Raw genomic sequence first — 144,179 nt, forward strand, 5'->3', positions numbered from 1 at the left:
AAACAAATACTCACAGCTTCAAAAATATATAGTGTACTGATTCTACCAGCCTCTTAAGTTGATGCTGGTTTGAAACTGGTGCTGTCTAGATAGAACCTAGGCCAGTACTCACACTTGTCCTTCCAGCTGCCAGAACCACAAAAATATGAGAAAGAAAGGAAACAACAAATAGATAGTTATTGTACTGACTCTATATCCTGGCAGATGGTGGTGTGAGGCCTGTAGATGCTGCCATCAACTGGGTTATCACTAAGGCTAGCATTGGTGCAGGACCCTGAGGGAACTGAAAGAGTAAGAAACGCCTCGCACAGAAGAAATGAGACATCCAAAGCAGTTGAACTGGATGTTTACTTTCCCATTGGATTTTTATTAGAGGCCAGAATCTGCTGCTGCCCAGAGTGCTGAAAGAAGGGTCAGCCTCTGCACTGGGCCCTCAGTGGTACCCCACACTGAACTGGACTTTCCACCCCAACTTTTAGAAGCCAAGGCTTCTTCTGCCTCCTTGGCCCTAGCTGGCAGAGCCAAGAATCTGGGCCAAGTTTCTACAACCACTGCCAAGGTAAGGAATGGGGTTTATAGATAACAAAGGAAGGGTTAAAACTATATAGAAGTAGATTTTAAAAAAAAACTAAGCAGAATAGAGCATTTCTATTTCTGATCGTGTTTGGAGTAAGAGTATGCATTTCTGTCAATATAAACCATAACACATGATTTACAAGGTTTTAGAGTTGGAAGAACACTTCAATACCTTGGTGATTCCTAATGAGATTGCCAAGGGAGTAATACTAAGCTTATATTGCACATAAAGCGATGCTCACAGTAAGCTGACCTCTGCCTGAGACTGCTCGGTTGACCAGCAGATGTGTCCTGATGAGATGAGTCCATCACATTCCCAGTTCAGTATTCCTCAATATCATGGCATAACTTATCAATCATCTTACGGAAACATTTTCACAAAATTTTCAAGTAAAATCAGCATAGCTTTAAATTACTTCTAACTTATAATTTCCCAATACTTAAGACCTGTGAGTGGCTCCTCAAAGAAAGGCAGTACATGCATTTGCTTTTGGATAAAAGCTAACACTGTACATTGAGAGTAAAGATGATGCCTCATTTAAGAAGTAAATTGAGCACCTCCAAGGAGATTTTATTTGATTCTTAAAGTGTCAGTTATCTTTGTAAAAAGAAATACTCAAAAGCAATGAAAATGAAAATTTTCAAACTCACATGGAAAAATAACTACTATTCTTGATATTTATAATTCAATTTAATATGACTCATTTGTATTCCAAAATACTAATTTGCTTGAATGAAGTTTATTTAAAATGCCAAAGCATTTCCTGAATAATACTTTGATAAACTTTTGCTGTTAAAATATAACTTTAGGGCAGGCCATGGTGGCTCAGCAGGCAGAGTTCTTGTCTGCCATGCCGGAGACCTGGGTTCGATTCCTGGTGCCTGACCATGCAAAACAAACAACAACAAAAAACAAAACAAACAAAAGAAAACCTAACTTTAAAAGAATGACCTAATTTTTTCTAAGGTTCTGACTTCCAATTTTTTTTCCAGAGAAGTTGCACATTTACAGAACAATCATGGGACAATACAGGATTTCCTAATTGATAGCAATATGTTAAAATCTCGTGCTATTAATGTAGAACCATCAGTTTCTGCCTTCAATCCTGTCAGTGTCTGCTTCATATATTTTGGGCTCTGCTCTTAGTGCATATATATTAATGATTGTTTCATATTCTTATTGAATTGTCCCCTTTATCAGAATATAACGTCTGTCAGTGATTGTGAGTACCCCTTGTTCCAGAGAGAGGATTTTCACTATCCTTTTTCATCACAAGTGAGCGAGCTGAGGTGCGTACACTCTAGCAGCATGGCATGAGAAAGGAGGGGTGGGAGAATAGTTCCTAGGTGGAGACAGAAATTTACTGTTCTTATCATAATTTATCAGGTTCTTCCTCCTGATCTTCCCTGGGTGCTATACCGATTTCTTCTGGCCTCTGGAATTTCAAAATAATGTTTCAGACAGTTCCTGCCTTTTAAACAATCATTTCGTTGGAAGAATTGAGTCCTAGAGCTCCCTATTAACCATCTCTCCACAATTCCAAAGTTCTAACTTTTAATATACACACATACAAGCTCAAATGGAAATGTGAAAATAAATGCTTATTTACAATTGGCTAACTGTGCTTATTTTGTAAAGAAATCTTAGGGAAATATTTTTTATATTATTTTCATTCATTTAGTAATAGTATAAAGTCAGTGTACTCATAGTTGATAATTAGATAGGAGGTTCAAAAACATACTACCTGAATATCAAGTTTTCCTTTATTAAATTCAATTATACTTACAGACACTGTAGATAAAACTACCAAAATTAAATAAAATCATTTTTCCATGCTACATTTTGTTATTAGAAGCACCTACTAATCCTTTATCATGAAAGCTTACTTTGTCTACAATGATATGTTCATATGTATATGAACATTTTGCTTTTCCCGTTTCCCTCCTCCTTTTTCTATCTCATGCAAAACATTGCCAAACACGTGAGAGTAGAAGACCCTGCAGTGGTGTGTGATTTAAACTCCACTCTCTCCTCTAGACAGTGTTCTCAGGGCATGTTACTGGATTGATTTGCATTTAAATTTCATACTCCCAAATTTGAATAATTTTCTCCAGTTATGGAACCCAAGCACCTACCAATAAAGAACTTGGTAAAACTTGATATTGAATTCCACAATAAATTTATTATCAAATGATTTGAATAATTTCTTTCTCTCAGTGTAGCTTAGAGAAAGTAAGCTAGATAAGTAGCCAGGGGGCTAGAGAGGTAAATAGAGATAAATTGATAGATTTTGACTGAACAAAATAAGAATTCAAAGCCTAAGAACTTATGTTGAAAATGCCTAAAATAAGTAATGAAAAAAAAGACTTCAAATAAGAGAATTCAGATAACCATAAAGGAACATAAGACTTTGGTTTAGTGGTTTACTTAACAGCTCTGATCCTGCTTCTTCATCATTAAAAATAAGGACAGAAGCATTCACTTTTCAGAGATGCTGTGAAACAAAGTGAGATGAGAAAACTGAGTGCCTACCATAAAAAAATTCAGGCAGCCTTTCTCTCTTTCACTTTTTTTCAGTCTTTCTCTTTCAATATGTACGTGTAGTCTATAATCCACATATAGTTTGCAAATACTATCTTGCTAATAAGTTACAGCAAGAAGTGACAAAATTTCTGTGAAGAAAAACAGAAAAAACGGAAAACTGCATGTCAGTTTATTATAGAAAGCAATCTATTTTTAATGAGATTCAATATTTAAGTTATAGATATTCTTTTAACACTGCTTTCATTAAGTATGTAGAATTGTTTGCCTTAAATTTCAGAAACTACAGTAGTAGCATGCACAATAATATCTGGTTAACTATTGGACTTTTGAAACATTAAAATCTTCTGATAGTTTATTTTGGCTTTTATCCCAAGGTATTTTAAGATTATTAATAGTAAAATATAATTTGTCACATGTCCTGTAATATGGTTTTCTTTCAAATAAGAAATTCCACACTAAAAATCAGATAAAATCATCTTTATAATACAAAAATATTTCTTATCCATTTAAATTTGAAAATCATATTTGCTGGCATGTCAAGGATAATTTTCAGAAGCATGTTTAAGAAGAACTGTAAGTGAACAATAGCCTACTCTAACTGCTTCATCACTGTTATTTTCTTTTTCTACAGAGACAGTTGACATACACAAATGCCTACAATAACAGTCATCTATTTACGTTTCCTCAGCTGTCATATATGGGCAATAAAAATATCAAAGTTCACAAGTAATTTCAGGTGGTGGGAAGAACAAAGAAACCTTTCAATTTGGAGTGTAAAGACGAGTAGTTTTATAGAAGTTAAATCTTGGATTACAAAGGGAAATTGGAAGGTAAAAAATTGTCATTAAATGGTGTTTTCAATTCTCAGTCTTGGGTTCTCTTGTCCTGACTCTTTTTGTTCTTTACACTTAAACTTGATGAATTTCAGACCTACCTGTCTCTTTTCAAGTACAGTTACAATAAAAAAGCTCATTTGAACTACTGCATTTTTTATTGTATAATTAATTAAAGGGGCTTGTTAAGGATTTGGAGAGGCATTGTTTGACTTCATTAAACTCACAAATTTCTTCATCAGGCATTGCTTCCTTTCTCCAAGGTTTCATCTCTTCCACATGACTTCAAGACTAATGATTATGTTCTTCCATCTCTCTTCTTTTGTCTCATAGTGCATCAAAAAAAGAGACCACTTAAGAAGAAAATCCACTGCAGAGCTTCTCTCCCGGTACAAGATCAGCATGAAACTAAGCTGGGGAAGAAATACCCTTTAGCCTAGGAAAAAAAAATAAGAAAGGATTGGGAAAAGATGGGTAAACTCTCCTCTTAATAGTTTTCCTACTTTTATATATTGCCCTAATGGAATAATATCATGAATATTTTTCTGCACTAAGCATTTTTCTTCATTTATACATTTACCTGCACCTATATCAATATCTACCTATGCCTGCACCTATTTCTCTACCTATTATCTATCTATCTATCTATATCTATCATCATTTTCTCATCTATAATTGATATATCTTTTCCATCCACCTATCTCCATCTCCATCTATCCAGCCCGCCAGGTCGGAGAGAGTTCTTTGGGCAACAGTGGGATCAGCTGTTTTCACCAGCATACTCAAAAATATATCAGAACATTTAAAATAAAATTTTGTAAAGTAAAGGAAATGTACCAAGCAGCAAGGATCTTTGGAACAGGACCAGAAGAGAAAGGAAACCCAAAATATTAAGCACATTTTATGGCCCAACTATACTTTTTTTTTTTTTTGAAGGCAGTAACTAATGTTGTGGTTGAGAGATTGAGAAGCTGAACATAGCTGTCTCCCCTAGATCTCGCTTCCTGCTAGTGTATCACCCTCCAGGGCCTGTAAAAAGTATTGTTCAGCCCTCCGCCATCTCCTCCAGAATCTCCAACTACTCTCTGGAAAAGCCCCCCTCAAACTGGGCTTTATATTCCACACCACTGTCCTCTTTGATATTGTAATGTAGCAATCTCTAACTCTCTTACTCGTTTTCTAATGCAGATTATTGTTATATTTGCCCAGATTTCTGCTTGTTTTCAGCAGAAGAGTTTGTCTGCATTATTTAGTCCATACTTAACAGAAGCCTCAAAAAAAACGACCTTGTCTTTCTCAACTTCTATGCTGACGTCATGTTTATAGGATCCATGATGCTTGACTCTTATTCTCGCTTATTGTGGGTCCTTTTACTAAGTGCATCTAAATTTTCAAATGAAAGAGGATGAAGCATCTTTGATTCCTTCTGTAGGCAAAAGTTCGCAAAAAGACCCCAACAAAATGTAGAGATTGTATTTTCCCTTTTGGAATTCTTAAAGTTGGAAAATTCTTTCTGAAATGGAAGAAAATGCCGCCATCTCCAAATTCACTTGCTTTTAACCTTTACACTAACGCTTTACTAAAAACAAAAGGCTAATAGCTGATTAACAGTTTAATTTAAATTAAAATTTTAAAAGAAAAAATGCATGAAATTATTGTAAAGAACACAACAACTTTTCCTAGTTGCAAATGTCCCATTTTTAGTTGAAAGGAAACAAACATTTTGAACGCAGTTACATGGATAGTGTTGCACTATCTACTGAAAAAATTTAAAGCACCACCATTTCTTCTAATGAGATTGAGATCTTATAAAATTATGACACAGTTTGACAGTATTTTCATATTCTCTCCAGAATGCAGAAAAGTTCTTCACCATCTCTCAGTATATAATGCATATGTATAATGCATATTCCAAGTAGGGAATTTTATACCTGAAATATTTTTCTTTAGTAAGAAGTGTTATTGTACACATTTGTTGAATGTAATTAAAAATAAATGTATATTCCTATTTCATACTATTCTTATATAGCATGTCAGTTTGAAATTGGTATTTGTGTTTAAATCATAATCATGGAGAGATGGAAATGATCTATGAAGCATTGTGCTTTCCTTTTTCTCATTATTAAGCCACAAGTCCATTGGTATTTGGAAAGTCCATAAACAGTTACCTCCTATGTCTTGTCAACATAAAGGATGGATGGAAAGACAGACATAGGAGTCAGGCAAATATATATTAAATGCATATTTTGTTGATGTCTAAAGCCTAGACCTTTCCAATTACTTCATCACAGTTATTTGAATTTAACTTTTCCACCTGTTGTGATCCCAGGTCGGCTATAGGTAATGAACCACTGTGGCCCACCCTCCTGGGCTCTTGCCTACACATTCTCACTCCAGGGAGGAGCTTACAGTCTTCAGGCCAAGGATCCTCAAAAAGAGAGAGGATGGGATTTAACCAAGCATGCTAAATGCCTTCTGCCAAACCCACGGATGCTCTATCCATCACTGCCTTCACTGGGGGGGACGATTAAGGGGAGGAGGCCAGAGGTCAGGACTGCCATGCTAGGGGAGCTTCCTTCACAAGGAGTAATGCAAGTAGGAGAAAGGATGTATCCTGCCGAGAATGTCCTCTCCCTTCACTAAATGCTACCTCTCTTAAGCCCATGTCCAATCTTTTGCTCAGGATGGCCAACGTCATTTTTTCTTCCGAACCATATCAATCGATTCATTTTTTTAAGCATGTTTGACTAAGCCAAAATACCCCTGTGATTGCTTCACAGCCACTGGCATATCTTCCTACTCATTCTCACTTAACTCACTTACCTGTACTTCGTCGTTGTTCATTGTCTTCTCGTCTCTTGCCTAGATTTCATCCACATACACTCCATACAGGAAGACTGAATTCTCTGTTTCCTTTTCTCTTCCTAGTTGCAGTGAGTACAGGAGAAGATATTCAATATAGTTTTTTAAGTTAATATTGAATGGACAAACATCTCCTAATTTATTTTCAAGGGCACATATGTAGTTTATAAGAGAGTGCGAGCCTACCTCTCCACTATTATTCTGCAGAGGTTTTGTAATTGTTGTCCTGTAAGAAAAAAAAAACATGTAATACCCTGTTATTAGTGGTGAGGCACCTGGCCTCTGGTGGGAGGTGCACAGCGATTTGGGGCTTAGTCATTTTAATCAATAGCAGGAACCTTGTGAACTGAGCTGATCACTGTTACCAAAAGCAAACAAAACCCTCAAGGTATTCAACAGCCTGTGAGGAACAAATAAAACTAAACGAAGTTGTCAACTGCATGGAAACATGTTCTTTGTGAAGAGGTGTGATTTTATATGTGCGTGTGAATGTCTGTGCCTATAGCCCCAAACAAATTTTGATAAACTTTGGCCTGTGCACTGAATTGTTATTAAACTCTAGCATGGCTCAGCAAAAATATTTATTAAAATCTCAGAAAAATTCACTTAAAGGCCTTTTCAAAGTTGTTATCCTGGGAGAAAATTATAAGCAGATCAAATCATAATAATTTAACGCATAAGGCTTGGGAGAATATGTTCGTTATAGGTGAATAGTGAATTTGTTCGTTTTCACTGTAGAATTATATATTTAAGAAATGTAATTACTCCTACATAAGAATTCAGAATACAGCAAAACAACAGAAAAAAAGGAAGAAAAATGTAATCATCCTACACCATAGCAGGCTTACTGAGGCTTTAAATGAATATATATTTATAAAATTGCCTTTGACAATTCACAAGATCTGATTGTGTGGCAGGATGCTCTGACAAAGGATTTGATTACATGGTGCATTGAGCTGTGGCTAGTAAATAATAACCTTCCCTGTACATGCTTCTACTTGTTATTGTTGGGAAAGAGGCAGAATATTGAAAATTAGTTTGTATCATAAACAACTCAATTACTGATGCAGGACCTAAGATGTCATGACATTTATGTTATACCACTGGATTTTATGAATGGATAATGAAATTTTCTAAGGTGGATGCTAATTTTGATTAGGTCAACTATGCCTATGGCAACTGGTCCATGTCTCAGATTTCCACCAGTTGTGCTGAATTATTTGGTAGGCTTGTAAAGACATTTGTTATATCAGGGCACATGAATCATTGTTCTTATGTATATCAGAGATATCCTAAAACTCTACATTCATGTCCTGAGTCAAATTAAGTGGAAATTTAAAGAGTTTGAATTTGAAGAAGGTAGAGAACTACAGGAACTGAGGCAATACCAAGCTAGGAGAACTCACAATTAAATTTACAACAAATATTCAAAAATCTAATTTCTTTAATATTAGAGTTCTTAAGTTAATATGAAGGTGCTTGGCACATAAATAAATATTGTGGCAAACCCCACTGATCTAAGTTACAAGCTTGATATAAATGAATAAATTAGAAGATAAATAAATTTTGTATAGCCAAATGCATATATATATGCATTATATATATGTATGTATATACACACACACGTATATATAGTATATTTGCGGGTATTTATAATGAAATAAGGATGAGATTCAAAAGAGATTCTTTGCAACAAAAAATCAAATTATTGTCATAGCAAGTATTTAATCTCAAAAAAGAAGACACATTTATGACAGGAAAGAGGGTATTAGTAAATGTGAGTCCTGCAAATGAAATTAAAAGTACATATATTTTTCAAAATTTGAGTAAAGTTTAAATTGCTTTGCTTTATGCAATTTATTTTTTGACAAGAATTTTTGAAGTGTAGATATTTCCTGTACACATTGCATAATTATTACATGTGTTTGGTAAATATTTAAAAGTACATATTTGGTAAATAAAAACAAAATATAGGTTTTGTAAATACAAAATATATATTTGGTAACTACGAAATGTATAAATAAGCTCACCTCTTCTGGCACAGACAGAGGTGTATATAACTTTTAATAACAGAGACTAAGATAATTTCTGACAGCATCATTATTTCCTCATTGTTATTGTTCTCCTTGCATAGACAAATTAAGGCAGATATTTTACAAAAACCATGTGTTCCAGTCTTATTTTAGTCTGTTATCAGGGACTGTATGGAAGATTTATGATACATTTCACATATTCCCTGGCACATACGGTTCTTGATGCGCTTGCTTGAGCTTATATCAGATTTATTCTCATTCCAGAGCCAAGTGCTATAGAGACCATATTCCGGTTCCAGATTGAAGCCAAATAGTGGAACAGCAGAGTCTAAGAGTTGTGAAAGTATTTTCTTATTCACAGAGTATGGATTAAATGGGGCAGTTGTATATCCAGCAGTTGGCACAATGGCTTCCTGAATATAGTAGATATAGCAATACTCTCGCTGGGCAGATTCTGCAGTGTTCTACTGGAAAGCATTCATTGAGTTCAAAACTAGATCCTGTCGCTATGACTTTCTCAACATCATAAGAACGCAATTCCTCATATTAAACCCATTTCTATTCGAAACACCTAGAATTACTTCTATTATCTGCATCTGAATCTTGACTGCAACACAGATTAAGTATGTTTATAAAATCTTCATGTGATTTCCTATAACTTTTATGTTTTATGTTGCTTAAAATTAGCAAACTTTGGTTTTAAAATAATTACTAAATGTTTAAATGCTGCAGTATTTATTTTAGAGTTTTGAATTATGATAAAATCGATTGCATTTTTCAATTAATACATATTTTTCAATGTGGATGACATAAGAGAACCTGGAGTAAATGCTGGGGGCTTCACAATAAATTAGAGTTCCTGCCCTCTAAAACAGCACTGCATATTAGAGAAAGAGACAAAGACATAAAGTTCAATAATGCACATAATAAATCATACATGAAGTAAAAGAGTTTACTTTGGCATATCAGGCAGACGTGTCTATAGAAAATATATGCCTAGGAGTTAGTCAATTCCTACGAAAACAGAAAGAAGGGTTTTAACAAGAATCCTTGATGTACAAAACCTTAAGCTGTTTTCATGCAACAGTAAACCATTTAGTGTGGCTAGACAATAAAGTCCAAAAATGCAAGAGATGGAATAGAGGCTTAATATTGGCAGGTTGCAGCAAGGATGACTTTGTGTACTTTGATAACCATTGTCTTGGGATGCCTGGTTTGCTATCATAAATAACACCCAATGCTTAAGCTCAAACAATGGGGACTTATTGGTTCATGGTTTTGAGGCTATGAGACCAAAATCTACATATCAGTAAGTGTCCTTTCCCCTTAAATACTATCATGTTTTGGTTCTGGCTATGGTGCTCTTTGTCCTTCCCATCACTTGGAGATTCTCCTTTTTGTGTCTACCCTTCTGGTTTTCCAGTTAATTTTGAATTCTCCCTGTGGCTTTACATGCAGTTCAAGGGGGTCCAAACCACTGAAATAGGGACTTTCCACAGATCCTTCCTAGATAACTGCATGTCCTTGAAGGAAGGAGATTAACTGCCTTCAAGATGGCTGACTAGACCCAAGATTCTTAAGCTTAATCTTTTATAGAAAAGGGTTATTCAGCCAAGTCTTTGCATGGAACTCTGTTCCCTGGGGAGTCACCTACTGGGAGTCCAGGGAAGCCCTAGCACAGCTGCTTCTGGTATGAGTCTCATAGCTGATACCAGGATAGGTTGAGAGTTTACCAAATTATCAGTTCCTGGTTTCTTTGTGTAAGAGTTCAGCTCTCAGTTTATCCCTTTCTCCTAACATTTTACTATAAGCTGCATAGACAAACGAGGCTCTATCATCCACACTTAGTTGGAAATCTGATCTAAATATCCAACTTCATTACTTACAGCTCTCATTTTCCATCTAACACTTGGATATAAGTTCTCTGCTACTTTATGATAAAGATCACCTTTCCTCTAATTTCCAAAAAACTTTCACCATTTCCTTCTAAGGCCTCATTGGTAAGTTTAAGTTATAATGTAAGTTTAAATTTAAACTGCAACTTTAACTTTTAATGTCTAAAACAGTATTAGAGGCTGTTCTAGTTTGCTAGCTGCTGGAATGCAATATACCAGAAACAGAATGGCTTTTAAAAAGGGGAATTTAATGAGTTGCTAGTTTACAGTTCTAAGGCCGAGAAAATGTCCCAATTAAAACAAGTCTATAGAGATGTCCAATCTAAGTCATCCATCCAGGGAAAGATACCTTGGTTCAAGAAGGCCGATGAAGTTCAGGGTTTCTCTCTCAAGTGAGAAAGCGCATGGCAAACACAGTTAGGGCTTCTCTCTTGGCTGGAAGGGCACGTGGTGAACACGGTGTCATCTGCTAGCTTTGTCTCCTGGCTTCCTGTTTCATGAAGCTCCCTGGGAGGTGTTTTCCTTCTTCATCTCCAAATGTCGCTGACTGGTAGACTCTGCTTCGTGGTGCTGCTCTCTCTGAATCTCTTATTCTCCAAAATATTTCCTCTTTTATAGAACTCCAATAAACCAATCAAGACCCACCCAAATGGGTGGAGACATAGCATCACCTAATCCAGTTTAACAACCACTCTTGACCACTCTTGACTAAATCACATCATCCAGGGAGATGATCTGATTGCAGTTTCAAACATACAGTATTGAATAGAGATTATTCTACCTTTATGAAATGGAATTTATATTAAAACATGGCTTTTCTTAGGGGGCATACTTCCTTTCAAACCAGCACAGAGGCAAAAGCCCTACTGACATTGGAAGGAAGCAAGCCTTCTAGCTTTGAAACCACGAGTCTATAAATCCTTGTTGTCAAGCCAATCCATTGTATGTATTTGTCCTAGCAGCATGTCAAATCAAGATAGCCAACTTGAACGTGACCCAGGAAGAAAGGGGTAAACATCTGCCTGATCTTAAACCAAGAAGATATCTGCCCACGTGTTCATTGGAATAATTTATCAGCATATGTGAGGAGGATAGTCCAGGGATATGGAACAGCAACTAAACAGCTGCAAAAATATCATAGGCTAGAGAAAGTGAGAATTTTCAAATGCAATTTCTAACTAAATGTTAACTGGTGCACAAGTTGAAATACAGGAATATATATAATAGATTTACATCTATTCGTTCTGGGCTGAGCAAACAGATATGCATCGATGGCATGATTAACATTTAAACTAAAATGCAGAACCAACAGATGTAAAGCAGTTGGAATCTAAGCATGGACAGCATCAGTCTGAATTAATATTCCTGTGGATATTCATGGTACATCACTACGTAAGTGGGCTTTGACTTCAGCAGAGTTTGAAGCTACAGACATAGATATGTGTCAAGGTGCATTCACCCAAACAGGACTTTAGACAAGCGCTGTCAATGATTGTCTCTATTAATTCCTCTCATAGAGTGTTATGGCTAACCAGCATGCCGCCTGTTGTTTCTTTTTTCCTATGTTAATATATTCAATCATATTATAAGCAAATTTTGCCTGATGATGATCCTTCCTCTCTTACATGTCATTTTACATATCTCTCATTTGGATGCCTTTCTTGTTGACCCTATACTTTACTCCTGAGAAGGAAATTTTATTTCTGATATGGGTCACTTGAACACAGCTGAAGAGTACTGATAAAGCAAATTGAATTTCTTTATTTTGGTAATCTTAAAGTTCTATTCTGTAAAGATATAGTGAATTATACGTTTTTACCCTGCTTTTTATTTTACTGGAATGATTGCTTAAATCAAATCAAATCAAATCAAATATGCTGCCATTGTCAATACTGTATTTCACAAACACATTTTTTTTTCTAAATAATCAGACTTGGGAGACAATTGCGGTTAAAAAGTAACATACTCAATATGTGCATGCATGTGTTTTTGTATCTTATGGCTATCTCAAACTTTTTAAATAATTCCATATTAATGATCACATACACACAGCTATGTTGACTCTGCGAAGTTGTATCTTCAATAAAAAATTGACCATGTTTCTAATGTTCATTAAATGAAACTTCCTTAGAGATTATTGATTTTAAGATATTAAGCAAAGAGTTTTCCGACATTTTCTTTGTAGTAAAAAATGCCTTCAGATATTTGGAAATATTGACACCAGAGTAACACTTCATAGGATTTAAAATAAGAAAATAGGGTGGGCCACGGTGGCTCAGTGGCAGATTTCTTGCCCGCCATGCCAGAGACCCGGGTTCGATTCCCCGTGCCTGCCCATGCCAAAAAAAAAAAAAAAAAAAAAAAAAAAAAAAAAAAAAAAAAAGAATAAAATAAAATAAGGAAATAATTATAAGCTGAAAAGGGGGATTTTAATATGAGGTAGCTTTTATAAAAAGACAATAACATGAAAATTAGATCCTACGTTAAGTTTCAACATAAGTAAATGTTTTAAAAATTGCAACCATTCATATAACAGGTTATTACACAGTCCTTAGAAATTAGATGTAGAACAGTTAGTGACAAAATATGTTTACAATGTGACTAATATTGCAAAATTAAGTATTATAGAAAATCAATTTGTGATATATTAACTTTTACTTTCTTCGTAATTAAATAGTAGATGATTTTTACTTCTTCTGTTTGCATGTTTCTTCAAAATTAAATAAAATAATGTAAAAACCAAGGTAGAATTCTGGAAATTGTCCTTGAATTCTATATATTCAGCAAGTCTCTTGCCTCTTTCATTTTGCTTTCTTATAATAAATGATAATGCCAGTAAAATAATACTGGCAAAAATCCCTTGCTTCACTTCTTATTTCATATACCAAATTTTAAAAATTGCTCAAATACCTTTTTAAAAAATAGCATACAATTATTTAGATGGCACCATTAGAAGCAGTAGTATTATTGACATATAACTGCTATCATGAACTCTGTAAATAATCCTAAATAGCCATCAGCTAATGACTCCATCTCGTTGGGCAGACCTCAGTTTCCAAATGCAAAAATATGGATTAAAATAAGTTGGTGCAGTTACTACATTAATACTGTAAGTTTAAGTAACAAAGCTAAGTGTGAGTATAGTTGAAAGAGAAAGGCTAGAGTTGCATATGTCACCAGAAGGAAACCTATAGGATAAACCTGGGACTGTATAATCTCATGAAATTTAGAGTGGATAATGACAGTGGTTAATTGTACAAATATAAGAAAGTTCTTAAATGAACTAGAAAAAATGTACTTCACTGTAACAAGGCATTAATTACTGGGTGGTATAAGCAAAACTACAATATAGTTTTAATGCTAACTAACGGCTACAGTTAACTGTAACATTATAATATTCTCTAATTAATTGTAATAAAGGCTTTATACCAAAGCTAAATGTAAATAATAGGGGGATGTGATGGGCATGGGACCATGTTCTAATTTGCTAGCTGCCGGAATGCAATATACCAGAAACAGAATGGCTTTGAAAAAGGGGAATTTAATAAGTTCTAAGGCTGAGAAAATGTCCAAATTAAAACAAGTCTAAAGAAATGTCCAATCAAAGGCATCCAGGGAAAGATACCTTGGTTCAAGAAGGCCAATGAAGTTCAGGGTTTCTTTCCCAAGTGGAAGGGTACATGGCAAAAACAGTCAGAGTTTCTCTTTCATCTGAAAAGGCACATGGTGAACACAGTCAGGGCTCCTCTCTCATCTGGAAGGGCACATGGCGAGCATGGCATCATCTGCTAGCTTCTTCTCCTGGCTCCCTGTTTCATGAAGCTCCCCAGGAGGCATTTTCCTTCTTTATCTCCAAAGGTCACTGGCTGGTGGACTCTGCTTCTCATGGCTATGTCGTTCTGCTCTGCTCTCCCTGAATCTCCTCATTCTCCAAAATGTTTCCTCCTTTATAGGACTCCAGAAACTTATCAAGACCCACCCAAATGGCTGGAGAAATGTCGTCACCTAATCCAGTTTAACAACCACTCTTTATTTAGTCACATCTCCAGGGAGATGATCTGATTACAGTTTCAAACATGCACTATTAAAGAGGCATTATTCTACCTTTATGAATGGGTTTTGATTAAAACATGGGTTTTCTAGGGGACATACATCCTTTCAAACCAGCACAGACCATCTGTTTGTTTTTCAAAAGAGATGAGAATGTTCCCAAATTGACTGTGGTGATGAATGTAGAACAGTGTGATATACGAAGAGCCACTGATAGTACACTTGAGATGGCTTGCATGGTGTGGGAATAAAACTGTTTTAATAAAAAATAATACTAAAATAAAAATAAGTGTGTACTTGAAAGACTAATTTGAAGTGCTCTTAGGGGATCTTTGAAAATTTGGCAATATTGGATTTTATCTCTTTTTCCTTAGAAAATATTCTTCTCAATAGTAACACAAGAATGAGTAACTTTACCAAACATTTTTTATCTCATTAAGAGGCCAAAACTGTTTTTCTAAGTAGTTTCCTAATCAAATTAGCAAGTAAAGAATACGTAATAATTTTTTCACTAATGCTTGAAGTGTACCTGTATTTATTAGCTATTATTTTATATCGTAGTGTGTTCATACATATCTAGAAACAGTTATATAAAACAAAATGAGTTACATCAAATTGCTACTTACATATAGGAAAATAATTCTCTTTTTTGAATGGGAGACCAGTGCTATCATATGTGAGGTGCATATTGGACACTGTACAAACAGGAATACTGCATGCAGCAGGTTTATGATGACATACAGCTAGAGGATGCATATGTAGAATGTCATAAGCAAAGAAAACTATTATACAGATATTTTTGGCAATAAAATAATGTATCTATAGTGTTGCCTAATCATCTAGGTATTTCAGATATAAAACTCTGGGGTTATACTACCTATTCATTGTCTTACTAATCCATCTCAATTTTGACTATTCTATGTAACTTGTAAATTTACTACTTGAACATAGATTTGAAACATACAATAAAACCTTTAAACGGTATGGTATTAGAGATCATCAGTTTTCCTCATTGATTATATACATGAAATCCTTTATAATTTTTTTGATAAATAGCCTTTTTGCTGCAACATACTTTCTCTTATTTCAGCATTAAATTTTGAAAATACGTGTGTGTGTGTGTGTGTGTAAAGACACATAAATATATGTGTGTGTGTGTATGTGGGTTGTTTAACAGGGTGATTATGAAACAAGACATACTAGATATTATGTAAACAAAATTATAGAACACATAAGTAGCATAAGTCCTGAGACAGGTTAACTGGGAAAAGTTTAAGAATCAGCTAGAACAGTGCTCTTTTCTCAGGAATGATCTTTTAATGAGATTGCTCTAATATGATCCTATATTTTCCTGGTAGGGTAGGTTACCACTTAATAACCAACTGAAAGTACTAGTACTAACATGTTTTAGGTGAATCCTGATGGGGTGCCTTTTTCTCCAGCTGTGTCATTGAATTAAGTTCTTAACAAGCTCTGTTGTTCATTCTGTAAATTGCCACTGCTTTTACTTTTTACTTTCTATATATAGTTGAGAACATGGAGGTACCGACAAACAAATATCTCAGAGAGGGTTTAAGTTAAGACATCAAAGAAAGCCACACATATTATAATATAATTTAGTATATCAAATAATCCTGTGTTCCTCTCCACTGAGTACACATAGAAGAGCTGCTTCTTCATCACATGCCTAAAGAAAAAGAAAGAAAGAATTGTTCAGCACTACTAATTGTAAATATCAGTTATGTTGAATACATAATTTGTTGTTGATTATCTTTAGAAAATACATTACTATCAAGGGTAGAAGCAGCAATCCTGCAAAGTCATAGCGAAGCAAGACAGAGAAGATGTCTTTATTTATCACATGGCCGCCACTCCCAAGGAGAAGAGCATCAAGCAGATTGCAAAGTTTTCAGAGTCCATCTCTATAGTGACCAATTTATTTTTGGAAAGAAATCAAATGATTTTACCGGAAATATTTTATGTAAACATTGCTAAAAGTTACAAATAGGCTAACATTTGTAATGAATTAGTTTATATGTTTGCAAATAAAATCCACAGAGGATACAATTATATATAACAAAATCAAAGAACTAAAGTAAGATCCAGCTTTTATATAAATGGATTATTATTGGAATGCAAAATGTTTATATCCTAAAAAATGTTTATATCATTTTTTTTCTTTTTTAGTAAAAGAGCCATGTAATTTTCTTCATAACAAAATAGGATTCATTTAGGATAGAGGTTTCATAAGAGTAGGGAAATGGCTATTTTCAAAAATGATTTTGGCTTTTAACCCAAAACAAGAAGCAGCATGAATCCAATTCCAGACTACAAAATAATTGCTGAAAGACTGGTTTTCCTATCATGAAATACGTTCCAGTTTTCTGACACTAAACTCTTCTATGCAAAACTCAATTCCTTCCAATAGTATTTATTAAGTAGTGAAAGACTATGGCCAAAACTAACATAGTGGAAAGTGGAGGAAATGCTAATTTAAAGCAAGTGATAAATATCATAACTTCCTGTATCCATACTAAAGCCATTGTTCTTTTGTTACAAGAAATTGCCTTCCTTTGAAAAGTTCTAAGCAGGGGAATGGAATGCTTAGAAATATGCTGTAGTTTAGAACAGAAGTTTACAAAGTTTTCCAGTAGATAGAACAGTAAATATTTTAGCTTTGCTTATCCTACCATCTCTGCTAAAATTGTCCAGCTCTAACAGTGAAGCTCAAATGCAGCCATAGACAATATGTAAGGCCATGGCTGTTTTCTAGTAAATCTTTATTTATAAAAACAGCCAGACGGCTGGATTAAATCCATGGACTGTAGTTTGCCAAGTGTTAGTTTAAAAAAATCATGCTGTCCTCAATGAAGAGAATGGCTGCAAATTGGGACAGAAACCAAATAACTACAGCTTGCAATAATTTCAAAGAAAGATCAGGAATTCAGGATTGGAAATGAAGAAGTATATTCTAAAGTTTTTTAGGATATAAAATACAAAGCACCCAGTGACCCAGTGACTAAGAGATTTAAGGGAAAGGAGAAATGTGTGATGATTCCTTGTTGTTGTTATGGACAAACAGTAGAATGGTGAAAGTGTTGTTCCATAAGAGGAAGGAGCAACTTCAGGAGTATAAAAAGAGATAGAAGTAAAATTTGCATGTGTTAAACCAGAGATACCTTCCAGGGAAAGCTTTCCAATAAGGCATTTTAAAAGGTGCCACTTTCCAAGAAGAAAGGTCTGTTCAGTGCTTTATAAAGGTGAGAGTCATTAGAACTTAATGGCTACTTGAAGACATAGAAGTAAATAAAATTACTGAGTGACAGTGCATACTTGTAGGATGATAATGGCACTTAGGAAAAACATCCTAGAAATGTCTACAGTAAAAGTACAGGCATTTCCTAAATTGAGCATATAAAGGAAATTTAAGGGGAATAGCCAGAAAAACAAGGCCAAGGATATAATGGAGCATTTAAAGCCAAAGAGAAAGCTTCCAGCTTCTACCCTAGGATGTAGGGAGATGGAATAAGCATTGTTCCACTCTTAAAACACAACAAAACAGCTCAATTGAGTTCAATTTCTTGTATTTTTTATACCCTGTGGAGAACAAATGCCACAGAGGGATCCAGAGACCTAAATTCTAAAGAAATGTGGGACATAGGAAGCCTGCAAGGAAAGAAATGGGGGCAGACACTTACCTGAGCTGGGCTTGTGCTAAAAGAATTTTGCTTGAAAAGCTAACAGCAAGTGAACAGTGAGTGCAGCTGGCAGGACACGTGAACCTCTCTGGAAAGCACAGTGTTGTGGTGCTTTGCAGCTCTTTCTCCAGGAATTCCACCCAACACGCAGAGAAAATATTGAAAGAGTCCTATGAAGTGCCCATTGCGAGTTGGACCTGGGGAGGAGAACAGCAGCATTGTGAGAGGGAAAAGAAACTCTGCCTTTCAATCCTGTTCCACTTTGGGAAAAAGTCTTAATCTGTGGGGGAAAGGACAACAAACATGGATGTCCTTGGAGCATTTGAGAAATGCTTTTTGCTGCTCAGGGGAGAGAACAGGGAGGGGAAAAAAAACAACAAAAAAATCTTACTCCTAAGTGAGGCAGAACTTATGCTGAGACTTGGGGAGTGGCAGGAAAATCAAGAAGGCCAGTCCACAATAGCTAAGAAAAGTGTGTATGTCTCAGACCAAGACTATTCAGAAAAAAAAGAGTCTGCACACCATACAATCTCCCATCAACAAGCTAATGGCTTTCAATCATAAGAAACAGCAGAGAATTCTTGGAAGAGAGACGGAAGAGAAAAAATTGCACAAAGACACCCATTCTGAGGCACAGTACAAAATCCTAAAACACAAAATTGAGCAAATTTTATTCTGATAAATCAAGTTTCATCCTAATTTCAAGATGTCTCTGCAAGAAATTAAAGCATTGTAAAACTTATAAATCCAGCAATTACATTTCCTAATCCAGCCCAACTCCTATGTAGATGAACTCAATCTCACATACTAAAGGCCTACCTGAAGAAAAGACATGATTATGTTGTGATATAAACACCATTTCCTTCGGTCTCTACTGGTCTATGTGTCACACCTTCTTTTCAGTTAAGAAAAAAAAATTGAAGCGTATGAAACTATTAGGCGAATCACAGCCTGAAGAATGAAAACATTCATTAGAACTAGACTCAGATATTACCTAGACACTGGATTTATTTGTCAAGTTTGTAAAATAACTATGATTAACATGTAAACGGCCTCAACAAAAGGAGATCAACCTGCAAAAACAGATGGGTAATTTCAGTTTAGAGATGGAAACTGGAAATAAACCAATATAGTTACACAGATGTAGACAGCTTAAGTAGACTCACCTGTATTTACAGGATAGGTAAGGAAAGAATCAGTGAACTAGAAGGCAATGAAAATTATATCAACTTGAAACACAAAGAAAATAATAATTTTTACAAGCTACAGGATAAATTTCCAAGTTTCGTAAACAATATTCAATATTCTAAAATGAATATAATTGGAATTCCAAAAGGAGAAGAAAGGATGAAAAAATAATGGCAGAAAATTTTCTAAAAATAATGACAGAAACTGATACTAAACAACAGAGATAAAAAGGTCAGAGGGAACCATAGAAAATTAAAAAAAAAAAAGCTAAAACTAGTCGTATCATATTCAGACTACTAATAACAAAATGTAAAGATAAGATCTTGAAGGCAGATTTAAGAAGAAAAAATGTTACATACAGAGGAGGTAAATAAGAGTTATAACAGATTTCTCATTAGAAATTACGCAAGCAAAAAGATAATGGAGTGATATTTACAAAGTGCTGAAAGAAAAAATGTCACCCCACTTTTTCTGAACTAGTGAAAATGTACGTCAAAAGTAAAGATGAAATAAAGTTTTTCTCAAACAAACAAAAGCTGAGTGAATTTGTGGCAGGTGGATACACTCTTTAAGAAATGTTAAACAAAGTTCCTCAAACAGAAAGACTAGAGTATCAGAACAAATCTTAAATCAGCAAAAGAATTAAAGAGTTATAGATATGAAATAAACATAGAATTAAATACATTTTAATTGCTCTAAATCATTGCATACTATTTAATGCAAAAATAGAAACAATGCATTTTGCGTTTACGCCAATTTTTAATATTTAAAAAATATTTTATAAATAATTCATCAGCAGAAGAGATAAAATGGAATCAGGTAATACACAATTAATAAGGGAGGTACAGGAGACCTGAGTTCAATTCCCGGTCCGTGTATGTCCCAAAAAACAAACAAAAATTCAACAAATGGTGCTGCTATAATGGGATACTCACATGGAAAAATAATGAAATGTAACCCCGCCATACAGTATACAAATAAAAAGAAGAAAGGAAAAAAATATATGGCAGGAGGCAGAAGTGGAGGAAAAAAGAAACAAAAAGCAGATGTAACAAATAGAAAATAGCTAAAAAATGGGTGCACATTAATTAAATCACCTTTATTGTGAGCATTTAATATACCAGTTTAAGGAGATTGTAAAATTAAATAAATTAGCAAGACCAAAATATACACTATCTGCAAGATATTTAAATATAAAGAAAATTTTGTCAAATCACTTTTCTGACGCAGCTTGTATTAAGGTTATATTAAAAAATTTAAACAAATCGATAAGGAAACAAAAAAAACTGTTAACAACAAAAAAAAAGAGCAAGAATGTGAAGCTACTGAGCTGCTTATACATTGGTGGGAATAAAAAATGCTAAACCTAGGGTGCACATTGATTAGAATTCCCCCCTTTCCTGGAAGGAGACCCGGGTTCAATTCCTGGACCGCGTACCCCCCCCCCCAAAAAAAAGAGTTTTGGAAATCAGTTTGACAATGTTTTAATCCATTTATTGATATACTTAACATACGACTAACAATCTATTTGCCATTTTACTGCTGGGAAATATCTGAATTTGACATGAAAATATCAAATAGTATGTATTGCAATGTTCATAGTAACTTTACTATAAATCACCTGATTTTGGAGGCAAGCTCAAATTACCTTCAACTGATAAACTAATAAAAATGATGACATATTGATAAAATGCTACAGTAAAGCATTGATTAATGCAAAAACATTTTTGAAATTCAAATGCAGTTTTTTAAGTGAAGAAGCCAGTCTCTCAAAGTTGCACCTGCTTCATGATTCCATTCATGTTACATTCCAGGACACAAATCAGATCATTGGTTGCTGGGGGTTGAGAGTAGAGGATGGAATTATCCATGAAGTTGTAGCATGGGGAAATTTTTGTGGTGATAGGATTGTTCTATAGGTAATTGTGATAGTAGACACGAGACTCTATGCACTTGTCAAAACAAAAAGTGAATTTTACTTTATGCAAAATAGGCAAACTGATCATTATGTGGAAGGGAAAGACGGAATGCAGATTGTGACCAATTAATTATAATACAAATGTTTCAAGTAATGCCAGTAAAGAGGATGGAAAGGAAAAAAAAAGACCTAAATAGCTTTGAACAGCAAGATTTTTATTGGATTCTGTAAAACTAAATTCAAAAGGAACTGTGTACAAATAGTGTAATCCAATTATTAAACTTGTTTCGTACATGGCGTGGGTTAGTAATTCTGAAACTACTTCATTTGCATGAGTATTGTAGATATAAGTAAATATGTTGTTAATGAGCCGTGTATGGAAGTAAAACATAACAACAGGACTCAGTTTTTTATGTCTTCCTCTATATAGTTAATACTTATGTATGTGGCTGGAGAGTTGTATAAATTGATGGTAGAAGATAATACACATATATACATGTGCATGCATACAGGATTTACCCATACATGTCTAATTTCCTATGCCTATCACTGAAAGGAACTGAAGCAGGGATGGCTCAGTAGCAATCAGCATATCCAGCACCTGGATGTTGGTTTCTAAATCCCATTCTCTAATAAGACAAAGTGGCTTTCCCTGAGATGAGGTTGAGGCCAGGGCTGGGAAAGGTAAAATTCCAAGAGCGCCCTGGAGCATCTTATGGTGTTAGAAAATAATGAAGTACTCATACTTTGGTTTATATTAATTGTTTAAAATAACAACAACAAAACAAGAGTATTTTGTTGAGTATGAGTCAATAGCCCGAAGTTCCCCAGGGGATGTTTTAACGAACTTTGATATTTTCTTGTCAGGATACTTTATTCATCAAAACACGTGGTTCAAATGGTAACTATTGCTTTTAATTTCAACTCAATCTCTAGATCCATGACGTAACAAAGGCATAGAATTATATTTTATTTTTTCCAATATATTTACAGTGATTCAGAGTATTACCGCAAAGGAAAAAAAAAAAAAAAAAAAAAGAACTCTAATGCAGGATAAGTTCATGGTTTTGCTGGAGAATTGTCAGGGCACAAAGAGTGAAATCATTGGCCAAAATAATGTCTACCCATAAACCAATCAGGTATGCAGAAAGAAAGAGGGCAATAGTTACTAAACTGAATCACTCCCATTATGTCATTTACCTTTTCGTGTCAGACGTAGTTTGGTTGATTATCCATCCATCTGATTTTCTTTCTGATCTACCTCTCACTTTTACTCTAATATACAATACGTATTTTTATCCTTAGGGCTGCTATCATTTTTTTTTTTTTACTTTCTCGGCTTTGCTCGTCCCTCCCTCCAATGGAGTTAATGGCAGATACTTGCGCCTCTGCCTATCCGTGGGTCTGCCTTTGGCCCTTCAGATTCTTTAGAGTTGAATATCTACAGAACAAACAAAACCTTTATGTTGTCAACAATTGTTTATTTTACTCCTCCTAAACCCCTATATCCATTCTACATGCACACATAGAAATAAACCAGCCAGAGACATCCTTAGCCTCACATAATTTACACTAAAAGGAGGAGAGAGACCTTAACGTTAAATAAATAAATACATAAAATATTTTTGGAGAGTTGCAAAAACTATGAAGGAAATGCATTAGGGTCATGTTGTGGAACTATTAGAGGCTAGGAGGTGGTCAGGAAAATCCCCTTTCAAGAGGGGACACTTGAACTGAGACCCGAAGTGAAGAGGAGAAATCTGTGAGAAGATCTACAGGAACAGAGTTAAAGAAAACTGAAAACATATGGTTGCATTGCAGGAACGATCGTGATGTGTTCAAAGAAAAGCAAAAAAGAGTAATGCAAAAATTAAGGGTATCAAATAGAAATTCTCTGAAATACTATGGGAAAGAAAGAAAATTTAAGTGACCAAGCCCTAAGATTTAAAGTGAGTAAAACAGACCCAAGACAGTAGAGCATAAGTCTCACGTGCATTAGGTTTCCTGATTTGTTAAAGCTTCATAACATGTTTCATAACTTATCCATGTTTTATATCTTTCTATATTTAAATATAAATATTGCAGGTTTTCTGTTATATCATAAATCAAAATAATGTGTTAGATTAACTTTTTGTACAAACTTAGTAATAAGACAGAAACTTTGAAGGCAAATTTTTCATACCGTGTATGGATAGGCATGGCTTAACAAATCTATGCACAAATTATTTAGGAGAATCTACTTTGTTCCACTCACTGTTCCTATTGATCAAACCCTGAGATTTGGCAAATTTACAAAATGACTCCCAGTAGAAAAGATAGCATTAAAATTTACAGTTCTTTTTTCCTGAAATATATTAAGCATTTTTATATGTAATGTATCATTCCTTTATTACTGCTCATGAATACCCAGCTCCTTGAATGCTCTGACAATAAGACTTACCATCATCCTGGTACCCTTATTAATGAGTAAGTTAAATGTAATTATTGTTGCACGTTCATTTTTATGTGTTTAACTTTTTGAAATTTTATTTTAACTGATGCATAAACACTTTTCCCAATCAATAGTTAGGAGAAATGGACAAGATCCTATAATAATCTTTTATTCATAATTTTTGTTTTCCATCCTACCAAGAATTGCTGCATGAAAGTATGTTGAGTCTTGCCTGTATAAAACTGTGATATATTGCTTATAATAATGTAAAACTTCTTGCAAGACAGAGGTTATGTGTGTGATATATTTACATATGAGTATATAATTTTAAAGAAGAAAAGTCACTTGATTTCTAAGGACTCCTGGTCTAGTTTATTTATTTTTTGTATCTTGCTCACAAATCTATTTTTATGAATATTTTCTTACAAATAAAAGCATTATTTTCCCTTGTGAGTAAAGAACTCAGGATATAACACTGCTTCTCCAAAAAAAAAAAGAGTATTATTTATGAGATAGTATAGTGTACACAAATTTCCTTATATGTACCTTCCAGCAGATTTGGAATTTGGAGTATATAAATTGTGAGACACTCCAATGGATGACTTTTGCTAATATGGCTTTTATACTTTCTTCAAGACGTGCATGTAAGAAGAAGTGGGCTACATCCACAATCAGCCCCATATCAGTACATATTAATTTAATAGAAATTTTAAATTCATGTATATAACGTAAGACCCCCTCCCCTAACACCCTAATAACACCATTTCAGAATTAGTTTTGGGTTATATAGGGCTGTAAAGAAAAGAGAAGGGCTGATTACAATAAAGGTTCACAATTATATTTGGAAAAGGATTCATGTACATATTTGAAGACACAGATATTCAATTTCCTATGAAACACATACATTTGAAAAGTAATTCAAATATACATTTTGAAACAGCAAAGATCAGAGTAAACAACGTGATGTAAGGTCACATATTTGGATGAATACCTTTACTCTGGGTATCTGGACTGTTTAAGGGAAAAAGACATTTTTTCCCCACTACTGCAATTACTTTGCATCTCTGAGACTAGAGCTGGAAGCAGGATTCAGAAAGAGAAATCAGTGGCTTCCAGCCAGGTAATTAGAATTAAAAAATAATAATAAACATTTCAGAGGAGATTTGAAGATAGAAAAAGAAAGTCTTTTGTATACATTTTATATGGAACAAATTTAAATTCACAATTATCTCCTTGTTTGTAAATAGGAGTCTCAAAAACAAGCCAGTAAGTCAAAGAAAGTGCTAGGTAAATGAGTGCCGTTAATGATTTATGCAAATTTAAACTGTATACATTTCAATGTCCTATATGAGGACTTCTCTGAGCTGTTCTGAACAATTTAGTCACTCCAGCTCTCCAGGCCATCTTCATGGTTCAAATAATTGCACTTTTTAACACCAGGAATGAAGAAAGGAAAGATAGTAACTGAGGTACACATGGACACATTTGAAAAGAAAAATCTGAAACCAACCAAGCCTCCCTCCCTCCATTTCCTTGTTTATTCTCTAAAACAGAAGCGTTGCCCCCTTCTAGTCCTGCTTCTGAAGAAGAAACGGGTGGCTTTGGGCCAATAATATGCTAGTAGCTCTACTGAGTATTGAGTAAAGTGCGTGAGTCCCTTCCCTGCTTTTCCAAGTCTAGAGAGAGCTAGAAGATAAGGTAGAACACGAGGTTAGCCTAACAGCATGACTAAAACTCCAACAAAAAGAGCTCCATTCTGTAACCAAGACTCAAATCCTTTTCAACATATATGCAACATAAGCCCATTCCTACACATAGGAGTAAATTCAGGTTCTTACTCATCTTTCTAGGACCAAGGAGGCATTTGAGAGGGGAGGGAGTTCTTACTTATAGATTGGTTTCTAAAATGTCAAAACAAAAGCAAAGACAAAGCAAAATAAAAATAAACTAAGGAGAACTAGATCTAACTATTATTGCATCAATAATTTACGGGCACAATTTGAGTAAATTACATCATATGGCTGCGTCACATAAACTAATGAAATTGCATAATTTTTCCAAATACGTTTTAAGCATAAAGTGTACTCATTATTAAACTCTAAATATTATTTTGGGCATGGATTTTATTTTTTCTCTAAAGGAAGAAAAATAATCTATAGGAATCCATTCTAATAAACAGTCTAAACAAGCTTACATTTTTTTTAATCCGAAAGCACAAGGTTGCTAAATATCAAAATAATTTGGAGACATTTTCCCTATACAAATACATTTGATACTTATTTAAAGTGTTGAAAAATCATTATAAAGGTTTTCAAGCATATTTACCAAAACTGATCTTTCTAATTCCCTTTTATTTCCCCACACCTAACTTTCTACACTTAGGGAAAGACTACAATGAAAGGAAGTTTTTATTTAACTTTATAGGAATAATTCATTATCTGAAAATTAAAACATCCTAAAATGCAATACAAATACAAGTTGACAAAAAGTTCTGCTTTATCCTGAATGCAATTTAACTTTACAGGCAATTCAGGTAGAAAAATAATCTCTAAAATCTCACATTTAAAATAGTTATATATTTAATTATGTGGGCCTTTCCACAGTTAATTTCCTCTAGAGATTTGCTGCTTGTGTGGAACTCAAACAACTGAAACAGTTCCCTCTCTGTTTTCACTGACTGGGTTTTTTACTTCAAATCACAGAACTGATGCCTGACAGCCTGAACTTCTGTGGACTCTTATTAATTGGATTAAATGATTCATACTAATAGAAGGAAGTTGCCCCCTGATATGAGAAGCTCATTTTTCATAATTTTACATAGAACTAACTATATTGTAGCTACCAAAAACTGTCAGCTTTGCCCACTGCCATATTTTTAAATACTAGTCATCTATCTTGGGCTTGAGAGAGAGAGAAAGCTCGTGACTGGAAGAATCTTATAATATTGTATGATTCTCAAATCATTCAGTATTCATGATGCCATGCTCGGATTATATCCTGGCTCCAAGAAGAACTTCATAAAAAATTTATAGACTACAATATTACAGCATTTCCTATTTTTCCTCCAAATAACAACAGGGGCACCAGGAGGGGTTTCTGCCACAGTTTTATCCATGGGATTTATTCTCATCCTTTCATAGCCCAAGATTTACAGCGGTATCAATATGTTCAGCATTAATTATACAAACACCCTCACTGATATTTTATGTATCAGTGAGGATTCAGAGCTCCCTTAAGAGAAATTAGAAAATAAGAGAGTTTTCAAATGCAGTGATTTGTGTTAAAACAAACACAACCAAATACAGGAACAATAGGAAAACCTTTGGGCAAAATAATTTCCATTCAAAAGTATTATTTTTTGAAAATGCAACAGATTTAGAGCAGGAAATGAGAAAAGGAGATGATTAGAATTTGTTTGAATAGCAGGTCTCCACATGATTAATATTAATGAAGATGTAAACATCCTTCAACAGCTACCCAGTGGCAAAGTTAGGCAAGAACTATAAAACCATTTTCCTGCTCTGCCTCCTCTTCTTTCCACCCTCTTCAATCTCACCCATCAATAAATGTCAATGTCTTTCCCCTAAATGCCTCTCCATTGTGAAGGTTTACACTGAAACTCCATTATACTGCCCGTTCTCTATATCCACCTTTGCTAACCCAATAGGTTTATGCCTGTCTCAGGATCCACCTAACACCAGGTCTTACTACAATATCCCATTTTAGGCCTCTCCTCCCCTGTACAAGCAATGTTGGACCCTTCAATTGTATAAGCTTTCTCTACTTCTACTTCTATTATCTATGTTCAGACCTAGAGAACAATTTTGGGATTTCACTCCTCAAATGTAGTCATTTCAAATGTCTTTTTCAGTAGCAAGGTGGAGCCCACCACAAGACATTCTTACTCAGTTTTCCATAAATCTGAGAAGGCATGTGAAAGCAGAGCTCCTAGAAAAGGAAAAAGCTGGTTTTGGTTATTAAGAAGGTAGATGAGACAACAAATACTGGGGCAAAGAAGGTTTATGGAAATATCTGTATGAAAATTCCTTTAGATAGAAAATAAGGGATCCATGTATGTGTCCTGTGGTTTCTGCATAAGCAAAACCTCTGCGTCATTAGAAGCGTGCTAAGTGTGCTGGTTTGAAAGGATGTATGTCCCTTAGAAGAGCCATGTTTTAATCCCATTTCATAAAGGCAAAATGATCCCTATTCAATACTTTATGTTTGAATCTTTAATTAGATCATCTCCCTGGAGATGTAACACAATCAAGAGTGGCTGTTAAACTGGATTGGGGGAAATGTGTCTCCACCCATTTGGGTGGGTCTTGATCAGTTTCTGAAGTCCTATAAAAGAGGAAACATTTTGGAGAAGGAAGTAGATTCAGAGAGAGCAGAGAAGAATGACATAGCCATGAGAAGCAGAGAGCCAACAAGTCAGTGACCTTTGGAGATGAAGACGGAAAACACCTGCCAGGAAGCTTCATGAAATAGGAAGCCAGGAGAGAAAGTTAGCAAATGATGCCTTGCTCGCTATGTGCCCCTCCAACCAAGAGAGAAACTGTGACTGTGTTCACCATGTGCTTCCACTTGAGAAAGAAGCCCTGAACTTCATCGGCCTTCCTGAACCAAGGTATTTTTTTTTCTGGATGCCTTAGGTTGGACATTTCTATAGACTTGCTTTAATTGGGACATTTTCTTAGCCTTAGTTATAACTATAAACTACCAAATTATTAAATTCTTCTTTTCAAAAGTCATTCCATTTCTGGTGTATTGTATTCTGGCAACAAGCAAACTAGAACACTAGGACGGCAACAAAAAAGGCACAAAAACTGTGTTTTATTTATGGATATTGATATTTTGGGCTAAGGTATGGAAATTGTCATTAATCTATCTTTAATGAAAGTGAGTAAAGAAGCATAGTTAGAGAGACTCACAAAATAAACAAATTGCAAATAACAAAGCAAGATTGTTTTATGCACCTAAATTGTAGTCAGTGTGAATAATGGTAGCTTGTATATATTAATCTAAATGTAACTTTTTCATGTCACAATGACTATTTCAAGTCACCTTATTTCTATAACTTCAAATAGTCTTTTTATATTAACTGGTGAGAAATAATGTTTTTCAACATTCATCAGATTTCTGTCATCAGTATTTTTAAGTAACGAAGTGATGACATATATGGATGTAAATTTGCCTTCATCCTGTGCATGCTAAGAGGGTAAAAGGAAAAAAAATGAAAGGGCACCAGAAATAGTGCAGAAATATCTTGACTAGTATGTTCATCAGATCTGGTATTTTATGTCACTGAAAAAAATTATGCCATGTACAGCTGGCTGAAGGAGAAAGTGAGTAAAATATATTGAGAGTTTAGAGATGATACAATATTTGTGTCTAGGGCTTATTTTACTCAATATAATGTCTTCAAAGTTCATCCATGTTGTCGCATGCATGAGGGTGTCGTTGCTTGTTGTGACTGAATATCATTCCATTCTATGTATTTACCAATTCTTCCCTCAGAAAAATTCTGGGAGCATGAATCTTAGACAAGGTCAGGCTCATTCACTCAGACTTCCACATAATAGATTGGCACTGACACATATACACCCCACTATGCAAATGGGAATAGGGCCAGGGACTTACAATGGGAGCAGAAGCAGGTTACAGCCTGTGTTGTGGAGGGGTGGGGAAGACCCAGCAAGGGTGCAAGGAGATTCTTATACCTTTCGTAGCTGAGCTTTCTTAATTTAGCAGCTGCCCAGTTAATGCAGTCCTTTAATTGTTTTTCATTATTTTATGGGATTTCACTGTCTTCAGTATTCCTCTGCTGCTTTTGTCCTGGGCAGGGCGGGATGGGGGATTGGAATATTGGCCACCCTCAGAGCTGGACCCAAATGATCTGAAGCAGCTGTTCAAAAGCAGAGAAATCTAGAATCAGACTACATATTTCCAGAGTTGGAAGAACTGTTCCTTGTGCCTCAACCTTGCACCAGCAAGCTCAGCCAGGTGTTGGAGCTCCAGTCCTCAGTGCTGCCTGCCAAGAGGTTGGAGGAAGCAGGTGGTAGCTGCTATAGGGTGGGGGAAACCCACAGGTCTTTATTGCAAATTACCCGCTTCTTCTTCTCTCTCCTCTCTGGAGGCTGCAAAGTGTTCCTTTAGACTCCAGAGTTTCAAAGTGATTGATTCATATAGTCCCTGCCTGTTCAAGAGTTGTTTCAGTGAAGGGAATGGTTCCCAGAGCTTCCTAATCCACCAGGTTCTCAGTCCTTTGTGTGTTGATCTATTATCCTGAAACTTTGCTGAATTTTTTTTTAGCTGTAATAGCATTTTTTATATATTCTCTGGAATTTCCTAAATATAGGATTATGTCGTCTAAAAGTAGAGAAAAGTAGGGCAGGCAACGGTGGCTCAGTGGCAGAGTTCTTCCCTGCCATACCAGGGACCCAAGTTTGATTCCCGGTGCTTGCCCATGTAAGAAATAAAAATTATAATAAATAAATAAAATTAAAAAAATAAAAGTAGAGAAATCTTTACAAAAAATAAAACTAATTAAAGGTGTCCAAATTGGAAAGAAAGTAAGTGAGTGGTGTGATTAACCAGCGAAAACATCTGGTACTTGATGTTTCTTTCTTGGGAGCTTAATAATAATTTTTACTTGCTATAGGTCTGTTCAGATTTCATACTTATTCTTAAGTGGTTTGGGGAATTTGAGTGTTTCTAGGAATTTGTTCACATCATTTCATTTATCTCATTTGTTGGTATACAGTTTTTTTCATAGCATTCTCTTTTAATCATTTTCATTGTTTAAGATTGGTAGTAATGTTCTCCCTTCCATTTCAGATTTTGGTAATTTGAGATGTCTCTCTTTCTTTTCTTAGTGAATCTAGCTAGAAATTTGTCAATTTTATAATAACAAAATTTTTGCTTTGTTGGTTTTCTCTCTATTTTCTTCATCTCTTATCTAACCTTTATTTTCCCTTCTTCCTACTGGCTTCAGGTACAGCTTGCATTATTTTCTAGTTCTTTAAGGTACAAAATTATGTTATTGTTTGGAGATCTTTATTTTTTAACGCAGGCATTTATAGCTATATTGTACCCTGAACCTACTGCTGCTGCATCCCATTAGTTTTGTGTTGTACTGTTTTTATTCTTTTCAAAGGATTTTCTGATTTCTTTTTTTGGTTTCTTCTATAATTAATTGGTTGTTTAAGAGTGTGTTGTTTTACATGGTTGTTCAAGTCTTCTATTTACTTATTGATCTGTCAAGTCATTCTATCCATTGTTAAAAATAGATTATTGAGGTTTCTGACTATTGCTGGTGAATTGTCTATTTCTTCCTTCATTTCTGAAGAAGGGGAAAGAAAGAAAAAGTTCCCTTATTCTGAAAATTTTCATGGCGTTGGGAGAAAACACCCTTAATACTGAACCAAGGGATCTGCAACTCTACCTTAGCTATCACATCCTGCTTCTGTCGAGCTTAAAGATCAACTCGATGGGGAAACATTAGGCTTTATTGGGTCTTTTAGGAGGAAATGTTCTGTCCTATTATGTGAGTTTCTTTCTAAATCCCCCCAGGATAGATGGGAGTTTTCACCTTATTTCCCCTAACAGTCTCTCCCCCAGCTTTGCAGCCAGGCTTTTGGTATGTTTATTGTTTGCCCCACCAGTAACCTTTTGCTCCATGTGGCAGTGGCAGTGTTTGTTCACACCTTTCAGCATTTTCAAGGAATGCCATCTAGATTGGCTCTTTTCTGCTCTGAAAGAGACTTAATTTAGGAAAAACAAAGGCAACCACCTCACGTCAGTCCTTTAAGCAGTCCCTAGATGGTCCAAATATACAGAACTATTCTTTGAGAACAGATCTCTTCTGCTGTCTCTGAAACCAGGAACCAGAGTTTTACTTTGGGAATATCTTCAAACCACCATCAAATTGGGGAGGCAGGTGAGGTATAGGCTAGTAAAAGCACAAAATCAAAGCTCTTCTTCTCTTGATTCAGAGTGTACTTGGTTGCTGTAAAACTGTGACTATTTTCCAGAGTTACAACAAAGTTGATTCTCATAATTTTTGCTCACTTTTTCATTGTTTCTGCAGAGAGGCAGGCTCTCGGAGCTATGAAATCTGCTATTTATTTTTGCTGATATCATAGTGATAGCACTTTCTTCTCAGGTATTGAACTGTTGCCTCTTTTCTGCTCTCTTTCTTAAAGACATATTAGGTCCTCAACCTACTTTATTTCCCTTTTCCCTCAAAAGTGCCACCACTCTAGTTAACATTTCTATTCTCCTACCACTAAGAGACAGAGTGAAGGAGAAGTAGATTTCCTTACTCCCTTCTTTTGCAGTCCCCAATTACAGGTAAAAGAAGCCCATTTTGTTTAGTGAGTTGTTGGCTGAGTGGAAAAGGAAAATCATTGGGTCTAGACCAAATAAGAGTGAGTTACAAAATTAAGATCTCTTAAAAATTTATGTAGACAATGGTGTTCATCTATAACCCTGATTTCCCTACTGAGACAATAAATAGAAAATACTGGAAATTTCTATAATTCACATTTTTTTATTATGAAGATTCACTGTTAGTGTAATCTATTCACTGGATTTCCTAAACCATAGTCACATTGACCTTCTTATGGATGCACATCACGTTCCTAACAGATAGTTTGTGATTCTAACTTTCTTTTTTAAAGACATAGACTAAAAACCTGCACAAAGTAGCGTTTCCAAGGCCTAAATGGAACAGGCTACATATCTAAAGTATTTCAGAGTAAGGATACACATCTTCGTTGGGATTGTATCTCAAAATTAGCTGATAACTTTCTATATGCTTTACAAATGGGAATCAACACAAAGCCTAAATCAAAATACATCTAGCAAAAATAATGAAACAGGAGCAGCGCTGGGAGAACAGGAAGGAATTCTGACTTTACCATGTACCTGGTTGCTATTTCTTCTTTTATCTAACTCATCAAACTGTTAGAGGACAAAATTCAGTTAGTCTTATATAAAAAGTCTAATAGAATACTCATTTTATGAAAAGGAAATTAATTTAAGTGTTACCACCTTGCTCTTATCTACAAATGGCTTTCAAACTCATTTATGTTCTTAAAGGTCCAAGGCATCTTCTTCAGCAACTGTTGACGAATTTTCAAATCGGAGGTAAATAAGAGGTAAAGGAGTTTACAGGTATCTATTAATTTGGTAGCCTCATAAATGTTGTACAAAAAGCTATATGTAGAAGAGAGAATTGGATAGGAACAGGCAAGTAAATGTCAGAATATTAATGCATAAATCAGAATGGAGGCAACATAGGGAAGAAACTGCTATTGATACTTTTAAGTTTAAAGGGCATTTTTATAGAGAAAATAATATCTATGTTTTTACATAATATTGCTTTCATAATTTTTATAGAGAAAACGGAGTATTTATATTTTATAGTTAAGCATTAATCATCCATTTTATTTCTAGATTATAACTGCACATATTTCATATGAAATATAATTTCACAGATAAATATATTTTAATTATTTTCTTAAAGCACGCATTTTATCATTTTCATAGTGAAGTTAGGAGCCAATAATGCATGTTTTCCTTTTCTTCTAAAGAAAGGGAGGTAAGCTTTTGGATTACCATTTCCATTTCTTTCAAGTTGTTAGGCATCTTTATACAAAAAATAGATTTAGTTACCAGTGAGCCTGGTTCCCACTTGAATTCCATTTAATAACTTTTCCAACTCTATAGGCCAGTAATTCAGAAGGAGAAAATCATATCTTCAGCCCAGTACTAAAGATTGCTTGGAAATATTTATGTAATAACTATTTATTCCGAAAGTGCTTTCAAAGGGAATGTTTTAAGTCTTAAAGCAGAAATGCTGAACAATGATTGGTAAAATCAAATGAAGCTATGGATGATCATCATCTTTGTACTCAGAGCACTTGAAAAGTAACACGTTGGTATTGAAATCAACTGCTCTTCTATTTAATGTTAAATGAGAACTACATTTTAATATCTTTCCTTCAACCTTTTGTAGTTTTTACTAATAATTTGAGTGCTCCTTTAAAACAAGGGAAACTGCATGAGTTAGTTATAATTGAAAAATAATGTCATCAATATTTGCAGCGTTTTTTAGGAAGTACAAATTTGAAGTTGGGATTAAAATACTACTTTAAGAAATTTATCGTGCTTCAGAATTCATTTGTGATGGGCCTAAAATATAGGATTAAAAGCATTTATTTGCAAAAAAACATTTTTTAGTGTGCGGATCTAAAAGAATATGCATCTGCATAATAGGACACATAGTCTCGGCCCCACTGTTATGCTCTTACCTTATTACTTCCTTGGCTTCAATTCATATTTCTTCTGAGAATTATTTGAGATGCTGGAATGTATATAGTTCAGAGTAAATTTAGATTTGAGGGCCAAAGAAAGCATTAATTATAGAGATAACATTTCTACTTATTTATTTAAATTCAAGTGAATAATTTATTTTGTGTATGCAAAAATTTAGTGTCAAAATGTCCTGAAATGTAGAAGTAAATATGGAAATCTATAGAACTCATTTTTCATGTTGCCTTGAGAAAAAGTACATAAATCAGATTGCTATGAGGAAAATTTTTTAAAAAATTAAAAAACAAGTAAAATTTGTGCATGCCCAGGAAAATCATCTACATTTTTCAAGTCTAGTAAGAATGATACTTAGCACAGATCATGTAATGCAACAATCTAACGCATCATTCTATACTGAAATATATGTATCAGGAATTATATCTGGTTAAACTGGTGTAAAAACAAAACCTCAAGTTTTTTATTAACTGGATAAAACAGGATGTTAAAAATAATAGTTGTGTTTTTGCAGGGCTGTTAAATGCAGTTAAAAAAGAAAAAGTAAAAATAGTTGGTTTTAATAAAATTTAAAATAGTAATAATAATAATAATAGTTGTAAGCAATCTATACATTTACAGATCAAACGTCTAATAAATAAATACCAGTAGTCTAAAATGTTTCATGCTTAAAATAATATGACCTAAACTGGATGACAATTATTTACTTTACTTACTGATTTCTAAAGTAGGCAGTCTGTACTTTTGACCATATCCTATCATGAAAGAAAATATGTTTCTGTATCAATGAAGTGCATTTTACAAGAAGACATTTTACCAAAAGCAAAAAAAGAGTGTCATGAATGTAAACATTTGGTAGTTGTGATAGTTTGATTCAGTTGTCAACTTGGCCAGGTGAAGGCACCTAGTTCTGTTGCTGTGGACATGAGCCAATGGTACGTGAACCTCATCTGTTGCTGATTACATCTGCAGTCAGCTAGGAGGCGGGCCAGCTGCAATGAATGAAGTTTGATTTAATTGGCTGGTACTTAAATGAGAGAGCTCAATGTAGCAGAGCTAAGCAGCTCCGCATACCTCATCTCAGCACTTGCAGCTCAGCCCAGGCCTTCGGAGATGCAGAAAGAAGTCACCCCAGGGAAAGTTGTTGGAACCCAGAGGCCTGGAGAGAAGGCCAGCAGAGACCATCCTGTGCCTTCCCACGTAAGAAAGAACCTCAGTGGAGGTAGTCATAAGCTAATATTATGAATACACACTATTTTTCCAATTGTGTCATAGTCTATTTTTTTAATTAGAGAAGTTGTGAGTTTATAAAACAATCATGCATAAAATACAGGAATTCCATACATCAAGCCATTACCAACAGCTTCCATTGGTATGGAATATTTGTTACAATTGATGATAGCACTTTTTAAATGATTTTACTATTAATCGAAGTCCATGGTTGAACTGAGAGCTCCATGTTTGTGTAATGTAATTCCATGGATTTAAAAAACAATTATACTGCTACCATAAACACAATCTAGCATTGCCCTTTTTAACTGTATTCAGATATACATTTCAGTGTTGTAAATTGTGCTCACGATGTTCTGATACTGTCACCACCATCCACTGCCAAAACATTTTCATCATTCCACATAGGAATCTTGTCCATTTTAAGCTTTTTCTTCCCATTACCTAGCCCTGCCCCAGTCCCTTAAAACAGGTGTTATAGAATCTGACTCGGTGAGTTTTTTTTTCATTCTAACTGTTTCTAAACAATAGAATGATACAATATTTGTCTTTTCATGCCTGGACAACATCCTTCTTTGCTTAAGAGCAAAGGTCCATTTATTTTGTCAAATATATCAGGACTTCATTCCTTTTTACAGCTGTGTAGCATTCCATTATATGTGTATGCATTCATCAGTTGACAGACACTCGGGTTGCTTCTGTCTCTTGCCAATTGTGAATAATGCTGCTATGAACATCAGTATGAAAATGTTTGTTCGAGTCCCTGCTTTCAGGGTATATGCTGAGTAGTACGATTGCTGATCATAAGGTAGTTCTATACTTAGCTTTCTACAGTTACTGTCTTCTACAGCAACTGCGTGCTTTTATATTGCCACCATCAATAAATGACTTGTCCTCTGTCTTTCCATCCTCTCCAACACTTGCCATTCTCCTTTTTTTTTTTTTAAATAGCAGCCATTCTAATTGGTGTGAATTTTTTTCTTTTGCATGGGCAGGCACTGGGAATCAAGCCTGCATCTCTGGCATGGCAGGCGAGAACTCTGCCTGCTGAGCCAGCTAGGCCTGCCCTCCCATTATGGTTTTGATTTGCATTTCCCTGATGGCAATGATGTTGAACATCTTTTCATATGCTTTCTGTCCATTAATATATTTTTCTTTGTAGAATTTCTATTCAATATTTTTGCTCATTTTTAAATTGGGTAGTGTCTTACTGTTACTTTGTAGAATTTCTTTTTGTGTTTTGGATGTTCAACTATTATTTAATATGTGGTTTCCAAATATTTTCTCCCATTGTGTAAGTTGTCATTTTACTTTCATGATAAAGTCCTTTCAGTCCCAAAGTTTTTAATTTTGATGAGGTCCCATTGTGTTAGCATTATCTATTTTTGTTCTTTTGTTCTTTGTATTATGGATATAAAGTCTACAAAACCATTGCCTAACACAAGATCCTGAAGTTGCTTCTCTACATTTTCTTCTAGGAGTTTGATAGTTCTACCTCTTTAAGTCCTTAATCCATTTTTTGTTGATTTTTGTATATGATATGAGATAGGGGTCCTCATCAATTTCTACCTCCTTCCCTCCCTTCCTCCCTTCCTTCCTTTCTTTTTGTAAATGGAGATCTAGTTTTCAGAACATTTGTAAATAGACTGTTATTTCCCAAATGAGTGGTCTTTGTCCCCTTGATAAAGTTGGGCATAGGGTGGTGTAACTGTGGCTCAGTGGCAAAGTTCTCACCTGCCATGCTGGAGACCTAGGCTTGCATGCCAATGCCTGCCCAAGCAAAAAAAAAAAAAAAAAAAGAAGAAGAAGAAGAAGATTTGGCCATAAATGTGATGGTTAACTTTTGAGGTTTTAATTCAATTGCAATTGGTCTACATTACTATCCTTGTGTCAGTACTTTGCTGCTTTGATCTCTGTGGCTTTGTAACAAATTTTAAGATTGGAAAATGTGAAACCTCTAAATTCATTCTTCTTTTTCAAGATGGCTTTAGCTATTTGGGGCCTGTGGTACTTGGGGCTATGATATACCCCAGGAAAAAAAAAGACAAAACATGTTTTTAATCCATTCCTGTGGATGTTGATCTTGTTCCCTGACACTTTTCTGAATTCCTCAATTAGCTATAGGAGTTTTGTTGTGGATTTTTCAAGATTTCCTGTATATAGGATTATATCACCTGCAAACAGGGAAAGTTTTACTTCTTCCATCCATCTAGGATGCTTTTCATATCTTTCTTTTTTGCCTAATTTATTTAAATATGTTTATTTATTTATGTTAAATAACATTGGTGACAGTCAGTATCCTTGTTTATTTCCTGATGTTATTGGGAAATTTTTCAGTCATTCACCATTAAGTAGGAAAGTAGCTATGGGCTTCTCATATATGTGTTTTATCATGTTGCAGAAGTTCCCTTCTATTTCTAGTGTTCTAAGAGTTTTTCTCATGAAGAGTACTGGATTTTGTCAAATGGCTTTTCTGCATCAACTGAGATGATCATGTGTTTATTCCTTCAATCTGTAGATTGGGTGTATTCCATTAATTGATTTTCATATACTGAACCAACTTTGCATAACGGAAAAATCCCTCTTGATCATGATGGATAATTATTTTAATATACTTTTGGGTTTGGTGAGCTGGTATTTTGTTGAGGATGTTTGCATATATATTCATAAGTATTCATAAGAGATATTGGCCTGTAGTTTTCTTTGGTTTGGTCTGAGGGTGATATTGACTGTATAGAATGAATTAGCGAGCATTTTCTCCTCTTCATTTTTTTGGAACAGTTTGAACAGAATTGGAGTTGTGTCTTTTTGGAATGTTTGGTAAAATTTCCCTGTGAAGTCACTTTTCTTTGTTGGGAAGTTTTTGATTACTGACACAATCTGATTACCAAGGTCTTTTCTTTGAGTTCACTGATTACTTATTCTCCCAGATTCATTCTGCTGAAGACACTGTCCTTGGGATTTTCATTTCAGTTACTGTGGTCTTCAACTCCAGTATTTCTGCTTGGTTTCTTTCTACAATTTCTGTCTGTGCTAAGACTTTCATTTTGGTTATTCCCTGTTTAACTGATATCCTGTAGTTCTTTCTTTGTATTCTCTGTCCTCTCCTGGAGCATTTTTAAGGGCTTTTCTTGGTTTGTCCATATTGTGTTCTTAATTGGTGATTTTTGGTTCTTTATCTCCTTCCTTTGTATGGGTCATCATTTCCTTTTGTACGTTTGCTTGCTTTGCACTCTTTTGCTACATACAGTACATTTTAATACTTTAAAATGTTAACTCTGAGATTTATTCCCAGAGATGTATGTTTCTTGAATTTGTAACCAGTTGGCAGTATGACACAGATTTTTTTAGTCTTCATCCTTCTTTTCAGGAAGGTTTGTATGCAACTGATGCAGTATTCAAGGATTTCCCTTCCTTTCTGTGTCTTTTCCTTGTTTCGGGCTTTTGCTTGTTATTTGTCTTGGAGTTCCCCTGTTTACAGGAGTTTGGTTGTCCCCTCTGTTTCCCAGGAGAATATCCTTCTCCTCTGTGTTTGAAGCCAGCAAGGATTTGCCCAGATTTTCTGCCTGAATAGTTTCTTACATTTATTTCATTGTGGCAAACCACCTTTGCATGTAGAGCAAATTCTGGGAGTAGGGCGCACCTGAGAGGACATTCCCAAGTCCATTTTTTTCCAGCCAAAATAAGGTTAGGGGTTGTATTAGTTAGGGTTCTCTAGAGAAACAGAATCAACAGGGAACACTTGCAAATATAAAATTTATGAAAGTGTCTCACGTGACCATAGGAATGCAGAGTCCAAAATCCACAGGGCAGGCTGCGAAGCCGATGACTCCAATGGATGGCCTGGATGAACTCCACAGGAGAGGCTCACCAGCCAAAGCAGGAATGGAACCTGTCTCCTCTGAGTCCTCCTTAAAAGGCTTCCCATGATTGGATTTAGCATCACTAATTGCAGAAGACACTCCCCTTTGGCTGATTACAAATGGAATCAGCTGTGGATGTAGCTGACATGATTATGACCTAATCCTATGAAATGTCCTCATTGCAACAGACAGGCCAGCGCTTGCCCAATCAGATGAACAGGTACCACAACTTGGCCAAGTTGACACCTGTCCCCAACCATGACAGGGGTGAAGACTGGTTCCAAATTATCCTGGGGAAAGGAATAGAAAGGACACCAAGAGCTTCACTGATGGTTCTCCACAGCGGAGCTTTCTGGCCTATCCAGAGAATGTCATTTTCTATTTAATTGTGCAAGAGCAAATTATGGGTCTTGAAAATTAAACAAAAAATTATTCTTGTCAGGCAGAGTAAAAGATAACTAAGTGTACTTTGAAGCATCTGTTTTTATAATCTCACTTCTTATCATGTATTTATATATACTGTATACATATTACATATTTTTATATATTATTGTCCTGGGTTATATGTACAAAACCATGTTAGGTGAATTTACGGGATGAGTCAAGTGATTTTTCAAGGTATTTTTCTTAAATTGTAAGTGAATTTCACTTAATATACTGGGTTTCCTGTAGAATTTAACAGCTACATAAGATGCAATACTTTTTTTGTGTATTTGTGACAATCACAAGACCAAAGATTAGACAAAGCTGAAAGATTGTTATGCATTTGCTCAAACAAGTCCAAATGTCCTGAAAATAAATTTTGCTTGTCTTAGATGAAATATAAATATATTAGAAATTTGGAAAAAATACTGCTGTACAAATGCAAGGTGGTATTAAGTGGTAACACTTTGACTAAAACATGCGTTAATTTTTACCTCTATAAAATTTATTTATCAGGGTTATGCATATAGAGAATGTGTATTCCTAGTTACATTCTATTATATTGTACAAAATCAATGACTATAATTGAATAGATGAGGCTGTCCATGGAAACGTCGTCCATAGTTCCTGGCCTTTCAACATACTGCTTTGCTCCCCCTCTTTATCTCCTTACTGTCAGATCTTTGTCTTCTATCTCATTCTGCACCGCTTTCCTTAATTTCTGAAGTCAGAAAACAACTCAAATTCCTCTACATTTTTATTAAGAGCAAGGTATTGGTCTTTCCATTTTTGTCTCCAATTCCAACACATATGCTATGGCCTATCGCATTCCATAATCAGGCGATTAACCTAATCAAGAAAAAAAAGTTTAATTTCTAAATAAATTCTCCCAACATCATATACTTATTCAGTAACCCACTTCCATTACTCCAAAACAGATTGCTACGTTAAACAATAGAAGAAGAAAACATAATAGCAGTAGTGGTAATTATAACAAAGTTCATTTAACAGTCTTGCATCACTTGATCAAGTGTAAGTATGTTATTTTAATGAACTCATTTAATCCTCACAAATGCTATTGTTTAAAATATAATTGCAATTTTATAGAAGAAACTTCAGTTTTGCTCCATACCTCAATGCTTAATGCTTCAGTGGTATTTCCCCTTTCACGGAGGTTTAGTGGTCTATTGGTGGTGGAAGTTGGAATAGGACGTCCCCAATGGGGAAGAGAAAGCAGAGAAGAGTAAACTTTCTAGAGAAATGAGACATTCTGCAAGTGGGGAATTCAGTAGACAGTATGTACACAAGATATTATCCAAATATGATGTTTTTCTTTTAATATTTGACTTAAGCATTTGTTATTTGTAAAATATTTGAAGACGCGACAATATCTTTGATAAATCAAATGGAATCAGCATTTTAAAATGCGTAATATATTCGTTTTAAATTAAACATAAATTCAATAGAATAACATTAACCAAAAAATAATGTCCATGAACATTTTCTAAGAATGAGAATATGAAAAAATGCCCTATCAGAAACTATTTCATTTCCTCTTTAGATGTCTTTTCTTCATCCAGGAACCAAAAATGTTTTCGATTCCTTATTGGTAGGTTTCTTTCCTACAATACTTGCTCCTTCCCTATAGTCAGTGTCCCCCTTTCCTTACTACAGCAAACACACAGGTACACACACAGATAGAGCACAAAGTACAGTTTATTCAAGGCTCTTTGCCTCTCTCCAATCTGAAACAATTTCAGCTGCACTAAAACATTCCTTTACCTCAATTCACTGAATCATTTCAAACTTTTCTTGTACTCTATGGAAAGCTTTTATAGAAACAGCACCACTTTGTGTTTGAAAGCAGCTAACCATAATGGCTGCCTCCTCATAAGTATATTAAACTTTATAGCATTGTATTATAATAGATATCTTGGGATGAAAATATAAATTTGCACATAATCGAATTAATGCTATCCATAGAATGAGAGCAGATAGTGCATTTTACTTGGTTCTGCTACTTATTAGATCATCTAATTTTAACTTTACATGGCTTTCTTAATTTAGAACCAACTCTCCTAGGATAGTTATAGCCAATATGCAGCATTCCGGTCTTTCTAGAATAGTTCATTCTAATTTAGCCTCAGTTGAGATCCATACATAAAATACACAGATTCCAAAGAAGCCTGCTCTATGACTCCTCCAGGAGATAAGATTTCCATATTAAAATTTTCATAGATGTTCATAGATACCCTCTCAGAGTCATCTTGCATTTATTGTTTTTGCTGTTCATTATCTTAGGACCACACAATGTCCAGACATTGCTCAACTGAAGAAACATCTCATGTGAGCCTAACAAACACAGGTTTTCCCCAAATTTTCTCCTCTCATTCATTCTAACTTGATAAATAAGTGCTGCACTCCCAAACGATGTCAGTTGTTTTGATGATGGCTTATATTTTGCTGGATCAGTTCAAATCAAGTGGTTCATTATTCATTCTGGTGGGTTTTACACCTCCTACCCCAACACATGAAAAATAATATATTTAAATTTGCTGGCTGTTTCATAGCTTATGAAGTAAAATTCCCTCCCTGAACTTCAATTTTCTTGTTCGATACCTACTAGTTTTATGTCTGCTTGCTAGGAGATTAAGCACAAGTGGAGAAAAGATAAAGAGCCTTCAGACTGAGGTATTATAATTTTATATAAAGTGATTTTTAATTTGTAAATGTTCATAAAATATTATTTTACACATTATGCACTTTCAGATTCACAAGGGATCAGAGAACAAACTTTGTTTTCATTTTTCACTCCCGAAAGAACTAAATCATACCTGTAGTTAATACCAAAACTCATCCTAGCCAAACAGACTATTAGATGATACCAGAACATGTGTGAAATGCTACCTCCCAATTTTTCTGGTACATATTTAAAATGCCGTGTAGGATGGGCAGGCCATGGTGGCTCAGCAGGCAAGAATGTTTGCCTGCCATGCCAGAGGACCCGGGTTTGATTCCTGGTGAGGAATGCCATGTTAAAAAAAAAAAAAAAAATGCCATGAAGGTAAACGTTTACTGTGAAATGTTTTAGTCAATATTACAGAATGGCATTTTAAGGTAATAGTTGTTAGAGTAAAAAAAAATAATAATAATTTATATTAATAAGAGAAACAACTTAAATTCAATTAATTCTAAAAGTACCGAATATGATAAGTAAAAAATTCTAGCTATATTAATATGCTTAAAAATTACAAAATGAAAATGCAAATAGGAAGAAATGGTATAAACACTAATTTCTTTCTTAATAAATTAAAATTAAAAGATGAATATAGTGAAATATTCATCTTCAGTGAGGTATATTTTTCATTTTCACAAAACAAGGTTGTTCTCTGTAGAAATGTTATTGATTACACATTTTATAATTCAGCAATTTTAATTGTTTAGTATGCATGGTTCTACAGCTCTAGTGTACATTTTTAAATTATTTTTCCTTGCTTTCTCTTTCAGAACCATAAAAAATATATGTGAAAAACAATTCAATGTTAATGTAACAATAAAGTTACAAATCCAGACATATATGTCAGAACAGAAAAGTTACAGTTCTCATGATAACATTTTATCATCAGCATTATACTGCCTGTACAATAAAATACATATTTAGAAACTTAACCGGTAATTTAAAATGCTACATGTTATGTATATTAAATGAGGGTAAATTAACATCCCTAGGAGAATCTTAACTTATCTAACATTGTGTTAGTATGTTTTAAATTGATAGCGTTTTACTATTAGAAGGTTCCAATACACTTCTGTAGGCACCCTATGTTTGAATTATTTTGCCTTTTTATTCTCTGTGCATGTATTCACTATAAAACTGAGCACAAAGGGTTGGAAATGTGTTGAGATTATTGGTTTTATACATTATAATATTAGCATCAGCATTTTTCCTAGGATAATGCTCTACTATTACCATATCTTATGATAATATGCTAACTCTATATCTGATAGAAAAACAAATTAAAGGGAAGCCATACCATTACAGTGTCCAAATACAAAGCTTCCATTCTTGAATTATAAGTAAAATATTTATGAGTGTATTTAAATAATAATGAGATAGAATCCACACAGTGCCATCACTTAAGAATTATGCCACATATGTAATACTAGAGGGACTCCTCATCATAAGTGACATAGATTTCCAGCTGAGAACCAGATTCCGTGACTCATAGCTCCATTTTGGCTATTCAATTGCAAGAACATATTGAAATAGACCTTTCTAACTTCTGCTTTATAGAGACATATATTACACAAATCTTTGTGATATGCTAACTTACGTGCAAATGTTCATAGATATTCGTATATACCATTAATATTTTAAATAGTCAGATGATTTTTACTGGCATCCTCATTATAATTAATTTGTGATGCCATTTCTAACATACAGGTAGTAGACTCCCAAATGCTCTACATAAATCTGAAAATGTAAACTAAAATATATTCATAGAAAAACAGGACCTGCTTTGAATTTGAAGTGTTTTCACTTTTAGTTTCTAAAGATGAATATTCTTATTCTTATTTTGAGATGGATGAAATTGGAGATCATAAATTTCACATTTTATTTTCCAATGAAATTAGGATAGAAGTGCACAGCTCTCTTATTTATGAATTGAACATAAATATGCCTACAATTTTTAGTTCCTTTATTTTCTTCTACACTCTAAATGATAAGGGGCATAAAAGATTATAGTATTGACTTTTTTGGTAGAGTGCATAACCATATCAGTGAAGAAAGCCATACCGTAAGATAGCTCTTAAATATATCTCAGCTCCATTTCCTGGAAATACTCAGATATGCAAGAGCATTTATAAAACACCATTGCTGCCTTTGTATCAAATTCATGATCCTGAGTGAGGACAGAAACACATAAGAATCAATCCAATTCTTAGCTCACATTTTATTTCAAAATTAAAGTGAATAATCTAGTGACACAAATTTAAACATAGGCACAAAACAACCTGGGTCTTTACTCGTGAAAACAAAAATTGAAGTCAGAAATGTAAATATCAAAATACTAAGAGACATCAGTTTATAATGAAAAGATTATCTACATCTTATTGAAAATACCTAGCATTTAAGAAAGTATTAATGCACGCTCAGTAAATGCGGTTGTATGAAATTAACGTGCCATAAAGGTAATCAAGTATTTTTATGACACTTGATACACTGCTATGTGAACTGATATGTTATATAAGTTGACCTCAAAAATTATTTTTAAAAACCTAGTGAAGACATTTAAGCATAATTCCTTTGTATCACCGATTTCTACTGATAAAAATTAAATGTTAATATTAAAAGTTAAGCATTGATATCACCATTATGAATATCGGTGTGAGAGGCTTCCATGCAGCTACACCCAAACTCATTCTATATGGCATATGAAGTTGTTAATGCTGATGTAACAGAATGCCATGGTTGGTCGTTCAGAACAAGACACATTTGCTATCTGTCAGTTCAGGGTATCGGAAATCTAAATGGAAGTGTAGAACTGTGTTCTTTATGGAGCCTCCAGCAGACAATGCATGTCTTTGCCTTTTTCAGCTTCCAGAGACTGCTTGCATTCCTTGGCTTGCTCTATCTCCAGAGACAGCAGTGTCACATCCTCACATCTCTCTTTCTTTCTGATGTTTTAATCTTCCCACGCCTATTCTGCCTCTGCGTCCATCCTGCTCACATTGCCTTTTCCGAATCTGACCCCATACCTCCATCTTTGAAGGATTCTTATGGTAACATTGGGCCCCACTGGATGATTTAGAATCATCTTATCATCCCAAGATCCTCAGTTTCAGTACATCTGCAAAGTCTCCTGTGCACATTTACCTAGAGGAACAGAAATATCAATATTATCAAATAACGAGATATTTATTTTAAGTAATTAACTAATGTGATTGTGTGCAAGTCTAAAATCCATATAGCAGGCCAACAGGCTGCAGCCCAGGTAGGATTTTATGTAGTAGTCTTGAGGCAGAATTTCTTATTTTGGGAAAACTGCATGTTTTTGTTCTTAAGGTCTTCAACTGACTGTATGAGGGTTACCTACCTTTGTTGTGGGTGGTCACCTTTACTAAAAGTCAACTGAATGAAGAAGATGTTGATCACATCTACAGAATCTCTTCATAGAAACACCTAGATTAGTCTTTGATTAAATAGCTGAATACTGAAGCCTACTCAAGTGGACACATATGACAAACCATCACACCTTGTCAGGTAAGCGATTCAAATGTTCTTTGATTAAAATTGAAAAAAATTAGGAGGTTGATATTATTCAGTCCACCACGGATGGAAAGTATCACACACACACACACACACACATATGCACACAAATTAAAACTGAAAAGTCAGGGGAAATGTGTTAATGCTGGGTATCTATTTTGGGAGATTCTTTATCTTGATGATAATATTTTTATTTTTGAATTATAGATTATGAATTAAAAAAATAGGAGTTAAGTACATTGATATAGTTCATCAACCTTGGCAAAGATTATATAAAGTAGAGGTCTAGAAGGATTGGTTGACAGAGGAAATCAGGCCTTAATATTTGTAATAGCCTTAAAACACAAAATTAATATTCATTTTGAAATATGGTAATATTGCATGTTTCCTGAAATACTAACTGATGATTTTTGAAACAAAAAAGCAAAAAAATAGTTTTCATATGGATATAAAATATGCATGTGTTAAAATTTGAATTAACTCATTTTTAATGAGAGAACCAGGCATATGTTATTTCTAATTCAAAGGAAAAATGAAAGAACCACACATTTATATGGATTAAAAATATGCTCAAATAAATTACAAAAGTACATACAATGGAATTGGTACACAAGAGGGAAGTCAAATGGAGTTCTATCAGAGAGAGTTTATCTGACTGTCTATAAAGAAGAATTATTTTCATTGTATATATATTGTAAAAACTTCTGGCACCAACTGCAGGACAATTCAATTCTGACTCTAAATACTGGTAGTTAGGCCAGATTTCTCACTTTAAGGGCAATCTTCTATAGGATTGTCCTTCAGACACCAATTGAAAGTCAATAACTGGCTACAAATCTGGAAACTCCCATCCCCCTCTCGTGTTTGATAATTCACTGAAACTAACAATACCCACAGAAAGTGCTATACTTGTGATTCTAGTTTTAGTGTGGTAGAAAAGATACAAATAAAAAGAAGTCAAAAGAGAAACACAGGGTGAGACCTGAAGGTTCTCAGTGCAAGCTTCCATGTCTTCTCTATATGGAGTCAGAACAGTTCACTCTGTCAGCATATCAATGTATATGTTCAATCAAGAAAGTCACTTGAGCTTTGAGCGTGCAGATCTTATATGGATTTCATTACATAGGCATGATTGGTGAAACAAATGCCCATATGGTTAAATTCAATTTCCAGATCTTCCCAGAGGTTGGGGAGGTCTGGTTGGTATGATTTAACTCAAAACCAAATTGAGGAGCAAGTTGCCATATGGTGTATCACGGGAGCACAGAGTCACAGAGGCTCTCAGTAAATGACCGCTTTATTGTTTGTACAGCAGAAAGTATCCAAAAGAGCAAGGAAAGCATGCCTTTCTGGGGAAGCCAACTACTTAGCTCAGGGAAGTGGAGGGCAGCTCCATACTCCTCTCCTTGCATCAGATATGAAGGACACCTGCACTAGCTGAGGAATGAGTTTTTTTTTTTTTTAGGATCTCATTTTTTTATATATTTATTTTTTTTTTATTAACGGAAAAAAAAGAAAAAAGAAATTAACACAACATTTAGAAATCATACCATTCTACATATGCATCAGTAATTCTTAACATCATCACATAGATGCATGATCATCGTTTCTTAGTACATTTGCATCAGTTTAGAGGAACTAGCAACACAACAGAAAAAGATATAGAATGTTAATATAGAGAAAAGAAATAAAAGTAGTAATAATAGTAAAAAAACAACAACAACAAAATAAAACAAAAAAAAAAACAAAAAACACACAAAAAAACCCCGATAGCTCAGATGCAGCTTCATTCAGTGTTTTAACATGATAAAACTAAAGGACAAATACTGTATGGAATGAGTTTTTATACACTCCTGGGGTAGGGGCTCTGCTAATGAGACACATTTGTCCTCTGGCAACTAGGCTGGTTGAGTTTTAACATCTCCCACAGCTGCCTATGGTGTCTAGCAAAATAAAGTCATACCAAACATCTCCATGCAAATAGGCACGAATGGAAACATACCAAACACTTATATGCAAACAAAAACAAGTGGAAACATAACAGGCAATTCCACACAACCAAGCAAGAGGGGAAAAGGTGGGGGATAGATGAAGGCAAGGAAATGGCTATTGAGTGTGTTCTTGACTTCCCCAGCACCAATCCCTTAATCCCATGGTTGGTCTTTCTGGTGGGGCCAGCCCCTCCTTCCCAGCCTGGACCTCACCCTAAGATTATCTGTGTGGCTAGCCTTACCCTGTCATCTAGTTATCTAAACTATTTAGGTGTGCTAGGGGCCAATGATGAATAACAAAAGACTCTCATTTTATGGGGACATCCAAGGATGTATAGGTTTCCTCCCAGGAACTGGGACAAAAACCCAGTAATTCATTATTATATACATTGCTATCAGTTATTAACAAGTTACCAACTTGTAAAATGACTTAAAGCCAAAAGAAAGTAAAAAAAATCAAATAATCTGGATTGGTATACTCTGAGCAATGAATAGATTTCAATTGAGGGCATCATATAATCCTTTCTTGTCTATTCTAAATTTCCTTATAAACCTAAATTAAAGCCTCATGCATAGCACAACTCTATAGGAGTGTCCACTGTTTTCTTTTCTCCTGGCATCATTAATATTAACTTTCCAACCTAGGAAAACAATAATATATGTACACAGAATTTATAACTGCAGAATTCTTCTGTTGGAAAGTAAATTTGCTTTATAGAAAAATTAAGAAGTTTGAAATTGTTTATATTTACCTTTTCTTTCTTGGACATGTTAAATGAACTGGCAAGGACCAGGGGGCAACTTGTCAGTATGGGTCTAAAACAAAGGCCAATTTATCTGTGCATGACTGAAGTCAAAGCTAACTTGTCTGCACATGTTACAATTGCCCACACAAGTTACCTGTGAGACAGGTTGTCTGAGACTTCCAACCATGAACCTCTACTAGGACCTTGCAATGTTATTTGAATCTGTGCCTTGATTTCCCTGAAACAAGACTTTATTTGGGAATTGAGACTGGGGGTGGCAGGTGGGAGTGGTGGCAAATAAGTTGTGTTAGTGGCCTGTTAGCATTGTAGTCTCTTAGAGGTTTGCTAATCTTCCTTTTTGTACTTAACCAATCATATTCCCCCTTGTGTAACTTGATTGTATTGACCATAGAAGCTGCCTCTTTCTCAAGTGAAAAAGGAATGCTTTGTCTTGGGATTAAGTTTTTTCCAATTTGCAAATTGTCTCTTTTTTGATAAAGCCTTTCTTTTCTAAATTCTTAAGATTTGTCTTTTATTTGATATCTATAAAAATAGTTTAAGGAAGCAAACTTTCTAATGAAAAAGCATTCAAATGAATCATTTTTCCCTTCTTCCTAGAAGGAACATTTTCCTGGATCTCTCTGAAGAATGTTTAAGGGTTGGGAATGTGTCCACATTACTCATTGCTGGAAGCCAACCACGAAGGCAGAGCCTGACATTGGAGTTGTTCATTAAATATTTGTTGAAAAGGGGAATTTGTTGATAACAGAATATAATTTTAAGGAACTGATATCAATTTTACTTTAGGCTGTTCTAAATTAATCCTGTCTCCTTTGGGATGGAATAGTAAGATATTCTATTTGTGATCTGAAGTTTAAGTTGTGCAAGGTCAGGCAGTGTATTAATTTTCTATTGCCACATAACAAGTTACTGCAAATTTAGCAGCTTTAACAACAGCTACTTATTAGCTCACAGTTCAGTAGTTCAAAAGTTTGGAAATGGCTAAATACCCTGTTCAGATTCTAACAAGGCTGAACTCAAGGTGTGCGCTTTCTACATTCTCTTCTGGAGGTAAAGATCGTCAACCAAGCTTACTGAAATTGAAGCAACAATGCAATTCCTTATTGACTATCAACTGGGGATCACTTCAGCAGCTCTTTTCAGGTCTTTGTCATGTGACTGCCTTCATCATCAAGCCAAAAATGACTTGTGTTCATCTCTCTCTGTCAGGAAGCACCCAGGGTCCTTTTAAGGACCCAACCGATTAGGTATGGCCCACTGAAGATTATGTCCTTGTCTTGGGGAAATCAGCCATGTCATATAATCATGGTTGGAACTATCCCTGCATATTCATTGTCCCACCAATACTCGAGGGGAAGTGATTATGCAAACATGTACCCCAGGGGGACCAGAATTTTGAGGGATGTTTTAGAATTATGCCAACCACAGGTGGCTTAATAGATTTCCAAACCTAAATATTTACAAAAAATTTTGTAGTCAGTATCCATTACTGTTGAAGATATTTTCATGCAATCATTTATAAACAGAATAGGAATTTTAGGAGTCAAAAATCATATATCTGACATTCAAGAAAAATATACATACCTATAGAAGTAGTGATAAAAAATAAGGTCTCAACTTATCCTTAAGCTCAGTTTTTTTAAAAAAAAATTAATTTGAGCTTATTGAAATATTTTGACAGATTTTTTTACATTGTTCACATGCCTGTAACTTAATAATTTTTATAATTATGCTATCTTAAATTTTTGCAGTGTGTGTCTGATTCAAGCACAACCCCTCATATTTTTGCTAACTTCCTCGGGTGTAAATGAGAATAGTGAACTGGATGATCTCATAATACTATGAACATATTGATAACAAATAAGATAGTCTTTTCCAGGTAAACAGAGGGCAACAATGTTTGTACTCTGGATTGCAGTTTGTTTTATGTTTTAAGTCCTTGTTTAAGGAGGCATATAATTTAAAGACACACACCAGAGAATCTTCTGTCTGATAACCACATGCATTCACACCTTGGTATGACTCCATTTCTATTTTAGTATCAAATAAATATTGATAGCAGGGAAGTAGCCAAAAGATTTCTGCAATATCCACAGGAATAGATCTACAGAGGAAAAGAAGGTTGTGGGAAGTGAAGTTTGTATGCAGGGACCCACTCAGAGTAAGGACTATTTGGAGGACTGGGTTTGCAATGAAGCATTTTACAGACATAAGAAAATTTGTGAATTTGGAATGGTCTTGAAAGAAGCAGATATGAACATGTACTTTGAATATAAAATAATACTTAAGAGTTCTCTGTTCCGCAAATAAGATAGTCTTAATACACAAACTATAAGAATCTTACACTGCTTTTCACATACTTGTTTGTAAAATGGCACAATTCATATCTTCCCTGAATATTCATGCTGCTACATTTCCTCATACCTATCTCATCTATCCTCAAGGGCAGAGTTATTTGTTCTAATTAAATTGTGAATTTCATTAGAAACAGAATGGAGAATTCTTAAATAATGCATCAGCAATTGACAAACTATGTCAAACAGTATAATTTTCAAAGCCATGATTGCAAAATTGTACCATTGAAGTCTAGGAGTAAGTAGAACCTCCTCTCATTAGGATGTACGGGAATTATAATTGTAAATGTCAATTTGTCTCCAAACTGACTTTAGAATTTGTAAATGAAACACAGAGTTGTTTAGGGGAATTGACACTGTAATATTGTCATTTACATACATAGTTTGCTAACATGAGGAATATAAAGATATCTTGACAGTCTGATATGCTGCAATGTAAGATAGGGGCACCGATGGAAAACGGGAGGGAATTGTCTGTCATCTATATTCTCATTGGAACAGTGTATAAAATCATATCTATTTTTGCCGACTGCCAATTCTATGTCTCTAATGCTTGGAAAAATCACATTATATTATCTTTGAATATCAGCCATCTTATGTGACTGTAGCCTTTAAATACTTCCTTTTCTTGGGTCATGTAGGCACTTTTGGCTAACATTTTATATTTTGATATGGCCTTATTCTGGCATTTAGCACGGCTGAAAAATTGTGCAGGTGTCAAAACAATAATTTTCTGGAGGCTATTTTTTTCCCATTCTCTTTTGTGAGTCTGGGTGTTGTTAACAATAACAGGAAAAAGAATTACAGTGAAGCATAAAGTAGAAGTGCAGTTTTTTTGTTTTTTATAGGTAGCTGGCAGTAGTTCTCTAAATTTACTATTGTAATAAAGCAGAAATGACAATACTTTCCCTAAAAGGGGAAAGCATATTTTCTAATAGTGGATAGGCCAAAGTGGTAATACTTTTAATCACAAATCCCACTTAAACAGCATGGTCCCAGATAAATGTATCAGAGTATTTTACTACGTGAATTACTGTCTAAGTGCTCAGTAGCCTACCATAGTGAGAGCAGATGGTTTGAGTTTATTTCTTTTGTGCTTCTTGGTTATTGATGTAAATTAAATGAGAAGATAATTGGCAGGATTTTGCACATAATTGATATAAAATGCTGCTTAGGAACTTCTCCGATTGGACACATTTTTAAGACATCTTCTGCATTGCATATGGGAAAGAAATAACTTTCAATCGTCAGTATGCTAGTAGGAAATAATGTTTTATAATTTTTCTTTGCATTTAAGAAAATTAAAAATAGACTTGCTATTGTGAAAATTGCTCAACTGAAAACTGAAAAATCTAATTTTAAAATCTATGTCTTGTTTTAAATTTTTCCCTATACAGGAGTGTAGGGAAATTGGTAATAATATAATAAATCCAATTTAAAAGGTAAAGAAAGGAGAGCATAATAGTTTAAGGCCATGTTGTGATATTCCTCCATAAAGCCTTTTATTTCAACACAGTACAACATCACATATATCATCACCTGTGTGAAGGTTTTGAAACACTGTTGGATATTGAATAATGATATTCATGACAGTAAAAGATTGACAATAGAGCATCTATTGAAGTAGGTGAAATGTGCCTTTGGTTTGTCTTCTTTTCGTGGTGCCCACTATTCTTCTCCATTATTCAATGAGTGTTTTCCTAAATAATACACTGTTTTCATGCTAGCTTACAAATGTCAAAATCATGCATGATATCTCTCTTGGAAATCTGCTCTCTTCTTTCCTTCCTACAAATACCCCTTAAGATACAGAATATAAAATAAAGAGGATGTTGACTACAGGCAGATATTGATTGACTTCAAATATGCAGATTTCAGACACTTTACACACACAGACATGAAGAGATAACTAGAGAAAAATGGGTGATATCCTTAAAGCCCAAGGACATGATTTCTCAAAGAGATATTATCATTACTTTTGAGAGACCAGAAAATAAACTTTAAAAAGAACGAGTCAATATATGTTCACTAAGCAAGTTATACCACATTGATTTAGCTTTCATATTACCATGATTACTGTGATATTGCAGGTCAATTTTTGCAAAATTTTTAAAATGCCTTATATTATACTTATGGATAATATTGGAAAAATACGTCACAAATTTGCTCTAGTTAGTATTATTTATTGCTTTGCATCAGTCATACTAAGTACATATTGATTATTAGTGAGTAAATTAGGGGCAAATCACAAAAGTTTACCATTGATGCTGTACTACAAAAATGCATATTAATTAATTGCATTCTTATTGCAAAGATTTTTCTGCCTCTTCCTAAACATACCTCCTTATTTTACCTTTTATCCTATTGTCAATTTCAATTTTTATTAGATTCTTCCCCTTCATTAAATCTTCATAAAACTAAATAAAATAACTATATATATTTTAAAATCATAATATCCACAGGTAGTATATCTCTCCTTCTTTTATGTTCCAAAGTTGTAGATATGGATTAAATTATGTATCCCAGCTTGGACATGTTCTTGGGTGGCATTTATATTCTCCTGGCTGTAGGCCCCATTGTGAAAAAGATCTATTTAAGATGCTACTTCAGATAGCATGTGGTCCCACTGAATCACATTGGGCTTTAATCCAGACTACTTGAGTCCTTTCTAAACAGAGTGCAAGATTGAAAAAAAAAAAGCCAGAGGGAGCAGCAAGAATCTGGAAATCAACAAAACTTGGAAGAGAAAGGAGAAGACACCACCATATTCATTATCATGTGACAGAAAAGCCAAGGATCAAAGATTGCCTGTATCCAGCCCCAGAACACTGGTCTTCAGAGAGAAGCACTGGCCTGTTGACAGCTGGAGTTTGGACTTCTCCTAGTGTGGAAACCATGAGCCAATACATTTCCGTTGGTTAAGACAAGCCATTGTTTGGTATTTGTTTTAGCAGCCAGAAAACGAAAACAGTTGCCATTAAGATACTATTCACCTTCTTCCTCAACTTTTTAAAACATTTTTATCATTCACAACTCTTCAATCCCTTGCAATCTACCTCCAGTCGTATCTTTTCACTGAAATATGAAGTAGTCAATGACCTCTTACCATATTGACAATTCAGGTTATTTTAGGGATGGTATCAGTCTCCCACAAAAAGCATGATCAAGCCTTATGGGTATAAATGTTATTAATTAAGGTATGCCCAAATGAATGAAGTTGGGCTTTGAGTCTATACAGCTTAAGTCCTTCTGAGCTAAGGAAACTGGACATAGAAGCCACAGGACAGCCGCCAGAAGCTGGAATTCAATGGAACCCAGAAAACAATGGACACAACTCCACATTGGGCATTGACATGTTACAGAGAAGCCAAGGAGCCCAAAAGATTGCCAGCCAGCTACAAGATACCCATCTGGGGTGGAAACAAGACTTCTAATCTCTCAAAATGTGAACCAGGAATAAGCTTAGTTTCATATTTATTTAAACAACAGGGAAACTAATACAGCCCATATGTACAGGTATAAATGAGCCTACCTAGTGAACTTTTTATGTTCATGGCATACCAGTTGTTTAATATTTTGAACAACTTGCCTCAAAGTCATTCCTATCTATTGCCTTAGCTTATTACTAATCTTCTTGGTCATGTCAATATCGCTTGATATTATGGACAGCCTCCTCTTTCTTGGAAGTGTCTTTTTAATGATTACGCTATAGTTGCATTCCCTGCTTTTCCTTCTGTTTTTCATAAAACAGAGTCAATTAACCTTGCAAGATAGAACCCAAATTTCAGAAGTTGAATGTTTTAAAAGTCTATTTTCCAGTCTCTAGTCATGAAGGTACAAGTTTTACTACACTACCCTTACACCATAAACAGCTATGAAAATGTATAAAATATATGACTTAACTCTTCAAAGGAAGTAGGGAAAAGATGGTACATGACTATGTTTTCTGTGAGACAGAAAATTCAAAAAGTGAGACCTCTTATAACCATCTCTCAGTTATAGGCAATTTATTGATAATAATACAAAGAACTGGAGACTGGCAGGGTATGACGGCCTCACCGGCCTGAAGTGACAGAGTTCCACATTAAAGGCAGTGGAATCAGCCGCAATCTGTGAGATGGAACATCAGACAAGAAGGAACAATGCATGGGGAAGGTGTGGTACACAAGTTCATGTTGAAACTCATGTGAGTTCTTGCTATGGCCTGAGCAGAGCAGGGAAGGGACATTAAAATTTCAGCCTCCCAGTATACAAAAACCTGGTTAACACCTTGTTATTACATCTGACATTTAGATGAACCCAAAGAAAAATTGCTTTCAAAGGAAAAATCATGTCCTAGAGTATGATTTACTCTTGGAAAACATTGTGAAATCTCCTCCTATCTCTATCAGAAAACCTAAAAGTAAGCTTAAACAAGTTCAAGATGATCAGCCAGTAATAGAGTAGCCTGATAAACTATGAATCTGCATTCTTAAGAGAGAGACAACAGACTCTAGAATCTCTAAAATGCAATATCCTTAATATCTAATATTCAATAAAAAGTTATTAGGCATACAAAGGAATAGGAAATGTCCACCAAAACTTAGCAAAAGTGGAACAACAGAAACGAAACCAAATATCCCAGAAGATGGTGGAAACAGAAAAGGACATTTCCACATGCCTATGTGTAATAAAATAATGGTAATATAAAAATATCTTCCCCACATGCATGGTTGCTCCCCACTAGACAGCTCTCCTGAGCAACTCCCTTCAAGGAAGTGATCCAAGGATCCAAGTCCTTTCATTTCTTTGCTTCCACAACTTCCCCAGAAACCAGAAAAATGAAGGCATGGAAGATTATCTGTGCAGGCTACTTTGACTTCCTTTTGCTTCTATGAAACTTTCTATTGCCCAGAAATCAGTAATGTGGCCAATTGTAACTGTAAGAAGGCTGAAAAAACATGTATTCTTGAAAGTGTTTCGGAAGAATAGAAATAAGCTTGGTCAGCATCTAGCTAATTCCTGCCACACATTCCGACTTCCCCTATGTTTTTTTTTTTCTTTTCATTAAATCCAAAATGAAAGTATTACTATATTATGTTCTAAAGCCTCTTCTTTTCTCCCTTTACATGCTTTCTTCAAAAAACACTCTCTTCCTATATCTTTAAATAGTATATCTATGTAGATAATTCATTTTTTAAAAAAACCTTCACCCTGGATAATTTTGGACAGAATCAGAAGAATAGATAGCATAATGTGCTCCTTACAAAGGCCAAAGACATTCAACCATTTCACAATTTCTTTGAAGATGATATAGGATATATGCGTGGATTTGTAATACTTCTTATATTTCTGAGATCCCACTACTTTCATATCTACTTTTGAGCTCTGTATGCTATTTCCTCTATCTTCAACTGTATGTACCACCTCATCGTCAAACTGTCTCTCTGACAACTTAAGCTTGGTGTGTCCACAACTGAATTTCACTACCCAAAAACCTATGTCCTGCCTTATGCTTCATAAACAAAATAATGGCAAATTCCTCTATTTTAAAATAAAAAAACATGAAATTGCTTGTAATCCCCTTTTCTTCTCTTCTGCTAGGCTCAAATTAGAACCATTATAATGTTAAAATTAGCATAGCATCTTAATAATTCCTTATATATTTTTTACTTCTGCATGTTTTAGAGAATTGACGTTTATAATTCACTTCCAAAAAATTTAGAATATTGGATTTCTACATGAAATACAAAATATTTAAATATATATTGAGAAAAAGAAATTCAGTGTAAATTATATACAATGCTTTGATATGAGGTTTTTTAATTGATTACAAATTAGTTATAATTGAAGGATATCGCATGATTGCTAGTTCAAAATATAGTGTCTTCCTCAGATAAAGTAATGGGCACATTGAAGTCTGTCCTCCTTACATATAATAAAAAGAGAAGTTGACTGTCTATAGAATGACCACAAAGGGTTTACCAGAAGGTTGAAGAGCAGAAAGTAATGTGATACTGGAGCATCATATTATTTAGTACGGCAGTGGAATACTGAGACATCTGTGATAATTCCTCTCAAATATCTAAGAGCTATGTTTTTATCAACAGATCATGTTTATTATTTTTCTCGTGAAGCAGAACTAAAATTTCATATCAGGCAGTTTTTTTTTTTTTTTTAGTCTGCTCCAAGAAAGAATTTTCTAACAGAATCATTCAAGAATGAAATATCAATTTTACAAGATATTCTCCATCCATCACTGAATTCATTGAATGTATGGAAAATGAAAGAATTTATTTATAAAATCCCTTATAAAATCAAAGTTCTATAATTATATGCAGCTGTACCAATTTCTTGACAGGTAAATATTTTTAAAATATTTGAAGGTAAATAAATGGGCATTTTCACCAGTTATTAGAGGGTTCTAAAAACTTGCATTTCTAAGAACATTTTTAAAATGCAAATCTAGCTGCAATGGAAGAGTCGAGGAGGGACAGAACATTTAGTTTATACCAGGGAGTTGCAGGACATTTACATATATATGTTAATTCTCAGTACAACACTGAAAAATAGTGGGCAACTAATGTCTAGGGCCTTAAGAAAAGAGTTCAATCGCAGTTTAATTCTAGGGCTGTTTGAGGACAACCTTTACCCTATTCGCAGCAGATAGAGTCAAGAAATTCTAATGGAGGAGGATGAAGTATTTGAATGGTGTGGGCCTTTATCGGAGAAACACAAGTTATTTTCTATATATTCTCTGGGTGAGGTTTTCAGTAAGGAGGCTTACTATTCCAATATATATTTAGAGTCTAACTTTCTCCATAAAGCTGATTTGTAAGGCTGTATAAAAATATTATTTGCAAATATTACAATATCCTAGTACTTTTCTTCTGATGACAAGCATTAGATCCATTGCCAAAAATTAACCTAGGAAATTCTATCCTAGCTAAATCAAGTAACTAAAACTCTAATATATGTTTTAGGGAGTTTCATTTTAAACTCACATTGAGATTCATTATTTAAATATTTGAGGAATATATTCAAATTAGAGATAAACCTGATATTATATATAACTAGATTAACATAATGACTGCTGAGAATCTATTTATTACTATTACATATAATAGATGAATTGAATATTTATATTCCAATTCACTATTTGTCCATGTTATGACACAAGCATATGTCAATCATTGATATCATTGCCTTTTATATTACATTTTCAATATCTCAGTTACAAATATTCCTTCATGGGAATAAGATATTTTGCTTTATACCAGAGTAAAACTGAGTGACAGTATAAATTTTATTCCCAGAATTGTGCTTGAACAGTTCTTTGAAATGGAAAATTAAATCGAATCAACATCGATTTAATAAAAACGGTCAAGTTTCTGGATATCTCATTGCAGTAGTTGTAATATCCATGCATTTTTATACTTGCAATTTTCCTACATCATTCTATTTTTCTCATCTTAGATTTCATCATCAGCATTCTTCTTACTTCTGTATAATTTTCAAACTCATAAACAAACTATAAATGCATATAATGTGTGTATATATTTAATTTGTATGTTTTTGTATATAATCATATATATATATGCATATACATTCACGTAATTTATAGTTTAAATATAATTCTTCTGGGGTGCCATAGTAACATAGAGATAAAGAAATAGTCAAACATATATCAGTTCATCTTAGTATTGGAAATGATATAGTCAGGGTCTGCCATTTGTGCTCGGCTTCCTGTGCTGACAAATATACTACTAAAAGTTAAACACAACACTTTATGTTCTCCCTACCTTTTCTGATAATGTACGAGACATTCAAAATCCTTATTGTTTTCACTAAGAAATATTTTTCCAACAGTCGTTCCTTTCTATTCAAATATCAACTGAGATATGGAATTCTGAGATATTTATACCATCATCAGACTCACATTTGACTCACTCTTCTACACGCATATTCTTTTCTGATCTCTATGATAAGTTTGCCAAAAGGTTCTTTTATTTCCACCTGTAACTCTTTTGGCTTCTATTTAAATCCAAAACCTTTTGCTCTGTAAAGTCCCTGCTTTCTTAGTTCCATTTTTTGTGCTTCTCATTTCTTACCATTTACTTTTCAGTGCTGAGCCTAACCGGGGACGAGGGTAGCCATTGGTGCTGCTACAGGGTTTAGGAGGAAAGGTTTAGGGAGCATCTCTCAGAGATAAAGTCGAAAATACTCTTGAAATCAAATGATTGCATAAAGTCTAATGTTTAGCAAAGGGATTGGTTTTCATAAACTAGAGAATGGGTAAAACCTGGCCTCTCCGTGAAGTCTTTTGCCTCTCTGAAGAAGTCAATGCCTTTAGGTCTCTCAGCTTACTTTCTATGTTTGTCTATAAGGACTGTTCTGACTACCTTTACCCAGATAGGTTTCTCTCCTATCTCCTGTATCAAACTATGACTTTTCCATAATACAAGACTATCCATATGCAATTTATTGAAATTACTTGTATGGTAGTTTATTGTTTTAGTTTCCTGACTGCTAAAACAGATATCATGCAGTGGGTTGGCTTAAACAACAGGAATTTATTGGTTCAGTTTTGAGGTTAGGAGAAATCCAAAACCAAGACATCAACAAAGCAATGTTTTCTTCTTGAGGACCAGGCCATTCTGGGGCTGGCTGCTGTCGTCCTTGGTCCTTAACTTTTCTCCCACATAACAATGCAGATGGCAGCTTCAACTGGTTTCTCTCTTTGTCTGACTTTCACTCTTCTTATAATAAAAGACTCCAGTAATCTAGAATAAAAACTTACCTGATGCAGTGGGGACACACCTTAACTGAAGTAACCGAGAAGAGGTTACTTTCACTCAAGAAAGGCTGATGCTGTCCAGAACACCTCTGTCAGCTGGGAAGTCATGTGCCTGACATCTGCTGGTCCCTTGCTCCTGGGCTCTGTTGCTTTCCACCTTTGTTCCTGTGGGAGTTTCTCACTTTGCTTCTCTGGGGCTGGTTTTCATCTCTTGGCTTCCCTTGGCTCTCTCCATGTTCTGGCTTGCTTAACATCTCATGGGAAGGATATGATAACATCTGTTGACCTCTGTCCATGTCTAGGCAACTGCTTTCTCTGTCAGCACTCCAAGGATCTCCAAACATCCATGTCTCAGCCAGCTCTGAAGCAACTGTTCTCCAAGCATCTGCATCTGAGCTTTCTCCAAAATGTTTTCCCTTTTAAAGGACTCCAGTAAACTAATCAAGACCCAACTTGAATGGGTAGAATCATATCTCCATCTACTCAAAAAGTCACATCCAGGGTGGACCTTGGTGGCTCAGCAGGCAAGAATGCTTGCCTGCCATGCCAGAGGACCAGGGTTCGATTCCCAGTGCATGCCCATGTAAAAAAAAAAAAAAGTCATACCCACAATTGGGTGTGTCACATTTCTGTGATTTCTGTGAAAGTAATCTAACCAAAAGATCACACCCATAGCTGAGTGTGTCACATCTACATGGAAACAATCCTGTCAAACAATAGATCTGGCCACACAAGATTGGATCAGGATTAAAATATGGCTTTTCTTGGGTATATGATAGTTTCAAACTGGCACACTTTGGCTTAATCCAACCGGTTTATGCTATTCTATTATAGCAGATATGGCAATTTAAGATATTACTTTTGTATTCTGGGGAAGAGTTTGTGAAGAGTGAGTACTAATTTTTAAAAATTTTTGGTAGAATCAGCAGGGAAGCCATCTGGAGTGGGTATTTGCGTGTAGTTTATTGATCATCACTTCATTCACTTTACATGTTACGGGTTTATTCAGAATCCATTTATCTCAGGCATCTAAGTTATTGCTCTGCAATTGAAGGTTTAGATGTTTTCTGGACCCCAGAAAAAATCATATTCTTAAAGCTAACCCATTTCTCTGTGTAGACCTCTTCTGGGTAGGACTTTTGATTAGGTTATTTCAGTTGAGGCATGCCCCAGGTGAGTCTTTATCCTCTTACTAGAGTCCTTTATAAGGATAACAAAGACAGAGAGGAAGAGGCAGAAGCTGAGAGAGAAGGACACACACAGAAGCTGAGAGAAAACCACCCAGGGAATCACTGAAGCCAGAAGCTGGAGTCAATGAAACCTGGAAAAGAAGGAAGAGGCGAGCAGATACTATGCACCTTGCCATCTGAACAGAATAGTTCAAGTAACTTCTACTTACGCCTTTACTTGGACATTTTCAAGTCCTTAGAACTGTAATCTTGTAAGCTAATAAAACCACATTAATAAAAGCCAGTTATTTTTGGTATCAGAGAGTAGAGTGCTGAGAGCAGAAATACCAAAAATGCTGGAAAGGCTTTACAAATAGATAAGTGGAAGATTCTGGCAGAATTGTGAGGTTCTTGATAGAAAAGGCTTAGATTGCTTTGAAGAGACTGTAGAAATATGGACACTAAAGCTAAATCCAAAGTGGTCTTAGAAATGATGAACGTGTCATTCCCAACTGGAAAAAAGGCAGTCTTTGTTTTTAGGTGGCAGAGAATTTGGCAAATTGCATCCTAATATTGGATGGAAGGCAAAAGTGATGAGCTTGGATATTTAGCTGAGTAGATTTCCTAACTACATGTGGATCTCCTTTGAAGCTTACAGTAAAATATGAGAAGAATTGGGATAAGTTGAGAATTGAACTCCTAGGTACAAAGAAACCAGAAAATGATGGTTTGAGATATTTTGAACTTTCGATAAACAGATCCCCAGAAAATTATGCTCCATGTGTGGATTTAACTGAAACAAGTCAACCATTTCAATATAAGTAAGGATTGGAAATGCAGTTACCCAGAAACGATTTGTGGAAAGCTATTCTGCTGGTTGGAAACCCCCATGTGCTGCATGTAAAACTGACAAGTTTTTTTTATTTCTGCAAGATCTGTGTGGACAGAACTACTAACAACCCAGACTTAAAGGGATAGAAAAGAGACAGATTGAAGTAAAAATGACTGCAGAGTCAACAACCATGGAATCCAAGATCTGGAGCAAAGACGTCTTCTCAGGTGAATAGAGTGTATAACCATATATGCGGATAAGGTAGTATACCCTGAAGTTTGCAGAGGGCAGACCATCTGTGCTATTGGTCAGGAAGAGTGCTACCACCCGAGAGTTCTCAAATGCCTGGGGAATGGTGGAGATGTTGGTTTTTCATTGTTCAAGAACAGTGCTGCTGTCCCAGTCTTCATAGAGGGTGGAAAACATTATCCAGGGATTAAGGAGGTTCTGCACCAACCCACTGTTCTGAGGGTGTTGGTCTGAGCTGGGAAGAGCCCAGCTGCGACCCTGATGCTTGAGTACGGTGAAGCCTAAAGTCTGGCCATCACTCCAAGGCTCGAAGATGTTGGGGACGTCACCCTAGTGCTTGAGGACTGCATGACCACCATGCAAACAAAATCTAATAGAGCATGCCCTGTAGAGTTTTGGAACTGTTTGAGACCTGTGACCCCTATTTTCCTTCGAATTTTTCCCAATAGAAATGGGAATATTTATTCTCTGAGTTTCCCTCTTTTGCATATTGGAAGCAGATAACTTGTTTGAAGTTTCACAGGGCCTCAGCCAGAAAGGAACTGAGTACCAGTGCAGATCATATCTATAACTGATTTTGATGAGACTTTGTATTTATAATTGTTACTGAAATGATTTCAGGCTTGAAGCAAGAAGCTAGAAGCAACAAAATCGGGAAGAGAAGGGGGAGACCAGCAGATGCCATGTATTTTGCCATTTGACAGAGGAGTTTGAAAAACTTCTGATGATGCCTTGACTTGGATATTTTCATGGCCTCAGAAGTGTAAGCTTGTAAGCTAAAAAAAAAAAAAAATTGTTAAAAGTCAGTCCATTTCTGATATACTGCATTTCAGCAAGTTTAGAAAACTAAAACAATAGTATTCCTTTATAATCCTTCTCATATCTACAAGGACAGTAATGATGCCCCGTCTCACGTTTCTTATTTGAAACTTTTCACTTTTTGTCTTGATTCACCTAATTACAAGTTTGCCAGTTTTGTTGATTTTTCCAAAGAACCAGTTTTCAGTTTCATTGATATCTATTGTTTTCCTGTTATCTAGTTCATCAATTTCTGCTTTAATCTTTATTATATTCTTCTTCTTGCTTGCTATAGAATTAGCTACTCTCATTTTATTTCTATTTTCTTAGGGTGGAAAGTTAAGTTATTGATTTTAGATTTCTTTTTTGATATAGCCTTAATAGGTATAAATTTCCATCTAAGAGCAACTATAGCTGCATACTATACATTTTGGTATGTTATGTCTTTGCTTTCTTTTATCTCAAAGTATTTATAATTTCCCAGTTTGGCTTCTTCTTTGATTACTTTGCTATTTAAGGGTTTGTTGTTTAGTGTTCATATACTTGTCCATGTACCAAATTCCCCTCTAATATTCCTTCTCATTTCATTCTACTATTGCCAAAGAACATAATATGTGCTTGTTCTATGTTTTAAATGTTTTGAGGCTTGTTTTTATGGCCTAGTATATAGTGTATTCTTGAAAATGTCCCATTTGCACTTGAGAAAAATGTGTATTTTAATATATTTGGGTGGAGTGATCTATAAATGTTTATTAGGTCTAATTGGTTTACAGTGATGTCCAAATCTTCTATTTCATTATCTTCATTCTCATTGTTTTATCTATTGTTAAAAGAGGAATACTGAAGTCAAAACTATATTACTGAATTGTCTGTTTCTCTCTTCATTTCTGTCACTTCAGGATTCATGGGATTCCCTTTGCAGGTACATTTATGTTTATATTTTTTACCTACTCCTGTTGGGTTAACTGCTTTATCATTATAAATTTCCCTCTTTATATCTGGTAGTTTTACTTGTGGTTGTTGGTTGTGATACATTTTCTTTTGCATCTCTCTACCGTCAAACTATTTGTATCTTTAATTCAAATCATGTCACTTCTAAATACCATATAGTTAAATCTGTTTTTTTTTTTTTTTGGTTTTTAATCCAGTTTAGCAATCTCTATCTCTTTATTGTATAGTTTAATCCATCCACATTTATTATAATTGATATATTTGAATTTACACCTGTGATTATACCTTTTCTTTCTGTATGCCTCAGATCTTGTTATTTTACTGCTTTCTTTCTTCATTAAGTGAATAGTTTCTAATCTACCATTTTCATATCTTCAATGACTTTTTAATGTATTTATGAGAATTGGCCATAATGGTTGCTTTGTATCTTAACTTAAATGAACCAGATTTATATTTATACTAACAATTCCAGTGATTCATAAATATTGCTTTAGCATTCAATGAAGGCACTTTCTATAAGAACAGAAATCTGTTATATGGCCTACTTCTCTTCTGGGCAAAATCTCTGATCCCACAGGTCTGTAGCTGATGTTACCTTCAGCTGGACAATGAGTCACATATCTCTGGGTAACACTTCTGAGTTTGGATCTGAGCTCTCAGTGGAGGTAGGGCAATGGCCTCAGCACTCTTTTACTTGTCTTTCCTGGTGTGGAATTTCAGCCTCATAAGATAATACACGTGTTTGGAGACCCAATATTCTCAGTTGTATTTCACTCAATGTAGAGTCTCTGTCCAAAAGTTGTAGGCTGGCCAGAAGAAAGGAGTTCTCACAAGTTCTGCACATGCCTGGAACTTAGACTCAGCAGCAGATACGGAACAGGATGAGAAATGGTGATTTCCTGCCCTCCCTGGGTGGATAGTTCCCCAACAGAGGTCTGGGGAAAAGAATCCCTCTGGTTTTGACTGTACAGTTTTGTTTGGAGTTTCTGTCATGCTGAGCTAGGAGCAGGGAAGAAGTGAGAGGCTTTTATCAAAGTATCACAGGCTCTCATGTACTTACCAAGTGTAGATATTATTGAATAAATGTTTCTTCAATTGATATATACCCTTAGGACAATTTCCAGAAAATTTAAGTGCTTACTTTTAAATAATATTCCAATTTCAATGTAAGCTGATCCATGGATATCCCCATACTATTGTGCCAGAAGTTGAGGTTACATTTTTTCGTGCATACGATATAAGTATGACACATATAATGCTAGCCTTTCTTTCACATAACTTTCTTTAAGAGTCTTTGATTATAGACACTTTTCTTTTTTATATGATTAAATTTTTAAAATATATTTAAAAACATACTAAGTATTGTTTTCACTGTCTTCCTTAAAAGTAGGGAGCTTTTAAAATCTGCAGTATGGACTTCTACTCAGATATTCTATATGTTTTCAAACTTTGAGTATTGTTTTTTTAAGATATGCCATATATTCATATTCTAGAGCCCATTTACTGGTCTCCATATCAATTATATCCGCTCTCAGCAATTTCAAAATTAAGTTTCTGTGCAATTTTTATCTGGTAGAAGAAATGAATGTGTCCTAAACAGCAAAAAATAAATTTCCCCCAATATAAGTTCTATTCTTTTCTACTTCTAATGTAAATTTCAGATTTTCTGATGCTTATAGTTTCTTTGCACTCTTGTCTTGTTCATCCATTTACCATTTATATCACCTTGCCCTTTCCTTATTGCTCTTTACTTCAAATTTTGTGAAGTTGATATCTTCTTACCTTCTACTGAGGAAGAAATATTTTTCCAACTTTTGCCACAAATTTTTATTACATGACTTTCACAGATATGTTCTTCTGAACAAATTTGAACATATCTGAACACATCTTAGCACTTGTTAGAATGCCACTTAATTCATTTGCATGGTGTTCCCTTGTATGATAGTTGGATTTCTTTCTCAGGCCTATGTAGAATTTGATTCATTATGCATAATTTTATATCTAAAAGAAATGTTTTTTTAAATGAAGGTAATGTTCCTAGTTTTCATTTGCTTGTTGAGTAAAATGATAAAATAGTATACTTCTAGTGTGATTTCTTTTTCCAACCCCACTGCCTGTTCTTCTATCCAAATGACTTTTTAAATGTACCATCCAAATGTCTAAACTAGGTTGCTATGAACTGGAGTTGGATTTTCTGCAGATATCTTCAACTCTACCAACTGATACAAACACTGAACACACACTTTTAAGATCACGTACTATTTTTCTAATGTGGATTAAGATTTGACAGGCATAATGGCAGTCAGCCTACTCTTACCTCTTGTCTTCTCTCAGATACCTACCATTAAAACCCCACATTAGAGTTTGAACATAACAATTCATCCTGAATTTTGCAGCAATAATAACCCATCCAGAACAACAAACCAACAAATAAAAGCACATTTCCCTTTGTCCCTGTTTATGTCAGTGATGGCAAAAATCCCGGTATCCTTCTCTGCTTAGTATTCTTATGGCTTCCTACATTGCCTATTCAGTGCTATTCAAGGTGTGTTCCTGGAAAATTTATTACTAGTCAAGAAGAAGATGAACACAGAAATTAATAATAAGCTCTTAGAAATTGATTTAGCAGTTTGGTAATATAAATGTATATCTATTAATACATAATAATAAAAAATATGTCTCCTAACCCTCAATACTGTACAACCTATGAAAGACAGGGCCATAACCCTCCTTCCTGGACAATTATAGCATCTGGCTTGTTGCCACACTCTCTGATATGAATTTTTTTTGAATTTTTAGTTATTTCAATATGCATATATTTAATTCTTCATGCAACTTAGCTTCTGCATTCTCTGCCTTCTTCTCATCCAATGACTTGTTCACCTTACTTTTAACATTTTTCTTGTGTAGCTAAATACTAGAAAAATATTCCAATCACTGTGACCCATCTATAATCTCATGTTTATGCATTCCTCATTCTGAGTTTTACCTTCTGGTTTTCCAGTTCACTCCATCTAGTGTTCCAAATGTAATTGTGCTTTCATTCTACTTGGGCATCCAATTGATTAGTCCCAACACCTTTCCTCTCTCCTTCTCTACCTTTAAGAAAAGTGCCAATTCTATCTTTGTAACTTAAATTTGATGGTCAGGTATCATAATCATTCCCTCATTTCTCTCGTCATTCTTTGTACCTTTTTGGCGAAAATCAACACTCTGATTAAGTGCAGTTTTCTTCCTATTCTTCACTGCATATTTCAGTCAAATATATTTGATTAAAAAATGACTACAGTATATAATTAGTTTGAATTGTCACACTTAAAATTCATAATCACAAAATCTCAAATGAGGTTAAAGTTACCCAGTAATCTTAATATGAACCCTTAGTCTATTCTCTCTTCACTCTCCCTGATGAATATTTCATGGTTTCTTCTTTATCTGTAAACCCCTTAAACTGTCTTTTACTGTCTTCATTTCTAACTAATGGCCTTGATTTCCATTCTAATGACATGATTGAAGCAATCAGATTTCACAAGTTTTTACTAAATTTCTCCCCATTAATCAATATCTACATCCATTCTTTTAACCTTCCTTCCTGCTAATATAGATGGATTGTCCACATCTTTTCCAGTGTCAGGCCCATCATTTGTGGATCAAATTATACTCCCTCTTCTTATTCAAGGACGTCACTCCAGAAATTCTCTCCCCTCCCTCCAACATCATCAATAGTCTATTTTCCCCTGGATCATTCACATAAACATACATGCTCACTGCCTCGCCTCTTTTTCCTTTATTAGAAAATGTTTGGGTTTACAGAACAATGATGTAAAAAGTACAGGATTCTCATATATTGCCCTGTTATTAATACCTTGCATTGGTGTGGATCATTTGTTACAATTGATATAACAGTTGTAGAGCCCATTTTTATTAATTGTACTACTAACTATAGCCCATGGTTTAACTTCTGCCTCAGGAATTTTCTGTTTTGAGAGAGGAAGCTGGGGAATCTACTATCAAAAAGCTTAAATAGGTTACTCTTAATCTAGCTTTAATTGATCGGAAGTTACAGGGGTCTTAGATTTTCGTTATATTAATTTTTTGTCACTTTATTATTATTGTGATGATGGAAATTTAGAGGAAAATATATCAGAAACTGATAGCCAGATGCCACAAAAGCCTTAAACTAGCATTTGCAGACAATGCCGTCAATTCAAATTTTATATTTTGCTGTTTTCCACATTTGCAGTTAAAAAGTGAAAACCTTGTGAGCCAGAATTGGACAGTTTTAACAGGCCTGCAGCTATTAGGAGACATTTGAAAGAATCACAAAGGAAGTAATTGCAGTATAAAGGGCATAGAAAGATTTGAAGACATCTTTTCTCCAGAACGTTGATCAGGAGTTTTTATTTTACCTCATATGTCAGAAAAATGATAAAACTCCTCCCAGCGCAGCATTTCAGAGGAAGGGAAGGGAATTCGGAAGCAGCCATTTTACTTATTAGAGGAGATCATCTCTTGATGTTCCTCTGTATGCAGGGATCCAAGCACCAATAAGTAAAAACAGAAACAACTGACGCTGGAGCAGTTTAGCTGGTGTGCTCCACTCTTTAAAGGCTTAGCTTAGAAAAAGAGCAGGTGGAGTCAGATTTTTCTCTGCAATTAGTATCAATCAGGCCTGACACAGAAATTGACCCTTTCAAAGTGGTTTGGGTCGATCACCAGGATCTTTTACTGAGAAGGGACACCCAAAAGAATCAGAAAATAGTCTAGAAAATACTGTATTGAAAGAGGATCCTGGAAAGGCCAGGGTGAAAGTGTTTCTCATGGCTGTTCCCAGCTAAATATCTTAATCTTTTCTTTAGAAAAAAAATTTGATAAGTAGCACCCAAACGTACTGTGGTTTATAGTTTGTTCTGAGGGCCCATAGAAGTTAAACAATTATTATCTGAACATACTTGACTCCATAGTGTGGGCCCAACCCTCTTAACCAAGGGGTGTGGTTGTCATTGTTGATGCCATTGAAATATTAAGGTATTAAAGGTATTTCATGTTTAATTAAAGATATTAAAATAGTTCATGCTCTTACAAAAGGGGGAGCCCTCTACTGAGGGACGTTAGCTGACAGTAATGTGAAACCTTAATACCCTGACTAGGTAGGAAATAATTCTTACTAAGTGGCACCTGCAAATGGGCAATTTTTGCTTCAGAATATATCACATTCTATACCCTAATTTAACATTATTTCAACATTATATTTAAGTATATTAATGTATTTACTGACTAATGCTGCTACAATTCATTTCATTGAGGTGATACACAAAATATACTCTCACTTCTGGTTGTGCTATGTCCAAAATGGCATTGCTTTGAATGAACATGTGCAAACCTTAGTTTACGTTGAAAAATATAAAAACATTAAAAGGGAAAGTTATGCTTAAAACAGCCATCGATAGATTGTTACTCTTAAGAATGATGTGATTTATCTCCTGTTTCTTTTTCCCTTATATATGTTTATAGAATTTCAATCATGTTATGTATGAATAAAGTGTTCTTTTCACATTTCTTATTCCATCTGTGTCTTGCACATCATGAAATGTTTTGAATACATGATTTAGGCCTCTAGACTATCATATTGAAAAGACACATCAAAATTTATGTAACTACATTCATATTTTGAGATAATAGACATATTCCATATTTAAAAATTAAAACTAGTATGTTATATATTCACAGCTTATTATTTCCTTAAGATATATTTCTAGAGCTTAGAGATATGAATATTTTAAAATATCTCGTTAGTTGGCTCTGAATTGTTTTCAAGAACTGATGTTTGATTTGCATATTCCATTTATCAGAGTAGTTGTCTCACTCCACAAGAATTGGAATTATAGTATTAGATTGCCTTCTAATTTGATTGGATATAATGGAATCACATTTTTCCATTGTTTTGAGTATCTTTTTACTTCTCAAAAGGTTACTTTTCAAAATCTTCTTATTGATCAGTTATTTCCTTATTTGGTAGACAATCTGTAATTGTTTTTTGTTCATTTCTTAGAGCATTATATATTTTATGATTTATTTACAAGTTCTGATTTGTATTAAGATGATAAAATTTTAGCTCATCATATTTGCAAGTCATTCCTTATTCTGTATTTCTGATGTACAGATCTCTATCTTTGACACACAGAGGTTTCATATGTGTCTATTTAGTTTCTTTTGTTAATCTTTCCCTAATTGTTATGTAGCTTATAACAATTCCTGAGAACAAGGGATTATTCAATTGTGGGTTTATTTTACCTGTTTTGTGATTATCTTATTTACATTTAACTCTTTAACATATCCAGGAATTAGTTTAATTTAGGCTTTGAGATGAAGTGTCATTTTAGTTGTTCCATTAGATTCTGGCTTGCCATTTATCTATTCTACAGAATACTAATTTAAATTTCTCAAATTTATATTTTATTCCTTCAATCTGCATATGCCTGCAGTGAGCTTATTTTGATTATTTTATAAACTTCCATAACAAAAATTTCAAATATACATAAAAGTAAATGGATCAATATAGTAAACCTCATCACATGAGACTGCTTTGATAATTACCGTGTTCCGTTGCTCATGTTTCACTATAACCCCTTCCCCTCCCAATTTTTCTTTGCTTTTTGACCCGTGGAGTATTTTCCCATTAACTATAAAACAGCAAACAAACAAAAAGCAACATGTAAAAATTTTCAAGTCTACAGAAAGAATACAAAGAATACCTGTATGCTCTCCATAATCCATCCACCGTTTTACACTGTGTATTGCATTATATTTGATAGTTGTTGAGACCTTTGCATTTCATTCATAATCACTTCTTCAGGTACATTTAGGAATGAAGGCATTCTTCCATACAACCGCAATGATATTTTCCCTCCCAAGAAATAACCCAGTGAAACAATAATATCTATTATAGAATAAATAGATAAATCTCTCAAATGTACTCATGACATTTTTAAATCTCATATCATTTCAAAGATGCATTAACATTATTGGAGTCACATTACTATTTAAAATATTTATCCTCTCGATAACTTTTTATTTTTGATGAGTGTATACCATTTGTCTTGAAGAAATGTTACAAATCTTGATTTTTCTGATTTTTTTCACTTCAGAGATACAGGGGAAACATTTGGCAAAATAACTATTGAGGTGACATCATAAACTTTTCATTCAATCATTTCTATAAGTTATATTGGCAGTATATCTGCTTGGTTAAATTAAGGGTGCTCACCTTGATTAAGAATGTTTTACCATGTCTTCTGAAATACATTGCACTGTATTTGTGCATGAAATAAGTAATCTGTAGGGCAGCACTTTGAGGCTTGTTCTCTTTCTCACGTTGTCCAGTTTTCCCAGATTTGGCCAGTGAAAGCATTTCAAGCTGACACCAGGACTACAGTTTCTTTTGACACAGCTAGATTTGTCTTTTGGCACTTTCTTAAAGTCAGTGCCAAGATATTCCAGATGCAGCAAATATTTTCACTGCCCCATATCTGGGTTCAATACTTTCTTCAAAGAGCCTGTATTAATTCTTAGGGCTGTGTTAAAAATCTCCAGAAATTGGGAGGCTTAAAACAAGAGATTTTAACCCCTCATAGTTTGAAATACAGGGATGTGCAGGGCCACGCTCTCTCTGAAGGCTCTAAGTGAGGATGGTCCCCTGTCTCTCCCTAGCTTCTGGTGATTCCTCAGAGTCCTTGACTGGACTGGTAGCTGCATTCCTTCAATGTCGGCCTCTGCTTTCACATGGATATCTTCCTAACGTGTGTGCATCTGTGGCAACACTGCTTTCATTTAAGAACACGAGACATTAGGTTCGAGACTCAATCTAATCTAGTATGAACTCATCTTAACTTGGTACATGCACAAAGAACCTTATTTCCAAATAAGACCACATTCTGAGATTCCAGGTTGACATAAATTTTGGAGATCACTATTCAACCTGGTACAGAGTCCTCGCTCCTTTTCCTAAGCATTGAATTTAGTCATCAAGATCTAGGAATATGTGTGCTCTCTGCTACTAATGTGCAATTGCTTCTAGGCTCTTCCTATGAAAAGGGCTAAGAAAGGCATCAATTAAAGGGTCAAATCTTCATACTGATTTCTCCAATCCAGGTCAATCATCAGAGGATCCTCCCACTTCATCGCAGGATCCTTCCACTTCTTCTGACATTACTTATATTTTACTTTCTTCTGCAAATTGAAAATGCTGGCTCGCTATAAACCTATATATAGGACTCTTATATACATATAAACTCTTATATACATATAAAACTTGCATATATATAATATATTTATATTAATACATGCAATATTTCTATATTAATAGAGATATAATTCTAAAATCATTGACCTGATGCCACTACCAACAAAAATAAGTCATGATTACCTGGCAAATTTTTAAATTTCTTTTTGTCTTTAGAATACATCCTACTAAGAGTATGCAAGAGAATTCTGTGCTCACAAGTAACTTGAATTATTTTGTGTGCATAGGTGTGTCTCTGTGTGTGTGTATATGTGTGTGTGAGAGACAGAGTTTGCTATGCTTTTATATATAATGACTTCAATGTGTCACTTTATTTATTGACATTTAAGTTTTGCTTTTTTATCCTTTTTGATTTAATTTTTCATGTATGCAATACATTGTATGCAGTCAGTGATTCATCACCCAATAGCCACACAGCGTGAACTTAACTGAAAGAAAATATTTCAAGAAATCCACAAAAGTTTGGAGCAATCCCAGGATGAAATTCAGCTTATGACAAATGGCTCTAACTGCTTTGAAACAAATAACAAAACCTCAATTTTAGATGGTGAGAAAAAATGGACTTTCCTAAGTAACTTTGGAATATCAAGATTGATAGAATGCTATAAACCAAAGATTAAATGGAGAGGTAAGAAAACACTGTTCACTAGTTGACAAATTTCTTTCTCACATGGGTAGAAGATAGGAAATCTGAAACTGCTTTATATGGTGTCCTATTAAACACATTGTAGATAATGGATGCTAGGTTCTCAGTGTCAGAGAAAGAAGTTAGAAACATAAGAGAAAGGAATTATGTAGAGCAGGATTATTCAGAGATATCAGAAGGAATTCATGTTTACTTTTGGGTAGAGAGAGGGAGAAGTATCTACCTATCTACATATGCTTTGGAATTCTTCTGTAGGAAAGATTTTCCCTTTCCCCTAATTAATTTATTAATTTCAGTGTAGAGTCATGGATATTTGTTTTACTCCTTGGATTATAATTTTTAAAAAACTCCCATTATTGATTATTTGTTTTGGTTGCTTCAATTATCTCAGCTTTCGGACTTTGGCACTCCATCAGGTTGGCTCTCTGCCCCTTTTATGTGCTCTGATACTCAATGGGACAAGAAGATTGGGTAATCGGTCCAGGTATCTTCCTCTAGAGAACCTTCTCCACAGGGAGGCATGAAACCAGGGAGAAGAAGATGCCTCTGTGGCATAAACTTATTTCATGAACAGCACATCAGTGAAAAAATAAATACCATCTATCCAAATTATTTTGAATTTAAATCAATTATAGCTGTTCTTTTTTTAATTAGTAAAGATTAGAGCAAATATGTGTAACATTTTTTCTGTCACATTTGTTGTAGCTTTATCAAAGTACAACACGCAAATAAATTCTGTTGATAGTGGAAATTTACCAGGATGAAAATGATGAATATCTGCTCTGATATAAAAACGCTGAATTTTAATGAAAATAATTTCACTTCTTAAATAATTCATGGGAAAACGCACGATTAGAACGTGTTCATTGGTAAATCTACAAATTCCATGAAAGTAATTTTTATTTCATTTTAAACAAAGTGGAATCAGAAATTTAAAGTATAACAATGCCATGAAAATGCTGTTGGTAGTGATGTTATCACACATATCCATGAAACAAATTTGACAATGACAATTTTATTCCTCTCCACACTATCGGAGCTTGCTACACATCTAGGAGCAATACATGCTAATTGTGGTCTCTAGTGCTTTTATTAAAGGAAAGACCTATGAAAAAAACTCTCACTTACTCTCCTTGGGTACAGGATGTGCTAAAATTACTATCTAAAAATAGATATTATTTATAATTGATTATAAGTAGGCATTTAATGATTTAAAATTTGCATTTTTAATTGTTTAATAAAGCATATATGGTGCAGTTCACTTATTGTTAATGAACAGCCTTAGCACCTATCATTCTAGTCAGCAGAAAGAACATCATCAGTGCCCCAGATGCCCTCAGGATAATCCTTCCCAATTACCTTTAATGCAGGGTGACCACAGTGATGATGTTTTTAGTAATCACACCTTAATTTTGAAGATATTACCAAAACTTAAGAATATGGAAATTGGTGTTCCCTATTGTACAGATTTGGTGAAATTTTACTATGCATACATGAAATCATTGAATATGATATGCTTTCTGCTTTATTTGATTCAGTATTATGTTGTTTATATTTATTCATGTTTTGGTACGGACATACCTGCAAAAATAAAATAAAATATATAATATTCATTCACCTACAAATATAGAATAGAAGTGCCTGAGTTCTTAATGGTTTTCTAGCTAATAGGAAATATGAACAATGGGGATAACTTTTTATATTTATTCTGATGCTCATTAGCTGGTATTTCTCAATGTTGCCTTTATATTTCTATTTTACTGGTTGATATTGGCAGAGTTTAAATTTTTTGTCTAGCTGTTGGATAGGAGTAATCACGCTGCTATTTTAATGTATACTTTACGTTTGCTAATAAGGTCGAATATTCTTCTTCATGTTTACCGTTCATCTAGATTTCATCATAATGAAGAGCCTGTTCAAGTGTTTTGCCCAACTTTGCTTTAGGTTACCTTTGTCTATTGATTTCTAGGAGTTGTAAAAGTATATATATTCTGACTATAGATCCTTTGACAAGTATATATACATGCATTGGATTTCCTCTACTTGTCTGTTTTAACATTTTATTTTCTTTGATGGTGTTTTTGATGAATAGATATTAACTTGAATGTAGTTAATAATTTCCTTTATATTCTTGGTTTGAGGTCTTAATTTAAAAGCCTTTCCATTTGTGTTGCAGTCATGGGGATATATTGGCTTTATTTTCCTCAGTACAGTTTTCATCTAAATGACCTAATTTGTCATTGCCAAAACTGAACTCATGCAAGTTCCTTAATAATTGACCTGATGTTGACATGTATCAAATTGTCAGGAAAATAATTATATCCAAAATAATAATGTTCGCCTTTTTCCCCCAGGATATTGATTTCAAATATAAATGTATTCCTACAGTCCTAACAGTAATATGAAAGCTATACGAATTAGTGACTTATTGGCCTATTTATATTATCCCACTTATACAATGAAGAAAGTCTAGAAAAATAATGATGATAATACATCTAAATTTTTAAAATTGTTCTCTTGCTTCTAGTTCATGTGGCTTTCAATAAAAATCAGGTATAAACAGCCTAAGGAATGTTTATCTTCTTATATCCTAGGGCATAATGCACATATTTATTAAATAGGCTATTTTTAGTAATTAACAATTTCATCAAAGAGTGATCTCCGGTACAAGGCATTTCTCTTTCACTTTTAGTATTCATTTGAACTCTTAAGACTTTTTCTTTCAAATGCTGCAGAGAGCATTGCATTTTGTTTTGAAAATGTGTTAATAAAATGTTATTAAAATTGTATAACTCAAACACTCTCCAAAAATATAGCTCATAATCTGCTTTACGGCAAGTTAATTTTGTGAGACTTAATAAGAATCAAAGTATACCTATACACTTAGAAAACTTCAAAGGGTTTTACAAATGAAAGTGTAACCATCAAGTTGTCGAGAAAACTGATGGGGTGCAATCAGAACATAACTTTATGTTTGTCCCACTATCTGCTTAAAATCCATACAGTGAGCAATCTGTTTCCCTGCCATTGTATAAAAAGCCTGGTAGATCCATTAATTTTTTTCAGTTCATTTTTAGGTAATAGAATGTTCCCTCTTCATTTTAATCAATCAATTACTCAACACCCCAATTTTCATTAAAGGTGAAAAATCCACAATTTGATCCCTGTCAGGGCAAGAGTTTGGGAAAGGCCGAGAGGACATATCTTCCTTCATTGGTACCATCTTTGTGCCTCATATAGATTTACAGTTGCCTTTTTCTCTGCAGGGGTGTCTTCACAGGTTTTGAATGCCCCTGCTAGGCTGCTTCCATTGTGCTTCAGTTCCCAGGAGCACCTGCTCTTTTGCTGGCTCCTACCACCTTCATATGGCTTATTTTCCTGTCTTTCTAACCCATACAGAATGTTCTCTCATGAGCTCCCTCACTCTTCAGTAAATGATATCTTGGGCAGGATCCCTTCCCTCTTGAGTTCTACATCTGATTTCTGGTTTACAGCTTTGGCTTTTGCTTTCTTTCATGACAAGGATTTATTTTGAAGTTAATGGAGTTTAAAGTTCTATGCTCCATACTTTCATGGAACCCTGCAAAGGCTAGGATTTGCTGGCAGACAAGTGCTCTATGTGGGGGAGGAGATGCTAAATTGCAATCAGGTTGCATTTCTTACTGAAAAAATCCCCCAAGAGATTTTAGCAGTAAAGTGATTTGAATATCTGTCTCCAGTGATTTGTTCATTATTTATCCTCGAAAAAATACTTCATTTTGTTTGTATTTTTTCCCCTAAAGTGGACCCTTCAAATTATTCAAATTAAATTAGCCTCAGGTCCCAACAAAACAAAATCAGTCACTGGTTACTTCCCAGATGCAGCTATCTATGATCAGATGAAATTTCCACATTTCTGAGGCATGTGTCAGTCTACTTTGTCCTCAATCAATTAAGTTCTACAGGTTATCACATTGAAAACCCGCACTGCACATGGAATGAAACTGTGCTACGGGAGGAATGTGAGGGAACATTTCTCTCCATGCAAGTCTTTCAGTCTTCTGTCTTAGAACACTCTCATGTCCTCCCTGTGGTTTGAACAGATATATGAGATCTTTTGGAAAAGTTAGTCTGAAAAATCTATGGAATGCTCTAACAGTGCTAATAGGATTTTCTGTAAAGGTAGAAACAATCTATTCTGTGCTTTCCAAAATAATACCATCAGCAAAATCTGACTATTGAACACTTCAAATATGGCTGGTGAAACTGAGGAGCTGACTTTTTTTTTTTAATTTTATTTTTTAATTTTTTTTTTTAGGAGCTGACTTTTAAATTGCATTTAAATGTAATTCATGTAAATGCAAATGACCATAAACGGCTATAGGCTGCCCTATTAACTAGGGCAGGTTTAGCCCATTGCTTTCTAATACAACATCAGTTATATTTAGGGTCCTCATTTAACACTTTAATTTAGTAACCTGTTATATAAGAACTTCATTATTTATTTCATTGTTACAATGCTATTGTTTTTCATGAGGACACTGGCAGTCATTTTAAGTTTCAGGCCATGAATCTTAAGGAGATGAAATGATCAGTAATAGTTACATTGAATAGTGCTTAATCTTTATTTAATATTGGGTATCTTGACAACACAGTTTGTTAAAAAGAAACTGCCATCCTTTAAAAAGAAGGGACAAAATAATAAGTCTGTCATTCATAGTTAAAATATGATGTACCTATGAGGAGTTTGATAAGTCAGGCCATGTTTGTCTAAAAGAGACTAATGAATTATTAGACTAAAAGATTTTGTGCCATTTAAAACTGTTTCCAAAATCTGAAATATTTAATGCAGAAAGCAAATGATATTAATAATGTGTGATTATGAACATATTTATTTTACTTCATGATATTAATAAGTAACAATTGCAGAGTTTGCAGCCAGATATTATTAGATGGATTTATGATGTAATAATAAGACACATTACTGAGATTTCTAAATCTCTTCACATCTTACTCCTTCCTTAGGATTCTCCACCATTCCTAGTTAGCTCCTTGCCAAATCCTTGTTCAATTTGCCTCAATGTCTTGACTATATTCTCCTAATCATGCTTTTCAGTGCCTGCCACTGACTTTGGCAACATTAGAAATGCCTTACATGACATAACAATCCTTAATAATTTGGATCCTCTTATTTTCCCAGACATCTCTCTATACTCTCTCAAATTACTAAGCTGCTATATTCAATTTAAGTTCTTTAAATACTCCATCATCTCTCTAGATATGTGATTTTATCTGTTTAACATGTTCTTCACCAGATTCTTTCCGAAGATAGGATGTAGCAAATATATACACTGATTTTAATTTATAGATTGGTAAATAAATATGTCACTCTACTGAATATCTGTCTGAGAGTTAAGGCTTAGGAATCACCTCCATAATTAGGGTATCAAGCCAGAAACTTCCTATAAGTATCAGTTATCCATGTCTCTGTCTTTAACTCAAGACTCTATTTGTGAATAAATACCTAAATTTTGGGAAATACTAAGACAAATTCTAATGCTCTCTGAAATATGGTTATGGTTTGAATTGTGCTTTCAAGAAGAAAATATATCCAAGTTATTATTTGGCCAGTGCTTCTCATGGGCTGTTTTACAAGGCCGTGTGTGTGTGTGTGTGTGTGCGCGCGCACACATGTGTAAAAGAGAAGGGTCTAATAAATGTCCTCCAGGTTGTATAATTGGCAGAGGGATTTGCTGCCTTTTTTTCTTAGCATTAAAGCCCTCAATATCCCTGTGGCTATGCATGAGGAAGGTATCCCTGTGGCTATGTATGAAGTTTAAAAGCTTTATTCTTGTTTTGTAAAAGTTTCTTTTAGCATAGCAACATTCAGAGATGAATCTAAAAGCAAAATAACTTTTAAGCTTGGAGTTCTGCTATGAAGATTACTTTCTTTGTTAAAAAGAATCCTAGATAGTGTCTGAAAACAGGTCTCCCTGGGCACATTTTATGATTTGAGCATCCTTTTCTTCTTTTTCTTAGAAAGGCTGTTTAGAAGGCTAAATTACTAACTTTAGTGAAAAAGAAAAAGAATTCACCAACTTTGGGAAGTGGAAAAAGCAGCTAACATTGGCTGCTTCCCATGTACAACTAAATCAATGACCAAAATCACATGATTTCTAAATACCACATCAGGGCATATGGCAAAAACAACTACTTCCCACATAAAAGTTGATGTTAATTCAATAATTTTTGAGGCTTTTCCATTCCATATTCACCCTAAGTATCTTTTTCTCTTTTACTGATATACCACTTCATGTCTGTCGTTCTCTCTCACCTACCTCTTATTTCAACAACTGTGTGGGTTTTAGCCACCTGTAGGCAGTGTCTTGTACGTGTTCCATGCTGTGACATCTCTTGCTTCACACTCCCTTCGATCTCAGTTGATGTGAGGTGCTTTGTAAATCAGCTCTGTCTCCATACATGCACAAATCAGAGATGGGGGTGAGGTAACCCTGCAACGGTAAACATTGACTCCTAAGGAGTCTGATCTAGAGGGTAAATGATGCCCACTTTGTCCTCCGACATGGAAGAATTTTGAGATGCAGTAAATGTTATTTTTTAGTTTCACAGGATCACTCAACCATTTATCCATAAGGAGGGCCAACTCACAAGACAACATTGTCATGACTCTCTTTCTCTCTCTCTTCTCCTTTACCTCACCTGTCTTTTATTCTTTCTCTCCAGTGTCATATCCACCCTTCCCCTTGCCATGGAAGCAAACTCAGAACACCCAAATGATAACGGCAAAAGGGATTTAGGTAGAGCTTACTACAGGAAGGGAGCTGACCCCATTTCTTGAGTTTGGCAGACAGCGAAAGGCAGGAAAGGAGTGGAGAAGCTTCATAATGGAAGGAACAGAGGAAAGGTTAGAGTATGTTTTGAGTGGAGGCTACTGGTATGGGGAAGCTGGACGTGGGCAAACTGGAAAGTGGACATCATTCTGTACTGATGGCCGCAGGTCGTGGGTTAGCATTTCCTAGTCTGGATATAAGAGATGGTGGATCAGAGTCTCCTAGTCCTTGCCCATTTGCATCTTCATTCTTTCATCCCAAAATACTTTTACATAAGCATGTTTTTCAGGCTACCTTCTTCTCTTATTCTTAGTGACAGCACTTATATCAGAGACTTGTTTCATCTTGTTATTTATTTAATGCACTTATAATTACTTAATTAAGTATCCACTGAGATACCCTCATTCTTGATTTATTGTTCTACTCTATTTGACTTCTTCTTATCCTTCTACCAGTGGATATATCGTTTAAGGGCAGATAAATACTAATGGTGTGTGTGTGTGATTTGTGTTGTACACTGCTCTGCCAGCAGCCTCCTTGTTTCCTCTGTAACACTGCACAAATCGTTTACACTTCATTTAGGGTTATCTCAAAAAATTGGAAACCTTTCCATGTATCTCTTTGTCTACTTTACTCTGATTAATGTCTTAGATATTTAGCATGATATGTAAGACGTTAAACAAACCAGTCAATAGCTACTTCTCTATCATTTCCTCCCAACCATGTCTCTCTTCCCCATCATACCAAATTTGATTTTCAGGAAATAAAATCTTCTTGGAAGATAAACAGGTTTATTTCATGAGTGGACTTTTACACTATACTAAGGAACTAAGAGTTAACCAGGAGAAGTAACAATATACAATTCAGTATTTATTTATATGTCCTTATATATGAGCATAGGAATGCTAACCCTTTTCTAATATATTTGTCATCCTCAAAATGATGATGACATTTCTGTGAATGTCAGAAAATGTCATCATCATTCTTCTGTGAAAAAATGTTTAATAATTATATTTGATAATGCACTTAATCACTACCTTCTCTGGTTTATTCTATACTTGCTCTTCCAACTGTTTTTATAATCCTTCTTTTCTTTCAGATATCAACAACTGTTGAATTAAATAGTGCAGGATTTATGGAAAACATTTCTTTATACTTATCTTTTTATCATCTCACTTTAGCAGGTTATCTTTATAATTTTACTCAAAGTGGATCACTGAGAGTAATTATTCTACTGACTGGGATACTTCAGGCATACTTTTCTGCCTTTGGAAAGAGGTATTTGTATTAAATGACATTTAATAATTCCCACATTTGTCCACATATAGTGCTAAAAGTTGAAAAACCAATGGCATTTAGAGTCCATTTCAGCAGGTTATATTTAGCAACTCCCTTTAGATTTTTATGTAAGCAGGGCGAGAGGCAACATATAGTGCACCAAAGTGATTGCATGATTTAGTATTTCTGAGGGAAGAGGTATCAATTTTTGTTGGGCGTGTTTCAAAAAGTTTATTTTGAGAGTTGTCACAGACTGATTTAATGATGGTATGGAATTACACCAACATCCAAGAGTTGTGTCCAATGCACGGCAGACATGCAATACCACACAAACATCTGACCATAAACAATATATGCAAAGATAAAAGGACAAGAGGAATTCAAATAGGGTAGATCCACAAATTTGTCATAAAGGCAGCTCAGTGGATGGTCAATTAGATATTCAACTATGATAAATTTATTAAATATAACATAATGAAATAATAATTTAGATGAGTTAATGGTAATTTTATCAATTAAAGTAAGAATTTGATAAGTTACTCTGCTACTATCAATCATATTCATTTTTAATATTATTGTTCAGAATTCTGAAAAATTAAATGAGCAATGCAATTACTTAAAACTCATATACACAACAGAATAGAAAAATGAAATTCTCTTTTTTTTAACTGAAATGATTACATTCTACAATAAAACCTAAATGCTACGGTAACATTAATTTGAATTAATGTGTAATGATAAAATGTTTTGTCATTAGCAGAAAAAAATGACAAGATATACTTGCTCTTCCAAACATTTTTTAAGCCTTCTACTTCAAAATAAAATATTTTCTAATTCAAAATAAGGATTAAGAAAAATAAATACTTAAAATAAGTAAAAAGTAAAAATTTAATAATAGAATCTCAACGAAGGGCATGGAAAAATTTGAACAAAAACAAAGAAATTGCATATACTTGAATAAAAAACACACTAGAAATATACCATTTAATAAAATTCAAACTAAAATCTCAAATAATTTTGTAATAGATGATTTAAAAATATATTTTGCAATATATGGTTTAAATATATATATATATATATATATATAAATGTGTAAGAATTGCCAAAAATGAACAAAAAAGTATTTGGATAGTTTAGAAGGGGATTGACAAACCAGATATTAAAATTTATTCGAAGCACACTGTGGTAGACATTATAGATGGCTGTGCAACAGTATGTTTACCCCAATCCTCTTGAGTAACTTCCACTTGCAAGGTTAAAAATGTTGAATATTTTCTAGCTGCCCCATGTGAACAATATCTGTCAAGAGAGATGTAGGGCAAGGTTTGTTGAGAGTCCTTGGGAAGACAGTTCCTCCTTGATTAAGTATAGGCCCAATAATAAAGCTCCCTTACAATCCCTTTTCTTCCCACTTCATGCTCTCTTTGGATGAGGTAAAGAGGAGCAATTGAAGTATAAATGCAAAGTCATCACCTTACAGTCATTGAGGTGAAATGTCTAATGGCAAAATGTTCAATATCCTGAAGTTAGCAAAGCAAAAAGACACTGTAAATCAGAGTCTTGAATAATATCATTTTGTGATGTCATGGCCTGTGTTTAAATAACACATTTCCATATGGTTTTATCCCCCATTAGTTGAGTTTTCTATTACTTCCTTTAAGCTAGTTTAACTCAACAAATATTCAAGGAGTTTAAACCAAGTGACAGGAATGTTTTATGTGGATTTATTAACTTACAATAGTTAATGAAACATTAAAAAAAAATACTGTCGGCTTCATGGAATTTTTCCTGTTGTAGGCAGAAGAACTATAATTTACAATTCATGCAGAATCTGATGCAAAATTACATGGATAATGTTTTACTTATGGAAGATGAAATAATTGGAATCAAATTCACCCTTTGCCTGAAACAATGAAAAAAAATGTATGAAACAACAGTTTCCAGATTTATGATGGGGTTTAGCAGTGATCCCTGAGAAACAAAAAAAAATAAACAAATTAGTGTCTCACCTTCCTACCGGCAAAGAGTTTCCAAGCCACAATGCAGGGAGAAGAGGCACGTGGAGTCTAGTGGTACCCATCAGTTGAAGAGAAGAAGCTGGGAGTTTAGGGAAACCAAAGTAGCCAAGGGTCACAGAAATAGGAAAGAGAATGAATCCCACATATAATGGCACACTCAGTGTTCAGCTGAGCAGTAACTGACACATGCATATGAAAAACCAACCTAGGTTGGTGATAGAACCAGCAGAAAAACATAATGGGAACAACCCTGCATGCACACACTCACTTGGGAATAGTGTTCCTTCCTGTCAGAGGGGGAAGTTTCACAATTCATGGGATATCAAGTAAACTACACAGAAGGAAATTTATCCAGTAGATACAATTTTCATCTAATAAACCTTAAAAGAAGGTCTTAAAGGATCAAATTATCTCTAAACAATTTGTGTCTCAGAACAATGCTCAAGGATATTCACAGAAATAAAAAAACAAGCACCCTAACAGGCAAAATTTACAATCCTAAACTAGGAGGCATACAAGAAAAGCAAAACACAATGTGAATAAAAATCAACAGCAAGAAGACACAAAGATGGTGTTTTGGACAATGACATCTAAACAGTTATTATGATATCAAGCCATATGAATAAGGAGTGGAGAAAATATCACACACATGTATTAAGTAGAGACAGAAGGATACAAAAAAGACACAGTCATTGATCTAAATATGAAAAATATAAGACCCCACATGAAAAATAGATTAGATACTGCAGAAAGACTAGTTAACTTGAAGACATAGCAATAGAAACTAAACAATGTGAAAACAGACCCATAAATGTATGGCCCATTGATTTTTAGCAAGGTTGCAAAGTCTATTCAATGAAGAAATAATACTTTCTACAGTAAGTGGTTGTAAAACAACTCTATTTAAAGAGAAAAAGTATAAAGCTGGAGCTTACCTCCTGCTATATGTAAAAGGTAACTCCAAATGGATCAAAGCCTAAATGAAAGAACTAAAACTGCAAAATTCTTAGAAGAATATGTAAGGTTAAATGCTCATGACCCTGGCTTGGCAATGGTTCATAGATATATTTGATACCAGATGCATTGGTAACAACATAAAAAAATACATAAATTGAATTTCATTAAAATTAAAAACTTTTGTGCTTCAAAGCACATTATAAAGAAAATGAAAATACATCCTACAGAACGGGAGAAACTATTTGGAAACCATATATCTGATAAGAGTTTACTATCCAGAATATATAAAGAACTCCTACCACTCAACAACAAAAAGGTAAACAAACCAATTACAAAAGAGTCAAAAGCCTTGCATAGACATTTCCCCAATGAATGTATACAAAGGCCAATAAGTATTTAATCTTTAGCTATTAAATAGATGCAAATCAAAGCCGCAATGACATACTACTTCACACACAGTAAGATTGCTATTTTTTTTTAAGAAAATGCCAAGTGTTTGAGAAGTTGTAGAGAAATGAGAAAACTTATGCATTCCTGGTGGAAATGTAAAATCTAAATGTAAAATTACCGCAATAAAATTTGCAAAAAATAAAACAGGGAGAAAAAAGGCAAAATACAGGAAAAGAGCAGGAGTTAATTCTGGGATAACTTCAAGAAGCCTAACATAAGTGCAATTGGAATCCCTAAAGGAGGGACAAGGGAAATATAGTATTTCCAGAAATAATGACTAACATTTTTAAAAGTGTAATGTAATCTATGAATCCACATGCCTAAGAACATCAACAAATCTTAAGCTCAAGAAACATTAAGCAAAGTTCATCAAGGCACCTCATATTGAATTGTATATAATCTTAAAGCAATCAGAGAATGAAAGAACGAAAATAGGAATGGCAGTAGCATCCTCATGATAAAAATTGGCAAGCCAGTAGACAGTAGAGCCACATTTTTAAAATACAAAAAAAAAGAAGAAAAGTTGCGCATACTTCTATCCTCAATTTAAAAAGTGTCATCCAAAAATGAAAGACAGATATTTTAAGACATATAAAAATGTGAAAGAATTCATAAACATAGATATACACATACATAAGAAAGGAATAATATGTGCAACACATAAAGAACTCTGATAGCTCAATCGTGAGGAGGCTAAGGTTCACTCATTCAAAGAGCTAAAGACACAGACTTTTTACCAACAAAGATATATGGATGACAAATAACATATGCAAAGATGATATTATTTTTAAGGAAATGCGAATGAAAACCACATTATTCACCCACCTAACTGCCTAAAATAAAAAATAAAAAAAATACTACAGTCAGTGTTGGTAAAGAGTGGAGCAACTGGATAAACTACTGACATAAAACATTGCAATCACTTTGGAAAACACTCTGGGGGTTTCTCAAAAAAGGTAAAAAATAAAACTTATGATACAGCCATGCTATCACTAGATATTTACCCAAGAGAAATGAAGACGTGTTTCTAACAAAGACTTCCACATGACTGTTCATGGTAGATTTATTTGTAAAGGGCAAAATCCGGAAAAACAGAACAAAACGTATTTTCTGTACTAAGTGACTAGATAAACAACTTCCGATATGTCCACGCAATGGAGCACACTTGAGTAATAGTAAAAAGGATGAGTTATTGATAGATTTAACAATCTGGATGAATGACAAAATAATTATGCTGAGTGAAATAATACCGGTAGAAACCAGCACATACAGACAGTTCTAGAAAATGGAAACAAATCTGCAGTGACAGCAATCAGCTAGTGGTACCTTGAATGTGGGGGTGTAGTGAGAAGGGCGGAATATCAGAAGATCATAAGGAAAAGTTTGATAGCAATGGATATATTCATTGTCTCAATTGCAGTGACGGCACCATGGAAATATAGATATACTAACATCTATAAAATGATATATTTTAAATATTGCAATTTATTTTACATCAATAATAGGACTATAAAAATGCCATCAAGTCCCAAATACTTACAAGCTCCTCAGAAGATTGTGTTGTTCTCTATCTACTACTGAACTGTCTTTCAAAACCTCAAATTCTGTTAATAATCAAAATTTGAAGATAATAATAGCTAAAAGCATTGCGTTTTCAATATGTGAAAGGCAGAATTAAGCGCTTTCTATAAATTAAATTTGTCTAAACACACCTGGTTTAGAACATAGCCTTTGACTCCAACTTCAGAAAAATGAAATGTGTGTGTAGATGGGGATGTACACATGCAAACGCACATGCATCTCTCTATCACTTCATTATATACATACAAAAGTACATACACTAGTCACTGGTTTTTAAATGAAAATCTAGAAAATCCGAACACTCAAAGTTAATAGTCAACAAATACCAATTTTCTTTCAACAGTTTAGAATCATATTTAATAATTGGTACTTGGTACAACTGGCAAGCTATTCAGAAGATACGAAGATTGATTTTAACTTTATACTGTATATGTATTATCCAGATGAATTATAGATTAAACTATAGACATTAGTAAATAATTAAAAGGTGAAAATATTAAGTAGAAAGCAAAATGGAGTGAGGGTGAACAATACAATGAAAATTTAATTGATTGGTTTGTGATTTTCATCCTTAACAAAACAGTTACCATTTACAAGACTTATTCAAATTTTTGCAGAGTAAGCACTTAATTTTCCGGTCCAATTGTGCTAGTGAAAACATGTAAGCTTTGGAAAATGAAAACATCCAAACATTTCTCTCACACGGATTTTCCTGTAAAATTCATATACACAAAAACTTTTTAATTTGAATTTTTTCCAATGGTGCCAATTTAATTTGGAAGGAAAAAATATTTATAAAACATACAAATAAATTCACTTTGAGAACTCATTCCTAAGGTTTCCAGTTTTGATATTTATGTTTAAGTTTGACTTATATGTTTTTAATACTGTTCTGTTTGGGTTCATTAACATAGAATTGCAAATAAATTCCTATTTCATTTTATTTCATTTCCTAAATGAAATTTCAAGGAACATATTTATTTGGGTTTCCCAGAACAAGCCAAATGCAATCTGCTGATTTGTTTTGTAAATAGGGCACATTCACATCTTATGCATATTCCATATTCATGTTTCTTTTAAGACATTTTGCAGATGGTGAACTACCCACATACAAACTAGTGAGAAAAATCTAGTATTTTTTCTATTATTTATTTTTCTGGGTCTTTTTAATCCTAATTTGCATAAAAGAAATTGTCTTTAATTGCATAATGCAGATAATATTTACCAATAAATTCACTCTAAGCATTTTCCAAGTAGCATTTAATGGAATGCAATAATGGGAAATATAATAGGAGAGGTTTTCAAGAAATGAAATATGTGCTGAAATAGTTGTTGGGATTTTATAAATCTTCACTACTTTATGGCAATCATTCAGCTTCAATGAAATTGGTATCTGACACCATGCACATGGCTAGCACCTCTAAAAACTTATAGCTCTGCTCTTTTAAAAAACTAAATGATATACAAATATAAAACTGACATCTTCTATCTTGCTGTCAAAACTTACTTTGATGCAATTAAATAAATTTGACTATCTATATTTTGTTAATATATTAATTATAATAATTTTACAGTTGATTTACTCTTAAGTTTAGAATTGAACTTCACTGGAAATGACATATAGAGAAAATATTGCCTTAAACTAAATCTTTTCTATCAGATTGAAAATAAGCTCCAGTTGATAAACTGGTCAGATTACTTTCATATCAATAGTGAAAACATAATGGAAGGAATTGCCTCACCTTCCCACTTACAAGCATGATACGTTTATAAATAAGAAACGTCAACAGTTTTTACACACGCCTTGACATGCTATATTGTATAAAGAAAGCAAATGATTGAGAAAGAAGAGAGATCCATTTTATTTTATTTGTTGGTGCTATACTGAGTACACTGATGTATCACATTGGGCTGCCCAGATGTTTAAAGAGTCTCACTGCCAGCTATTATAGTTCTGTGCAGGAACAATCTTATTCTAGGTATATTTGACATGGTTTGTCTTATTAGAAATATGATGTGCAATGGGAAAATAATTTTATCTTGCTTTTAGGGTTAATCACTTAGTACAATTTAAAATCTTTTAAAAGCATAGCAATGATTTTGTTTCACTGATTTTTAAAAAGAAGCTTAGAAATACAATAATGCTATGCAGTATTATACATTATGTAAGCTACAATGTACAGAGTAAGTACAATTTCAATACTTAGGTCACACATTGTCATGGGAGAATGTCAAGATGGCAGCAAACGTTTTGGCTCTTCCCAGAGCTCCTCAGGAAAACAAACAGCACAGCTATGAGAGCAAAAGAAACACATTACAGACTTCATCTTTCACAAGCCTAGATGAGAAGAAATTCATAGAAACCCAAGAAAGTCAGTGGGCAGAGCCAAAACCCACAGGTAGAGTGTAGCACATGTTACACGTGTGGTCTTAAATGGAAGGTTCCCTGTATCCTTCATATTTAGAGTTTCACAGGGAAGAAAAGGAAAATGTGAAAGTTCAATGAGCATGGATGGCCAAGATTACCAATAGATATTTTCTTTAAAAGGAAAAAAATCCCATTCTGCATAGAATCCACAGCAAGAGATATGAGAAAAATAGATGAACCTGGGGAAAAGTCTCCACAATCATCAGTTTGTGGGTGCAATAAACAAACATAAAACCAGGCATCCTCAAGGGCTTCACTGAAAGATAATCAAGCTCTGGAGTACTCTAACCTCTCAAGGATTTCGAAAATGCCAAATGAAAAAAAAAGCACTCATCCAGAAGGAGAACACAAACGTTGGGGGACACAGAAGGAATGAGTGCTATCTCTCTATGTGAATTTTGCAGAGTGGAAACATGGAGTAAAGGTGAAGGAAGCTTTCGATAGTAATGGGAGTCACCCAGAGGAGAGAGACCTCAGAATGGCGACACAAAGCAGCCATTCTTGTAAAATTCATAGTTATGAAAGGAGATGTTGACCTCAATCAGGGAAGTTAAGAAAGCTACCTTAGCATTGCCCCACCAGAGGTACAGAACCTTCCATTTAAAAGAAATAGAATACAACTCACTGAAATGTGTGGAACAGAAAAGGAAAAAAATCCTGTAAGAAGAAAGAAAAGGAATAAATTGAATTATTACATGAATGACAATCAGAATATACCAGTGACCTCTGTAACCTTGAATTTTAAAATGGTTAAAAACACCTAGGGCCCAGAAATTCATTTCTAAATATCACTCTCCACTAATTAGAATCTGGACTCTTTGGAAAAATGGCTGTTTCTAAGGTTGGGATTGAAAAATGGTGCCCAAAAAGTGTGAAAAGAATGATGGAGATTTGTTGAAATTATATAGAACACCACTCAACATGCTACCAGTGAGATAAATGAGATGTCAGGCATTTAAAAAAAGTAAACAATGAGTCTAACTAATGTAAATAAATAATCGAATAAAATATGAATAAATGGAGAGAGAATCATTTCTTCCATGTAATAGAACTTCAACTAACAAATGTAGAAGGAATAATAGTATTAGAAAACTAGCATTTGACAATCGTCATAATAATTGATGCAGGCAAGTCATTAATGTCTGGGAAAACTAATGAATGAATGTCAGATGAGAAAAAATTTATATTATCTCAATGCTCCCCACAGAATACTTATTAATTGCAAAGAGAATATTAGTAACAGGCAGGTCCAACCATAACCCCCTTAAAGCTGCCAGTAATGAGATGCATCAAACTTCGGTACAAGGTGGGCCACGGTGGCTAAGCAGGCAAGAACGCTTGTCTGCCATGCCAGAGGACCCGGGTTCTATTTCCGGTGCCTGCCCATGTTAAAAAAAAAAAAAAAAAAAACTTTGGTACATCCCATTCATATAATATACTGGGCAGGTCAGGATGTCATTTTTGTCGCATTCCTCCTAAAACTGTATAACCTGAATCTGATCCTGAGAAAACATCAAATAGACACAAATTTAGGGGCATTTACAAAGTAACAGTCTTGTATCACGAAAAATACAACTATTATAAAAGATGAATGAAAACTGAAGAATTGTTTCAGATGAAGACACACTGGGGAAGCATGACAATTAATGTGACATGCAATCCTGGATTGCATTCTGGGCAACAGAAAAAGAAAAAAAGCTGAGAAGCAAATTAATAGGTTAAGTTATAAAAATCAAATGCAGGCAACAAAATGGATAGAATTATTTTATCAATATTAATGAACTGATTTTGATAATTGCATTGTGTTTATATGAGAGTGTCCTTATTGTTAGGGAACCATTAAGACCATATCTTCTTCTGAAAGAAGGCAGGGTTCTGAATGTACATGCAAGGTCAGAAATATTGCTATGACCATTTTTGGAAAATATAATCTGCCACCAGTGTCTAATATGAATTTACTTTCACTTTTTAAAATGTGGATTAGTTACTATTTCATCACCCTTTATTGAAAAGTCCACTCTTTCTCCTTAGATCTCCAAAGACAGATTTGTCATATAGTAGGTTCCACATATACATGAGCCTGTTTCTAAGATCTTTTTAATCCCATTAGCCTACTTTTTAATCCTTGCATGAATACCATTATGTCATATTTGAAGGGCAGGTATCCATTCACCTACCCCAGGTTCTTCTAGTACATATACTTGATCTGGTCAAGGGCTAATGACTCTTCTTTCTCCTTTGCTTTTATATAGATAGATGAATATATAGATAAAGGTATATAAATAGATATATAATTATAGATAGGCATTTTAATAAGAATATCCATTCCCAAGTGATGAATTATTGGGGACTTTACCAAAATCATGTGTAAAGTATAGATACATTGGGGGAGAATTAGTATCTTTAAATTATGTTGTCTCATTCTTCATACAGATATAAAGTTTATGTGCTAAAGTCTTCCAATGAATTTTTAAAAGTTTCTCTATAAATGTCTTATGCTTTTTGAAGACCTAGTCTGAAATAGTATAGTTTTTATTGACATAAAATGTGTTGTTGGGCAGTTCGACGGTGGCTCAGTGGCAGAATTCTCGCCAGCCATGCCAGAGACCGGGTTCGATTCCCGGTGCCTGCCCATGCAAAAAAAAAGAAAAAGTGCATTGTTAAAGTGACTTCACAGAAACCGCAATCACAAACCTTCTGAAAGGAAAGAGCATCCAAAGCATTCCGTTTCAAAGTTCCTTATTTGCATTCCTTAAATGAAGAGACATTTTTACAGGAAAAAATTAAAAATCCCAACAAGGCCTTACTGGGAGCATGGTGCAGTTACACAGCTTTTAAATTTTCAGCCTTACGTTTGCAAATAATGTTGCCTCTTGGTAGTTCAAGAACACTGATGAATTTGGGAAATCTCTATAAAAAGAGTGCCATCTCTATTTTTCTTGGGCTTGCAGATTGAAACATTAAGGAATAGAACACCTCGAACAATAATTTCTGTTATATTTTAGGAATAGGCTTGAAACATGGACAAGGATAGTAGAAGCCAACCAAAGTGCAGCATGGACTCTACAAAACCTCCAGCTAGAACTTGACTAGCCGCCTTTAGGAAATTTTCAACACTTCCAAATGGCCCTAGATTTATTCATGATAGTAAAATATGTTTGCTAATAAATGGCTCTTTTTTTGCAGTGATGTGAGTAAAATTAGCTAAGGAAAATAAATGTTCACAAATTAATTTCATGGTTCAAAGAGTACCTGAAATAGTTACCATTGAAAAAAATCACCAGTGAATTTCTAAGTGCCAGATATTTGTTTTAGTTTTCAGAGCTAGTGTATTGCAAATCAAAGTTTAAAAGTTAGAGTTAAGGAAAGAAAAGAGATATCATATGCCTATGAGAAAGTTGGCTATCAAATTAAAGACGATCTGAATCAACACTGTCTCATGCAACATACCCACAGTCAAGTTTGCCTCACTGGTTTCGCTTCACCTCATCACCTTCACTCTTCATCCCAAAGTTAACAACCTCACTCCTCATTCCCAGCGAAATTTACAACTGATTCATGTTTCTCAGGTCTTCAACCCATAGAACAAGTCTGCCTGACAAAGTAATCAGATTTTAGTCTGAGCTAGATCCAGAGATGGCAATTTCATTTCCTGAGAGTTTGAGCTTGTCACTGTCAGTTCTTGGGATTGATTTCAGTCTTCTGTGGGGAACATGCTCTCATGAGTCTATTCCCTGCAATGCCCATATAAATTCATGGTTCAGCACTCCACAGTGCCTGATAGGCTTGTGTATTGCTTAAGAACATGGTTCTGGAGCAGGTCACCTGGAGCTGAGTCTTAGCTGTACCAAGGACCGTCTCTACTGGCTACATTACTTAGAACAAGTCGGTTTGCCTGATAAGTACCAAAGTTTCCTAGCATCTAGCTCAGTGTGTTATTATAAAGAATTAAATAATTTAATGTATGAGACATGGCTGGCCAATAGCAATTGCAACATATGTGTGTGTGTGTGTGTGTGTGTGTGTGTGTGTATATATATATATATAGTAATGTATATATATGTATCATTACTATTTCCTGACCTCTGAAAATTCTTTCAATAAACCTGTATTCCGTTATTTTTCTGAACTGAATCTTATACTATGTTAAGGCATAGATACACTATACCTTGGAAGACTGATATAAAGTCCATATTTTTGAGGGTTCTAGGGTTATTTTAAAACAATCAAATATATGATCCCTTTTACCTTCCCTTCAAATCCAAGACATCTTCGTGTGGGGTCTGGTCCCCAAATCAAAAATGACTATATACAATGAGAGTTTTTCAACTAGCTCAACATCTAGACAGGAAAAAGGAAAAAGAAATGAGGAGAAATTATCATAGATAATAGGGGTTTCTTCTTAACCTTAATAAATGCTATAGTCATTAGTGGGATCAGAACTATATTCATCAATAAAAATGTTTTTTGTGGAAATAGTATAATTTTATCCCAATAAGCCAACCAACACACAACACATACACATATGCACATACACACAAACACACACAAAAATGCCACTACATGCATATGCAGAAAAAGTATTTGTAGTTGGATTTGATTTATGATTGTACATATGTATTTATTTATCCTGACTGCAAAACAGGACCAATATATGAGCTTGTTTGTGTCCTGTTTTACTGACTTTATAGAATGTAAATTTCTATGATTTAATCCATTCCAAAGGTAAAAATGTTAAAAATGGTGGGTTTCATGCTTACTTTTGAACATCGATCAATCACTTGCTATACAAACTGATCGGCTAAAAGAATTTTAAATATATCCCAAGTTTGGGCTATTTCAAGGAGTTTTCTGAATGCAAATTTTCACTAGCACTCTAGAGGTGCTGTCATAGATTACCAGAGAAATAGTTGTGATCTTAAGTTGCTGCTTTGTCCAATGAAGTTTAAGGGGTATTAAAATGTGAGAAAAAATCTAGAAATGACTTTACAAGCAGCCTCCTGGCAGATGCCTCAACATGCTCGAGTTCTGCTGCTAGCAAGCACTCTTACGGACAGGACACAATAATTGTCCCTTTGAAGGGGCCCCGATTTCTTTCTCTCTCATTCAGCTACATGGCAAGGGTTTATTCTAAAATTTTCCCCTCGTTTAAATATAAAGAAATATAAAATAAATTTAATCAGTGTCTTAATTATGTAAAATATTTATGCATCTAATATTCATACATTGTAATATGTTCTAGTTTAAATTTGGAGTGTCCTCTTCTCAGTTCCAGTAGCTATAATATTTTCTCTATGGCCCATACTTTGTCTTCCTAATGATACACTGCCTCTCTCAGTATAAAGTACGACTGCCACTTCCTATTGGATCTTTTCTCTTTAAACAGGACCCATGTGGCAAGAAATGCTTTATGAACTATATTTCAGGCACGTATTTCTTGAAAAAACTTGTATAACCTTTGTTTTTGACCTGAATAAACTGATAGAATCAGAAATTGCCAATTGTAATTAAACAGCTTTTGATGATTTTCATTTTGAAATGTTTTGAAGGATATCTAAAAATAACAAAAGTGTAAATAGAAGCTGAGACAGAAAAAAGTAGTTTAAAATTTCTCATCCAACCAGATTTGATTCTGAGTCTGTCTCAATCTAAATCCAACCACCTTCTCCTGGACATTAATCTCATCAAGTTCACGAGGCTTCACAAATGTTCATTAAGGATGTGGGGATGCAAGTTTATAGAATTTAACATCTTAACATTATCCAGGTACTGTGGAGGCAGGAATATATACTTTTTACATTGCATGATTATTTCTAACGATAATAATGAGAAAAACAAGAATCTCTCAAATGTGAAAAGGTTAGGGAAATATCTTAGGTGTTTTGAGCTTAATACATGAGTAGCACCACAAAACAAAAATGCAGTGGAAATAGTGCATAATTCAAAGAAGGTAAATACAGTTTTTAGTACTGTATTTGTTAAAAACAAACAAAAATATATTGCTGCTAGATTTTGGACTTCAATTTAATCACTTACCTAATACGAATGCTATAATATTTTATATCTCAGGGAACTTACAGTTCAGAAATCCTATGAGTTTATGATGAGTAAACCTCCAAGTGCTGCTCCCCTTCATACATGAAACTTCTCTTGCAAATGTTGCTCATGAGATTTTTCTTATTAGGTAAAAATCATTATTATTTAATTTTTAATTATTTCAAACAGTTTTGTAAAATCTTGAGTGATTTTCATGAAAAGCTATACTATTTATCATTTTCTGTCTTGCTTTTTTAGAGAAGATGTGGATTTACATAACAGCCGTGCACAATATACAGGATTCCCATATACCACCCTAGGATTAAAATTTCACTTTTGCATAGTAAGTACATTTGTTACAACTAATGTAACTGATATTTTTGTAATTGTACTACTAATTGTCCATGGTTTTCACTGTGCTGTACAGTCCTATGGATGTTTTAAAAATTTTATTCTAGAAATATATATGCAACCTAAAATTTCCCCTTCTAACCACATTTGGATCCCTGTTGGGTATAATAAACCAGACACAAAAGGACAAATATTGTATTATCTCATTGATATGAAGTAATTAAAATAAGCAAACTCATAGGTTCAGAATCTAGAATACAGGTTGCCAGTGGATAGGATGGATATAGGGAATTGTTACTATTTGTAATGATGGAAATACTTTGGTAATGGGCGGTGGCTATGGTAGCACAGCATTCTGAATGTAATTAGCAGCACTTTAATATAATCTGTCTGTCTTTTAAGCAAGAGCTTATCAAGGTTGGTGTTTCCAACATTGCTATAACAGAAATGACATTATTGTGTTTCAGCAGAATTAACTTTATACTTTAGTGATTTTCGGAAGTGTGATGTTTCTAATCGCCATTTACCCTGTTGTCTTTCTAACATCAACAAACAAGTTTCGCTTTAATGGATAACACAACTGAAAACCTATGTTGAATGTGAAGTATATTGTGGTGTGCAAAAGGTATTTCAATGAAACCGTTTTGTTTTAAATAAACCAAAGTCTATCAGTTATTATAAAGAAAAAAATCATATCTGAATATTAATGTTTACTTGACACTTAAACAGAAATTATGATTCACTCATTCTTTCAGTCACTCACTCATTCATTCACTCATTTAACGAACATCATAAGATACCTGCTATGTCCCAGGCCCTAAGTTAAGTGTTAAATCAGTACCTCTAATGGTGTCAGCTCCTCAGAGCACTGATTCTGCAAAATTAATATCTCATATACCCCGATCTTTGCTTCTTCCTAGAAAACATAGACACAGTGAAGGACATATCCACTCTTGGATCCTAATTTACAGACATTAGGAACATTACTGAACTAATGACATTCAAAATGTGTTTCCAGGTAGAGTTAAGTGTCTGTCCCATAAGCACTAGGCATATTAGAATCAGCTGTGACAGTTTTCAAAAGATGCCCATGGCCACTTTCATCCTGCCCACCTCCCACCCCCAATTCTCTGAGTTAGTTTCAAAGTATGGGATGAGCCCCAGTTCCTCAACCCAGGATTCCGGTGCTTGGAGAAACTTCATTTTCACATGAGGTGTACTTCTTGCCCTCAGATGTACTTTCTCTCTACTTTTGTATCAAACCTGAATTTCAAAGAAAAAGAAGATACTACTCTTCTATTCCCCCATATTTTCAAGGATTTATTTCAAGAATTATATGCTTGAATCAAGGGAAAACTCCATACTGCACTACATGGATGCCCTATATTTATTATTTTTTATTTTGTAACTCTAAAAGAGTGCCTTAATAAACACATAAATATTTGTTGAATTAATAAAAATGCGAGAATAAATACTGACTGCAAAAAGTATTTTGTTAAAACCTGGTGACTGAAAGTTGGGTGATTTAGAATGCATCATAAATATTTTTAATATAAATGCATTTATATTACCTTATACTATTTTTTGTTTCTTTATAAAACTGACCCTCAATGGGAAGTTTTATTAAAGTATCACTACCAAAACTATTTTGCATGTTCTTTATATTGCCAAGTATCTCTGTACTTTCTTTGATCTCCATATAGAAATAATTTCATTTATAATCATAAGAATTAAAAACTTTGTTAGAATGCGTACTTACAAATCTGTTATCTTTGTTTGTATCATTTATTTTTATTAAAAATTGTGTATTATCTATATAATGGATTGAATCAGTAAATACATTTTGCCTCTTTCTAATTCCTAGATGTTAAAAAAAGAAATGTGTTGCAAAATATCTTAGGAAAATAAAAATTGCAATATGTTAGTCTAGGGATTATTTGAATATAACACATTTTAGCAAAGCTAAAATGCTTATTTGCTAAAGGATTGTTTATTGAGTAAATAGTATGAGTCAAAATATGCTTCAAGTCTCTACAATTTTGAAATGTGGTCATTAACATAAGAACATTGAGTAACTTTTAAGTCATCAGTGCAGTGGGTGGAACCGATGAAAAACACTGATTTGGGAGAATGTATGAGCTTATATCTTTCCATTCCTCTTGATTTTTGCTTTCAGTAAGTCCTATTGACTTCTTATTGGAATCCAATTTTCTTTTACAATCAACTAATGTATAATCTTATTTCTGAATTACCGAGCATGTCAGGCTGATAATTTATTTCAATGCATCTTCATATAGTGAAGAAAAAAGGCAAACATAAATTTCTTGCATATTTTTCATACTGGGAGGCACAGCAAAAACTTTATAATGTTTCTATGAATTTTTTTTCTTAGAAAATATACTGGGATGGTGAAGTAAGTTTCCAGCACCTGTTGATTAACTTTGGCTGAATAGTAGAGCATGGTTTATTTAGAAGGAACATTGGAATGATTATACATTTCTCACATACAGAATTATATGAAGTACATGTTTAGTAGTGCAAGCCTACCCTTAAGTTAGTTGTTAAATATCATATCTTAATATCATAGATATATAAGCATCAAATTGATAGTGTTTTTTTTCCCAAAAAAATGTCTCAAACTAAAAACACAGAGGGTATTATGAAATGTTTGGCAGATCAAATTGCCAAACTGATAATGGTACGAAATGAAATACTAATGAAAACACATATTTCAAAATGCATCCTGCTTGCATTGTTTGGCTGGAGTATTAGTTTGTTAAAGTTTAAAAAAAGAAAATAATTGGTTGCTAATATCAGAACAATCAGATGTTTAGTTAATAAATAAACATAGTTTTTTGGCTTCAAATAAAACTTCAGATTAATTGGGGCTTATTGGCCCACAATCTAGCATGACAAAATTCAAAGGAGCAGAGGAGCGCTGTCTTCGTAACATTGCAGTTTCATAGATTCTTCCCTGATACTTAAGTACTTCGTTTTTTTGCGAATCTAGCCTAACTCCATCATTTCCAGTTCCAGCCTGGTCTTTATAGGCAACATATTCAACCACCAAATGTGAGTATCATTAATCACTTGATTAAAGAATAAGCTAGAGATTTTGTAGGTATTGAATTAGTACAATAAGCTCTTGGGTAAGTTCATTAGAAATTTCTGGCATTTCCAACTTCATGTAATTATCTTTTAATTACCTGACATAGTACAGGGAGAAACATGGACATGTTCTTTGTATTTCGTTTATTTTTATAATTTTTACTTTAATAATACGTTCACTTCGATTCCTCCAAATATGTTTGAGATTTGAGTTTTATCTCATTTGTCTTTTATGACCAACACTCTGCTGCAAATAGCATCAGGAGAGAAACAGTGCTATGGCAGCCCACAGAACATGGAAAAATAAAGGCATGGGTCACTCATTATTAGAAGTAAAGAATGGTGAGATTTCTCTGTGCATGCAGACTTAAAATAGACCTCCAAACGGAAGACAACGCTCTTGAGGATGGTGTCGTTAGTATGACAGAGCAGGGATGGGGCTTTCCCCCAGTGAGTAGCCAGGAGGACAGAGTCCCTGCCATACTGTGACATTCTCGTTCAAATACAGATTCTCTTCTGTCTTTTTGTCACCACTTTTGAAAGCCCTCTGTACCTTTAGGCGGTGCTTCTCAAACATTACTGTCTTTACACATCACCTGAAGCCCATGTTAAAATACGCGTTCTGACCATTCTCGGGGTTGCTGAGCCTCACACTGCAGGCTGACTGGCACGTCCTAAGGGTCATTAACATAAGTGAAAACCTGTCTATAAATATCAAAGTCAAGAAATTAACTCTGTTTTGTACTCAAATACTAACTGGTTTTGGCATGGTTGTTACAGCCTCTCAATTTTTCAAGAATGCAAATACCTGGTGAATTGAAGAAAGATTTTGTCCTTTGTTCAGACATCGGTAAAGATTGTATCACTCTGGATGAAAAACAGCAGTGTTGCCTGTGATTTTTGAGCTTTCCATTAAACATACCTGTATTAGTATGGATTGTAGCTGTCATAACAATAGTAATTCTTTATATAAATTCAAGCATTTGACTATTTCCTTATGGCTAATAGTGTAGTTGTATGTATGAATATACACATTAAAATTCTCATCCTTTTATTATATATTAATTTTTTGTTGTATCTCTTTTGTACCCCAATTATGTATTATGCTGATGTTTTTGAAACTGTGTAGGTACATGATATTATTTATGAATTTTATTTCATGAGAGGTAATCGGGTATTAGAAAGTATTTTCATTTAAAGTGGGGCATTGAGTTTAATACAGCTGGTTAATGCTTCAGGACTGCCTTGGAATGCCAAAGGATTTTGTAGTTTTGTGTTTTGTTTTTTTCTTTATAATTCCCTAAAGAATTGGGTTTAAAATAAGACAAACGTGCTGATTGTAATTTTAAGTCATATAATGAAAAGAGTAATTTTATTGTGTAAGTAGAGTAACCTGCTAAACACCCTCAACAGGTAGTGTGGACAAAATATGATGTAGCCGTCTTCATTCAAGTGCCACGCAGCATCAGAACTGCCCAGGAATTCTTAGAAAGGCAAGATCTCAGGTCCTCCAACTCACAGAGGCAAACTACATTTTACCAAGGTCTTCAGGTAGCTTTATATGCACTTTAAAGTTTGAGAAGAACTGCCTTACCCCATCCATTAAATACTGACATGTCACCCACCCTCTATCACAGGCCAGGAACCTCCTACCCACTTTGTCGCCAGGATTCTCAAAGCTTATGGAAATAACAGGAGAGCACTTCATGCATCTTGGCATATTGCTGAAGCCCATTATTTCCCGCATGTGAGGGAGGCAGTGTGGTATGGCTTATCTTCTCCTTCACTGGAGTGTGTTAGAGATCACTGCTGCTTTAGGGAAGGAAATAGGAGAGGTTAGGGGCACTAGTTGGAATGCAGGGAAGGTGTCAGAGGTAAGTGTAAAATGCCATCTCAGAATGTGCTGATGGATGCTGGCAGGTGAACTCTCCCATCCAACAGGACTCTTCCCTCTGCCAGCAGCCCTGGACCTGCTCAATTAGAAGCACTGCTTCTCCAAGCAGCAGCAACAGCAGCAGCAGATGAGACACAGAATCATATTTCTCCTTTCTCCCTTAAAAGGCATTTTCTTCACTATTGAGTTGCTTTATATTTATTTATTTGAACATTTGAAGTACATGGTTTGAATAAATTGCTTCCCTCTCCGTTACCCCTCTTAATTCCCTAAAGTGGTCACTAACTCTGGATCATCATTTCTAAAGAGACCTAATTGCAATAATCCGTACTCACAAAGAGCCTTTAATTAAACTAGCAGTTGTCCCCTTGTCCTGCACTTGTCCTTCAAAGTCAATCTCGGTTAATAATTAGAACATAGAAATTTCCATCATACTAAATAGCGGAAAATCTCACCCTCTGTTTATACCTGATAGAATAAAACAAAATGAATAAACCAAAAGGAGCTAGTGTCAGTGACTCTAAGACACTTATCCCTCTTCTCTTTCTTATGAGCGATGTGGGGAAAAAGCTGCCATCACGGTTGAGTTTAAGGTAATTTTATGGCGTGGTCTTAAGCAGAAGATGGGGGAACATGATCTTGAGCAGGGACTCTCCTAAAGAGTGTAATGGAGGTAAATAAGGCATGAAAGCTGCCTATAAAGTATGGGCTTATTGGCAGTTACTGCCAAGGTTATTGTGTTATCGACTGGAACAGAGGCAAAGGTTCCTGACTCTTCAACAAATCTTTTCCTTGTGATTTTTGGTTGTCCTTTAATGTCAACTTGTAATCTCTTGATTATTCTCAGTAGGAAATGGTTAGGAAAGAGTAAAAGGTAATGGACAAGAAGAAAATATGTGCTTATTTTCTATTTCCTACATTCATTGGAGAAAAGATTTCCACCATGTCTGGGTATTTTGTTTGTTTTTCTTTTGTTTTTTTTCTTTCTATTTTTGTTTTATTTGCCACCCTAAATCTCTCTTATTTAAAACACTTTGAAATAAAGAGGTTTCAGGCATACTTCTAAGTAACCATGTGACTTAAATTTCACTCAAAATCTGCATGCATTGGCAGTTCACAGGCGTTAGTCAAGCATTGCTCACAGCCGATGCCTGCTGACTATAATGCACGTATTATGGTTATGATTACACTTCTCATAGTTAAATTTGTTCAGACTGGGCCAACTGACACTGGTCATCAAGAATTATGCTAGCAAATAGTTAAAATACAGATGATTAAATTGCTTAACTACAACTATCAAAGAGGTTCGGAATCATTCATATAAACAAATTTAAGGGGGAGAGTATATGGCCTCTCAGAGTTAGAGGTTCATACTGCTGGAAAATATGAGATATCTTACAGCCTCATGGCAAATTAACATGCACCAGAATTTTCCTCTCACCCACGTCATCATTCAATAATCCTTTCCAACTTCTCATTCCTTGGCCCACTTGCAGCTTATACACTCAGGCTGGTCCCATGCTTGCCAGTGCTAACCCACCAAGACATCACCTCCTTAAAGACACGCATCTTAGAATGCGCTTTATTCTTATGATGGATACTCGTTTCTGCTTAGGTTCATGTCATATGTATCACACATACAGTCACAGTAGGAAATCCTGCTATATTCAAAATAAGAGACTGATCAAACCTTAGAGTAGAGCATAAACACTTTGTCAGAGCAATCAGATTCTCCTGATCATCCACTGGGTTCTCTCCTAAGTGCGTTAGACTGTTTGTCCTTGCAACACCTTTTTACCCTTTTGTAGACAAGGCCAATAATTCATGAGACAGCTGGGGATAGAAAACAGTCCTTCATATTCCCAGCAGAGTATTCTTGCTACTAGATTATGTTGACTCCTTACACACATTAGCCACTCCACTTACACACTGAAACAGATCAGTATTTTTGATTGAGTTTGACATTTTGAAATTTAACTACAATAGCTTACCCTATAAACAGGAAGTGACTGTAAAACAGATGTTCTTATTTAGAGAAGATGTTACCAAAAGAGCAAATCACTAAATTTGTCCTTGCTGTAATTGTGTCATTTAAACCAAGAGGAAAAAAAGTCAGAGTCTTAAGACTGAAGGAACCTTGATAGGAAAATTATGCCATCATTCACTGTTGTAAGATGTCACCGGAGGAGAGAATGTGATTTAAAGTCAGCATTGTTTCCCTGCGATATGAATACCAACTTGCACATTCTCTTGGGTCATTACTGAACAAAAATCTTGTAATATGGGCAGAAGTAAAAATTTAGGGCTGGTTTTTAATGAATTAAGGAAAAGACTCATTCTCATGATTCTGGAAACCAATGACAATGTTTTTCTTAATTTTGTAGTGAAAATTAAGTTACTACATTCATTACCTATGAACTTTTACCTGTCAGTTATACAGATTTTTGTTTGTTTGTTTAAAAATACAAATTCAGCATAAAGATAATTTTAAAATAAAAGATTTATGACTTCATCATGAACGTATGTGTTCAATGGAATTTATAAACTATTGAATCATTGCTTATACGGCCATCAAGAGAATAAACAAATATTTTCAAACACTCTTTCTTGAGATAATACGAACTCATTACACTTTCTATAATAATCTACCCTTATCCACAGTCCGTAAGATGGGATGGCATAGGGTGCTATATCTGTACCTGATCAATCATTTGCCTGGTTACAGCTGATCTGACCAATGCAGACAACTGATCAAAGACAGGGCTCAGCATTTGGAATTAGGGCAGTGATGCATTTAGTCAGTTAACTATGTGGAGCCAAGTAAAATATTTATTTATTTATTTATTTATTTATTTATTTATTTATTTATTTATTTATTATGTTCATGGGCTTAGAGTGCTTTTGAAGAAACCATAATGACATGTGACAGACTGCAGTTAAGATAAGGTAGAGCTAATCAGTTGAGAGTGGAAAATGAAACCACCACTTAAGAACATGTGGTGATGAGAGAATCTGCAGCACTGATGAGATAATGTGCATGATACATGCCCTGCAAGATTAAGTCCCAGTGTGGTCTGGTTATTCTTAATTTCTTGTTCTTAAGTGGTGCGGCATCATCCTTGCAAAAAATAAAAATCTACTCTATTATTTAAGGTACATTGACCAGGATTTCTTCTTTTGCAATGACTGTAATATTCCAAATTTACTTAAGCCAACCAAATTCAGCTATGCATTCTTAAAACTAGATTTCTGTAAGGTACTTTAGTTTTTTACTTTGAACTTGCCTAAGGACAGATAATTTAACCCACGCACATTTAGACTTTTGATTCAATGATCTGCTCAGGATATATAAATTTATGATAGTCCAATTCAGAAGCCTCATCATAGATATTTCCTGCTCTTCTTGTCATTAAAGAGCCAGAGAGAGGCATGAACTTCCCAAAGGAGCTACCATAACAGTCTTCTTGTAGATTTGGCCATGTGCCTTTGGTGGGCATTATGTGGAAGAGAGATGCACCATATCTTTGAATAAAATGGTTCTGGGCTGAAACATTGGTCACTGACTTTCTGATGATCTTGAAAGGAAGTTGTCTCATGATGCTCCATACTAATGACTCATTCATATTTTCTGAGTGAGAGCTCAGATTTCCATGGTGGATTTACCTATAAATTATATTTACTCTGAGCTAGCACTTTCATGTGATATCATTTTTATGTGTGGCTCCCTGAATTTGGGGTGGTGAAACACACTTCAACTATTACTAGTGTGCTGGCTTGAAATTATGAACCCCAGAAAAGGCCATTTTTTTTAACCAATTCCTGTGAATCCAGACAATTAATCAATTCCTGTGAATGTTGTGGTTGGGGTAAGGTTATTTTAATTTGAGATGTGACATACAAGGTGGGTCTTAATTCTTTTACTGGAGTCCTTTGTGTGAGGATAAACATCAGAAAAGGCTCAGAGAGCTCAGAGAGAAATGTCCCAGAGAAGCTAAGAGAGGATGCACAGAGGAAGCCACTGGAACCAGAAGCCTAAAGCAAAGAAACCCAGGAGAGAAGGACCAGCAAATGCTGGCCATGTCTTCCTCATGTGACAGAGGAAACAGAATGCCAACAGCTTTTCTTCAGAGCAGGTATTATCCTGTTGATGCTTAATTTGGACATTTTCACAACCTTAGAACTGTACATTTTAAGCTATTAAATTCCCATTTTAAAAGCCAACCGTTTTGTGGTATGATGCATTTATGACAGCTTTAGCAAACTGAAAACAACTGACTTCTAAAATCCTCCAGAAAAGTTAGTCATTTTTCATGCATCTCAGAACACAGAAAGTGTTGGGAATTGGATTATCAGGGGGCCACCTCTCATATCAAGATGTACAATGTCTTATTTGGCTGTTCTTACAATGAAATGGACATTTAACAACAAATTCCCTTGCTTAAAATTCTCCTTTCTTCTCAGATAATCCCTACAATTCACCAATGTGATCTCATAATATTTTATTGATTACCTTTGCAGGGTTGGAATGAAGCCATTGACCTCAAGGAGCTTGGTTCTTATATTCTTCCTGTAAGTTTAATTTATTTCTTGAGATAATATGAGTCACTGAAAATAGAAAATCTTTTGAAACACATTTGGAATGAATTTTACCAAACAGTATGTAAGTTCTGGCTTCTATGTAGGGTATATACATACAAAGCTAGTGACCAACGATCAGTGGAAATTGCCCAATGAGGGGAGGAATTTCTTTCTTTTTTTCTTTTTTTGCATGGGCAGGCACTGGAAATCGAACCCAGGTCTCCACACAGCAGGCGAGAACTCTGCCACTGAGCCACCGTTGCCTGTCTGTAATTTTTGTTTTTTGGAAATAATATATTGGAAATAAGAGAAAGAACAATGATAATAGTAGAACAACAGAAACCATAGCAGTTGCCATTTATCTGGATATTCTTTATAAGAATAAATTAGTATGATAGAATTGTTGCTCTTCTAACTTCATAACCATACATTTCAATAATAATCATATCATGACCCCAACGGACGGTCATTGAACCATATGAAAGCAATGTCACATAACCATCTTACTTGGTTTCTTCCCCTAGTCTGTGGAAATAAATTGTCCAAACTCGTCATGTTATTTTGTACTCCCGCATCTCACTTGTTCATCTCTCCACCCTCTACATACACTCAAGGCCCTGAGATTATTAGGAAAAGCTTAAGGACAATAGTTCAATCACCTTTACCTATTAGAAGGGAGAAATGGATAAAATATAAATATGTTTGTTTTGCATCTTTGTCTTTTTTTTCCCCTTTCAGCGATGACCATCTACTCTAATCACACTGATGAACTTAAGGGATCAGAAGACACACTACACTTATATTTCATCTTCTCATATATGTCCGATTTGATGTATAGATGTATATACATATATGGTTTATGCACTGCCTGTATCTAAACATACTCAAAAAGTTTGTGTATTGCAGCTGAAAAAATAAAAGAATTATTAAATGTAAGTAAAATAACTGCTATAGCAAACATATAATTTATGATTATGATTATTAGTGTGTTTTTCATGTAGATTTCTGCATTCAAAATTAAATGGATTATATCTGTAAAATGTTATTGGTATACCCAAAAGAGGAAAAACACATCCTCTGTTAGAGGATGGCAAGGAAAGTACCATTTGAACTACAAAATAATGTAAATGTTTTTTCTTTCGTAAATCTAAGATAAAATATAGGATTTAAAATTAAATTTGAAGATTATTTTCATTCTGAAGAAGCTTTTCCCTCAAGGCCTTCAGATTGAAAATAATTTATAACTAATCTCAAGAATAAAACTGTAGCAGTACAGTAAGTAAAAATATTGGGGAATATGTGTGAACATAGACATGACAGAATAAATCATACATAGTTACCTTCCATGCTTTTGAAAGCATATTGCCCAGGTCACTGTCCAAGAATACGACTCAAGTTGCGTCATGATTTGGGGACCCTATTCATTCTCTTCTTTTCAGTGCTTTTATGAAAGTTCTCGAGCCAGCTGAGAGCATTATAACCAGGCTTTAGCTTGTAGTGCTTAATTCAAACAGCATTGCACCAATTGCAAATGTGGTGTATTTCTGCTGTGTTTTGTAAAGGCAAAAACAAGTAACTGACTTACTTCAGGAAGAGAAAAGCCTGAAGAACTTTCTTTTAATGTAATACTGAGAGTTTGTATAATTCCTCTTTTATTAAATACAGTTTGAGAAAGAAAATGTCACTGCCTGGTAACCAGGGCGAAGTCCCGACAGGTCAGGGATTTAAAGAATCCCTGTCCCCTGACAAGTTCCAGATCCTTAAAATCCCGTGTGCACTGACTGCCATGGTTTACCTGGCCGCCCCATAATTTACTCTTGGAAAAAGAAGCAGATGATATGCTAATTTCCCAATTTCCTCCTCTGGCTTCTCTGCATTTGCTGTATTCCCAGGAGGCCTCCTGAAGGAAACCAGCAGTCATTTATGTATATCCTCTCTCTGTAGATGTTGTTCTTGGGAAGGCATAATTTTCTATCTGTACTTCTCTCACAGAAAACCCTTTCAAATTCTCTTTTTTACTGCCTCCAGATGGATCTTTCTGAACTTCCTTTCTTTTTTGTCCCACAAATCCTATCAAAGAACAGCAGGCCCCAAATATGGTTCCATAATATGGGACTGGCTTAAAATACAGATGCTTTCCTTGATCCCATGGGGGTTCTTATTCCTCAGATCAATTCAACTGTCTTCCCAAAGGGGAACTAGGATTCATAGGCTTTATCTGGGGCAAGAAAATAGGCCCAGTTTTCTTCTTAGTCAAGTCAGGCATGCACTTCAGGCAACATACCAAAAATCGTAAATGCGCATCAGCCCAAGACTTGCCCCTAAAGAATAAAACCAGGAAACAATGGCAGCACAAACTGCCAGTCAGAAAAATTTGCCTGATAAATAGCTATATGTACAAATACATGCATTTATGCATATGCATATTTTCCTAACCATGTTCATGCTACCAAATGGTTCCCACTCAAAATGTAAATTTAACAGGATGTTTAACATTGAGGACTGGTGTTTCCCTTTTATTTCAGTTTTAGTTTCTGATATATGAAATTCATTTTTAGAGGGAAATCATAATCTATGACAGCAAGTCCTGCATATTTGCCATTCTACAAAGTACTCCAAAAGCAATATTAAATATAACATAGTATATTAGCATAGATAATATAGATATTAAAATTAGAAGAACAAACTGAAAGGCATTCCAGGAATTCAATAAAGATAGAATTTTTTTTTCTCACTGCAAAAATGACTTCACCTTAAATTCTTTCTTAAATCAAATCAAATACCTCCTCTAATAGTTGATTAATCTGATTAAACTGATTTTCCAGACTTCATACCTATTCGACAGGAGTATTCAGAATCCATCTTTCCTTTTTATCATAAAATCTTTCCTTTTATTTCCTTTCAATAGCATGACACCAGATTCTCTTCTTTTTAATGAAAGGATTATAGATCTATGATATCTCCAATCTACTTTTGGGACATATGTTGATCTCTCACTAAAATTTCCCTTTATTCACCCTTTACAGAGTCTTGCAATAGATTGTGAACAATAGTTGGAGAAAATGAAGAATGGCATGAGATTTGCCCTTAGAATCAGGCAGAGCTTTTGATATCTCAGTCACTGAAGTCTTGAATTTGAACAAAATAAGAAATATAAAAATCAGATCTACACACTGCTTTCCTCCTAGTTACAACCATAATTAGCCTACCAAATCTCATCAATTGAAATGATTTTAAGGATTTTGATTAAACATTAACCATTAGGCATGCACTAATTTTAAAGGTTGCTTCAATTTTAGTTATTATTGACAAAAATGATACAATGACATTTTCAGGCCTATTCCTACAAAATTTGATAATCATACCCAAAGCCTCAGAATTTCTGAGGTTAGGTTATTGATTGTGTGTAACAGAGAAGCAATAATCTATTTGCCACATATGTCATGTGTGCTAGAATCAGATATCTTATTTTTGTTCTGTGATTATGGAAAGCATGTGTCATGAGAGTGTTAGGTTTTCTGATAGGTTTTATAACAGAAAGAATTGACCTTTCCTCACTCCTCCCTCACATAAAGACATAGTACACATTTTCTCTATCACTCATCTCTCATCTCTCTCTCTCTCTGATTAATGAAAAGTGAAGAAACATAACATGGTCACATCTAAGTAAAAACAAAAATTTGGGGGCTAATTTGACAAATTTCTTTCTCCTAAAATTCCAAATGGTAATGCTTTTATCAGCTTGAGCCTCAAAGCAACTATCATCATTTCTGCAGTATTTGAGGATACATATGGGGAGGGGAGGGAGACATTTAATCGGTTGTAATGGTTTCTATAGCAACTTGATAATTATAGTTACAGAAAAGCTCCATATATTCATTTACTTTGGAAATGGATTATTAGTTACATTTTGAGCAAAGTTTTACATTTAAGGGGTTATACAAGTTAAATTTGCTTTTTAAGGGTAATACTAGTTTTAACTTCAGCTCCATCTCATGTTAATATCTACCTGCCATCTTAAGAGAATTCCATGGCCAATTAGGTAAAATATCTCCAGAGTAGAAAATCTGTGATTCACCCATGAAAAGTCCATCACATTGAAAATTTATGAAGAATGAAATTAGTGGGGAGTTTGGGGATGAGAAAAGAACAAAAAAAGTAGAGGTAGAATCACCAACTATTTTGGTTTCCCAGGACAAAAAATGAAGGACTTTCAGTGCTGAGGTTAGGATAGTTGCCTAATTAAATGGCTAATTGTTAGAGCTTTGATTCTTAGTGGGCAGCATGCTTCAGAATCACTTGGAGGACTTATTAAAATACAGAGTGCTGAGTAGGGCAGTCAGAATTCTAAAATGGTCCCCAAGTTTCCTTGCATCTAGTATACAGACACTTTCTTCCATGTACTAATCACATGCTACTTTAGGTGCTGCTCTGAAGGGATTTTACAGAAGTAGTTAAGATTCTAAAAGCCAGTTACAGAAGGGAGACCATCCAAGCATACGTATCCTAATCAATGAGCATTTTAAGTTTGGCGAAGAAGTTGGTCAAAGACAGAGGTAATCAGAATTTAAAACCTGAGAAGCAAATAATTCACCATTACTGACTTAAAGCTGGAGACACCACTTCACAAGGCGTGGGGACAGCTTCTTGTCAATGCGAGTGGTTCTCAACTGACAGTCAGTGAGGAAATGCAGATCTCAGCCACAGAAGTGCGAGGTACTGAATTCTTTCAACAACAGGGGTGAGCTTGGAAGTCGATTCTCCTCTAGAACCTCCAGATGAGAGGTTCCAACAACATCTTGATTTTAGCTCTCATATCCTGAGCAGAAAGCCCAGTATGTCATGACTGATTCTGACTTAACAATATATGTGGTCACTTATGGGTATTGTTTTAAGTTACAAGTTTTCAGTGGTTTGCTATGCAGCAATGAAAATCAAATATACTGGCGTCACCCCTAGAGTTTCTGATACAAGTAAGTCCGGAGTGAGGTCCAAGAATGTGTACTTCTAACAAGTTTCCAGGTAACACTGCTGTTTGCCTACAAGTGTTAGGGTAAAAGATGGACTTTAGATTCATTTAATGACAACAAATGGAAAGATGAAGAACTTGATGGATAGTTGAGTTCTGCCCGATGGAAATTCATCTGAACCCACTCAGTTGGCAATGTGTGTGCAAGTATGCATGAACTGAAAATTAATAGTGTAAAGTTTTTTCAGGCCCTGGTATTCCTGTTGGAGACACAAAGCTGTCAAATCAGAGCTAAATCAACTTTGCTTCCTGTTTCTACTTGGTTGCTTTTATTATCATCATAACTATCAAGGAAAGATTTTTGCTTGGATGGTGACATAGATTTGCCCTATAGCTCCATTCTATTCTCTTTGGCCCTTGGTAGCATGTGGTACTGGAGAGAATGAAAAACAACAATTTACGGAATGCTTAGATAATTATGAATCTCTGTGGAGAGCCGCCTCCCGGGTCTGGCCTAGTGGACACGCTGCGGCCTGCTCTAGAGTTCCCCCCCGCCCATCGAGTGAGTCAAGATGGCGCCCGCATCCTGTTTCCGCGTATGACGCACACGCCCACCAACCCTATCTTCCAATCACCTCTGTATACGTGGCACTAACCTATTGGGTTTGGGCACAGTATATAAGAGGTTACCCGGACAGGGTGGGGGGAGACGACCCACAGGGAGCCGTACCTGACGGCCGCATAGAGGTTGTCCCCCCGCGGGATATTTCGCCCGCGCGGAATCTGCCTGAGAGTATGCAAGCTTGACTCCAGTAAAGGTCTGTGCTCACAACCGCCGCGTGTTACGGATTCGTGTCTGCCATTCAAGTCGGTTTGTCTGCGTCTGTCTCTCTCTCCTCTGTCCCCTTCGCCGGCCGGGGGCTTGACGCTGAGCGAGAAGTCCCGGACAAGTGGTGGCCCGTACGGGGAACCTTCTTCTGCTGCCTCTCCCCGAGCTGGTGAGGACGTGCTTCTCGGGTTCACGGCGGAACCTCCGCGCCTGATCAACGTGAGAGGGTAAGTGCTTCCTATTACGTGAGAGTTAAGGGCTGTGGGCGTTCAGGTAGCCCCAGTGAGTCGGGAGAGCTCCCCGATTGGTTAAGGTCCAGTGCCGACTGCAAGCATGGGGCAGTCAGGAAGTTCACCTTTATTACCCCCTTTAAAAACCCTTTTGAAGCAGCGGGGCATCTCGGTTAGGAAGAGTTCCCTCCTGCGGTTCTTAGATGATGTTGATACTTTTGCACCTTGGTTCGCCCACTCCGGGAGCCTCAGCCTGCCTTCTTGGCTGAAACTTGGTAATGACATAGAACGGGCGCGCCGGACGGGCCTTTGTATGGACCCAATCCTGGTCCCTATCTGGGAAACCGTCCGTGCTTGCCTTGAGGCAGAGTCTACTTCAGGCCTCAGTCCGTCTCCCGCCCTGCTACAGGCACGGCACGCGCTCCAAGAAACTCAGTCAGTTTCGTCTGCGGACGGCTCCTGTAAGGGCAAGCCACAGGAGTCAAGTACTAGTTCAGACAGCTCTGACTCAGAGTCAGATGGCGATGAGACCAATGGGGCAGACGCGCCTCCGTTGATCGATTGGGAGGGGCCTCCTATCTCACCCACGCGACCTTCCGCCCCGCCAGCGTCTGCTGCTGCGCCCCCGGGGATGCAACAGTTTCCGGTGGACGGTTTAGGTGATTCCCCCAAAGGCCCTCCCCGAGGGCTCCCCCTGGTGGCCATACCGAGTAGGTGCACTGATCCTTTGCTAGACCCGAAACCCCCAGCGGGCTGGTCAGGGGAGGGGCAGGTACGGCCGTGCCCCCCGCCCGAGTACACAGGCCCACAGGATTTTTCGTCGTCAGGTAACAGAGGGAGACATTTCTGGAAGTGGAACCCCTTTTCAACATTTAGACCTTTTGGCATGCTGGGTGGTTACCAACCACTTAAGCCAGAGCCAGCCTCCGAAATGTACCCAGTTATTATCAATCCCCAGGGTAACAATCAGCATGAGCCATATGATTACAAAATTTTAAAGGAATTAAGGCAGGCCGTCCATCAGTATGGCCCCAATGCCCCTTTTACCCTGAATATGGTTGAAAACCTTTCCGCCCTGAATCATACACCCGCAGATATTTTTCAGCTGGCCCGTGCTTGTTTACCACAGGGCCGATATATAGATTGGAAAGCATGGTTTGAGGAGCTAGCTGAGGAACAAGCCGTGAGAAATGCAGCGGGGAGACATGGCGGATGGAATGTAGATATGCTGTTAGGGAGAGGTGTCCACTCCCAAAATCAAACAGGGTTCCCTCAGGAAGTCTACGGACAGATCTTCCGTTGTTTCGTAGGAGCCTGGAAAAAATTAGCAGGCCAGGGAGAAGCCCAAGCTTCACTTAGCAGCATATTGCAGGGCCCCACTGAACCATTCGTAGATTTTTTAGCCAGGATGCAAACTGCAGCCGAGAGAATCTTCTCGGACCCAGGAGTGGCAGAGACTGTAGTTAAACAAATGATATTTGAGCAGTGTAATAAGGAATGTAGAGTCATTCTAGCACAAAACAGGGGGAAAAGCCTGACGGATTGGGTTCGGCTCTGCAGGGACGCTGGCAGCCCGTTAACTAATGCAGGTCTTGCTGCCATGCTGGCCAGCTCCTTACAGGTAGATACGAAGAAACCCAAAGACTTAGGGACGAGACCCAAAGGGTGTTTTCACTGTGGCCAGTCAGGACACATCAAGAGAAACTGCCCCAATAGAGACCAACCACCCGTCACTCAACAATTTGAGAGGCCGCCCGCGGCGACTAGACTATGCGGTCGTTGCCACAAGGGACCCCATCGCGCAGAAGACTGTAGGTCAGCCTTCAGTGCGCAGGGTGAACGCCTCTCCGGCCGTCCTGAGCAGGCTCCAAAAAACGGGCAGAGGGGGTCCGCCCTCGTGGTGGGCCCCCGCCCCCTTGCTCACCATTCGACAACGCAGCACCTGTCCAAGTTCGTGCATCCTCTGGATCAGCCGGACTGGACCTCCGTGCCACCTCCAGACTCGTACTGACCCCCTCCATGGGCGTCCGATTGGTGGGGACCTCCTTTAAAGGGCCCTTACCACCAGGTACCGTAGGACTCATAATAGGAAGAGCATCCACAGCCCTAGGAGGGTTAACAGTCATACCAGGCATTGTAGATTCAGATTTCACAGGCTATGCCCAAGTTATGGTACAATCTCAGCAAGGCACTCTGGTCATCGCAAAGGGTGATAGGCTGGCACAGCTCCTGCTCTTACCCAGCCTGCATTCATTCTTTCCGAGTAGACCCGGACAGAGAGGAGATAAAGGATTTGGATCTACTGGGGAAGTTTTTGAAGGCCTCCATATGTCCCTGGAGTCTCGACCCATGCTAACTATTAAGGTGCAAGGCAGACCCTTCCTGGGCCTGCTAGATACCGGGGCCGATCGGTCGATTATAAGACAACAAGAATGGCCCTCCGCCTGGCCGACGTGCAAGGCGGAGGACACCATTAGAGGAATAGGCCAGGTCTCAGCACCCATGCTGAGTGCAACTGCCCTTCATTGGGCAGATGAAGAAGGACATCAAGGTAGCTTTCAGCCTTATGTGTTAGCCCTGCCCGTGTCCTTATGGGGAAGAGACATTCTAGCCCAGATGGACGTTACTTTGACCAGTAACTGTTCTCCAACTTCTAAGCATCTGTTAAAAGGAATGGGATATGTCCCTGGCAAAGGCTTAGGAGCCTCATTGCAGGGGCGCACAACACCTATACAGGCTGTCTCCAATTCTGATAAACGAGGCCTGGGTTTTTCCTAGGGGCCACTGAGGGGAGATTCCCATCCACACCTATAAGACTAAGGTGGAAAACCGAAACCCCGGTTTGGGTGCCTCAGTGGCCCTTACCAAAGGAAAAACTCTCAGCGTTACACACTCTTGTGTCAGCACAACTAAAAAAGGGCCACATCATTCCTTCCACATCACCTTGGAACACCCCCGTATTTGTCATAAAAAAGAAATCAGGTAAATGGAGACTGTTACATGACTTAAGGGCTATTAATAACTGCATGGAGCCCTTAGGACCTGTTCAGATTGGGCTGCCCCTCCTCTCAGCTCTACCAAAACATTGGCCTATTGTCATCTTGGATCTCAAGGACTGCTTCTTTTCCATTCCACTTCACCCTGAAGATACCCCAAAATTTGCTTTTACTGTGCCCTCTCTTAACCAAGAGAAGCCCTGTCACCGCTTCGAGTGGACAGTCCTGCCCCAGGGCATGACTAACAGCCCTACCATGTGCCAGTTGTATGTTGCTGCAAAACTGGCCGATACCCGGCAGCACTTCCCCCAAGTAAAAATCCTTCATTATATGGATGACATTTTGCTGACTCATAAAGACACAGATCTCCTTAAGACAGCGCTGTCACATTTAGTCCTTACACTTAGAAAAGCCAACCTAGAAGTAGCCCCTGAAAAAGTCCAGATAGCAGAGATTACCACCTTCCTGGGGGCAAAAATTACACCTACTCATGTATCCCCCTAAAAGGTGTCTCTTAGGCTAGACAACATACATACCCTCAATGACTTGCAACAACTCATGGGAGATATCAATTGGATTCGCCCGTACCTGAAATTACCTAATGCCAAATTAGCGCCTTTATTTGACTTGCTAAAAGGGGATTCGAACATAACTTCGCCCCGGCACCTCACTCCCGAAGCGAGGCAAGCACTATATCAAGTAGAACAGGCACTCAGTAGTGCTGCTTTAAAAAGAATAAACCCCCATGAGCCCTTTGAGGCCTGCTTACTGCCAACAGAGCTACAGCCCACGGCGGTGCTGTGGCAACAGGGACCATTACTCTGGGTCCACCCCGGAGTTTCTCCCAAGAAGAGTTTAGAGCATTATCCTACGGCGATTGCAGAGTTGGCCTTAGAAGCCATAAAAAGGGCCGTACAACATTTTGGCCAACAACCTAAAAACCTCAGAGTACCTTACTCTTCCCAGCAACTTGAGACACTTACTGGATGTATAGATCAATGGGCCATTCTCCGGTGTACCTTTTTAGGAAGTATTGACAACCAATACCCAAAAGATCCCCTCTTGCAATTCGTTACCCGACACCCAGTAATCTTTCCTAGAGTGACTTCACCCAAGCCACTAGTGAACGCCCTCACCGTGTACACGGACGGTTCCAGCTCCGGTTCAGGAGCATACTGTGTGGAAGGGAGTACTCCCAAAACAGTGTTCTTCCAACCACAGAGACCTCAATGGGTAGAATTACAGGTCATTATTACAGTCCTGAAAGAAATTACCGATCCCCTAAATATTATATCTGATTCGATTTATGTCGTAAATTCTGTAAATATTTTAGAGACGGTGGGCATTATAAAATATTCCTCCTCAGTAAGACCATTCTTTATCAAACTTCAAGAGACAATATGTGCCAGACAACATCCTTTCTACATAACTCACATTAGAGCGCATACAGGCCTGCCTGGCCCCATGGCACAAGGAAATCACATAGTAGATGTAGCCACTCGACAGCCACACATCTTCCCTGCGCTGACACCATATCAGCAAGCCCGAGAATTCCATGACAGATTTCACATCAATGCAGGTACCCTAGCTAGGCGGTTTAATATACCACGTGCGACAGCTAGAGATATAGTCCGAGCGTGCGGAAATTGTGTAGAACAAAGAGCAGTCCCTTCAGTTGGGATTAACCCTAAAGGTCTCATCCCGGGAGACATTTGGCAAATGGATGTCACCCATCACTCAGAGTATGGTAAAGTTAAATACCTGCATGTGTCAGTGGATACTTGTTCTCAAGTTTTATTTGCCTCTGCCGAATCAGGAGAAAGAGTCCACCAAGTAATTGCACACTGCCTTGCCACTTGGGCAGCTTGGGGTAAGCCGAAAATATTAAAAACAGACAACGGACCCGCTTACACCAGCAAAGTCTTCCAAAGATTTTGTGAAAATATGGAAGTACAATTAAAACATGGCATCCCTTACAACCCTCAAGGACAAGGAGTCATTGAGAGAGCTCACAGGTCTCTCAAAGACTTACTAAAGAAACAGAAAGGGAGAATAGGTCACGGCCTGTCCCCGAAGGCTCAACTGTCTGTAGCCTTATTTACATATAATTTTTTAAATGAAAATTCACTAGGAATGACACCTGCTCTTCAGCACACTACTCCGAGTCCTCCACATAGAGGTCTAGTCCGTTGGAAGGATGTCCTGTCAGGACAATGGCAAGGCCCTGACCCAGTGCTCAGCTGGGCCAGAGGCTCTGTTTGTGTTTTTCCCCAGGAACCAGGACGTCAACCTGTGTGGGTTCCGGAAAGACTGGTGAGAACCGTGACGTCGCCCGAGGACGCCAAGGAACTGTTGCCCAGAAAATTGATAAGCCTCCAACCAGAGCCACCAGATCCGGTCTCCAACTCTGCTGATGATGGCGACGAACGACAAGATGACAACAGGAGCGCTAGTCACCCTTCTATCGTATAGAAAGGGGACCAGCTTTAAAACCTCCCTACCTTTACTAACCTCTCCCAACAGGTGGATTCAGACCTTCGAGTGCTTGGGGATATCAAGTTGACCCCCGTTGATTTCGACCTTTCCAAACTGGGCGAGACTGTACAAAGTCTGTGGAACCGAGTCACCTCATGGTTCTCTTGGCCCAATTTGACTACTTGGATCCTCGTGGCAGTGGGACTATTAGTGGGTTTAGTCACTGTTAAATGTTTGTTAGAACGCTTGCTCCAGACACAGCAGCAATTACGTGTCACTACCATGTTGGCTATGTCACTCGCCCCTGATGCTCCTGGCAACGACCGTCCCGCTACCCAGTCCTTCCCCTCACTGTATGACCCGTCCCGGCCACTTAGGGCGGGGCGCTCGAAAACAGGATCTGCTGCAAAGCCCATGGCCGTGTCCCGGGTGTAAAAGGCGGCACCAGAAGTCATAATTTTTGTCTAAAGGATGATCTCTACGGCGGAGTCACGGTCCTGGCCAGACTAGACTCCGGCCATTGCACAGAGACACCTAATGACGCTCTCGGCCCTGGTTGCCGCTCTCCTGCCCCCCTCCTAACCCAGTTGCGAGGCGAAGCACTGCAGGGAGAGTCACGTTGTTTCCAGTTCACGGGCTCTCCGGTCTCTATATGAGGAGGCATTCTGGTTGGTGCCTAGCAAGCCTAGTCCAGACTCCCCAAAGCACCAAAACATGTAGTGGGCCTGAGTGGCCCACGGGAGCTCACTCATCAATGGAGACACTGGGTCAAAATAAATAAAAAAAGGGGAGATGTGGAGAGCCGCCTCCCGGGTCTGGCCTAGTGGACACGCTGCGGCCTGCTCTAGAGTTCCCCCCCGCCCATCGAGTGAGTCAAGATGGCGCCCGCATCCTGTTTCCGCGTATGACGCACGCGCCCACCAACCCTATCTTCCAATCACCTCTGTATACGTGGCACTAACCTATTGGGTTTGGGCACAGTATATAAGAGGTTACCCAGACAGGGTGGGGGGAGACAACCCACAGGGAGCCGTACCTGACGGCCGCATAGAGGTTGTCCCCCCGCGGGATATTTCGCCCGCGCGGAATCTGCCTGAGAGTATGCAAGCTTGACTCCAGTAAAAGCCTGTGCTTACGACCGCCGTGTGTCTCGAACCCGTTTTTACCGCCCGAGTCGTTTTGTTTGTGCCCGTCTCTCTCCCCCTGTCTCCCTCGCCGGCCGGGGACCTGACACCGAGCGAGACGGCGCCAGACAAATCTCAACCATGAGTGACTATTTTAATTTGTAGTATGGAACACAAGTTTTTTTGGCTTTATATTGTTTTCTTGTCTTCTTATTAAAACTTGAGTTCACTTGGAATGGTAGCAATCCACTAATTTTCCATATACAATATTGTTTCATTTCATTTTGATGCCAAATGTGCATATATTCAAAGCTCTGAAGTGTCCCCGCCCCTAAAATTTGTAAGCATCAAGTTCTACTGATTTTTTTTTTTTTTAAATATGGAACGCTTCATGAATTTGCGTGTCATCCTTGCGCAGGGGCCATGCTAATCTTCTCTGTATCGTTCCAATTTTAGTATATGTGCTGCTGAAGTGAGCACTCTACTGATGTTTTTGAGAAGTTATTGGCTAAAGCTGCATGGCAGAGTACTTGAATAGTGTAGAGTAGTACCTCATTAGATCTCCGAAGAAAAATTGTGGGCAAATGTCATATTTTAAAACTTATTCTTTCTATATCACCTAAAATCTGCATTTATTGAAAATCACACAATGCTGTTAATGACAATGGAAGAAATGTAAGTCAGCAAGAAACTGCTTAAATATTTAACATAGAGAGGGTTTCGTTATTATAAATGCCAGTAAAATCATGAATCTTTGGGGTGGTCTTGAAACTTCCCCAAATCTTCTCCCACATAATTGAGAACTCCCAGAAACAAATAACATTCCAATAAATTTATAAGCCTACTTGGTCTGTGTTTGAAGGTGTGAGTCTGCTAGTCCTAGGAAGGCCAACTTTGCCGAGAATAGAGACGGATAAGTAAACAAACCATTTAATGTAGCTGTATCGAATATATACTGATATTTAGATATATATATACATATAAGATATACACTTACATACATGTCACCCCACATAAGTTTTATTATCTGATCTTAACTTATCTCTAGTATTATATCACTCAATATACTTTCTCATGCACCCTGTGTTCCACTGATATTAGACTACTGATTATTTTTCTTTTTTTTAACAGAATCATGCTATTTACTCTAGTGAGCTTTGCATATTATATTTCCTTTGCATGAAATCTTCCTCCTTTCTACTTTTTTGAAAATCTTCTTCTTTCTAACTCAAGATTAAGCTCAAGCTTACCTCCTCCAGGATCTCTTTCTCATTTTACCCCTTCTCTCTCCATCACACTATCAATAAATTAAAAATCCCCCTGCTTAATATCAAGAAGTATTTGTAATAATTTTATCTTCTGATAAATGTTGTTTGTTTTAAAGGCAGAAATGATATCTTATTTAACTCTGCAAATTCAAATAATAAGAACATAATAATTATTCAAAATATTAAATGATTGAATGGTTGAATCAATGAATATTTTGAAGCTAATCGAATTTGTACATAAAATAATAATACCTCAGTTACTGGCAGAGATTGGATAGTTGGTCATAAAATGCATTTTTCTTCCTTTCTTGCACATTAACTCAGGCTATATTTCCTAACAAAAGGTGCTGGATCAGCTCATATGATTTATTTTAATTCGATTTATGCAAGTAAAAGCCAAGTGTATCATTTTAAGGCCTAGACCACAAAATATTCCCCATATGTTCTGCTCTTCTCTTTCTCCTGCTTCATCAACTAGCAGGAACTCAAATCCTAAAATGATTTAGAGCTGTATTTTTAAATCTAGCAGCTTATTTCCGAATGTGTGGAGAACATACAAATTTTACCTGAGCAAGAGAAAAACATATTACAGTATCTACAGCTAATTAATTAATGCAAACGTTGCTATTAAAAATGAATAACAATCTGAATTAAAAATACTTAAACATGTAGTATTGATTTAGCGGTCAGGAAATGAGCTATGAGAATACTATTAAAAGAGATAGGAAAAGTGTAGATTTCTATTGTGCGGTGGACAAAATTGTTTAAAATGTTACCTGGCAACTCAGTCTGAAAGCAGACTACATGCTTATTAAGACTTCAGCACTAGTAAAAGATTTTGGAAAGCAGAAATTAAGAATGGATGTTGATGTTATTAGCTGCATTTAGCAACATATTAGAAATATGGGACAACCTCAAGTATTGATTAACTTAATTTACAGGTATTTGACAGACAGTATATTAGTTTCTAAAGCTATCTAAACAATAAGAACAAAAATTTACACTATTTTGAACCCTTCTTTACTCAGTTTTGAAATAAAAATAAAACTAATTCTATCAGTCTCAAGAAAATCATGGAGACAAGGAAGCAGCTAAGTGAGGAATATTGAGAACTGTGAGAGGTACCTGGAACTGACTGAATGCAAATATATCAGAAAGACATTTCATATTTGAGGGGATTTTGAATGTCAGAGAAGCTGTAATTCCAAACTAAATAAAGAAAGTCTTTGACTATTTGAATCTTAAAAGAAACTTCTGACCTAAAGTTTTTACCAATAGGAAGTTGGCTGCAAAAGTGGCAGCTGCCAAGGAATTTATCCTCTCCAATACCCACCTCTATTATGGGCATTGCAGTTGATGCAGAAATAAAATCCTTGCAGCTGGTAGAGCCAGGGCAATCAGGGACACTATTCAAAGGGGCTCTCCAAAGATAGTAGATTCACAGTCCATTCAAAGTGTCCTGTTGCTCCCAGAGATGTGGGAAGGGGTAAAGGGAGCTGCATGCCCCCCACCTATTCTGTGCCAGACCAACAACATTTCATAGGGCCCAGTGATTGTCCATGTGTCTCCTATTAGACCCTTTTGTGAATGGGAGCTTTCATTCTTGTTTCCTTGCCTTCTCCATCCAATATATATATACACAAATGCATGTATATTTGTTTTTCAGGGAAAAGTTTAAGATAAATAATTTTTTTAATTTACAGATCTCCAGAGCTCAAAGAGATAGAAATGGATTTGAATCAGATGTTGGGACTCATGCAATTTGGGACTTTCTGTCTTGAGAAGGTAGTAAGTGTGGTCTGTGTTGGGGCAAAAAATGAAACGGTCATTTGGTGAACAGAAGGGCAGACTGTGACAGAGAACAGCTGGAAGTTTACCAAGTACCCTTCCTTTCTCTTAGCACACGCATATAAATTTCAATTTTTCTCCTCTTTTTCATGTACTCATGTGACTAAATTCTAGCCAATGGATTATGGGTGGGAAATATGCCACTTCTATTTATAACTCCGTCTCCCACACTTACCAAATAAAATGACATAGCATAGCATAAAATGTTAAAGTAAAATATAAAGTTAAAACCTCTGTGCAATGAGATTTTTTCTGGTCTGTTAAGTGGGTGGTACCTCTCATAGTTACCTTGAATGTCACTAGAGCAACTAGCATTATTTTAACTATCACAGTAGCTTTCAATTTAAACCTAAATCTAATGTGTCACTTTTATAGAAAATGTAACTAAAAATATATATATAGTCCCCCAAATACCATTTAATGCCCTTTTAAAAACTATTTTAGTTTTATGCACTTGAGTCCTATTTATATTTATAATGCATGTTATTTTTGAAACTATGAGATTCTGCTATCATTAATGTTGATCTGATCTGGGCTCATATTTTTGCTATCCTGTCCTCCTAGCTGCCTGCATCAATGTACTTGACCTTGGGCAACCTTCCTATAAGTGATTTTTTAGGTCCAAAAGAATGATATCTATTTTCCTGCTTTAAAAATTATAACCGTGATTAACTTGGTTCTCAAATTCCCCATGAATCACCAAATCGATGGTTAAAAACAATCTATGTATCTAAATTAACTACATTATGAAATCTAAAAATGTTAAATTCTAGAATATTTTATATGAGATGCACACAAATAAAATTATATTAGAGGCAAGGCAGCTTCTTATACTCCCAATTCACTAATAAGTGAAAACCCGGAATTGATGCATCCTAAGTCTGTCCAGCTGTTGTGTGACTGACTCTAATCTCCAGATTCCTGCATTAGGGCCCTGAAGTGCGATCATCAAAGTGCCATCAACTGTTAGTCCAGCATAACAAATCATTGGTGGTTTGAAAACATTTTATTCCTAAAGTCAGAGAAGAAATATTATACTCTTCATTGTTCAACACTTAGCATAGATTTCCATATATCACATGCCTCAGTTTCAAAAAAATAAAAAAAAAAGTTGACTGGCAATGGCTTCCAGACCTCATGTCTCATCATTAGATAACCAATGACTAATTGATTTTCCTGTGAAGAGTTATTCTTGACCTTACTGACCATTCACAGCTGTCTTTTAAGTTTGGAGTTTATTTTCACACACAATGCTTACTAACTGGAATGTACTAACTTTATTATGAGGTACTTGAAAAAAATTAAAGAAATGGGAGTTAATCTTCAATATGACTTGTAGAATTGTGCATCTGCAGTGTTTGAAGAACAAAACTCAAAAAATAGGTGGAACATTTTCCTATACCTGTTTGATCATGGGAATTACATGTAAGCAAGCTAAAATCAGTCTCGTCAGCATTGTGGGAAGGGAGGACTCTTCTTCCCAGTTAGGCTTATTGCTTCTCATCATTTCATCACTTACTGTTTGTTTGTTGATGATCCTATCTTATAAATACTTAAACATATATTATCTGTTTAGCGTGTGTCTGGGTTTATGTTTGGGGGAGAGGAGTAATACTTCGAACCTCACAGAACTGATTGAAAGATTAAACCACTACCTCACATTGGCTGGTCTGAATCTATTACGTACTCCAGAAAAGCCTATCTTTTAATCCATCAGTGTGAACGCCGACCTATTGTTTTGTGGGACCTTTGGATTAGGCTGTTTCCAGTGAGATGCGACCCATTCAATTGAAGATAGGTCTTAATCCTTTCCTGGAGCTCTTTATGAGTGAGAAATGAGAGATACTAAGAAAGAATGACATCTCTGGGAGAAGCAGAAAGAACCAGTAGGATCAGAGAGAGCGGTGTGAAAGCAGGAGCTGTTTTGAGAGAAGAACAGCTGACTTCGGCCACATGTCTTCCCACCATCAGGGAAGGAACGTCAGATGCTAGCTGCCTTTCCTCCCAGTAGGTATTCTATTGTTGATGCCTTAATTTGGACATTTCATGGCCTTAGAATTGTCACTTGTAACTTCATAAATCCCCTTTATAAAAGCCAATCCATTTCTGGTATATTGCATTCCAGCACCTTCAGCAAACAGAAACATGTGAAAAGAATTTTATGCAAAGCAGAATGACCTAGAATAATATTGTTGTTGAATAATTTTCAGATATACAAAGAAAAGGGTTTTTTATATAAATTTTCAGAATCCTTGAGAGGGGAAATAGAAAACCATAAAAAAATCATTATGTCATAATTGGAAGAAGTGAAGCTGGAAGAAGGAAAGTCACTGTGGAGGAGACAGGTTTAGTAAGAGAATCTTCTGCTCATTTCCATTCAGGCTTTGTTTGGACAACTTAACGCTATAAATGCTTGAGTTAATTTTCCATGCCTTAAGCTCTAGAGCAGTTGGAGAATGAGCTGCTCTCTTTAATGGTACATTAGTTTTCTGGTAAGACATCTAATAAAACTAGATCAAGTCAGAATTTGGAAGCTTTTAGCCCACCTGAAATAAGGTTCCAGAGGAACGTTGGAGCTAGAAATAGATCTTTATGGCAGGGAGAGTCATTAGAAAATATTCAATGTGGAAATGCACTAAGTGCAGTTAGGCAAAATGAATGTTCCCAAGGTTTGGGGTAGTTTACCCTTCTTTTCTAACACTCCTGCTACACAGGCCAGAGATAAACCTGCTGCCCCCAATTTTCCTTGATCGTCTCTTTAGTCAAATTATGCAAAGTCATCTGGAATTATCTCATTTAGTTCTCACCACAGCCTCATGATTCACATATAATTAAACCCCTTTTTTTCAGAAAGGTCCAAGTTTTAAGTAGCTGTCTCCCGCAAATGACAAAGCTAGTAATACGGAAAAGTGAATTCCCTTAAAGTTCAGCGTGTTTCACAAAACCATCAGTGTGCCTTCTCCAATACCATATACAAACATTTTATGTAGGAAGAAACAGAAAATTAGAGGGATTAGCTGTCTTCTCCAAGTTATCGTGCTGTGTCCCTGGCTTGGGTCACGGACTTTCCAAGTTTTTACCTCCAATGCTCTTTATACGATACGGTTATCTTTACTTAATGGACAAGTATTTTACATTAGCATAGAATGAGAATTGGTGACTTTCACAGTGACATTTAACGTAATATTTAGTATTGTAAACATTGGTAAATATAGGATCTAAAGAATAGTTATATATATGCCTATAAAAACATGCTGACTAACCTCAGTGAGGTTTTGGAATTTGAAAAAAAAAAATCCTAGATTCTTTACCATTTCATTCTATAGAGAAAGTATAGGAAATCTCATACCTTTGATTTTTTAAATTTGGACTTGATCCCTGTAAAATTTTTCTAATGATTACCATTATTATTATTATTATTATTATTTTGCAATGGCAGGCACCTGTAAATGAACCCGGGTCTCTGGCATGGCAGGCGAACACTCTGCCTGCTGAGCCACCGTGGCCCGCCCTCTAGTGATTTTTTCATGTCAGCAGGCCATATATTCTTTCTTTGTGCCATTTAAAATAGTGACATGAAAATATTTCTAGCTATATCCTATGGCAAAGCGCCACCACATGGGCCCATTCCTGAGAGACCATATGGCCATGGCCATCTGCTTTTCCTGGCAAACTTTAGATGCATATGGGTTCTTTGTGTCTCATCTGTGTACATAATGAGGAAGACATAATCAATATCTACACTTTGTCTTAGAAAGAACTTTCAATAATTACTCTGAACATGAAGACCACCTTATTTTTTCCTCTAGATTTGACACACCTGCTTTTTCCTAACAGAAGCAAGCACAATTTGATTTCAGGAATATGTGAAAGCTGTCAGGGTTGAGGCATTGTAATCACCTCAAAGGACCGAAGGCCTGTGTTTGTGGACTTGAAACTTTATCACTCAGGAGATGAAATGATTCATCTTTTACATGTTGACAGGCTAGCAATTTGGTGTCAGAGTGGAGAGTCCCATAGTAAGACAATAAGGTTGCACAATCTATGAATTGGCCTCAGATATTTCTAGTGACAACCATTTTCAATAACGCCTAAAATATTTGACGTGGACTGTTTAGAATAATTTAAAATAATTAAGTCCATTTCCAGTGTGACACATTCTCATGCTTTAGTGAAAAATATGGTGCTGACCCATTTGTCACTATGCTCTTCAAGATTTTTTACTCAAACTAAAAAATTATTTTTACATTATTGAAATATGTAAATGCATGTACACATGTCTTTCTTCTGTTTTCCTTAAAAATATTTCAATTCCTGTTTGAATCTCATTAAAACAGGTATTGTTATTTCAAACGTAACATTGTGCTTTTCATGAAAATAATAAACGTGAAAAAATCAGTATTATGCTTAGAATAATTAAGTTGATGAATTTAACTTACTCGGGAAACTGACTTTTCATAAAGAAATATCCAATCCATTTCTTTGCTGTGTACAGATCTGTATTAGATTGAAATAAAGTCTTATCAAGTAGGATGGTTGTGTGTGTAAGCGGTGTATGTGTGCACAGCCAGTCCACCTGTGGACTGAATGCTCAATGAATGATTCGATATGAGCTAGGATAAAGAAAGTGAACACAGGCATGTGTAGGCAACTTAGCAAAGAAGAAGCTCATAAGGCATTTTAAAGATGCCTGAGGTCTGCTGCAGAGCTCCAAAATGTTGAAGTCACAAGAGGCTGAAGGTCACATCTCAGAATTCTTCTACTTCAAAGTGTTTCCACTCCACAGAGGCAGCAGAGTCTGCTGAACTGCAGTGTGCCTCTGTGAGAAACTAAGGGGTAGAGAACCTGCAGCTAACCTGCTCCCTGTCTAATGGATCCTTCGCTCTGCTCCGTTGGTATAGAAAGTAAAAGCAACCTAGAATTAAATTGGAGTGAAATTCCTGCAGATCTTTGAACCCTGACTAACCCTCTGTGGTCTGTTCTAACTCCATAATGACCCAAAAAGATTTAAGTAACTGCCCATGATTGCTCCTAAAGGAGAAAGTGGCTGGAGGGCTTTTGGACACATCATCAAGCTTTTGCCAACCTAATCACAATAGAATAGAACAACATGGCTTGAAATATGTGGCTATCTGCAGAGGAAGTACGTGCAGCCACTCTTCTCAGAAAGCAACCATGACCAGTGAGCATTTTTTTAATTTTATAGCTGCCTAATAAATTCAGGATGCTAAAAAAGGTGCTTTTCCATGTAACAATTTTATATAAAAATCTCTGTTTCCTTCACATAAAAATTGCCCATAGTTTTCTAGCTTCAATCAGTTAGGGGGCCACCCTGAAGAAACTGTGGAGCCAAGAGGCCTGCTAAAAATTGTTGACAAAGTGAAAATAGACTTGTTTTCCTTGGCTACCTCATCTGGCTTCTGCCCATAAGATACAAACCTTCTCTTGACTCTTTCTTCTCCTCCAGTGCTAGTATGTCAGAAATGAGGGCTTTTCTCTCCATTTATTTCTTCCTCAGGTCTCTTCAGCAAAGCTGGGATCTCAATACTGCATGGGTATGTAGGAAAATAATTTAGGTAAATTAAAATTTCTGAAGAAGCTGGGCCTTAGTGATCAGTGCAATTTATTTGATATTTTAAACAAAATATACTGATGGTTTAGATTTAGACCCAGAGAGCGGCAAAGGGACAAAAATCTTTCTTTATCCAAGGAAAACAAAAATCAACAACAACGTTGCAGGGAAAAGGTCCTCACAGATCTACATTTGTTTTCCTTTTTCATCACCAACTCTCACCCCAAACATTCAGCCGCACATCACCCACAAATTCAATGAAATAGACACAAATCAAACTCTCCGCTAAAACTTGAAACATCTAAAGATTATGAATTTGTGGTACAATCAACATTCCAAGACATTAAATCCATCATGGTTAGTTAATCTGTCAAATTGCTAGTTGCCCTCATGCTCACAGGCAGAATGGTAATTTCCCTCTATAGAATTTAATCCATTTTATAGCAGACAACTTATTTTTGATTGTCATCATCCAATCATTTTTCTCCTTGGGACAGCTCCTTGAGTTTCCTTTGATTCAATAGGGCATGTATCCACTTTAAAGTCCAGTTATGCTACGTTATCCAGATCTATTCATAAGAAACAATATCACACTGTTGAAAATGATTAGTACAAGTGTTGGGTCAAGCCAAGTTAATTAGAATCTTTGAACATCTAATGTCACTATTGGCCAAAAGTCATTTTCTTTCCTCTGTGATTATGGAATTGTTAGGTTATTACCCGCAGTGGCTGGTCCTCACCTTTGCCATCGATTGTGGATAAGCTGCAAATAGAAAGAAAGCACAATGGAGAGACATTGCCTGAAAATTTGACTCCAGTTATATCTTAAATCAGCACTATTTATAGGTTTTCCTGGTATGTGTGCCAATATAATCCCTTTTTAATTTTGATTGCCAAGTTGGATTTCTAGCTGATACCATTTTTACTAAAATCAACTAAATGAAAAACACAATTAAAAAGCCTAATATCACTACAAAATTATACACTTTCATTTAAAATGAGATTTAAGTTTAAGTGGTCCTGATTACTTATCTGCCAACTTCTGTGTGATTGATAATATTTGGAGATATCAAAAGGATAACCTACAAGGCACTGCCTAGTGATACTTCTGAAGAGAACAATGAAGAAAATTAATCTGGGTTTATTTTTAGCAATTGTTTCAGAGCACGTAATGATGGTGTAAGTAAGTATTTTAAACTCTGGTTGTGATTTTTAGTACAGCATCATATTTCATAGATATATGTATTGGAATTACATTAGGATTAATATTTTTGCAGTTTCAAATATGAAAATCTTAGTAAAATATTTCTACTCCATTTATATTTACATATTTGTGTTGTTTCGTGGAATAATTTCATTGCTTATTATGAATTCACATGTAGAAGTTATAAAGTATCAACCATTCATTATTTTTATTGCTGAGTATAGTCCATTCTATGGATATACCATAATTTGTTTATCTAAGCACATAGTGTGGGAAATTTAGCTTATTTTCAGTTTTTGTGGTTGTTGCTGTTAGAAGTAAAGCTGATTAGCACATATGCAAAATTTTTGCATGCACATATGCTGCCTTTTCTCGTGGGTAAATACGGAGGTGAGGAGTAACTGGATTCTGTAGTAGGTATAAAGTTAACCTTTTAAATAAATAGAAAAATCTTGTTTTTAAGCGGCTTTGTTATTTTATCCTCCCACTGGCAATGTATGAGAATCATAGTTTCTCCACATCCTCGCCAACACTTGGCATGTTCAGTTTTAATTTTAGCCATGTAATATATAGTGATGTATCATTAGGGTTTATTTTGCATTTCCCTAATGATTAATGAAATCGAACATTTATATATGTTCTTTTTCATCTTTTGCTATTTTCTTTGTTTAAGTTTTCATTCAAATATTTGCCCATTTTTAAAACTTGGGTTGTTGATTTTCTAATTATTGAATTTTGAGATTTCTTTATTAGTTCTGAATAAAAGTCCCTTATAAGATATATGATTTGCAAATACTTTTTTGAGTTTCTCACTTGTCTTTACACAAAACAATTCACTTAACTGTGTATTTAGAAGAGCAACAGATTTTAACTGTGATGCAGTCCAATTTATCAATCTCTTCTTTTGTGGATAATGCTTTTCGTATCACATATTAGAATAATTATTCTGATTGTAATAAGCCAAATAAAAAGGAGGATATACCACAGAACTCCATTTATTTAAAACTCTACAACACAAACTATTTTATAGTGACAGACAGTAACGAGTGACTGCCTGGAGGTAGAATTATGAATGGCATAAGGATATTTTGGGCACAATGTATATGATCAGTATATTGATAGTGCAGGTGGTTTGTCAGTGAATAGACATGTCAAAACTTAACAACTGGCAATATTAAACACGTGGGCAATGTACTACATATATATTATATTGCAATCAAGTTGTTTACAGATTTTTCATTAGAAGAGTTGTATGTTTACAGAAAAATCATGAATAAAATACTGAGTTGCACATACCCATGCAATTTTCCCTACTATTAACAGTTTGCATTTTTGTGTTTTCATACTTTCAATTGGTGAAACAATATTATTTTAATCATACCCAATATTTTATTCCAGAAAAACTTCTCATGTGGATATGAATTTCTTCTCATCTTTGCCTCTGAAGAACAGAAATGAAACAATTTATCATAAAACCTGAAATGTTTCTCTTTCTCTGTCAACATCAAAAGGAGTCTTATGGAGCCTAAAAGGCTTTCTGTATCCTGGAACCTGACAAGAATCATCAAAATACTTGAAAATAATAGGAGAATCCCAGCGAGATGCATGAGAACACAGGCTCAAGCCCTCTTTATCCAAATTCTTTCAACCATTTTCCCAAGGTACTACCTGATAGTCCAGAAAAGGTATATTAATATTCCCATAATGATAAAAATACACTATTTTCTTGTAGAAATTTTCTCAGTAGGTTACGAATGAGCCACTTACTGAAAATGTGTTTTTTTTTTTAAATCATATTCTCAATAGGTCATGAATGAGCCACTTACTGAAAATGTAGGTTTTATCACCCTTGTGTGAGGCATATATGTTGCTATGTATATCTTCTTTCATTGAAGATAATTTACTCTTTGTTCATACGCTTTTAAATTGAAAACCAGTATATATACTGACATTAATTCATCTCTTTCTAATGACAATCCTATGTTTTAAATGTACGATGAGTAAGTAATTTTATCTTGGTATTAACAGATGTAGAACTAAGATTTTCCTAAATTAATTATGCTACTGATGATTTATTTCAATTCATCAAATAGATGAAATTACTAGGGACTATGGAAAATAAAGATGGGTGTGTACTTTGGTAAATTTTTGAGGAACTATTGATGACTGTAATAATCATGTCTAGTTAGATAAACAAACAAAGCTCCTAAGAAGCAAAATGATACAATATGGCAAAATACCTTATTGGCACATTTTAGAAACAAAACTGCTGCTGTTTCTGGCCTATTTTACAACTAGTTTTAGAATGCAATTTTGAATTCATTGGTTAATAAATAGTAATAATAATGATAATAGCTTTCAAATACTAAGGACTTAGTGCAAAACTATGAGAATTGGCTTTCTGTGCATTCTCACATTTTATCCTCAGTAAAAACACTTTATTTAGACATTATCAGCTCCATTTTATAGCCAAAGAAATGTAAGAGCAAGACGTGTCACATAATTTGCTTGAAATCATAGTATTAGTAACACTAGAGTTGGAAAATGAGTCAAGGTTTTACACAGAACAGAAATCCACTACTTACTTCTGTTCTATTTGTACAGAAATTATTATCACTATGACAATGGCACCTATAGTGTCTGAATAAAATGATTTCAAATATCCATAATTCTAAAGTTGAGAACATATTTTATTAAAATATTTTTACAAAATATGATATTGTTTGTCATGGTCAGGTTCATGTGTCAACTTGGCCAAGTGGTGGTACCTATTTGTCTGGTTGGGAAAGTGTTAGCCTTTCTGTTGCTATGAGGACATTTCATGGAATTAAATCATGATCACATCAGCTGTATCTACAGCTGATTCCATTTGTCATCAGCCATGGGAGCATCTTCTGCAATGAATGATGCTTAATCTAATCACTGGAAGCCATTTAAGGAGGATTCAGAAGAGACAGGCACTCTTCCTGCTTCGGCCAGTGAGCCTCTCCTGTGGAGTTCATTCAGACCTTTCATCAGAATCGTTAGCTTTATGGCCTGCCCTACAGATTTTGGACTTTACGTTCCCACCTTTATGTGAGACAACTTTATACATTTTACGTTTATGAATATTTCCTGTTGATCCTAACTATACAACTTCATACCAGGAGTCGTTCTTAAGAAACAGAATCTTAAAAATTGGTTTTTATGAATGGTTTTCTACTCTACTGACTCAAAGGTACTAAGGACTCTGATTCCCATAATCAGAATGACGCTCCCAATCCATGGAGTGAGTTGGCAAAAGAGATAGTCAAAATATCACCATTTGATTCTTCGAATACTTCACTTGTATGAAGCCAGGCTCTGGGGGATAATATTTTTGATATCTTATGGAGTTTCGTGGAAACAGGAGGTATAGAGATGGTGGCTGGTTGTTGTTAGATACATTGTATACATTAATGAGTGAAAGGGATGGGCTTAAGGCTTCAAACGAGAAGGTTAAGTGCCATCTGACAAATGGAGAAGTTTCTATGAGTGTCCTGAAGGAAAATCTAATTTCCTATTGCCATAGACTTGAGATCTCTGAAAATCAGACTCAGAATGTATTGTTCTAGGAGCAACTTTATAACATAAACCGAAATCTCAATGTTGCCTGGTGTGTGCCATTAAAGTGAGGGTATTGATTGGAAAGGAATGGGACCCTGAAAAATGGGATGCTGACAGTACCTGATGTTGGAATGCCAGAACGGCCCTGGTATAATGTAGATGAGGGGATCCAGAGGCTTAGAGAGATTGGAACGTTAGAGTGGATTTATCATGCTAAGCCTGCTCTTACATCCCAGGAATGTCCGGGAGATGCATCTTTTACCTGAACAGTGAGAAATAAATTTGTGAGTCTAGCAACACCATCCCTGAAGAGCTCTGTAGTTGCACTTCTCTGTAGGTCAGATATTACTGTAGGAACTGCTATCACTGAGCTGAAATCCTTAAACACAGTGTGAATGACCACATCCTGAGTTGGCAGAAGCCAGGTGGCAGCAGCACTCAATCACCAAAGACAGGGTGGGCGTGGCTATTATAGTAGATGGAAAACTCAAAGCAAAAGTTAAAATAATCTCACTCTCAGAGATTTTTGGCATTGGCTAGTAAATCATGGGATATCTAGAAATACAATTAACAGGCAGTCTACTAAATGTTTGTCTGAGCTGTATAAACAAAAGAGTTCTAGGTCAAGTGAACAGAAGTCTAACTTGAATTATAAAAACACAGAGTCATGGCTCTTTAATCAATTTCCAGACTTGAGATAGTTTACAGACCCAGAGCCCCTTGAATGAAGAGAAGGCAAGGTCCCACTGGGGGAAAACCCTGTTACACTGCCACAAATTTATGCTGTTAATCATCCTCCAAGCCTTCCCCAAGGAGACTGACGGCCTTTTACCAGGGTAACTATGCATTGGAGAAAAGGAAATGATCAGATATTTGGGGGATTATTAGACACTGCTTCAGAAGTGACATTAATTCCAGAGGATCCAAAATGTCAATATGGTCCACCAGTCAGAGTGGGTGCTTATGGAGGCCAGGTGATCGAAGGAGTTTTAGCTCAGGTCCATCTCACAGTGGGTCCAGTGGGCCCCCAGACCCATTCTGTATTTATTTCCCCAATCCCAGAATGTATAATTTGAATAGACATACTGAGAAACTGGCAAAATCCCCACATTGGCTCTCTAACTCATGAAGTGAGGGCTATTATGGTGGGAAAAATTAAGTGGAAGCCAGTAGAACTGCCCCTACCTAGCCAAATAGTAAATCAGAGGTAATATCAGATTCCTGGAGGTATTGTGGAGATTTTGCCACTCTTAAGGACTTGAAGGATGCAGGGGTGGTGATTCCCACCATATCACCATTCAGCTCTCCTATCTGGCTTATGCAGAAAACAGATGCATCTTGGAGGATGACAGTGGATTATTGTAAGCTTAACCAGGTGGTAACTCCAATGGTAGCTGTTATTCCAGATGTGGTGTCATTGTTTGAGCAAATCAACACATCAGCCCCTGGTACCTCATATGCAGCTGTTGATCTGCCAAATACTTTTTTCTCAATAGCTGTTAGTAAGGACCACCAGAAACAGTTTGCTTTCAGCTGCTAAGGTCAGCAATATACTTTCACTATCCTACCTCATAGGTATATCAACTCTCCAGCCTTATGTCATAATCTTGTCCTCAGGGGCCTTGATCGTTTCTCCCTCCCATAAGACATCACATTGGTTCACTATATTGATGATATCATGTTGACTAGACCTAGTAAGTAAGAAGTAGCAACTACTATAGACTTACTGTTAAAGCATTTGCATGCCAGAGGATGGGAGATAAATCCAATGAAATACAGGGGTCTTCCACCTCAGTGAAATTTCTAGGTGTCCAGTGCTGTGGGGCATATGGAGAGATCCCTTCTAAGGTGAAGGTTAAGTCGCTGCATCTGGCCCTTCTACAACCAAAAAAGAGGCACAATGCTTAGTTGATCTCTTTGGATTTTGGTGACAACATATTCCTCATTTCGGTGTGCTACTCCGGCCCATTTATCAAGTGACCAGAAAAGTTGCTAATTTTGACTGGGGACCTGTACAAGAGGAGGCTCTGCAACAGGTCCAGGCTGCCATACAAGCTGCTCTGCCACTTGGACCATATGATCCAGCAGATCCAATGGTGCTGGAAGTGTTAGTGGCCAAAACAGAGATGCTGTTTGGAACCTGTGACAGGCACCTATAAGAGAATTACACACGGACCCTTAGGATTTTGGAGCAAAGCATTACCATCTGAGTTAGATAACTACTATCCTTTTGAGAAACAGATTTTGGCCTGCTACAGGGTCTTAGCAGAGATTGAACATTTAACCTTAGGCCACCAAGTGACCATGTGACCTGAGTTGCCTATTATGAGCTGGGTGTTGTCTGACCCACCAAGCCATAAAGTTGGGCATGCACAGCAGTACTCTATCATAAAATGGAAATGGTATATATGAGATAGGGCCAGAGCAGGTCCTGAAGGCACAAGTAAGTTACATGAGGAAGTGGCCCAAATGTCCATGGTCTCCACTCCTGCTACATTACTCAGGTCTGGTTTACAGATAACTCAGCACGATATGGATGTACCACCTGAAAGTGGACAGCAGCAGCACTACAACCCCTTTCTGGGGTGTCCTTGAAGGACAGTGGTGAGGGGAAATTCAAGCAGTGCACCTGGTTGTTCATTTTGCTTGGAAGGAGAACTGGTGAGAGGTGTGTTTGCACACTGATTCATGGTCTGTTGCTAATGGTTTGGCTGGATGGTCAGGGACTTGGAAAGACCATAACTGGAAAACTGGGGACAAAGAGGTCTAGGGAAGAGGTATGTGGATAGACCTTTCTGAGTGGGCTAAAAACATGAACATATTTTTGTCCTATGTGAATGCACACCAGAAGGTGACTTCAGCAGAGGAAGGATTTAACTATCAGGTGGATTAGATGACACATTCTGTGGATACCAGTCAGCCCTTTTCCCCAGCAACTCCTGTCATTGCCCAATGGGCTCATGAACAAAGTAGTCATGGTGGTAAGGATGGAGGTTATGCATGGGCTCAGCAACATGGACTTCCACTCACCAAGGCTGACCTGGCTACAGCCACTTCTGTGTGTCCAATCTGCCAGCAGCAAAGACCTACACTCATCCTCCAATATGGCACCATTCCCCGAGGTGACCAACCAGCTACATGATGGCAGGTTGATTACATTGGACCACCCCCTTCATGAAAGGTGCAGTGATTTGTTTTAACTGGAATAGACTCATACTCTGGATATTGGTTTGCTTTCCCTGCACTGAATGCTTCTGTCAAAACTACCATCCGTGGGCTTATAGAATGCCTTATCCATCATCATGGTATTCCACACAGCATTACTTCTGATCAAGGAACACACTGCACAGCAAATGAAGTGCAGAAATGGGCACACGCTCATGGAATTCTCTGGTCTTACCATATTCCCCATCATCAAGAAGTAGCTGGATTGATAGAACGGTGGAATGGCCTTTTGAAAACTCAATTATGGTGCCAACTAGGTGGCAAAAACTTGAAAGGCTGGGGTAATGTTCTCCAGGAAGCTGTGTATGCTCTGAATCAGCGTCCGCTGTATGGTGCTGTTTCTCCCATAGCCAGGATCCATGAGTCCAGGAACCAAGGGGTGGAAATGGATGTGGTGCCACTCACTATTACTCCTAGTGATCCACTAGGAAAATTTTTGCTTCCTGTCCCTGCTACCCTGAGTTCTGCTGGTCTACAGGTTTTAGTTCCAAAAGGGGGAATGCTTCCACCAGGAGAAACAACAAGGATTCCTTTGAACTAGCATCTAAGACTGCCACCTGGCCACTTTGGGTAACTCATGTCCCTGGATTAACAAACCAAGAAGGGTATTATGTTACTGGCTGAATGATTGACCCTGACTATCAGGGGGAAATAGGACTTCAACTACACAATGGAGGTAAAGAAGAGTTTTCCTGGAATATAGGAGATCCCCTAGGGTGTCTTTTAGTACTACCATGCCCTGTGATTAAAATCCATGGAAAACTGCAACAATGCAATCCAGGCAGGACTGCCAATGGCTTTGAAACTTCAAGAATGAAGGTTTGTGTCACCCCACCAGGCAAAGAACCACGGCCAGCTGAAGCGTTTGCTGAGAGTAAAGGGAACTTGGAATGGGTAGTGGAAGAAGGTAGCGATCAATATGAAGTACGACCATGTGATCAATTGTAGAAACGATGACTGTAATGCTGTTTTGTTTAGTTATACTATTTAAGTTGTAAGTTATCAAGTTTAAGAATGAATATTATCCAAGAACTTGCACCCTATTCTGGAGAGATGTAATGTGCTTTCAGTTATATGCAGGAAAGTTGAGTATTGTTAGGTGAAAAAAAAAATGTGTGTTTTAATTTTTTTTTATTTTAGAAATTAAGTATGGTTTAAGGTGATATGTATAGCTGCTAAGTTGACAAGGGGTGGACTGTCATGGTCAGGTTCATGTGTCAACTTGGCCAGGTGGTGGTACCTGTTTATCTGGTTGGGCAAATGCTGGTCTGTCTATTGCAATGAGGACATTTCATAGAATTAAATCATGATCACATCACCTGCATCTACAGCTGATTCCATTTGTAATCAGCCAAGGGGAGTGTCTTCTTCAATGAGTGAAGCTTAATCTAATCACAGAAGCTTTTTAAGGAGGATTCAGAAGAGACAGGCTCACTTCCTGCTTCAGCCAGCAAGCCTCTCCTGTGGAGCTCATCCAAACCCTCCATCAGAATCCTCAGCTTTACAGCTTGCCCTACAGATTTTGGATTCTACATTCCCATGGTTATGGGAGACATTTTTATAAATTTTATATTTATAAATATTTCCTGTTGACTCTGTTTCTCTAGAGAACCCTAACTAAAATATTGTTAGAACTTTTACTAATTTTAAAATATCAGAGCCCTGTTTTAGAAGTGTTTCCAAATATTTTAAATTCAGATACAAATATATTTTTACATCACATCCATGATTTTAATTCATTTAATTTCTAAATTGCATCATCATAGTAATATTTTCCTTTCTCACCTGAAAGAAAACCACTTTTTGTGGTTACTTATTGATACTTTCGGAAATATCAACACTATTCATATAATGGGACAGGATGAAACAAACTAAATTTAGTTTTCATAATACAATTATCTAATATTTTGTGTGTCATCCATTGTTTAATCAGTATTAATTTATTCAAGACAAATCACTATGTTATATTCTTCTATCACAACTCATTTCATAGGCTTATGTAACCATCCCTAGTTTTATTTTTTCCTCAAATCTCAAAATTGCAGGAAATTTAATTTTAAATATTTTGATTGGAGATTAAAATATGGGGTTTATGTGAAGAATTTTCATTTATTTTATGAACTGCTGAGTGAAAGGTCAAGATTAATATTTTCTAAAGACAAAAATAAAATAATTTTTGCATTCATCCTTGTATTTCTCATATGAAATATCCAAACGTCTAACTGTTTTCTAAAAATAATATAATGCATGGCTTTTGTTCAACTTCCTATTAATCTTTGCATAGGTAAAAAGTAAAAACATTAGAAGTTATAAATCAATACCAATAAAGTTGCCTTCAAAAAAAAAACCTTTTATTTTATCTGAATTCTCCTTGTTTTCCAGGATTACTAATGTTCAATTCCTTTAATTTTTTTATATTTCATAATTTGTATTGGATTTATATTTCATAATTTGTATTGGAAAAAGTAATGGATGTCAAGAAGACAGAAATATGAATGGCCAGTTAATTTCAACAGCACAACCATAACAAAAACAAGCTAATACTGACAATCTTGGAATTCCTTTTCAAAATGCCTGTTCAAGGAGCTTTTGTGGCCCAGGGTTATTTCAAGACGACTTTCACTTTACTCATTTGCTCCTATTCAAAAATTTTTATCATCCACTCAAATATAAACAAGTATCATGACAGAAAGCAGCATAAAGCACTTTAAAAATGCTTAAATGAAGGGGAAAACTGATAATTCGTATAACAAAGAGAATATGTGAACATTTTTATAATATTCCCAGAACAATAAAATAAAGCATAGATGTCTCATCCTCATCATAAAGACCCCAGACTAGAATTTAGAATTGCCGCTTTTTTGTTATTTAATTTCTTTCTGGAATTAAAAAAAAAATTGAATTAAGAAATACATATTTAAGGTTCTAGAGAAAGATAGAAGTATTTATTAAAGTTGAAAATAAATAAAATAAAATTATCACGAAACCCAAAATATTTTTTTTTAAAGATGAATTCCTCACTTTGAGCTTCAATGATTTGTTAGTGATATATAAATTCAACTTTACTCTTATTTTAGCAATAGTAGATAAAACAAATCAGATATGGGCCTCTGTTCAGAACTAACTTTATAGCCTGAAATTTTCTGGGCATCTGCTACCTTAAATATGCAATCCAATCATATGCACTAGTGGTGAGAGAATTGTTTGAGATTTAGAAAGAGGTCCATGAATAGCAGTTTGACTGGTGTTCTCCTGTTGAGGTGCCCAGATTGAACTCACTAAGAGTGCTGAAGGCATTCATCAATTTTCCAACCATCAACATATGGAATGTACTTCCAGAGTGAGTGTAAGTATGTTGTATCTTGTCTGTCCACAAGGCTTTCAGCCTTCTGTTAATTTATTCACATTTTTGGGGAACAATTAATGCTTCCCTGGTGTATATGGTTCTGATGTAGCTACTGTTCAACATAGATGGACATGATATCTATACTCTTCAATTGAGTCCTAGGTCCCACGGATTTATAAAACTAGCTGTTGAGGTTATTTTGAACTGAGTCATCTAATGGTTAAATTTAGTGAAAGGGTTTGTTTTTACACTTGCTGAGATACCTGAGCCCTTTCATTGACATGGTCTTGAGTTTTTCTATTCCATCAGTACTATGAGCTATTCAGAATTCCTCACATAAATGTTTTCTTCTTGCTTAATTTAGTTAGAATCAGTCTTGCTATTGTTTTCACCAATTACATGTTGCATTTCATCAATATAGAAAAAGATCCTGACTCTAATTACCCAAACTTCTTTTCTTTACCCTGGATTTTCCTTATACAGATAGTTCAGAAAGCCGATGCCTTCAAAATTTAATTTCACTTGGCTGTGTAGAAGCAAACTTAATGAAAGTGTTAGAGAGCCTGTTAGGAATGCACGGGGTTGGTAATTTTGGACATCTAGTAAGCCCATAAAAGAGAACCTAGTAAAATTAAATCTGCAAAATCTAGTTGCCACAAAAGTTTGCATTTGATTTTAATAATGTCAGGTGCCAAAGGATAAACATATCCTCTGAAAAACTGCTGAAGATTTCTTTCAGGTTTACTCTGAAGGTTTTATAAAACAACTTCTCTTCACTGGAGATGATGTCTGTTCTAGTTTGCTAGCTGCTGGAATGCAATATACCAGAAACGGAATGGCTTTTAACAAGGGGAATTTAATAAGTTGCAAGTTTACAGTTCTAAGGCCGAGAAAATGTCCCCATTGCAACAAGTCTATAGTAATGTCCAATCAAAGGCATCCAGGGAAAGATACCTTGGTTCAAGAAGGCCGAGGAAGTTCAGGGTTTCTCTCTCATCTGGAAAGGCACATGGTGAACACAGTCAGGGCTCCTCTCTCAGCTGGAAGGGCACATGGCAAATACAGCATCATCTGCTAGCTTTCTCTCCTGGCTTCCTATTTCATGAAGCTCCCTGGGAGGCACTTTCCTTCTTCATCTCCAAAGGTTGCTGGCTCGTGGACTCTGCATCGTGGTGCTGCAGCATTCTCTGCTCTCTCTGAGTCTCTCTGAATCTCTCTGAATCTCTCTGAGTCTCCAAAATATTTCCTCTTTTATAGGACTCCAGTAAACCAATCAAGACCCACTCAAATGGGTGGAGACATGTCATCCCCTAATCCAGTTTAACAACCGTTCTTAACTAAATCACATCAACTAGGGAGATGATCTCATTACAGTTTCAAACATACAGTACTGAGTAGGGATTATTCTACCTTTAAGTAATGAGATTTATATTAAAACATGGCTTTCTTAGGGGGCATATATCCTTTCAAACCAGCACAATGTCTATACTTATTTTCAATAAATTAGATAATGCTATTTACAATTTGATGGCTTGTAGGCAGAATAGTTTACAGGACACGTAACCTACCTGCACTCCAAGCCTGCCTGGCCCTCCATGCCACCTCCCACAGGATATGCTCAGCATTACTGCAGCATTCGTGCTCTCTTATCAACCATTGGTTCAATGGTGTGTGTTCACGTGTGTATATAGGATGACCATTGCTTGGGTTTGTTGTGACATTCCTGGTCCATGCTACCGTAGTGGTATAAATTTTAGTAGTGCTATTATTAAAAGTGTCCTGGTATGGATAGGAAGTTACATGCTCATCTTCGCTTTGGAACAGGTAACAGCAAGGCAAATGTCAAATTAAAGAGGTTAGTTGCTGTTCCAGTTTGAATCTGTAGTAGACCCCTGAAAAGCCATGCCCTTTAATCATCATTCAATATTGCTGGGTGAGAGCATTTTGATTGTTCCCATGGAGATGTGTCCCACCCAATTGTGGGTGGTAACTTTTAATCAGATAGCTTCCATGGAATTGTGATTCCACCCATTAATCCTTTAAAAGAGGAAACATTTTGGAGAGAGTCCATTTTTTTAGAACCATGAGAAAGCCAGCAGATGCTCCCATGTTCACCATGTGCCTTTTCAGCTGAGAAAGAAACATTGAACGCCATTGGCGTATCTTTCCCTGCATGCCTTAAATTGGATATTTCTATAAACTCATTTTAATTGGGAAATTTCCTCAGCCTTAAAACTGTAAACTAGCAACTTATTAAATTCCCCTTTTCAAAATCCTTTCTGCTTCTGGTATATTGTATTCTGGCAGCTAGCAAACTAGAACAGATTTTGGTACAGAAGAAGTGGGGTGCTGCTGTGGTTTGCAAATACCAAGCATGTTGGAACGGCTTTTTTAACGGATAGGGGGAAGATTCTAGAAGAGTTTTGAGAAGCTTGATAAAGAAGGTCTAGAATGCTTCTGTCTGACAGACATGATCTGAGGCTACTGCAAAGAAAGCCAACAAGAGTGCTGTGGGGTCTGTATAAACAGAATCACTGCCAGTTAGGACTGAGAAGGACAGAGAAGGGACACATTGGAGGAAAATTAACTTCATGAAGCCTGGGGTCTGAAGCAAGAAAGCCTTGGGCCAGAAAAGTGGACCCACCCAAGTATATGGAGGTGCATTTGCCCTGAAAGCAGAGGATGGACTTTCCACCTGATTTCAGCAAAAGGTGTGCTGCCTCAGGCCTTGGAGAGGGTGAAGTACATTCCTCAGGGTTTGGGGAGACCCTGGCTGCCATCATCTGAAGGGGTTGAGCATGTGCTCCAGAGATGGCAGAGGGCCCAGATGCAGCCCCGATGCTTGGAGAGGGTGCAGCTAAGAAAAAGGTGGTCTCCCCAATGTCCCTCAAGGTTGTGTTCAGAGAGAGGCAGGCCTCTGCCTCAACCTTTGGAAAGTATGAGACTGCTGCTGTCTAAAGCCATGAAGCTAAATGTCTCTCGAACGTGGAAATTTAATGGAGTTTGCCCTGCAGGTTTTTGAAACCGCTTGTGTCTGGTGAGCCCTGCGTTCCTTTCTCCCTGTGGAAATGGGTATAAGTATCTTATGACCATTTCTCTTTTGTACACTAGCAGCAAATAACTTGGTTTGAGTTATACAGGCCCAAAGCCAGAGAAGAATTTTGCTTTAGGGAAGACCATACCTATAATTAAATTTGAGACTTTGTACTAATTTTAATCTTGTATTAAATTAGTATTCTAACTGAAATGGTTTAAGACTTTCTGACATTGTAATGGAATGAATGTATTTTGTATTAAGAAAAGCATGTCTTTTTTAGGGTCCAGAGGATGGAATGTGCTGGTTTGAAAAGATTTATGTATCCTACAAAAGCCATGTTTTAATCCTAATCCCTTTTTGTAAAGACAGCTGTTTCTTCTAATCCCTATTCATACTGTATGTTGGAAACTTTGATTGGTTTGTCTCCATGGAGATGTGGCTCAATGAATTGTGTGTATTAAACTTGATTAGTTGGAGAAATGTCTCTACCCACTTTATGTAAGTCTTGATAGGTTTTACCAGAATCCTTTAAAACAAGAAGCACTTTGAAAAATGCTAGAGAACAACGAGAGAGAAAGCCATGGGATTCTGAGAGAGCAGAGAATGACATAACCACGAGAAGCAGAGAGTCCACAAGCTAGCAACCTTTGGAGATGAAGAAGGAAAATGCTGCTCTATGAGCTTCATGAAATAGGAAGCCAGGAGAGAAAGCTACCAGATGATGTCATGTTTGCCACGTCCCTTTCCAGATGAAAGAGAAACTCTGACTGTGTTTGCTATGTGCCTTCTCACTTGAGAGAGAAATTCTGAGCTTCATCGGTCTACTTGAACCAAGGTATCTATCCCTGGATGCTTTAGATTGGACATTTCTATAGATATGTTTTAATTGGGACATTTTTTTCAGCCTTAGAACTGTAAACTAGCAACTTATTATATTCCTTTTTTTCAAAGCCATTCCATTTCCGGTATATTGCATTTTTGTAACTAGCAAACTAGAACTGTTGTCTCATTTGTTATTTAAAATCGATTTCTTAGCTGCTGGGAAGAATGAACACCATAGCACCAAGTTTCTCTATTAGAATTACTCAGACTCTAAACAAAGATCCACAAACAAAGAAACGTAAAGCACAAATTTCATCATTCAAATGTTTAGAGTCAAGTGAACATTTAAACTTTTGCTTACATTTACCCTGCAAAATGAATAATATTCACATGAGCAAACAGAGGCATTTTACACATATGTTTGAAGAGAAAACAACTTTTATCTTGTGTATGTCACAGAAAATTAACTGACATAACCATTAATAGATTCTGGGTAAATACCTGAACTCTGATCTCGTTATGCTGATGACCATTCAGTGATGTGAATGACAGTAATAAGCACTCTTGTTGCCTGATTTATAAAAAAATATAATGTGGGTTTCTCACTGATTATGTGCACATGCATATGCATAATTCCTCACTACTGAAATTGGACAAAAATAGATATTTCTCACCATTAATTTTAAAGTTACACTTTTAATTAATGTGATAACTATGGATTATTTTAAACTTCCTTCTATTTAGCAAGTTTTATGTATAAATTATTCTAGATGGAGTTCCTTGTTATCATAAGAAAGAAGACATATGGAAGAATATGATATAGATTTACATAGTCATACATACTAGAATCAAGCAGCTCTTGTGTCTATATTTTACTATCATATCTTACATTAAATATGTCAATATGTCCCTGACATTTTATGGTGAACTCAACTTCACCTGTTTCATTTTAAAAACTTAATCACCTTAAAGAAGCTAAATTTGGCTTATTTGTTTGGAAATAAAACGTTAAGCAAATGTGTATTTTCTCCTCTTATTAGCCACTGAAAAATGTGGCAAAAACTCTGACTAAAAAATGCATTATCTTGAATTTTTTAAATGTGTGTTTTGAATTTTCTAATATTATTGGACGTTTAGAGCTATTTTTAACGTAGATAAATATTTGTTTTCTGCACCTTCTTTATGACCAGAGATCAATCAGTAGGCATGATTACTATACATTTTGACCTGATTTTTCCTGATAAATTACCAAAAGTTTGAAGGAAAAGGAAATGGATCAAAATAAGAGTAAATGTAGAAATCTAAGGTAGAAACAAACAAAAACAACAAAAAAGATGGAACTATAAGTTCCATAATAGCTGAAAAATTTCTATATTACTGAAATTTCACCTTAACATAAAACCCTGGGGTGGGGGGCACAATGGTTAAATTTACCCCTTCTTATCATGAAGATTGATGCAATTTATTTTCACTGGTTCAAACATTTATTCTGTATATGGAGTTTTCTTTTCTAACTGGTATCCATTTTCTGTAACATAATCCTGGAATTTGCATGCGTTTGCAAACATAGTATCACATAAAGCATTGCTTCTGAATAAGAAATACATTTTATGCAGACTGACCTTGCTGGACTTTCAATTGCCAGGAAGCAGTTAGTCTTATGGAATTGTGGAATGGCCTATTGATGACATAGATACGGCAACAGCCAGAAGAAAACACTATGAAATGTTGATGTGCTCTTCTATAGGTGCTGTAGGTTCTGAACTAATGAAAAATAAATTATTCTGGGCTTTCCATAAGTAGAATAAGGAGTCTAGACATGGTAGAGTGAAAATAGAGTCCACCCCACCATCATCACCACACACTCTAGGTGGTAGTTAGATTCAAGTTGTCAACTTGGCCAGCTGAGGGTACCTAGTTCTGTTGCTGCAGACATAAGCCAATGGTACATGAACCTCACCTGTTGCTCTGCAGTCGAATGATGTTTGATTTAATTGGCTGGTGCTTAAATGAGAGAGCTCAATGTAGCACAGCCCAAGCAGCTCAGCATACCTCATCTCAGCACTCACAGCTCAGCCCAGGACTTCAGAGATGCAGAAAGAAATCACCCTGGGGAAAGTTGTTGGAACCCAGAGGCCTGGAGAGAAGGCCAGCAGAGACCACCCTGTGCCTTCCCAGGTAAGAAAGAACCTCAGATGAAAGTTAGCTGCCTTTCCTCCGAAGAACTAATTAAATAAATCCCCTTTTATTAAAAGCCAATCCGTCTCTGGTGTGTTGCATTCCAGCAGTTAACAAAATAGAACACTCTGTTTTCCTTGAAAAACTCTGGGCAATATTTTCTTCCCATCTCTACAATCTAGTCTTTACTATACTGTCATTGACTTGTAAGTGACCTGAACATTTTTTTTCTTCAAAGCACTTAATGAGGCAAAAAAGTGGTTACTACACATAGTGATTTCACTAATCAAGAGGAATGTGGTTGCAACTCCTCCATGTGGATGGGGAAATATGTTAGAGAAAATACTGAATATTTACATGGTCAGAGAAAATGATAGAAAACTAAAGCAAGTTACACAGCAAGGGTCACTGAGTTACCAGACCTTTCTAGGATTAAATATCTGGCTCACCCTGAAAGTTAAAAAACAAAAATCAATCAGCTGAGGTCCTTACTGAATTGTAAATGGAATAGAATGAGTGAGGTAGTTACTAATACCAATAATTTCTTATAACCAACTTCATAAGTGAGAATAATGGTCACTGACTATATTAAATTCCTTGATATGATGTTCATTGATTTATTTGGTAATTTATTAAATTCCCTTCCTTTCCTTGCTCTCTCATTTTCTTACTAATTAATGTATGTTGTGTTGATGACATTTAACTTTAAACATTTTTTTAATCTGCAATTTTATTGAGATCCATTCACATAACATACATTCCATCCAAAATATGCAATCAATGTCATAGTGTCATCATTTAGTTGTGCAACCATCCCACTTAATTTTAGACCATCTTCATTGCTCCAAAGAGAAAAATAACAAATAAACACACAAAAAGAGAACCCCGAACACTCCATATCTATTACCCCTCATTATTATTGACTGTTAGTATTGGTGTGATACACTTATTACTGTTTAAACCATACTTAGAAAAT

At 35.8% G+C, this 144,179-nt stretch overlaps 2 long non-coding RNA genes and 1 other non-coding gene across 5 annotated transcripts; 1 reads left to right on the forward strand and 2 right to left on the reverse strand.

Moving 5' to 3' along the window:
• Window positions 1-16,154: 16,154 nt before the first annotated feature.
• On the reverse strand, window positions 16,155-23,019 carry LOC143669794 (uncharacterized). 2 transcript variants are annotated; one of them, XR_013169064.1, is made up of 4 exons: window positions 22,799-23,019; window positions 18,493-18,689; window positions 16,584-16,716; window positions 16,155-16,481 (listed from the first exon to the last, which is right to left on the reverse strand). It is a non-coding gene; the product is annotated as an uncharacterized LOC143669794 (long non-coding RNA). The 2 variants fall into 2 exon arrangements; XR_013169063.1 differs by lacking the exon at window positions 16,584-16,716.
• On the forward strand, window positions 22,630-98,935 carry LOC143669795 (uncharacterized). Of its 2 annotated transcripts, XR_013169065.1 has the most exons (6): window positions 22,630-22,737; window positions 33,135-33,193; window positions 45,948-46,145; window positions 94,823-94,907; window positions 97,926-97,987; window positions 98,804-98,935. It is a non-coding gene; the product is annotated as an uncharacterized LOC143669795 (long non-coding RNA). The 2 variants fall into 2 exon arrangements; XR_013169066.1 differs by lacking the exons at window positions 94,823-94,907; window positions 97,926-97,987; window positions 98,804-98,935 and adding an exon at window positions 49,507-49,632.
• An 18,556-nt stretch (window positions 98,936-117,491) lies between these two features.
• On the reverse strand, window positions 117,492-117,598 carry LOC143670063 (U6 spliceosomal RNA). The gene has a single exon (XR_013169244.1). It is a non-coding gene; the product is annotated as a U6 spliceosomal RNA (small nuclear RNA).
• Window positions 117,599-144,179: the final 26,581 nt, after the last annotated feature.

Source organism: Tamandua tetradactyla, chromosome 26 (genome assembly GCF_023851605.1).
Source record: "Tamandua tetradactyla isolate mTamTet1 chromosome 26, mTamTet1.pri, whole genome shotgun sequence".
Classification (NCBI taxonomy): domain Eukaryota; kingdom Metazoa; phylum Chordata; class Mammalia; order Pilosa; family Myrmecophagidae; genus Tamandua; species Tamandua tetradactyla.